The sequence below is a fragment of the Acipenser ruthenus genome, chromosome 2 (assembly GCF_902713425.1).
Source record: "Acipenser ruthenus chromosome 2, fAciRut3.2 maternal haplotype, whole genome shotgun sequence".
NCBI lineage: Eukaryota > Metazoa > Chordata > Actinopteri > Acipenseriformes > Acipenseridae > Acipenser > Acipenser ruthenus.
The window spans coordinates 2003223-2147401 of NC_081190.1; the positions used below are offsets into that span (position 1 = coordinate 2003223).

Sequence of the window (144179 nt, forward strand, 5' to 3'; positions counted from 1 at the left end):
TCCTCCCTGATTGAGCATTCTCCACATTCCTTTCAGAGGGTGACAAGCAGTTATAATGTCTGCCTCTTCCTCTGGGACCAGTTACAGGGAAATTCATTTACATTCCAATCCGACGAGACAAATTCTCTAACTGCAAACTACTCCCCCTTAGCAAAAGGGTTTGAGTCACGAAGAAGACTCCTAACGATTTCCCATAATGCATCAGAGGCCATGCAGCCATAGTGCAGCGCATGGGAACGTGGGATACCACCAGAGGTGAAAGTAAGCCGGTACGGCCCGGGACTGTGTACTGGTAAAACATTTCCTGCCGTTACTTATCAACTTTTTTTAAAAGTACAAAACTCCATCGGTGTGCTCGTCAAAATAATAGTTGCAGAATAGGCCAATGTATAGGGCTGTGTTAACACCATTCAAAATATAACAATCATATGGATTTTAATTATTCTGATTATGTGTTTATCACGTTTAAATTGTACTATTAATAGCTGATCTCTTTTTAAAATCATTTATAAAGCAAATAATGAGTTGTTATCATCTGCAATATTTTTTAAACTATTGTGTTATTATATACTGTTATTTTAATGGCATCAGAGTTGGTACGGCATCAACAAATTGAAAATAATAAATAAATTAAAAAATCCCAGACACCAAACTCCAAGCCGAACAACTTGAAAACTCAAATTAATTCCTACAGTATTACATCTCAGTGTTGAGTAACTGAATACTGCTCTATTCTCCTACTGCAAGTCATTCAACACGTATAAATTAAATTAGCGAAGTGCCCCCCCCCCCCTCCCATCCCCACCCCCCACCCCCTTTCCCATGCTTTCATCCAAAGCAATATGTAAGAATCTAAAACATGGTATTAAAAACTGGAGCAATACAGTACCGGTAAGAAATTAAAGCTACTTGGGCTTACCCAAAACCTACATACAAAGCTATTTCCATGACATATGAAAGCGGGGCGGGTGTCCTGTCCTTGCCATTAGGATCGGCTGTCTTTGCTGAAGAGGATATTTGTAATGGGTTATGAAGACATGTTGCCAATGCTGAATCACAGGTATCCTTTAAGACCCGACTTGTGTATTGAGATCAAGCAGCAGCTAGGAATTGGACGAGCATTGATGAATGACCCCCACCCTGGGTAGCGTAATAAATCTGCAATGTTTCACTGCTTCTTCCCCATCCCTGACAATGCTGCTGCCATGCCAGCCTGGAGCCTGATCTCATCACATCTCAGATGCTAAGGAGGTTAAACCTGCACAATACTTGGGTAGCAGACACTTGTGGAAATCTAGGAGCTTCAAAGCCTCGTCCCAGTTGTGGTCCTGATACAGTTCATTAGAGCAGTGCATGTCAGATGTAGCTGGGCAGATGGAGTGACTGCGGATCTGTATTGGATGGGAGAGTTTGGAAAGACCATGGAGTTCTGAAACATTGGACCTATAATAGAAGGGTTTGGATTGATGAATTGGACTGATGGACTAGAATTAGGATTCTGGAATGGGACAAGGATAATGGAATGTATTAATTGAATATCTAATAAATAATTGTTGATTTTTTTTTTTTTAAATGTCTGCTTAGTACTTGGGGTGCCTCCGTTGAAAGTCAGGGGCTGCAGACAGTGATTCTGCACCCATATGAAAAGAAAATATATTTCAATATATCTTTAATATATGGTGTATATGGTTCCTATATTAAAAATCTATAGCTTTCCAATACCATGTGTTATTTTACATAACTTGAAAATCTATCCTTCATATATACAGACGTGCTCAAATTTGTTGGTACCCCTCCACAAAAAACGAAGAATGCACAATTTTCTCTGAAATAACTTGAAACTGACAAAAGTAATTGGCATCCACCATTGTTTATTCCATATTTAATAGAAATCAGACTTTGCTTTTGATTTTTTATTCAACATAATATTGTAAATAAGAAAACAAATGAAAATGGCATGGACAAAAATGATGGGACCGCTAACCTAATATTTTGTTGCACAACCTTTAGAGGCAATCACTGCAATCAAACGTTTTCTGTAGCTCTCAATGAGACTTCTGCACCTGTTAACAGGTAGTTTGGCCCACTCTTCCTGAGCAAACTGCTCCAGCTGTCTCAGGTTTGATGGGTGCCTTCTCCAGACTGCAAGTTTCAGCTCTTTCCATAGATGTTCGATAGGATTCAGATCAGGACTCATAGAAGGCCACTTCAGAATAGTCCAATGTTTTGTTCTTATCCATTCTTGGGTGCTTTTAGCTGTGTGTTTTGGGTCATTATCCTGTTGGAGGACCCATGACCTGCGACTGAGACAGAGCTTTCTGACACTGGGCAGTACGTTTCGCTCCAGAATGCCTTGATAGTCCTGAGATTTCATTGTGCCCTGCACAGATTCAAGGCACCCTGTGCCAGGCGCAGCAAAGCAGCCCCAAAACATAACCGAGCCTCCTCCATGTTTCACTGTAGGTATGGTGTTCTTTTCTTTGAAAGCTTCATTTTTTCGTCTGTGGACATAGAGCTGATGTGACTTGCCAAAAAGCTCCAGTTTTGACTCATCTGTCCAAAGGACATTCTCCCAGAAGGATTGTGGCTTGTCAATATGCATTTTAGCAAATTCCAAACTGGCTTTTTTATGTTTTTCTTTCAAAAGTGGAGTCCTCCTGGGTCTTCTTCCATGGAGCCCACTTTCGCTCAAAAAGCGACGGATGGTGCGATCAGAAACTGACGTACCTTCACCTTGGAGTTCAGCTTGTATCTCTTTGGCAGTTATCCTTGGTTCTTTTTCTATCATTAGCACTATCCTTCTGTTCAATCTGGGGTCGATTTTCCTCTTGCGGCCGCGCCCAGGGAGGTTGGCTACAGTTCCGTGGACCTTAAACTTCTTAATAATGTTTGCAACTGTTGTCACAGGAACATCAAGCTGCTTGGAGATGGTCGTGTAGCCTTTACCTTTACCATGCTTGTCTATTATTTTCTTTCTGATCTCCTCAGACAACTCTCTCCTTTGCTTTCTCTGGTCCATGTTCAGTGTGGTGCACACAATGATACCAAACAGCACAGTGACTACTTTTCTCCATTTAAGCAGTCTGAATGACTGATTACAAGATTGGAGACATGTGTGATACTAATTAAAGAAAATAATTAGTTTGAAATATCACTATAATCCAATTATTTATTATCTTTTCTAAGGGGTACCAACAAATGTGTCCAGGCCATTTTAGAATATCTTTGTAGAATAAGCAATAATTTATCTCTTTTCACAGCTTCTTTGCTTTATTCTATGACATACCAAAGGCATGCAAGTATACATGATAAAATAGCTTTTAATTTCTGAAGCATTATTTCAGTGAGCTGTAAGGGTACCAACAAATTTGAGCACATCTGTATTAAACATTTTGAAAAGGTATTCTCTTTCCATATCGAGCCAGATGGTCAGTACAGAAGAGCTGAGTAAAGAGAGCTCTGTCCCTTATAAAAGTTTACCACAGTATTTTTGGACATTATTTTTGCAGTTATATTTGCATTTACCATCGTTTATTCTGGTTTGCCATGTTTTTTTAATGTGCTTTACCATCGCTATCCTTTACAATGCTTACCCATGCTTTACCATGCTTTCACTGTGCTTTATTAGAACCTGCTATGCTTTTACTATGGGAAACTTTTAGAAGGAGTGTTGCAGGAGGTTCCATCCCTTTGGTCAGTGTGAAGAGTTTCTGTGCTGGAAGCTTTCACTGTGATGTCATCGCATCTGCCAATAACACACAGGCACGCCTCTATTCTGTGCCAAGCTCGCATTCAGCTGTGAGGGTTCTGACTGTGGTGGTCACGGAAACACACTGTTTAATGTGGGGAGAGTCTGGGAATGTTCTGAGCGATTACTCAGATGGAAATGAAGCATTAGCCTAGCAGAGTACAAACATTCTTCTTTGGTACTCGACAATGATTGACCAATGCTGCACGTGAGCAACGCTTTAGAAATCAACATTTTTTATGCTGAATTCTGATCAAACAGGTTCTGCTCGTGAGCTCTCAGAACCAACTACAAAAAATGTTGATTCACTTGTTAGACTTTAGCCGTCTCTAATCAGAACTAAAACGAGAAATGAGAAATCTGGGGGTCATCTTTTGAAATATATAGCTAAACTTAACCCTATTCTCTCTGTCCCTGATGCCTCTGTTTCATCTAGAATTGATATTGTAATGTACTTTTCTCTGGTGTCAAAAGAATATGTGGTGTCTCGCTTACAGCTTGTTTAGAACACTGCTCTTAGAATTCTGTCGATAGAATTCTATCTAAAACCAGAAAAAGTGAACATATTACCCGTGTTTTGGCCTGTTTGCACTGGCTCCCTGTGCAGTTTAGAATTGATTTTAAGATTTTGCTGAAAGGCCCTGAAAGAATTAGCACTAAGTTACTTACAAAAGCCATTGACCCTGTATATTCATAACCGCACTCTTAGATCACAGGATGTGGGGCTGCTGGCTATTCCAGGGTGAATACAAATAATACGGGAGGAAGCGCCTTTTCTTGTGAAGCTCCTAAATTATGGAAAGCTCTGCTTTCTTCTGTCAGGGTAGCTGGGACTCTTTTGTCCTTTATATTTCCATTTTTCTATTAATTTTTAATTGTTTTTTTTACAATTTTTTATCTTTTACAATTAAACTTTACAATTTTACAATGACACTTTTTTAATTCCAATTCTATTTGATTTTTTTGTAGTTTTATAATTGTTCTATCTTTACAAACTAGATTTTTATCTTAGTTTTATTTTATTTTATAATTAAACCCCATTTTGTGTCTCTTTTTTAATTTCAATTTTATATCATTTAGTATTTTGTAATGCTTTAATTGTTCATTTTTTTGTGGAGCTCTTTGGGACCCTTGTGATGAAAGGCGATACAGGCATCTGGATTATATTGTATTGTATTGTTCATTGCTGGCACACTCTGTTAACACACACTCTACTGCCGCTCAGCAAATGTAAGCACAGATGGCACAGCTGGATAAATGCAGGAGGAGGGTGTGAGGATCGACTGGTACTGCTTGGGCTTTTGAAACACATATGTTATTCACAGACACTTCTAATACACTGAGACAGAAAAAAGAGTGACGACATTGTAAGCCTCACTAGAATACCATCTTTATTGAAGAACACCATACTGTGATGAACTGGGTGAGGGGTGTGTAAATGGCAGGTGACAGGGCAGACCACCCCTTTATTGAGTACCCTGCCCTGCCACCTGGAGTGTCTGCATAGTGAGCAGGTTCTGGACTGCTCCTTCTGTGTCAAGCAAACTGCATAAAATGCCCCTTACCATCTGTACTGTGGTTTTGCACACCCAACACGTAACCATAAAAAATGACTTTCTGTAACGTCCTGAAATATATATATTTTTGAATAATTTAAACTTTGTGTGTACATCCCTGTGACAGGATGGTTGAGTGGTGATGTCATAGACTTGGAAGTAACCACACACAGGCAAGATACTAAAATATTTAAATCAAACAAAATGGCACGGTGGCCAAAATAAACAGACACAATCTTCTAACAAGTAACATGCTGGTGTAAAGCCAGCACGAGTAGCAATTGTTATTTTTATATCCTCTCTGAACACCCAACCAACATGAACGGCTGATCCATTCTTTATATGTACGTGGCCATCTCCTAATTGGCAATCACTTAATTCATTTGGAGATGGCCACATTATGCACTCGTTTAGCTGGATCGGGAATTTTAACCCCATCCATGCTGTAAAACAATAACAAGCAAAACGTTGTGTTTCTAAACACCAAACAATACATTTAATTCATAATAATACAGCACAAAATACAAATAAACACACGTCACAATCCCCAAAAAAACTCATTCCAAACTCTGGGGGGTCTGTAACAAAAAGCCCTTCCTCCCCATTTAACATACTTTATCTTAGGGATTACCAGCAATCCCATATTCAGGGATCTAATCTATAGATGGAGAGATATATAGACAGATAGAGAGAGAGAGAGAGAGAGAGAGAGAGAGAGAGAGAGAAAGAGAGAGAGAGAGAGAGAGAGAGAGAGAGAGAGAGAGACCGTCTGCATTTTCTTTACATAAATTAGTAAAAATCAAAAAAGGCACTTGTCCATGGTGATCTGCTGGTATCAGTGTCAGGGTGTCATTTTCAAGACATCCTGTGTTCTTTCTCATTCATTGATTGAGGTTTGACTTGGAAAGGGACTCATGCACTTGAAATAATGTATGGGGGACTCTATTGGGTTCATGGGATCACTGGAAAGCAGACAAGTGCTTTCTTGCATTTAATATGCTTCTTCGGTTCCTTACAATACTCTTCAGCTGTCAAATAAATCACAGATTACAGCGAGTTCATACTTGTCTCATGCTAGCACTCCTGTTTGATAAGCTCTCAACTCTCTCACGTCTGTAACTGTTTGGTTCTAGTGTGTCCTGACCTTGTCTTCCCCATAGTAACTCTGCACATTTATTCTGCAGTTTACCGTGATTTCGCTGTGTGTCACTACATCTTGAAATGCTTTCGCAATGAAATACCACAGTAAACTTTTTGTATGGGTTTGGTTGAATTAAACTTCCCAGAAGTGCACACACCCTAATTAATTCCCAGGATGAATAGTAAAATTGGAGCTCCAAATGGGAGCTCCAAGCCCATTTAGTCATCTATGGACATTTTAAACCAGCAAGCACTTCCTCCTTGGGGAACTCATTTATCTCTTTGAAACCCTGAAACCCTGCTGAAGAAAGCAGATTCTCTTGTGTAAGAACGCAGCTGAGGGTGAATAGACAAGGTGTTGAATAGACTCTTTGCACAAGAAGTATCATCTAGGTGGTAGTTTGCTTAAATGCATATTTTTGTATACACCAAACATTCAACTTTCCTGCTCACCCACCTTATATGAAGCCTGCGTATTCAGTCGTCTCACAATATCGACTGGGTACGTGCCATTTTGCTTTGCATAACCCCTTATAGGTTTCCCACAATAAAACTATGGCAAAGAGTAATAAAGCATAGTGAAGGCGTTGTAAAGCCCAGAGAGGTATGGTAAAGCATATTAAACAAAAATGGCAATGGTAAACTATGGTAAATGCATAGTATAACCATGGGAAAACTGCCAAATTATAAGGGGCTTAATAATATTGTCTGACATAAGTAGTACGTTCTCAAAATGTTTGACATGCTATTATTATGTATTTGATGAATGAATTAGTGATCGTTGACTTTGCAGTGCTCATCTATTCCTTTCTGCCATCGCTGCTTTCTGACTCCGGGCTGATCATTTTTAAATACATCATGAAAGGTGGGCAAGGCGGCCTTAGATTAGGACTTTTTGGAAGCAATGTGCTCTTGAGGTTAGAGATGAGAGACTGGGAGGCAGTGTGGTCTTGTGGTTAGAGCTAAGGAACTGGGAGGCAGTGTGGTGTAGTGGTTAGAGCTGAGGGATTGGGAGGCAGTGTGATTTTGTGGTTAAAGCTAAGGAACTGGGAAGCAGTGTGGTGTAGTGGTTAGAGCTGAGAGACTGGGAGGGAGGGAGTGTGGTCTGGTTAGACCTGAGGAACTGGGGGGTATGTAGTTTAGTGGTTAAGGCTGAGGGACTGGATTTGTTGTTTTTAGCATCTGTGAAAACAGGGGGATTCGACATTAAAGCATTACAAGGCCCCTGTCTAATTATTTCACTGCCACACCATGCGTTTAGTGTTTTGCATATAATACTGCGGAACCTGCAAGAGGTGCACACAACATACTGCATGAAAGACAATGCTTAAAATTCAGAATAACATTTGCAAATGAAACAGAAAGCAAGAACTAAGCAGTAACTCAAAATAATATAGTATATTATTAGAAAGAAATGTCAGAAATGAATAAATAAACAAGCTAATGAAATACAGTTTAGTTGAAAGGGCGGATGAGGTCAGCTTTTCTGAAGTTCGTTAAGACAAGGTTCAGCATACAAGCAACTGGCAGCATAACAGATCGGCCAAACACGCCTCTACAGTCTCCGCCTCCAGGCAACGCGAGCTGGTTTTATTATCATTATTACTACAATACGTTGAGTTGGTCAAGTCTCAGCTTTGCCCCCGAGGACGAAGGAGCCCACGAAGTCCCTCCCCAAAACCCAGACCTCTGTGTGCCGTCGGGTTTGGACTGAAGTCCAGCATAGTTTGCTTAACGGTCTGCTGCTGGCTTTTTTCAGGAGGTGGGGCTTTTGGCTCAAGGTTTTTCTCAAGACGTTTTTTTTTTTTCCGCTGTTGAAGTTTGAAACAGACTTTGGCTGCTCGACTGACTAGCTACACGTCTGCTCGCTCACCCGCTTGCAAGGAAGGAGCTTTTTATACGTGTGTGTTTCTACTGGAAAGAAGAGTAATACTAAGTAAAGAATTACCGTAATCCAGCAAGTGGAAGACCAGAGGAAAAGGGTGCATTTCAACATGACAGCGATAGATTTGGACACGTACAGCCTGTCACTTCTAACAGCCAAAGAAGACATCCAAAACCCCAGATCGTCCACTAACTGGTAAGAAAATAAACAGAGATATATTTAAATGTTTCAGTTTCCTTTTGTTAGTGTCCGTGCAGCTGCTGAATCAATTTCGTTCCGAGTCCTATTATTGCTCTAAAATGTGATTACAGCGTAGCCACATTGTGGCACTGTGGGGGAAGTTAGGGTTATTCTAGTTGCTGTTCGTGATGTGAGGTGCATGTCAGATGGAAAAATGAGTCAGACAGCTTTAACAGCGCGGTACCACTCAAATGAATGTTTCATTGTTAACGAAGTTGCTGCAGGTCCCTGCTGAATAAATAGTGCGTGCGATGCTGGGAAGGTTACCGAATACACACACAGCCTCCCGTGTTGCTGAGAGAGCGGGTTAACTGGTTTTTCCATTTCCCTGTACGAGCGCTGTGTTTGTGGCAGTGAACTCCATCACCTGCAGCACCGCAAAGGGACTGTGGGCATGGTCCACGGGATGAAGGCTTTGTGCTAACGGGGAGTCCGTCTGCTGCCAGGTTCCAAACTACTGTAGTCATAATTGAGCAACGATGTTTAGATGTCCCGCTACATACACAGTGAGCTCTGTCTTGTGCCAGATCATATCGGGTTTCAAGATGTTGAAAGTAACGGAGAAAGATTTTTTTTTTTCCTTCTCGGTAATGTACATTCTGTAAATGGCTTTGTGCCTGTCACTTTTGTTCCGTGGGCCATTGCTACAAATTGATACTCCTGGAATAGTTCCCCGCCCCTTTACCCAAAGGAACACACACATATAGCACACGCTTTGTGTGGCAAATGAGTGTTACCCCCGATTTTAAATTACACCCATTGCCACGTGTGTGTATGTGGGTACATGAAGACGTTTCCATGGTGATTTTATAAAAAATACCTCTATTTTTAATGAATATGAGTCATCTTTTAAAAACAATCCTAATATTAAATAACCATGATAATAACCACTTTACTATCAACAATGAACTTCAGCAAAATGTAATTTAGTAACTTTTAACAACATTTCTGTACTTTGTTGTTCTACCATCAGCTGTACCAATGTAACAATTATCTGAGAACAAAGACCTTGTTGGCATTGTAATTTATAACAAATATTTAAACGATTCAAAAAGCAAGTAACAATACAATACAAGTCAGTTACGTCCATGTATCTAACCTGCACTTAGACGTGAAACAGATTCTGACAGTTTTATCATCTTAACTCATCTCTGTTTGCGTGTGCGTGTGCGTGCGTGTGCGTGTGCATGTAAAAATGACATCTAGGACAAGGGGGAGGAGTGGTCAATATTTCCTCTGCAGAGGTGAAAATAAAACACCCCCACGGTCTTGCTGCTTTTTAATTCTATTAAGAGTTATTGTTCCTGCCAGCGACTTCCTTCCCTGCTGAAAATCCCTGCAGTTTACCAGCTGCTGGTGAGCGCGGGAAAGCCCTTCTACTGTACTGTGGGTACCATAGGCAGCCTGTGGAATCCAGTTTAGCTATATAGATGAAATCAATGGAAAAACAGAAATAGTGTTATCATTGAGTCATCAAGACCAGCTGAGACAATTTCTACTGAACTACACATTGTTTTTGTCTTGAAGTATCGCTTTGTGAAAAAGGGGGTGGAAGAAGAGGGTTTGTGAACTTCCAGCCTGCTAACTTGTAGCCTCTGGTCACTGGAGAGAGCTGGGAAGCTGAACCCTCAGTTACTGGTTTCTAACAGTGTTTTGCTGGCTGGTATTTAGAACCCCAGCACAGGTTTACAGCAATAGGATCAATGTAGGACAAGGGGACAGGTTATGTATGTATGTATGTATGTATGTATGAATGTGTGTGTGTGTATGTATGTGTGTATGTATGTATGTATGTATGTATGTTCGTGTGTGTGTATGTATGTGTGTATGTATATATGTATGTGTGTGTGTATGTATGTATTTATGCATTTAGTTATATGATGCATATTTAAACTGCCCTTTATTTCTTAAGGTAGCACTTTAAGTAATCTGGACTGTCGTTATCACAATTTTCCACACAGCTAATCCCCGTGGAAGCACTGACAATTGCAGACTTTAAAAATCAGACAGCAATCAAACTGTCTGAGTACAAATGTTTTTTCCAGCTCCTAATTCATCACCAGGTCCCTAATACTACAAGCGTACCTTTGGGGGAGAGAGTATGCGCTGTGTCTGTGCTGCCAGCATGCTGTCTGGTTCATGGCCTTGGAGAAGTGTAATCACTCTTTTTAAAATAGACTGAAGATTACAGTTTAAGAGAAGGGATACACTTTTTTGTACAGGAAGTTGCTACCTCTCTGGCCTTCAGATGTCAGACAATGGTGCATTCCTAATATAGAGCTGGTTGGATGTTGATGTGTTTTTTAATTGGCTGTCTGAAAAGGGGGGTGGAGAAAGGTCTTGATGACATTGCCTCCCCTGTTGCACTGCACTGCACTGCACTGGGACTTGGGGGGGAACCAATTTGGGATGTTTTGAAAAATGATCCCCTTTCCGCACTCAGCCCTGGCCTCGGGGCCACAAAAGATTATTTCATTTACAGAAGTTGTTTACAAGCACATGAAGGCCGCATCACTGATGAGTTGATAAAGAGAACAGAATTCGCAGCCCTCTTGTTAGCACTGTTGGTTTTATTCAATGCTGCACGATTACTTTCCAAACCACCTCTCTCTCCAAGTCTGCGATGTCCCCTATAAAAAGTTTGCCTCTGCTTTTCCCATAGTTATACTATGCATTTAACAGAGTTTCCTCTAGTTTGCTATGTTTTTTAATATGCTTTATCATACCTTGCTGGGCTGTACAATGCTTACCTATGCTTTACCATGCTTTCACTGTGCTTTAATACACTCTTCAATGCTTTTACTATGGGAAACATTTATAAGGGGTGTGCAAAACATGTCTTGTGAGATTCTAGTGGACCGTATGTGTGTTTATTTATCTTGACACAGATTAATAACAAATGGCATAGTTTCAATCTTCCTTACATACTTGTGCGGTGTATCACATTCTGGCAAAGTGGTTAACAGTGGGCAGGTGTAGGTGATTAATAATCAGACAAATAACGATAATCCAGGTGCAGTGAAGGTTTAATTGTGCCTGATGGCTAACAGCAGTAAACAATAACAATGTTAATGAAGCAGTACAGCGGCGTGTATTGCTTATTTGTAATCCGCAGGTTGGCCCTGAAATAATAACAGTCCAGTTTCAGTTCACCCACATGTAACACAAACACAAACACAAACACCAGTCCACAGTGCGTGCTCTAGTGCTCGTGGTGAATATAGTTCTTTAGTGACAACAAAAGTGCAGTGTTGTTGATCCGAGTTTAGTGCTGGCCTTAGACAACAGCTCCAGATCGTGTTAGCCAACCAAATAATTACAAACAGTATTATTAACGACAAACAAAAACAAACAAAACACTCACGTTTCACAACACAGGTTCTCCTTCTGGTCATTTAATGTAAGCATTCACAAAGGAACAGAGCACATCACTACGCCCCCTTTTTATAATGTCACCCATGACCCCTTGGTCAACGAGCGCATCCGCTCCTCCAATCCGCGGATGCCACGCCGTTTCCCGTCCGGGTCATTGAGTTCGTATACCGTAGCTTTGCCCCCTTTCTAGATGGCCGACTTCCACCTAACCCTGGGAATAAGCTGCCGTGCATTTAGTGCAGGGTATTCTGCTCCCTTTATACTCAGCACCGACTTTAGAAATGCTGTACAGAGTGGTTTAGCCGTCCCTCCACAGGGGTATTAGTTTAGCAGTCTCTCCACCTGTTCAGTTTCTAGGCAGCAGCAGAAGACCACAGTCTGGTTAACAGGCTGCTGTCATAGCATGTCTCTGGGTGCTCTATATGACCACAACAATAGTCAACAGCGCCCCCTATGATTCAGGATCTCTGATTCAAACCTGCTAGCAGGCCCCTCATGGCTCTCGCTGTAGACAGTGTTTGTGTCTTTCCTCAGTGTTAGCAGCCAGCACCTCAGTACTCGACGGATGTCGCACACTACATCAGAGGGAAAAATTTCAGCACCCTGTGTGAAAACACTCTTCAAAAACTTGACACAATGAGACCCTGCACCTGGGTAATGCATTCCCTGTTTTCCACCAAGGTCATGCAAATCCTGTTTGGTTAACAGGTTTATCAAATGATATAATTCTTTCATAATTTACCATAACGCAACATGTATGCTTTGATGCGTTTGTTCCTAAAGCTCATCCCGTATGATTAAATACCTCGCCTCTACCTCGCCTTTTTGTCAAGAAGCCCTTGAAAATGTATATTTTATATAAGAATGAAAGAGAAGAGAAAAAAGAAAAGAGAAAGAAAGAAAGACAGACAAGTGTTATTTTGAAATGAGTGACAGCATTAAAAACGTGAATTAAGGACTTTTAGTATCCAAAACACATGATTATCAGAACAAAGCCCATCTCAGTGGACTTTTGATTGTAATAATTCCAAAACTCCAAAAAAGCAGCATTCGCATGGGTGAAGATGGGATGGCATTAGTGTTCTGTGTCATGTAGTGATAGCCACCGTAAACCTCATAAATGAAACAGCACCCTGTTCTCACCTGAACTCGTACACAGTCTGGCCTTGCTAGTGTGCCGGCTGCGATAAGCCGTGCCATGGAAATGCCAGCCTTCCCCCATGCCGAGCACAGCTTTCAGTACGCATGGAAATGGGTTTAGGGGGTTGATGAAAAAAACATGGTTGTGAAATAAAAGCAAGAAAGCAGTAAAAGAAAGAAAGAAGGAAGGAAAGAAAGAAAGAAAGAAAGAAAGAAAGAAAGAAAGAAAGAAAGAAACAAAGAATTGCACCAATCGCCTATTTTAGTTTTTCACATTATGTAAAGACACCTGAGTTGCTTTGGTTTTGACTGTGAAGGGAGATAAACCCTAGCTCTTGATGGGCACTCTTAGCCAGGAAGCCTTCCCTGCGCTGACAGTGTAGTAGGAAGTATTTGGGGTAGATAAGGAGCCAGGAGAATATCCAGGAAACAGCTGCCTGCCAGGAATTCCCTCGGCACACCTGAGCGAAACTGAGATAGGAGAAGGCAAACAAATAAAGCAGGTGATGAACTGTGAGCTCCTGCAGCTTCAACATTCCTTTGGATCTTCAATGATCTTCAGCTGGAATCGCTCTGTATCCCCCTGTGTCAATCTAACTCGACACGTCTGTGTGCTGATAGGGAGGGTGATGGTAAACCTGTGGAAGAGGTTCCCTTAGAAAAGTTTCCCAGGGTAAAAGCATAGCAAAGTGTAATACACCATAGTGAAAGCATGGTAAAGCACAGTTATGAAGCATATTAATAAACATGGCAAACGATGGTAAACAACAGAAACATTGAGACAGGCATGGTAAAACTGCAAAAAATACAGTGCAAAAATACTGTGGTAAACTTTTACTAGGGTTGTAGCTACCTGTAACCACACAAACCACAAGTATGTGCATTAACCAGTGCACAATAAAGCCAGACTCGATTGCACAAGGAGTTTAACCTCACAATCTGTAAGGACACAACACTGCCAGTTACTTATGTGTAGGTGTGTACGTATGTATGGATGAATGGATAGTCCTGTCAATAAGGTTTGGGGCCCCCTTTCTGAAAGAAGTTATTCAAGCGAGTTCATTCACACACCGACATAATTGGCCCATGGTCCTAATGTGTGTCTTTTAACATTGAGTTCACTAGGCGTGAGCTGAGGGGTGTAAGGATAGGGCAGAAGAAGCAGAAAGGATCAGTTAGTAGGACAGGGTGCTGGCTAGAAAGGACCAGACTTAGGATAGAGGAGTGGGCTGAAGCCCTGACTAGTTACAGACCGACGGGCCCGGACTTGGAAACTAGGATAGAAAAGTGGTCATTGACGATACCAACACATCCCAGGGGCAAAGGACCCAGTGACCGAAAACACACACGAGGGTTATGACTCGAGGAGCCGCTCCTCGGGAGGAAGGGAGGAAGGCAGTCCCGATAGACCAGGACACGAAAGGAGGTAGAGAGAGAGAGAGTACCCAGCATCAGAGACTTCTATGAAGGGGCGCTCGTTAAACCCCCTGATTGGCTGAGACTCCACGCTACCTGAAAAAAGGACAAAGCATGGAGGTTAGTATGGGACTCGAGCACTGAAAGCAGCCACGTCCCGAAAGAAAGGCAGAATATAGAACAGAGTGAGGTAAGATAAGCGCAGGAGCTGCGGCAGGACAGAGTGTGGCCAGGGGTCCGTTCTGACTCACATGGTGAGAACCCCCCTGAAGGTAAGGAGAGCACATGCCAATGCATAACATAAACACAAGACCAGAAAGACAAACGAGACAAACAGAGGGATGGTTAGTGATTTTATGTGTATACCTGCCGCTCAGTGTAGAGGAAGAAAACCCCTTGAGGTCGATTAGGGGAATACCTCTGGTGGCCCCGGCGAACAGGAAGCCCCCACTCTGGGCATACTAGCAATTTAAAAATGGGCTGCAACTATATGAGAGGAGGATGAATGAATGTAAGAATCCACCGCAGAAGAGGACCAGCTCCCCATATTCTTGATCAGGCTGTGATTGATGCTGGCCCTCGCAGTGGAGGTGGCTGCAGCTTTACACAATGAATGGGGGTGTAGAGCCAAGGGGGGAGGCCTGCTCTGGAGATGAGGGTGGAGTAGTGGGTTGTTAACCAGTGACGAGTGGTGATAGAGCGAGAGGAATCAAATGAACAGAGGGTCTGCGGAGAGGCAGAGTTTTCTGCTGGGGATATACCTTGATGTTGAAAAGAAAGGGTGATAGGGGACTCGATACTTGACAGCTGAATGAACTGGCCACGCTGAAATTGATACGTCTTGGAAGTACGCAGCCGAATGATGAAGTAGGCGTCTGAAATAGAAGAAAGGTCAAAGAAACGAATACCCACCGCGGGGAAACTAGAAGCAGAAGAAACAGTGAATTCGGAGCTTCTGAGGAGACAAGAAGGCTAAGAGGCAGATGATCTCCATGAAGAGATCATCTGCCTCTTTTTCGTGAACAACTATCGGAATTTCACAGCAAGTTTACGAACAGTTTGCATCTCATTAGAAATAGATTTGCAACGCCGAAAGTCAAAATCTAGAACTTCCGGAAGTAAATTAAACATTACACTGTAATAGTTACACTGTAACATTTTTGGGGGGGTTCATTTTTTTAAAGTAACTAAATGCACGCAAACGTTTAAACAGGAAGTTTCACATACAAACAGATAGGTGTATCTACAATAACAGACGCAAACCGAACTCGTAAATCAGCAAAAAATGAAGATACATCAAGCGTAAGCGCGAAACTTCAATATTATAATGAGATTTGCACATTCGCATACGTGCTTTGAAACGAACAGTCGTAATGAAACTACCGCAGCAGGGATGAAACTACGTTAGGGGAGTGAAAATGACATTAATACATCGCGGGTAAGTCTACGAAGTCAAAAAATCCTACGAAAAGTCAAGATACGAAAGAAAAATCAATGATACATAGAGCCCTTAAACAGTAAACTAAAGCAACCTTTGCATGCTGCAATAGTGAGCAGATCTGAAGAGGGAGCCGAGATTTGCTGTAGCGAGGAGTGATTAACAGTAGAGGGTGGGATCTGCTGAACAGTGCAAAGATCTAAGGCAGTAAATGATGAGTGTTTGCTACAAAACGAAACACTAGACAGCAAAGGTGCAGGTGATCAGGGCTTAAATAGGAAAATAGGTACTAATTAACAGGAAATTAGAAGCCCCCAGCTCCACGCCCCGAACTGCGCAAGCTAGCATTTAAAATATAGATTTGCTTTTTCAAACAGAGGATGTGCTGCCAAGGGAGCAGAATGTTCCACTGTTTGTTATACAATATGTATGTCTACAGTTTGTGAAGGAGGAATTCAAGATTAGTGTAATAACCTTTATTTAGACCTACATACCTTTTGTGGTGAGTACGAGACAAGATTAACAGGTGGTAAAGAAGACATCGGGGTTTCATAGCGACAGCATAAAAATGGGTTAGCCATGTGTACTGTTGAGAAACAGAGGGGTCTTTACACATCCTCGTCATGGGTTATTTAAAGACAGCTTCTAAGAATAAATGACAATTTGAAATTCTTTAAAACTCTTCTAAACTTCTGTTGGCTTCATTAACAACAGTCAGGAACAGTTTCGCCAATATCCTGAACTTCATTATAAATAAAAACGGACACTGAAAAAACATTCTTCAAATAGTTAGTGAGTAGGAGCGTATTTTCAAAGCGTTTAACTCCTAATTAACTCATATCTTTTTTTAAAGAGGTAAAACGCCTGCTAATTTTACAAAACTAAAACCAAAGAACTAAGGTATATATTTTGAGTCCTCTGTTTTGTATCTCTGCTGCAGAACACTGTGGGCTTCTAATAATACCTGAGAGGGCTGCGTGTGTCACTGCTCTGCTCAATTACGTATGGGAAGCATATCACAAAATGCACAACATCATTTGTTATTTTTTAATCCTAAAACAAGAGAAATTCAGTTATTGGGATGTAGTTCCTTGTCTGTCGCAAGGCCTGTTAAGCAGTGAGAGATGTGTTTGCTCCCTTCAACCTACTACGGGAGGTCCTCTATACCTTGTGTAATACATCAAACCTTGATGGTCTATTTTGCTGCCTTTGCTAGATCTCTTTCCTCAGTTGAAAGCCTCCCCCAGTCCATGGTTGCATATCCAGGCTGTGACCCCTCAGAGACCCCTCTGTCCTGTCCACAATCCAAACAAAGGTAGGAGTCTCCCAGCACCATTTATTGTGGAGATGAATTGCTGTGTGCGGGGTGATAGGGGCTATGCTTACAAGGTTTATATCTGTTTATTTAAGGGTAGTTTGACAGCCCCATTAAACAGCCCCCTCATGCCTGGGCTCACAGACACTGAGACAATGCTTCCTTCATGCGCAGTGTACAGGGGCCCTTTCTTCTCCCCTTGCACAGTTGTTGTGTTGCTGAAACATTGGGAGGGGTTCTTCAGCAGCCAGTTTGGATTTCCCCCGTTTTTCAAAGAGTTTAGTCCAGGTTTGATAAATGAACAGGCGTCTTTATGGTATTGGCGCAACAGAATTCCATATAATTCCAGATCCTGTCCCCCTCTGTTTAAAGGGAAATGAATATTGATTTTCAGGATTGTAACACATCTGTGTATTCCCAAAGCACTGAGTGCACTGGGCGTTCTTTCTGGCCAGTGCTGGATGAGATAGCCAGTCTGATTAAAGAACTTCCTCCTCTTAATGTGCTTGAAGCGGAAATAGCTGACATGTCTTCTTGATTGCCTTGTCTGCAGCGCAGGGTTCAGCTAACAAGTGTGGCCTGTTGTGTTAGTGCAGACAGAAACAAGACAGGTTCAGGAAAATACAAGCAGAGGAGATAAACAAGGAACAGTAATTCAATCTCTTCATTCACAAAAAAAATGCCTTTTCTGAGTGTCCATCAGCACCTCGCTTCTCATTTGAGTTACAGGGCCTAATTTACAAAGCTTTAGCGACTGTTTTTAGGAATGTTTTGTTAAGAACTGTTTTTTAAAGCTGATTTTGATGAACTCAGGATTCCAGACACAGCTGTGTGCTGCGCAGCTTGGAGTGGTTCTGATGAGTAGGTGTGTCGTGCATTTCATGTTAACCTACAGGGCGTGTGCGTTCAGTGACCTACATGATTGCTTATCACCTTGGTTATCACTGTTTAAATAAAGATTTCATAAAAGGCTTTTGGATTCTTTCCAGATTTGCACAGCACTGTCTTTTTGTTCCCGACCCCTCTTCTCTCTCCTTAGCAGAACTAAACGATCAATCTCAGAGCTGAAAACTCCTGTCAGCTATTACATAGCTATTACATAGCTATTATTATTATTATTATTTAGCCGACGGCCTTATCGAGGGCGGTTTACAATTGTTACAAGATATCACATTATTTTTTACATACAATTACATTATTTTTTTACACATTATTTTTACATACAATTACCCATTTATACAGTTGGGTTTTTACTGGAGCAACTAGGTAAAGTACCTTGCTCAAGTGTACCCCAGCAGCGTCCCCCACCTGGGATTGAACCCATGACCCTCTGGTCAAGAGTCCAGAGCCCTAACCACTACTCCACACTGCTGCAGCTATTAAAGTATGTCATAACTTTAGCTGTTAAGAAACACTAAGCAATAAACATCATAATTATGCATTTTCTATAAATAATAATTACCAAATGAAGTTATTATTAATAAAAATCTCAACCCAACGGTAATCCCATAGACAGTACTGCCCCTATTCATCCTATTACCAGCACCACCACCATGTACACTGTGTTCTTTTAGAGCGGAGTTTACATGTTTGGTGTTTTTTTTTTTTTTTTTTGTTCTCTTAATGTCAGAATAACAGGCTCTTACTTAGACCTTCGTACTGCAAACAAGTTATCTGTCAGACCTCAGTACTATCATTCGGCCTCGTTGACGCACTGATTTCTGCTGGGCGTGTGAGAGCAGGCCAGGCAGGTAAAACAAACACAGAAAAGCTGTCCTGACTTTCTAATGCCATGGTGCAGTGCAGTGATACAGATAAGTGCCTCTTACTCTGCCTGTTTGTCACTGCTGCAGTGGAAAGCTCTTTTGCTAACCAGGGTGCAGTGCATTTTCCGTGGAATGCTACTCCTTATGTTTTCACCCTGATCACAAGTTCAGTATATGGCCATTTTGCAGTTTTTCCATGATTATACTATGTATTTACAATAGTGTGCCCATGTTTTTAAATATGGTTTAGCATACCTATGCTTTACTGTGCTTTCACTATGCTTCGTTGCACTTCCCTGCTCATACTATGTGTCTCCACTAGGGGAGCCACCTCTAATGTAAAAAAAAAAAAGAAAAACAGGACAGCCGAACTTAAATCACAAAACTACAGTAAAACAAAGAGCCAGCAGCACCGCTGCCTGTATTGACACTCAGCTGATGCTGTGCATCAAGGTTATAGTGATAGTCGATTTGAATATCTGAGACAGTTTATTAGAATAACTATGAGAAACACATATTCCAGTTTTCCATCGTTACACTGTGCATTTACCATAGTTTACCCTGGTTTTAATATGATTTACAATGCCTACCTGTGATTTACCACGTTTTCACTGTGCTTTACTACACTGTGCTCTGCTTTTACCGTGGGAATCGTATATAAGGTGGTGTACTGCTGGGAATACTGCATTGTATCTTGGTTGATCTAATCAGAGTCAGACAGTAAAACCTGTGCTCACCTTACTGGAACTCTGGGTGTTAGGAACAGGCTGTCATGTGATGCTGTGCCTGTGCTCACCTTACTGGAACTCCGGGTGTTAGGAACAGGCTGTCGTGTGATGCTGTGCCTGTGCTCACCTTACTGGAACTCCGGGTGTTAGGAACAGGCTGTCGTGTGATGCTGTGCCTGTGCTCACCTTACTGGAACTCCGGGTGTTAGGAACAGGCTGTCGTGTGATGCTGTGCCTGTGCTCACCTTACTGGAACTCCGGGTGTTAGGAACAGGCTGTCGTGTGATGCTGTGCCTGTGCTCACCTTACTGGAACTCCGGGTGTTAGGAACAGGCTGTCATGTGATGCTGTGCCTGTGCTCACCTTACTGGAACTCCGGGTGTTAGGAACAGGCTGTCGTGTGATGCTGTGCCTGTGCTCACCTTACTGGAACTCCGGGTGTTAGGAACAGGCTGTCGTGTGATGCTGTGCCTGTGCTCACCTTACTGGAACTCCGGGTGTTAGGAACAGGCTGTCGTGTGATGCTGTGCCTGTGCTCACGTTACTGGAACTCCGGGTGTTAGGAACAGGCTGTCGTGTGATGCTGTGCCTGTGCTCACCTTACTGGAACTCCGGGTGTTAGGAACAGGCTGTCATGTGATGCTGTGCCTGTGCTCACCTTACTGGAACTCCGGGTGTTAGGAACAGGCTGTCATGTGATGCTGTGCCTGTGCTCACCTTGCTGGAACTCCGGGTGTTAGGAACAGGCTGTCGTGTGATGCTGTGCCTGTGCTCACCTTACTGGAACTCCGGGTGTTAGGAACAGGCTGTCGTGTGATGCTGTGCCTGTGCTCACCTTACTGGAACTCCGGGTGTTAGGAACAGGCTGTCATGTGATGCTGTGCCTGTGCTCACCTTACTGGAACTCCGGGTGTTAGGAACAGGCTGTCGTGTGATGCTGTGCCTGTGCTCACCTTACTGGAACTCCGGGTGTTAGGAACAGGCTGTCGTGTGATGCTGTGCCTGTGCTCACCTTACTGGAACTCCGGGTGTTAGGAACAGGCTGTCGTGTGATGCTGTGCCTGTGCTCACCTTACTGGAACTCCGGGTGTTAGGAACAGGCTGTCGTGTGATGCTGTGCCTGTGCTCACGTTACTGGAACTCCGGGTGTTAGGAACAGGCTGTCGTGTGATGCTGTGCCTGTGCTCACCTCACTGGAACTCCGGGTGTTAGGAACAGGCTGTCATGTGATGCTGTGCCTGTGCTCACGTTACTGGAACTCCGGGTGTTAGGAACAGGCTGTCATGTGATGCTGTGCCTGTGCTCACGTTACTGGAACTCCGGGTGTTAGGAACAGGCTGTCATGTGATGCTGTGCCTGTGCTCACCTTACTGGAACTCCGGGTGTTAGGAACAGGCTGTCGTGTGATGCTGTGCCTGTGCTCACCTTACTGGAACTCCGGGTGTTAGGAACAGGCTGTCGTGTGATGCTGTGCCTGTGCTCACCTTACTGGAACTCCGGGTGTTAGGAACAGGCTGTCGTGTGATGCTGTGCCTGTGTTCTGTTTCCCACAGAGATAGCACATCAAAGTGTAATAAAGCACAGTGAAAGCATAGCAAAGTGTAATAAAGCACAGTGAAAGCATCGCAAAGTGTAATAAAGCACAGTGAAAGTGTGGTTAAGCACATATAGTACCCAGACAGTTATAGCAAAGAAAAAGAAAAAAAAAACATGTCAATTCATCTGCCTGGGCTAAGCATGGGGAAGCTGCAAAATGGCCATGCAGATGTATTGTGGAAACTCTAACGGAATACTGTATGTGCAGATCAGTGTGCAATTTGAAACAAGTCCCACAGCAAATTGTAAACCTGACTGGTTCAGGCATGGCTGGAGCAGCCCAGTCTGTTGTAGAGTTTATTGAGCTTGTCCGAGGCTCAGGAATGTGCAGAACTGTAACCCTGGAGAGGAAGTAGCGAGCACGGGATTTACTGCTGAACGCGAGTACAGATTTATTATGTAACCGTCTGTGACCCCTGCCCAGTCAGTACATTAACATAACAAGCCCTTCGCATTATGCTCTCACTCATTTTGCAACAGTAACAGTTTTATTTTCCTTATAAAAAAAAACTTGGCCCCATCTTAGGAGTTCTGAATTGTTTTTATTTATCTATCTATTTATTTATTTTTATTTACCATTTTCTGTTTTAGAGAAAAACAAGGTTTCAGATGTTATATTTAAAAACAGGTTTTATTTTTATCATATACTGCCGTCCATCTTTATTTCGGTATTAGATTATAAATCAAAACTTAATATATTGAAAAAAGTGAATTGGTGAGGTGAAGGCTCCTTACACAGGACTTGTATATATTGAAAAGTGAATTGGTGAGGTGAAGGCTCCTTACACAGGACTTGTATATATTGAAAAGTGAATTGGTGAGATGAAGGCTCCTTACACAGGACTTGTATATATTGAAAAGTGAATTGGTGAGATTTAGGCTCCTTACACAGGACTTGTATATATTGAAAAATGAATTGGTGAGGTGAAGGCTCCTTACACAGGACTTGTATATATTGAAAAGTGAATGCAGCCTGATCATCACTTCCTGCCCAGTGAGAATACGCTTGATTTATAATCGCTTCACACTACAGTAATGCAGCAGGAATCCATCAGGTTAATAATCCACACCATTTCCGGGTGAAATCGGGTTTATCACAACTTAATGGAACAGGCGAGGATGAAATTGACAAATGCAAGATTGTAACCTGGACTGTCTCCCCTCTTCACACACCTGCATGATGCTGAGGGATATCTCACTAGGGCTGAGACACATGGACGCGTTTGTGATCTCTCAGAAGGTGGAAGAGAGAGAAGACCCGATGCTGTGAACGAGAAACAGCTGCATGTTACAATCCAGCGCTAATTCATACTGGGGTGACATTTATGGGGTGTTTTTATCAGCAACATTCCTGAACAATGCTGCTATAGATCTTTTTTTTTTTTATAAAACAGAATTGCTGGCTAACTTGTGATCCGAAGGTTTCCTAACTGCATGCCCTTTCACCTGCTCTCCAGTTCATTGCTCTTCCTGTTCGGGGTTTCAGAGTGACATGGCTGCACTAGCCCAGCGTGATGGTTCTCAGTTTGTTTGCACTGTAGAGTGTGGCTCTTAGAGGAAGGGTCATCAGAGGGGAGCAACCAGCAAACAATTTCCTCCTCCAATACAGGACAGCTAATAATGGCCAGTAAACGATGCATTGAGAGTATGAAAGCAAGAAGCACAAACATGTGTATATGTAGACGCTTCACAAGGTCCTTCAGATACGACTGAAAGCCTGCCCAGCAATATCATACTATTATAACTGTCACTTCAGTGTCGGGATCATGACAGTTTGTTTTAAGTATGGGTGATGGTAGTGATTGTTGATTATTTGGCTGCTGGTCCCACCTCTCAAGATCAAGGGCAGAAGGAAGAGTAACTGATCAGGCGATGCCAGGTCAGCAGGGTGGACCATGACAAAGCAACCCCCCCCACCCCATCAGGGGACAGCCTGCAATGAACTGGAGGTCGGGGATGTGGAGGATAGGGCTGCAACAGCCAGGTGAGCCAAGCAACAGCCAAGTAAGACGAGGAATCTCATTAGAGTGTGACATCGCAAAACAGCAAACGGACAAGCTGTAGTCCTGCAGTGCTCAAGTTCAGAGGCAGGCTTTGAAGGCGTGGACAATGCATGTCACATTGGATGAAGTAATACTTTATTAATATTCATGTGAGGTGCTAGATGGTCATTCCACAGGCAGGTAGTTGACCTGAAATGACGGCCACAAAACCTTGTGCTTCCATAGTCTAAAGCTTGTTTCCAGTGGAAGTGTCTGTTCAAGGCCCTGATAGCCCAAGTTATTGTCCCGTCTGATTCATTCCAAGAGACTAGGGGCCATGTTTTCAAAGTGTCTCATTAAAGTATCTCATTCTGGATTACCAGTCAAAAACAGTGAAAGATTGCCGGCAGTGAATTTGTGATGGGCTAATGTACTGTATCTTTACCAGTAAATGCAGAGTGTTTAATGAAGTGATTACCTGTTACACAGTAATGACTGTTGATAATGACAAGGTTAAATGTTAATATTGAGATTAGGATTAATGTAATGGAGTGAATAAATTTAGGAACAAATAAACTTAAAATTAGGAAATGATTTGCAGCCTCTTATTTTGTTTAATAACCTTCTCTTTGTCCCTGCCATCCTCTCTCTCTCTCTCTCTCTCTCTCTCTCTCTCTCTCTCTCTCGCTCTCCCCCCCCACTTTCTTTTCCTCCCTTTTCCTTGCTCCTGCCCAGATCTCAGTGTAATAGCTCTGATCCTACCTCTCTAGTATGTGTGATCTCCCCTAACGGTCTCCTCTGAGGAAGTCTGGGAGAAGTTCATTTCTTTTAAACTCCAGAAATAGCTGCAGGACTGATGTAATCCAGTGTCCGGGGGGAGAAGATTTCTGCTGGCAGTTCTCAGGAATGTTCTCCACAATGTTGGAGTGATGTTTTTTTAAGAATCTTTATGGAATATTACAGTGCCGTTTTCCAGAGTGCTGATTTGTGCATTTCTGTGAAATTGTTTGCTTGGGAATATTTATCTGTGTGTGGAAGGCAGTGGGTTGGAGTAGCTCAGTGGTTAGAGTGCTGGGCTGCAGTGTGGAAGGCAGTGGGTTGGAGTAGCTCAGTGGTTAGAGAAGTGTCTGTGCTGCAGTGTGGGAAGCAACTCATTCTAACTGCTCAGAAGTACTGTGAGAGCTGTTTAATGTGCCAGATGAAATTTCTGTCAAACCGCAATCCCAGGCATGGTTTCCAGGAAGTTGACGTGTATCTACAGCTATGGACAAAACTTTTGCATTGCCTACAATTTTAGGATTGAGACATAATAAAAAACCCTATAAAATGTTTTGACTTCAGTGACGGTTAAACGTGCGTGACACATATCTAATTATATCATTTTGGCCTGTTCCAAACCTGTGTTCCCTGAAAAATGGACAATATTAAAAATACATATCTGAAAGTGTGTTTTAAAATAAGCAGGCTTCCATGTAGATGTACTGTAGTTGGTTTTGTTGGTACAGTACTATATTTTAACAAAAGAAGTATTTTAACATTGTACGCATCTCCAGTAGTAAACATAGGCACCCTTTCAGAAGAAAATCTGCAGGGATGGCCCATTTGGGCAAAAGTATGTGCTGCATATCACAGGTGTTTCCCATTTTCTTTCCCAGTCCCTGTTGTTGGCTGTGACACTGGGCCAAACCCTACGGGGCCTCCAAAACAAACTGTGAGCCTGCACTGGGAAAGAAGGCTTCAGCCCTCTTACTGTATCAGTCTATTAAAAGCACCCGTGTTCCAGTGAGCACCTGATCAGAGTGTGTGAAATGCTCCAGGGAACAGCTTTATAATGAGCTGAGTCTAAGCCAAGGCCCTGCTGGTGCATCCACAGCCGCCAACCTGGCTTCTCTGTGCAGGTCACTGCACCCCATCCTCTCTGCCAGGCCTCCGCTTCCTACACCCCTAATCCCCTTCTCTGATGTTTAATGAGATGGTTCATGTAAACACGATCCCGGCTCTGACCCCTGTTCTGGTGAAGAGTTCCTTTATTGTATGCTTGTTATTCCTCTTAACTTCCTAAGTTTGGTTAAAGTGGCTGTAGCTAACAACAACAGAAACAAATCCACAAACCTTACCTGTCGAGCACTTCCATTCACTGTCTCATATCCTAGCAAACATGTATTTTCATTTTCAAACGTGACATCTGGTACTGAAGCCTGTGTGCAGGAGAGCTGCTGCTGGAGCTCTACCTGACATGTTGTTGTTTCTGAACAGAGCCTCCAGACACCATAGTGGGCTCCTAGCTGATGGAGCCACAGCAACCCTACACACACTGGGTGCTGATGGGTGGATAAGGTCCATTTTTTTTGCCACTCCCTCCATTCTTGAGATTCATAAGACTTGTGTGTGTGCACAGACTCCGTGCTGCTGTTTCTAGCCAGGACAAGATACTTTGAGATATCCCTCCTTTACTAATGGAGTCCTGATCCAGTTTCATTGGTAGGATATTGTAGGTCAGTGTAATATCCAGAAGGATGTCACCTTTATAAAAGTTTACTGTAGTAAGAGCATAGCAAAGTGTAATAAAGCATAGTAAAAGCATGGTAAAGCATAGGTAAGCATGGTAAAGACCAGTTAGTTATGATAAAGCATGTTAAAAAAACATGGCCATCCAGAGTAAACTATGGTAAATGCGTAGTATAACCATAGGAAAAGCATGGGAAAAAGTGCAGACGTAGCATGCAAAAATCCCATTCCATATGATAAAAGCCTGGCACACGACAGGTTAAGTTACAGTGGCTCTGAATTCAGCTGTTTCGAGCGAATGTGTAATATGAAAAGCAGCAGGTATGCTGAGAAGAGTCAGAGCTGTTCCTATGATCTGGGGATCAGTGCTTCTCTGAATGGCTCGGCTCTTGTTTTGCAAGTGTTGCTAACAATAGGGCCAACATTTTACCCATGTTTGGTCAGCGCTGAATGTGAAGGAAATGAAGCAATGTAATAAAACAGGCAGCGCAACGTCTGCTCTGAAATGTATTAGACGTCTTTAAATAGATGTGTGGGCCCCCCACTCATTACAGACCCAGTAGACAGTTTCGCATAGCAGTCTGGACTCCGGAAGGGAAACCTATACTGTAGAATGGTTAGATTAGACTTTTATAATAATAATAATAATAATACAGTCTAACTCGTTTCTAAGTGTTGTAGCAGGGCTAGACCCCTGCCTGTATGCACTTTATATTCACTGTGTGTGTGGTAATTTTGTAGTCTATGGGAGGGTTGTCATGGCTGAAGGCCTAAAAGACTACATGTCCCAGAAACACTTGGGTGCATTTAAAGGGGTTGTTTAACTGAATTATTGTTGAGTGTTTGTATTTTGGGTGCTTGTGTATATAAGGGTCGTTCTACCATTAGAGTGCCTTTTGTGTCCCAAGGCCATATTTTGGATAAAACAACTGATTTTACTCAAACTAATTGATGCCTAATAAAGTATTACATAATTCATATTCACATGCTTTGTAAAAAATACACTATAAAGCATTTAGCGTGAAAATCATGCTTATTTATTAAGCAAAATGTCGCATTTAGAAATGTCCCTATTCATTTTGTTTACTAACGCCATTACGAAAAAACCCCACTAAATCCTAATAAATGTATAACATTTTACCATCATAGCAGAAAACAACTCAGTACATTGTTTCTCAACTATACATTTACACAATCAATAAACATTTATTAACATAAATTAAGGTATTTAATATTGTCCCTAAATCCACTGTCAACACTGTTACTGAGGAGAACTCCCCCTGCAAAGTAATGGATTATCCCACAAATCCCGGCCTTATCATCAAGGAATAAGATACATGAAAACACCTGCAGGCATGTCTAAACAGTTGTTCATATATTTTTTAAAGCTAACTAGCATGTTACTGGTCAACATAACAGCAGAAAACCTGTGAATAACAAGCCATAAATCCTGGTCTAAACTATATTTTGCATTAAATATGTTATGGACATATAAGTAACAATTTTACTGTTCACAAAACAAAAACCTAGCCCCACCTTGGAGCACTAGGTAAACTTTTACCCAAAGCTAAACTATTACAGGACAGCTAAGCGGTTTACCCATTTCAAAACACATGTACCAGTTTGTACAACACACAGTTGTTTACACGCACACACAGTACTCACAGTTCCAACGCTCAGACTCCTACTTCATCCACACACAACGCAGACAAAGACAAATGTTTTGAAACGGGTAAAAAGCTTAGCGGCCCCGTAGTTTAGTTTGGGTAAAAGTTTAGCTTGTGCTTCTAGGTGGAGCTAGGCTTTTATGTTGTGTTTTGTGAATAATAAAACACAAAACAAAAGTCTAGTTAAGCTTTTACTCAAAACTAAACTATTACAGGACAGCTAAGCGGTTTACCCATTTCAAAACACATGTACCAGTTTGTACAACACACAGTTGTTTCCACCCACCCACTCACTCACTCACTCACTCACTCACTCACTCACTCACTCACTCACTCACTCACTGTTCCAACAAACAGACTACTACTTCACCCACATTCAGCACAGACAAAGATAAGCTTATATACACGAGCGTGTGACCCTAATTACAACAAATAATTCAATTAAACAATCCCCTCAAATGCACCCAAGTGTTTCCCATTCCCATCCCCTAGAGGCTTCTGGGACATGTAGTCTTTTAGGCCTTCGGCCATGACACCCCTCCCACAGACCACAAAATTACCTTGCCCTGCTATAGTGTATGACCTATTTTCCATGAATATTTATACACTTAAGTGTGTTGGTGATCTGCGATCCCAGTTCTTCTTATAAAATATTAAAGTACCGCTAACAAAATGAATTATTCTGCAGTCCTAAGTATTTACTGTTTCTTTGAGGCGTCACTTAATTCAGGCCAACAATTAATTATTTTACTTTATTTAGCAGACTTGAATAAGAAAACACAGAACCATCAGTTTAAAATGTATTTTATTTAAATCTACAGATGTACCGTAAATGGTAAACCATGCACAGTGATGCTCATTCACAAAATACCCATTTTTACTTTCAAGAATAAAATGGAAGTAAGTTACTTCAATGCTGTATGTCCGTCACAGACAATTTACCACTTAAACGATATACACTTCAGTGGGGTAGACTGTACTGCACAGTAAAGGATAACTGATGGCTCGCAGGCCATAATAAAATGATAATAAACCATCTGGGGATTTCAGAGATATTTTTCATATTAAACTGAAGACCGAAGGCTGTGTGAATTTGTTGTCTAAACCCCCAAGCAAGTTCAAATAATTATTAGTTCATATAATTTTATTTTCGAGGTTAAAAACACAAAAAACGAACATGTTTTGACCAAACAATGGCAGTCCTCAGCGTTTCTCTCTTAAGAAGGGTGACACACGTCATCTGCTAGTATAAAATATTTTCAAACGTGTTGGCCAGTGTCTGCCTTGTCCAGTTTGCTGACTGAGCTTTTTAAACCCAGCTCTGGATTCATATCACAGTTGGTCTGGACGACTTTTAGAAGAACATACTGTAAGAAGGTTTATGGACAAAAGGAGGCCATGTGGTCCTTCAGTGCTCATCCAAGTCATGGGAGCTGATTGATCGTCAGAGCCCAATGATTTAAAATCAACAACATGACTAGGTAGCACATTCCATACCCTCGTCGCTCTTCTACCCTGTGTCCTAAGTCTATCTCCATTTCATTTCCAGCTGTGTCCTCTGGTTCTGGTGTCTGGAGTGCTCTTGAAGTATTGCTTAGATTTAGCTTTGTCAGCTCCTTTTAAGGTTGTAAATGTTATTCAGTCAGTCCTCCCTAATTCTTGTTTGTTCTTGGCTAAATAGATTCAGTTCCATCAACCTTTTCTTAAAGCCTTGGGATTAGTGTCTATCTCTTCTTTGGACTCCAGGGTCCAAAGGGTCCAAGGTCACAATGTCCCCTTGGTGTTGCATTGCCTCAGGTGTTGCATAAGACTCAGTACAATAACTGCATGATACAGCCTTGATTTGTACTCTACACTTTGTTTGACCTGTACAGCCAAGCTGTTTGTATTTTAATTGCTTCCTTACAGAGTCTGATTGCTGTCAAAGCAATTTTGATGTGGCAACGTGGCAAAGAGCAATATAAGTCATTATCAAATAGTACAGCTGTGACAGGTAAGGAGTTGCTTTAATCAAGCCACTGCAAGAGGATCTTTCTGGCTGTGAACTGACTGAAGAAACCTGGGTTTGCCACCTGGAGAATTCTTCTTCTGAACAGCCTGTATTCACCCACAGATTTCTGCTTGACTTTTTCCATGGCTTGCTGAGAGCGATTGAGAAAGGCTTTAACACTGGCCACCTATCAAACAGGCCATTCTTCTACAATACCAAAAGGCACTGCTTGTGGTGGCCATAATGGGGATATTGAATGGGATAAAAGTGTGCCCTGTCTTGTGCTCTGGGAGATGAACCCAGTTCACTGGATCTGAGATCACAGTACTGAGGTCACTAGCTGTATTGATTTGGCTGGTGCTACTACACAGATTACTGGGTGACTCTATACTGGATTCTTGCTGGCTCCCAGGCAGTATTGTGCTTGCTTGTTTAAATATACAGTATATTTGAGGTTAACTTGCATGCTGATATTTCCAGTACTCTTGACAGGCCAGTTAATGGCATTCGCTCATTGCCTCCACAAGAAAGCTCCGTTCTCATCTGCTTCTTGGCTGGTTCCCACAATCCCGCCACAGGGTGACTTCATCGCTGGTGATGGAGCTGTGTTGACCACAGGAGCTGGTTTCACCATCATTACTGCATGGAGCTAAGCATGCAGAGAGATGGACGCATTGCAAGTACATGCACCTTTTACAATGTCTGTTGTGTTGACCCCTATAAACGAGCTATTTAGAAAGTAATAAGTCAAGCTTCTTGTCCTATTGATGTTTTAATCTACAGTATATCTAAACAAGAATTTGACATTGCGGAAAATTGTTTCCAGTTCTGAGGGGTTGCATTAGAAGTTTTATTTGAGATGAACTAATCTGTAATTCAGTAATTACAAGCATTTTCCTTTGGGCTTTGGTCTAAGAAGAGCGAGCGGGGCTCCACAGTCCGTGGGAGGAGTGAAATAACATAGACAACCAAAGCACTGAGGTTCTGACTAAAGCAGCTGTGCCAGTGTGACTGGCAGCGTGATGATGCAATGAGATTGTGAACCCTTTAGGTGAGATGAGGTTAAAAGCTGTATAACCACGAATGCAGTTAAGCCCGCCTCTTTTGCTTAGTGATTACTTGTGGTGTGTGTGGTAAGGTGTGACAAAGTGGCTGAGTGGATGCAGGTGCGTGAATGAAACAGATAGAGATGATTATAATCCAATTTGGAAAGGATTTGATTAATTGTTTCCAGGTCTGGTGACCAAACAATTACTAACCAGACAAATTACTAACAGACACAAAAACAAACAAAACACTCACAAAACTGTTACGTTCTCTGGGGTCTCTCACAGTCCTTCTAGGTTCTAATACAAAACCAAAGCGAAGGAACAGATTACGATTCTCCGTCCCCTTTTATGCTGTCACACATGACCCTTTGGTAAACGAGTGCAACCGCCTCTCCAATCTGCGGCTGCCACGTCGTTTCCCTTCCGGGTCAATGCTGGCCGACTTCCCTTGAACCCTGGGAAAGAACTGTCAGACCTGCCCATCCAAGGAACTCTGTTCTCGCTGCTTAGCGGCCACACAGGTCGGGAGGGAGATTTACAACCAAGAATCTTTGTATTCCTGTCACATAAGACCATGGCCTTTGATCAATTAGCATGCAGGATTTCAACCTGCAGTTTCATCAATTGCTGTATAACTGGTAAACAGTGCCATAAACATGTTTTCGTCTACCTATATCATTCCATTACCTTCATTCATTATCTCAACTCTAATAGGCACCTTTAGATATACTTTGTGTTAAATTACTTTTTGTCTCGTAAGCACCTCCTTTTGTTTGTTTTGCATGCATTCAATTAAAAACCCATGAGTCTGTTGAGATGGTAGTGTGTACCCACTACTGAACATGTGCCTCTTCTGGCATCTCATCATTTCCTTACCCGTGAGGGGAACCTCTCGTGTTTTTGTTGCTCCATGCTCCCAGCTCGCCAGGGTGCTGGAGTAGCAGAGCCAGCGTGCGGGGAGGAGGGTGTCGGAGGATGTGTCACAGCGAGCTCTTTGTGCAGATTGAGTCTGTTCATGGCAGAGGAGTGCTGTCGCCTCCAGATATACAGGCCTCGTGAGGCCTGGACGGGACCAGACCTCTTCGCTCTTCTGCACAGTAAAGCCAGGTTGAGGGAGCTGTTGTCAATGAGCAGCAAACTCTGACTTCCCTGAGTGTAGGCTGAAAGAGGAGAACTTAACTTTGAAAAATAAACACTTTAAAATCATACAAAACATCCTGGCTTTTTTGTTATTAACCTTTACTTCTTTGGGCTGTATGTTTGGCAGATTTGTATACATCTTGCAGACTGCTCTACATAAATGTTCCAGTCCTCAGCATGTGCACTTTTATTTGAGCTTATTGAAGGTACTTTATTGCCTTGGATGTGCTGGTGTTATGAGGTCATGTTCTTCAGCTTAAGGAATTTGTATAAGTGAGAATCACATTATAATCATCATTCATCAAAGAAAGCGGTCGCATCATGGTAAATGAAGACAGAGCCCCCCAGGTACATTACTCTGACTAATCCATGCAGTTACTTACATATTCTGGGTTCATTGTTTCTTTTGTGTCTTTCTAATATTTGTTCTTAATTATTATTATTACTATTATTTTATGTATATCCTGGTAATTCTGCTGTATGTATTTTCAACCACATCCTTACTGCAGGGTGTAAATATACTTTGCAAGACATCGCTCTTCGAATCTCAACAGAAAGACTTTAAGAAAAATACTGTTTCCTGTATGATAATAATCAGTTTTATTATTTGCTTGCTGCTGCTTGGATAGTTTTGAATCTATGTGGCTTAATGTAAAGGAGAAGGAGCCTCAGCCTCTGGTATGGTATTAATGGTATTGATAATAAGAAAGCTTGTGTCAGCACCCTCTGAATAAGCAGCTGGAAGCATGCAGCAGTTTCTAAAGGAGTGCGGAAGGATAAACGTTTGTTTATTGAAGTGTGTTTTCTTGGCAGGGCTTTTTCAATTCACTAGGTATTTCAGGTGTTTAATAAAACATCGCAGTGGCAGACAGCCTGTGCGTGTTTGTGCAGTTGAGCTTGGAAGAGAGCACTAGCTGTTAGGGGATGATGGAACATGTTAAGCCTGGAGTGTGGGAGATAAAGTGACACTCCAGCACTCCAACCCTGGGGTGCTTGCTTAACTCTCTTCACATTAACACTTACTGCACTGGAGGTTAACAAAATATATATGCACACCACAGACTTAGGACTGAAGGAAGCCGTCACTTCTTCACACAGTGAGTGGTGAGGGTATGAAATGGACTACCTAGTCATGTTGTTGAGGCTGAATGACTTGGATCCTTTAAGACCCAACTTGATAATGTTTTGAGATCAATCAGCTACTGGGAACCGGAGGAGCTTAGGTGTGCCGAATGACCTGCTCTCGTTTGTAAGTTGTTTTATGTTCTTATGTACACACTAACTAGACGCTTATTCTCAAAGAAGAAGCACAATCTGCTGACTGACCTTCTCAATGATAAATAAAATAAATGAACTTTCAGGAAGTGTTACAATGCTAAAACAGTGCTTCCCATTTAATAAACAATATACAGCAGTGAAATAAAACATTCAAGTAACAAACCCCAAACAAAGCGAGTGAACTACTAATTCATTTGGACTGGGTTTATTTTTTAGTGCAGAAACGCCAAGCAAACACAACAGTGCTACAGTAGGAAGATTAAAACATTCATATTAAAAGGATCTTGTTGTTTATATTGAACTGTGTTAGCAATCAGAGCCTCTGTATACTATTTAGTAATAGTGTCGGTCCCCCCATTTGATACATGATGTGCCCTGTGCTTCACTTTGGGACTCTGGGATGATATTGCTCAAGAAGACTATCTCTGCTGATTCCAGCCTGCTGCACTGCCCTGTTTTATAAGTGTTCAAAGTGCAGTCCTGAGAGTATCGCTCTCAGAATACTCTACCAACACGCAGTCCTTGGAGTATCCTTGAGAAACTTCACAGAAACGTCCTTGGGATTAAGAGACATGCTGACATTTGTACTTTGATTCCATACCCCACGCTGAACCCCTCTCAATTGGAAATGCCACTGATTCCAGGTAGCGTCTGTACCCTGACTGATGCTTTTTTAATTTAAATAAATCTGTGTTTAATAGATTAAACAATTAAATCTTTAGTGTAAAGACATGTCTCCTACCCTCTATCCTTGTTCTGGAACTCAACACATCTGGAGTGCTGCAGTCTAGAATTAACAATCTGTACGTCTCGCAGTGTATAGATTCTAAAACACAACAGAGTTATTGGTGGAAAAAAACATGCTGCACAGGACATGTGTACACTGGAGATTAGCCTTTGGATTTCACCTCATGACACGTCATCTGTCAGGGAATCGCTTGTAGAATGCTTTAAACACGGCTGGCTGCAATGTGAAAACTCTTTTGTTTTATTTTTTGGCTACTCTCTGGAATAGATCCTTGAGGGCCAGACCCACGTGGAAGTGTTGGCACAGCAGCAGAATTCTCAGGTGTATTCCTTCCAGAGAAAACAAAGGAGGGGAGTTGATAATCGAGTGCTCTAATGCTCATTATTAGTAATAACAAAAACACAAACATATCTTGTTAGCATAACAACATAAGTTACTTCAAATCTTTCTACAGATAGTTTAATTTTCCACACTTTTTCACTGTGTTTTAGTGTTTTTGCATTCTGTCTCTCTCTCTCTCTCTCACACACACACACACACACACACACACGTTTGCATTCCTATATTTGTGGGGACTTCTCATTGACTCTAGCTATATTTTTATTTACTATTTCTAACTCCAGTCAGACAAAACTCCACACAGGGTGAAAGTCGACAATAAACAAACTTAAAAAAAAAAAAAATAAGGCATATTTAGTTCTTAAAAAGGTGTTTTACAAAGTGGGGACATCCCCACTTTGTACTATCTTTTTGGGGACATTTTTTCAATTTTTGTCCGCACATTGATAGTAATACCTGCCCACACACACACATGCACGCACGCACACACGCATGCACACACACACACAAACACACACACGCACACACACACACACACAGGAAGCTTTTCATTCTCACATCTCCACAACTAAAAGGTTTCTTTTGATTCCCAGGACCGTTATTGCCTTGAAACAACAGAGTTTAAAAAAAACAAGGATAATTAAGATCGTAATTTCTGCCCATTGAATCCTGATAATAAACCTGAAATTGTTTTTCAGAGTGGAGCTGTAGTTATTTAATTGAAAACCTGGCCTCTTCTAGACCTGTACTGAACAGTGGGCTGGTTTTAACTTGCCTACACTCCGCCAGAAGGCAGACAGTGGTTGGAAAGCCACAGATAAAGGGATTAGAACAAGAAAGAAACACATGCAAATGTAATTCTTTCAATTACTGTCAAATCTTCCCAAGACGTGTATTACTGCTTATTCACAGGAGCCTGTTGTTCACACACTCAGACTGCCACCTGTCTAAGATAATCTGTCATTCAATTACAGTGATGCTGTAACTAATAGCTGCTCTCGCACCCAGGTGCCAATCCTGGCTGGGGGCCCACATGCTTGTGGCACTGCACTGGCCTCAGCGTTCCGGTGGGTTAAGGGAGGAGGACTGTCTGGGTTTAGTTCAGCAAGTATAACGGTCAGAGACGCTGCACTGGGCCCCCGTCCTCAGGGTTCGCTAACTTGACAGAGGGAATGGAGCTCACCCTTTAATCATCAGTCCTCCGTATTGTAAAGTGGGTTCCAGCAATGGGGCGGCATTTGAATTACAGATTTCAATCTGGCAGAACGGGAGTAAAGTTATTGAAAAAAAAGGTGGCCTTCAAGTTTTTGTAAATGTTACAGTATTACGTGTAATTGAGCATGTCCCTTATCAAACAGGGAGGCTGTGTGGTCCATGGTTAAAGAAAAGGGCTTGTAACCAGGAGGTCCCTGGTTCAAATCCCACCTCAGCCACTGACTCATTGTGTGACCCTGAGCAAGTCACTTAACCTCCTTGTGCTCCGTCTTTCGGGTGAGACGTAATTGTAAGTGACTCTGCAGCTGATGCATAGTTCACACACCCTAGTCTCTGTAAATCGCCTTGGGTAAAGGCGTCTAATAAATAAATAAATAAATAAATAAATAAATAAATAAACAGCACTACTGAGGTTTACATGTGTGTACTGCCTTGGTCCACTGACACACAACACAAGAAATAGCATTTAAGCAGTGTCTTTAAAACTCAGTAGTCTATGTGTCCTCCCTCTTCTATAGTGTAGAAGAGTACTGAGGAATGTAGCGGGTTCCTCGTGGCTCTCCCAGTAAAGGTACTATTGCAGGGAGGGCAGGGTGACTCATGCCATTAGGAGCTTTCTGGTTCGTATACTGGTGTGGTCTGGTTTCCGAGCTTGACTTGGGAGACACAGGGAGTACTGCATTGGACTTGGCCCTCCCGTAAGTTTGGGAGGACAATCGTCCGGGGGTAGTACACGTCATAATGCTTCAACGACCCGCTAGTGGAGACTTACCTCTTGGTTCAGTAGCTCTGTAATATTCATTGCTCAGGTTTGATGGGTGAATGAGGCAATAACAAAGAAAAAAAGAATAATATGGTACAGCATGAGTGCAGAGCTCTTTCACTGGTTTAAAATGGCATTTGATGCAATGTCCTCTTAACGAGTCCTTTGTTCAAGGAAACAGTTCTGTTCCAGGAATGGAATGTTCTAGGGATAGAAGGAGGCACTATATTTTCTTAAAAGCAAACGGTGAGGTAATGTGAGACACTTCTTGCTCGGACACGAAATTGGCCTAATAAGCTGTCAGACAGGTTCATCTTGAACCTGTCAGTAAAATGTTTTATTTGCACAGTAATTCAATCTGTAGCAGGCAAATATTCCCAGTGAATCACCTGTGAACTAACACACTAATGCCTGCCATTCCAAACTAATGCAGTACTTCAGGTTTGTACAGGGGCCCTGAAATCTATTGAGACCCTGCTCCGGTGGACCTGGAGCAGGGCATAGCATCTAAAGAAACACTGGAAAACCAGAATAGACTAGACTTGTCCCTAAAAGAGACTACAAGATGCCTCTGGCAATATATTAAAACAATCTTTTCCTGTGTATACACGCTTGAGTGAGGTGGATGACTATATTCAAACCTGGTGGGTCCTCCTTATCTGATTTCATATTGTCTTCCTCTTTCTGTCTTTAGGGCTCTGTTCACTTACGATGGAACCAGCAACAAACTCAAACTCTCAGACTCAGGAGGTAAGATTTGCAATGACAATATGCAAAGTTCAGGAGATTATTAATATGATGAGTATTAGTATTTGTGTATGCTAGCCTCTTTAGCAGTGGTTCCTGTGTATTCAGCAAGCCTCTTCTACCTGTACCATCTACCCCCCCCCCCCCCCCATCCAGACAACCCCGTTTATATATCTCCCCATACCCACTTCCTAGTTACAGTATTCACATGCATATGCAGACACTCTAACCAATGCACTTTGCGTCTGTGAACTATATCTAGAAACAATATATAGGGATCCCAAGAGCAATGTTTATGAAGAGCAATGTTTATAAACGTTATTAAAAGTATAGAAATTCCACAAGAGCAGTACAAAGGAACACATGGGCTATCTGCCACCACTTACAAGGAACTTACTTTTAACCAACTACGGGAAATGTCAACGGGAAGCGCAAGACTGTGCAACACAACCAAATCTGCTATGAATTCAGGGAATAGTTGTATTCCTTGGGGTGTCCCCTTCAATGCAGTGGTGCAATGCCTGTTCTTCATTCTCTCTCTCTCTCACTAGCCGGTGGCGCGGCGGAGCTGGCAGGGAAGCTCCACAGCAGTCGGCCGCTCTACGGGTTCTGTCGTGTGGAGGCTCCGGGTTCGGGTCAGCCCCGGCTCGTCATGATCATCTGGGTGAGTGACTGTCCGGAGGTTCACACAGACTGGGCCCTGCTCACAAAACTCCAGACTGCCCATTCAGTACAGCCTGATATTCATCCGACTTTTTTAGACTGTTTAATAAAATCATTTTAGATTGCTGCAGCTATGGAATACCAGTGTGTGTTGCTTAATATTATTGTAATACATTTGTAAAAAATATGAATATTTCACCATTTTACCAATGCTACCATTTGCCCTAAGCTCAGAACCATTGCATTGCTATTGAAGATCACTCTAAGGGAATAGTTAAGGTGAGAAAATAGACTTATTACAAGAGCCAGCATGTCTCAACTTTTCATGTAATCATGTTGTCTAAGTTAATAAACTAGCTGCGTTCGTGAGTAATCTATGTAAAATATTCAAGACCATCAAACTGGTGACCCTTGCAGCCAGCCCCTGACCAGTGGCAGATGGCTAATGAACCCCCTTGCAGTCATTTAACTGCAGGAGCAGCTGGATCATATTTGGAGATTTCTGGCTGGGCATGTTTTTGGGAGGGGATCGCTGTTGCCATGACGAATGGAATCTTGTCAGGGGTCAGGGGTCAGAGGTCACATCTGGAGCATGTCAGACATGGGCTGACAATTCACCCAGAGTCCCGCAGACTCAGCTGTTGAACACATCCTGTTTGTTCAGCATCTGGCTCCCACACACATATACACATACAGGGCTACATGCACAAATACAGACACGCATACACACACATACACATACAGGCATGCAGACAGACAGACAGACATACACACACACACACAAACACAGACACGCATACACACACACTCACGCATACATATGCACGCACACACACACATACACACAGACACGCATATACAAACATACACACACAAAAACACATGCAGGCATAGACACACATGCTTACTGCACACATGCCCTTTTCACAAAACCTTAAGGACTGGGTTTTTTTTCAGCTATTAGTGCCCGGATAAGCACTGATGGGTGGCAACGCCTCCTTTCGTTCATACATTTTCTCATCTTTTTGTGTTCTTATAACTGCACCTGGTTCCAGTATATTCATCCGGGGGGCATTCCTTGTGAGAACATGACAGAACAGAGAGAGGTGTCGCACCCCAGACTGGGTTTCATTCTACAGGGAGCAGTATAGCTTTCGATGCTGCAGAATGGCATTGCCTTCAGGCTGGCACTTCAAAAACATCAAATCTGCTGTGTGGCTCTCAGCCCAGTGGCTTCCTTCCCTGTGTTGATCTGCACCCTCGGGAAACATGTCTAATCTCATACAGAGGATCAGGGAGCGGCTGGGAGAGTACTGCAATGTCTGATCACATGCAGAGGATCAGGGAGCGGCGCTGGGAGAGTACTGCAATGTCTGAACACATACAGAGGATCAGGGAGCGGCACTGGGAGAGCACTGCAATGTCTGATCACATGCAGAGGATCAGGGAGCGGCACTGGGAGAGCACTGCAATGTCTGATCACATGTAGAGGATCAGGGAGCGGCGCTGGGAGAGCACTGCAATGTCTGATCACATGCAGAGGATCAGGGAGCGGCTGGGAGAGTACTGCAATGTCTGATCACATGCAGAGGATCAGGGAGTGGCGCTGGGAGGGCACTGCACATACCCTGAGATCTCAACAACAGCAACAGCAGCACCTATTGTCATACCAGAACCGAATCAACACATGTATCCCACGGAGATCTGGCAGATATGTCCTAATGTCAAACATCTGTACACATGCTGTCTAGCAATGGGAACCATTTCACAGAAACGCACTGGGATATGCTGTGTCTGCGTCCAAAGCAACACACTCTTTTACAGTTGCACTCAAAGGAATAGTATACAGTAGTATACAGTAGATGATTTTTCTTGCTAAAAATATTATTGATCCCCTACATTATGCAGTCAAATGGTGGATTCAATGAGGTATGATACTCCTATAGCCTTTCATTGCTATAAGTTAAGACCATACAGACAAGGTAAATATCTAAAGTAATGGCTGATAATAAGTATATTTACTGCTGTGAGAAACTGGTAAACTGCCTTTTCAAAGTTTAGCTTTCTTTGCATTTCATTTTTTTTAACCTAGACATTCCATCTCAATGTCCAGCAGTCCTGTATGGTATCAAGTCAATGTAGTGCCCTGTAATGGAGCTTCCTGATTGCTAGATAGAAGCTCTGATGTTTCTTATGCGCTCAAAATATCAGCATTCAGGGCTGTGAACAAGCTGTTATTCAGGGACTCCTATCTGAACAGGACATTCCGGAACGATGGCCTGATGTTCTAGAGTCCTCTGCACGCATTTAACAAACTCTGGAAAGTTGATGAAATAGATTTGTATCTTCGTGTACATAGCTCGCTAAATGCATTGCTTAAAAAGTAATACAGTCTGTTTCGTGATTATTTATGCATCTTTGAAAACCATAGAGGCAGGCAGCGACTTGCAAACCAAGAGCTAGCTTCTTGCTATTTCTATCTGAAAGCAGTGCAGTTATTGTTTTGCATATTATCCTGCATCTTGACTGCTGTTACCGCCTCTTCAATTTGCTTCATAAAGCAACTCCAGCTCAGATACTGCCACTGTTTTTTATTTCACAATTCTTAGATTAAGATTAGACACTGCTCTTTCATATCCATTCTTACGTTTGTCACATTTTAATCTATGTTTGAGAGCCGCTTAACTGTGCTGAAACATGCTTATGAGAGCTTCCCTCTCTGTCCGTATGTATGTTAAATAATAGAAATCTATCTAGAAACGTGCTTATCCAAGTTTGATGAAGCTAGGTGTGTACATTCACCAGCACATTATCAGAAATATTCAATCACCTGTGTTGGGAATTCAGGTACTTTTTCTTTGACTGTTTTATTTATACCTTTTCAACAAAGGTGACTTTATATTGATTATTGTAAAGGAAAACGTGCCTTTTTAAAAACAATATATTTGGTTTGTTAGTTTTGTGGCTTCTGCAAACACATGCTGGTGCACTGGTTTGCATCGTGCAATAGACTGCTTGTGGGATGCAAAAGTCTGCATTTGACAATATTCAAATCCCTTACCTGCTTTCCTTATAGTCTGTCGTGTCTTTGAACAAGATGCACCACACCTCTGCAAATAAGCAGATAAGCATCAGCAGGTTTGTATGAGGTGTTTGGTGTATTTGCTTCATTATTTTATTCAGCCTGAAGCAGGCCTTTCGAGAGCCAGGAGTTACAGTATCTTTGTACTGCCCTGAAGTAGATGCATGTATGGATGCACATCACAATTACATTTTTAGATACTGTATCTCTTCAGAAGTGCACGCCCCAGTTTGGTGAAATGATGTACGGACATTAGTTTCATGAAGCTGTTCCTCTTACTGTGCTGGGAGGGTTGGTCACATGCTTTTCCCATGGATATACTATGCATTTACCATAGTTTACCTGGTGTGCCATATTTATTAATACAGTATGCTTTACCTCACTATCTGTAAAGCTTACCTATGCTTTACAGTAGCACACTTTCACTTTGCTATGCTTTTATAAGGGTGTACAAGCTTGTTCTTATAAACAGTAAGGAACAATAAAGGCTGTGTGTTTTATTGTGTTGCAGGTGGGAGAGGGTGTGGAGGAGCCCAGGAGGACAGTGTGTGCCGGTCACATCCCAGCCATCAAGAACTTCTTCAAGGTACAGTAGGGGTGCTGCTGAAAGGGGTGGGAGCTAACCTTCCCATGGCCAACAGGGCACTGCCAGAGCCTTGCTGTTTCCTGAATGACTGCCTCTCTATTCCTTTCTATTGAAAGTCTACGCCAATGCGTTTTACAACAGGTATTTCAGTTCCTAACTAAGTTTCTGTTTAGCACGGCTGAATTCCTCACTAAACACTGAGTAGCTTGTGTAGCTGAGAGACATTGTGTTTCACACTTCAGCACTGTAGTTCTCTCACAGCTGTTACCATGGTGATTTTGTGTTACTCCACTTGTGATGACATTGTGGTAGCTGATGAGAGCTGCTGTTCTACAGTGAGCTGTTTGAGTCTCTCTGTTCCTTACAAGAGTTTCCCACAGGAAAAGCACAGCAAAGTGTGATAAAGCACAGTTAAACCATTGTAAAGCATGGTTAAGCTTGGTTAACTTCCCAGGGAAGTATGGTCAATTGTATTAAAAAAAACCAAAAACATGTCAAACCATGGTAAACTTTAGTAAATACATAGTATAACCATAGTAAACTTTTATAAAGGGTTTCTTAGTTATATCAGAGTTCATGTTACAAAATATGTCACGTTTTACCTAAAGCCATTGGATTGTCATAGCATAAAGAACACAAATAGGCACAGGCAAACACATATTGATAACAAAACAGAGTCATCGCCAGTCTGTAAAAGATCCACTCCACACGGCACAAGGTTGTTTTTCTGAACCCTCCAACAGGTAATTCAATCACAGCTGACAGCACAAGAAAACAAAGTAGACATTACAACTGACATTGCACTAATGGATCTGCCACTGAGTCTCTTAAAAAAACAAACTGCAGCTCTTTACAGCACTGACTTTTAGAAATTAAATGTTTAAAGCATTTGGGTTGTTAAAAATGCAGCTGTTTTATCTTCCTAAAGGCTTCTTTAAAACTAGCTTTTACACCATAGATCCGGTATACATGTTTACTGCCACAGATCATGGTAACAGACCAGCAAAGTGTAATATTGTATAGTGGGTACACAGTGAAACACACTAATGTGTAGTGTAAGTGCGGGAAAAGTGTGGTACACTGTGGGGGGTCCCCGAGTGGCTCATCCGGTAAAGGCACGACAGTGTGGTGTGCAGGGTGATTCATACAGTCATGGGAGAGCAGGTCTGTGTCCTGGCTGTGCACCCATCTCCACTGGAGATTCCACTGTGTTGCACTGGTTCAGGCACTCCCCTGGTTAAGGGAGACAGATTGTCAGGGACTGTTTCTCCTCACACTGCAAAGTGCTCTGTGAGCTCAAAGATCTGCAGGGCTGGCCTTTGTACCCCAGGGGCGACAAGAGGCGATTGTCTTGACCTTCGCTTTACTCTAGAATTCCCGGCATGCCATTGTGATAAATAGTTTTAAGGGATATCAAAGAATGTAATCTCTGTTCAATAGCTGTGTTGGCATCTCATTTTGATTCTTAATTTCGCCTGGCAGTCACCGATGCTCTGATTAAATGCTGATTACAGGAACAGGAAAACAGCATCCGCATTGTTGCAGGTGGGAGTGTTGACTTGAATACAGAGTGAGGAGCAGAATGCAATGCCTGCTTGTCTTGAACAACACCACAGTGTTGCCAAGGATAATGTGCTACATACAGACGTGCTCAAATTTGTTGGTACCCCTCCACAAAAAACGAAGAATGCACAATTTTCTCTGAAATAACTTGAAACTGACAAAAGTAATTGGCATCCACCATTGTTTATTCCATATTTAATAGAAATCAGACTTTGCTTTTGATTTTTTATTCAACATAATATTGTAAATAATAAAACAAATGAAAATGGCATGGACAAAAATGATGGGGCCGCTAACCTAATATTTTGTTGCACAACCTTTAGAGGCAATCACTGCAATCAAATGCTTTCTGTAGCTCTCAATGAGACTTCTGCACCTGTTAACAGGTAGTTTGGCCCACTCTTCCTGAGCAAACTGCTCCAGCTGTCTCAGGTTTGATGGGTGCCTTCTCCAGACTGCAAGTTTCAGCTCTTTCCATAGATGTTCGATAGGATTCAGATCAGGACTCATAGAAGGCCACTTCAGAATAGTCCAATGTTTTGTTCTGATCCATTCTTGGATGCTTTTAGCTGTGTGTTTTGGGTCATTATCCTGTTGGAGGACCCATGACCTGCGACTGAGACAGAGCTTTCTGACACTGGGCAGTACGTTTCGCTCCAGAATGCCTTGATAGTCTTGAGATTTCATTGTGCCCTGCACAGATTCAAGGCACCCTGTGCCAGGCGCAGCAAAGCAGCCCCAAAACATAACCGAGCCTCCTCCATGTTCCACTGTAGGTATGGTGTTCTTTTCTTTGAAAGCTTCATTTTTTCATCTGTGAACATAGAGCTGATGTGACTTGCCAAAAAGCTCCAGTTTTGACTCATCTGTCCAAAGGACATTCTCCCAGAAGGATTGTGGCTTGTCAATATGCATTTTAGCAAATTCCAGTCTGGCTTTTTAATGTTTTTCTTTCAAAAGTGGAGTCCTCCTGGGTCTTCTTCCATGGAGCCCACTTTCGCTCAAAAAGCGACGGATGGTGCGATCAGAAACTGACGTACCTTCACCTTGAAGTTCAGCTTGTATCTCTTTGGCAGTTATCCTTGGTTCTTTTTCTACCATTCGCACTATCCTTCTGTTCACTCTGGGGTCGATTTTCCTCTTGCAGCCGTACCCAGGGAGGTTGGCTACAGTTCCATGGACCTTAAACTTCTTAATAATATTTGCAACTGTTGTCACAGGAACATCAAGCTGCTTGGAGATGGTCTTGTAGCCTTTACCTTTACCATGCTTGTCTATTATTTTCTTTCTGATCTCCTCAGACAACTCTCTCCTTTGCTTTCTCTGGTCCATGTTCAGTGTGGTGCACACAATGATACCAAACAACACAGTGACTACTTTTCTCCATTTAAATAGGCTGAATGACTGATTACAAGATTGGAGACCTGTGTGATACTAATTAAAGAAACTAATTAGTTTGAAATATCACTATAATCCAATTATTTATTACCTTTTCTAAGGGGTACCAACAAATGTGTCCAGGCCATTTTAGAATATCTTTGTAGAATAAGCAATAATTCATCTCTTTTCACAGCTTCTTTGCTTTATTCTATGACATACCAAAGGCATGCAAGTATACATGATAAAATAGCTTTTAATTTCATCACTTTTCAGGAGGAATGAAGCATTATTTCAATGAGCTGTAAGGGTACCAACAAATTTGAGCACATCTGTATATTGGGTTTCATTCCCAAGCTGATTTATGACCCAGGATGTGTGAATAAAACACAGGATACAGCAAAGTTACAGTATCGCCTTTGTTGCAAACACTAGTGGGTGTCCCGTCACACTGTAAACCTGTAGTGTAGCTTATAGCTTTCATTCTTTCAAATGTTTCAAACCAGCTGGCAGTCTGAGAATGCCATGCATTGTTGCGGCAGAGATGAGTTTGCAATTAAACAGGAAAACAAAACAAAAAAAATACAAAAATCAGCTCTCGCCACAGCCTTCCAACAATAAACAACCTGGGAAGTTTAAAATGCTCTTTATCACTCATTTAAAAGCATCGAAGGAAACTGCATTCCTTTGAGATGGAAAGGGAGGAGTGGGGGGTCTGACCCGTAGTGCTGTATCAGCAATGCACTCTCTGTCTTAATGAGCTGAGATTCGGCATGTGAGGGAGGCCTGAAAAAGAAAACAACATCCCACAGGAATCAGTCACAACAGCAGATTACACTCAGCCACGTTAATGGGCTCTAAACACTATTTTTAGTTCAGAAATAGTGATTACGATCTTAGAGCAGTCGCACGACTTTGCACAATCATGTTAGTTATGTGAGAATCGAGGATTGAGGTTTTACCAAAGGATTATGAATTAGGGGAACACAGTTTAAAGGAGCTGTTTCGATTATTGCATGAGGGAAACAGAAATACAGTGAAATCATGTTTACGCTCCTTCATTTTGACCACAGTCAGTGAAACAGTATGTTTTGTGTGTGTTGAACAGAAAAGGCAATGCAATTTTGATAAGAGCGTGCAGCTGATTAAATAACCAGTATTTCACTGTATTTCATTCACATACCAAATGAACACAGAAACAACTAAAACAAGACCGTCAACGCAGAACATGTTGCACCTAAATCAGATAACATGGTCTGATTTATACTATAATTATAGCATTATTACAACAGTAAATATTGGCTTAAGGCTCTATTTTGAGGAGTTTTATTTCATAGCCAGACTTCCATTACAAAGAAAGGTCTCCACTGTCCTGTTAGGAAGGCTTAGTGAAGGCTATTAAAGCAGGCTTTACACTGTGACGACTCAATAAAAATGTTTCTTTTAACAAAGAAAAACAGACAATAGAAACAATATGTCTGCTTAGCTTACTTCACTTCAGTGTGAGTTCTTTGATCCTTGTGATTTCTTTGATTTCTATGGCAATACTGCACTGCTTTAAGAAAAAGGTTTCCACAGATATCCTTCATGTGGAAGACTGTCTGAGTGTGCCAGTCTGACGGTTTCTGTGTTGAGTGAAGAATTACATTTGCTTTGTTTTTAACAGCATTGTTCTGAAACGTCGCTGAGACTTGTCAGGTTTGTCGTACAGTGGCACTGGATGTTTACAAGTGAACTGCCTGGACAGTTCTGATTCACAGCACTGAAGAGCTGCTTTCAGGGCTCTGTGATCGATTTGAGGAAGATGACAAATCCTTTCCTCCTTTTCTCCTGTGAATGGGGGCCCCACTAGGCTAGGTTGTATCTACAGAGCAGTGAAAAACAGAAATGTTACGCTGTAATTCTTAATAGCACCGCATATGTCACCTTAAAGTGCCATAGTCTAGTTAATGACTTTCATTTTACACTAATTGTTAATATAAAATGGTGTCATTACCTTTTACATGTGTGTAACAATAATTAGGCCTCCTGATCTTTTAGATCACATTCTAAATTTTTAAAGGGATTTGTTTCTTTCTTATGTAAAAGTCCTTTTCCGAGCAAAGTAGCCATGGAAGTGATCCCGTGTGCGGGTGGGAGGAGGGAGGGGCCGCCCTTAGCCTCTGCCCAGTGCCCCCCCACAAGTGCGGGTGGAAGGAGGGAGGGGCCGCCCTTAGCCTCTGCCCAGTGCCCCCCCACAAGTGCGGGTGGAAGGAGGGAGGGGCCACCCTTAGCCTCTGCCCAGCGCCCCCCCACAAGTGCGGGTGGAAGGAGGGAGGGGCCACCCTTAGCCTCTGCCCAGCACTCCCCCACAAGTGCGGGTGGGAGGAGGGAGGGGCCACCCTTAGCCTCTGCCCAGCGCCCCCCCACAAGTGCGGGTGGAAGGAGGGAGGGGCCACCCTTAGCCTCTGCCCAGCGCCCCCCCACAAGTGCGGGTGGGAGGAGGGAGGGGCCACCCTTAGCTTCTGCCCAGCGCCCCCCCACAAGTGCGGGTGGGAGGAGGGAGGGGCCACCCTTAGCCTCTGCCCAGCGCCCCCCCACAAGTGCGGGTGGAAGGAGGGAGGGGCCACCCTTAGCCTCTGCCCAGCACTCCCCCACAAGTGCGGGTGGGAGGAGGGAGGGGCCACGCTTAGCCTCTGCCCAGAGCCCCCCCACAATACTAACACTGGATCTGGAGGTTGCACGCCAGCAGCTGACATGCAGAGGAATTGCCATGAATTTGAATCAAGCTGAATAAAAGACAAACGATGGGAGTCCTGAAGAAAGTAATACTCTTACATCACCTGGCCAAATGGAAGGATCTTATGAGACTGTACAAGCTGTTCACAAAGTTCAAATTCTAAGCCTTGTGAAAGTATATCTGCGCATGTTTTTACCACACCCCTCTGTGCTTTTTTCACTATGCGGTATTACACTTTGCTGTGCTTTTACTGTGGGACACTTTTATAAGGGTTAGCTTATCGTGTTTGTTTGTTTTTTAATGTGCTTTACCATACCTCTCAGGCTTTGCAATGCTTACCTATGCCTCACCATGCTTTCACTGCACTTTATTAAACTTTAGTCTGCTTTTGCTGTGTTAAATGCACTATAAACTAAGGGTTATTGTAAACACTTTTTTAAAAGTCTTCTGGCATGGAGCTCTGTGTCTAAGCAAACACCTTTGTTACACCAGAGTGTAACCATGAGCCTGTCCCTCTCCAGCACTCTGCCCTGGTTAATGTAAGACATGCAGCGCCTCAGCAAGAAATACGACTCGCAACTGATGTGGTATTTCTTACATCCACTGGGGGCTGAGAGTTGCAGGGGGAGAGGTGAATGGGTTAATCCATCCCCATACTAACTTGCTCTTCAAGTTTTTATCTTGATTTGGCATCAGAAAATCATATCTCAGGAGGTCAGTTTAGGGTTGACTTTGGGTCTTCAGTTTGACATTAACCTGTTTGGGCAGCTGTCAGTTATACATCCAGTGCACTGCAACCACAAAGACGGATTTGTAAAGTTTATCAACTGTTTAAATAGCGTACCTGTTTATTTGCAGTTTTCCTGTGCTTTTCCCATGGTTATACTATACATTTACCACAGTTTCCCTGGTTTGCCATGCTTATTAATGTGCTTTACCATACCTCGATACTCTTTACAATGCTCTTACCTATGCTTTACAGTGCTTTATTACAGTAAGGGAGATGCTGTTTTTCTGCAGCGGTTCTGCTCTCCGGGAGTTGTTTTTTTTCAGCTGCCATCTCTAGTTAAACACTGTGATTTATTACGATTGAAAACCTCACGGCTAGAGAATGTCCCCTTAGGGCAGCATTTCACACACCCAGGGCGTCACTGATTTGTCCACATGTTTGAAATATGGTGATACTTTATCTGATCGAACAAGTAGCTGTACATATCTTTTTGTAGTTTGGGTTACCTGGAGCGCAGCAGGAATTTAAAAATGGTACCAGGATTACATTAACAAAAGATCGGTAGGCACACTAGAAGAAACAACCTATTGTTTACATACTCATTTGTGTGTGTTTACCAGTGTGCATCAACAATAGAATCTTTATAGGTTAAACATGTTTTTATAGCGATCCAGAGTGACAAACCTGGTAAAGGCATGGCCACGTGGTGTGCAGGGAAAGTCAAACAGTCAGGGGAGTGCAGGTTTGCGTCCTGTTGATGACATTCGCTGTGTCCTACACCGAACGTTACTTTTGGTCTGGTGCTCCCGTGGGGTGGGAAAGCTAAATCAACAGGGACTGTTTGTGCTTCTCACCCTACTGGTGCCTGTTGAGCTTGAGCAGACACCTGCAGGTAGCTCTCCGACATCTCCTGGGTGTAAAGAGGCAGTAAGCTCGGGGAGGTGACTGCAGGACCCACTGACCTTCATTTCTCATTAACTGCTGTGGGGAGGGAACATAAGTGAGCGTTTTGAAGAAGGAAGAAGAAGAAGAAGAAGAAGAAGAAGAAGAAGAAGAAAAAGAAGGAGAAGAAGAAGAAGAAGAAGAAGAAGAAGAAGAAGAAGAAGAAGAAGAAGAAGAAGAAGAAGAAGAAGAAGAAGAGACTGTGTGGTCCAGTGGTTAAAGAAAAGGGCTTGTAACCAGAAGGTCCCCGGTTCAAATCCCGGCTCAGCCACTGACTCATTGTGTGACCCTGAGCAAGTCACTTAACCTCCTTGTGCTCCGTCTTCCGGGTGAGACGTAATTGTAAGTGACTCTGCAGCTGATGCATAGTTCACACACCCTAGTCTCTGTAAGTCGCCTTGGATAAAGGCGTCTGCTAAATAAACAAATAATAATAATAAAAGAAGAAGAAGAAGAAGAAGAAGAAGAAGAAGAAAAAGAAGAAGAAGCTTCTGCCTGTGTGATGGAAAGTTTTCTTCAGGACAGGGTACTGAGGCTGGCCATACAAGGAGACTTGGACAGGAGTCACAAGCTGATTCCTGCCGGGTTTTGGCGTTGGGACTCCTAATGTTTATTAGCCACATAAATACTGAAAACAAGATCTCCTGGTTTGCAGACAATACTATACATGGAGGCAGAGCCCATATCAAGGGAAACTCACATGATGTTCAAGGCAGGGAACAAAGGACCACAAACATGGAGCATGAGTGAAACAGAGCAGCCCTGTACAGTGACTGTCCACACTCCTCCGCTCTCAGAAGCTGAGCAAGAATGAATCTGGTCAGCAAATTGATGGGAGATCTTCAGTGAGTGGTGTTGGTGACTCAGTAAGGTGTGTGCTCTCTTTCACCCTGTACCTCTGCATCATGTTAGGAGAAACTGGAGTCTGCTCAATTGATCTAAACACCACAACTGTTTAGAACATTCAAATAAGGCTGAAGTCTGTTTAGTGTATTTCTGCATGGACGGTAATGATTACAGCTGTATTAGCTCAGTTGAATGAACCCCCACCGTCCCTGGGATTAAATTGTAAATATGGTGCCACTGTGTTTATAGCATCTTTTAAAAGATACCATATGTACAAAATAAAGAACCTCCATGATAAAGAGAGCTGAAGTTTTGGTTTCATTTTCTGCATTGTTTGCATTAAATAATGGCTGCAGTAAACGGGGCAATGCAAATCTTGATTGCTGTGGCAGAGGTAGTAATGTTGCTGATTCAAGTACGGCACAGCTTTCAAGGAGAAGGTTCACTACATCAGCAGACAATGGCTTTTCCATACAAGATCTACAGAACGGTTGTGTTTGCAGAGAAGGGGAGGATAGAGAAGTAGAGAATGCAGACAGGAGTAAGGGAATGAGGAAAACAAATAAAGAGACTCATGTATTGCTGGCCTAATGGCTTGATTTCCTTATAGAGTGTTTAAAATTCCGGGTGGCCTGTATAAATACTGAAGGAAACAGAACCAGAGAAGTTTCAGCTCTGAGACGTGTGTGTGTGTGTTTGGAGTTGAACGGCTACTGTTCTGGCATTTTCCCATCCGTGTGTAAATCTGCAGCACGAAGGCTTATTTGAAATGAGTTCCTGCAGTAAAATTCTGTTTAATAGACATTGCATGCCCTAGACTAAGCAGCAAAACAACAATGTTATCCAAATGGATCCTTAACAATGTAGGTATCCAGGAATATATAAAAGATCTAAGAGTCTTTGACAAAGGCTTTATGATAGGTGCTCAGTTTGCAAGTGGTTCAGTATCCAAGACTACAACAATGACATGATAAAAATAACTGCAGATTTCCCTGAAAGAAGATGGTTGTCCTTGAGGAATGGTCACGTATCCCTGTAGCCGTCCTGGCTGCCCATGTTGGCTCTACAGTCCATTCACAGTATTGTGACAGGTGCTTCTAGGTTGTTTTTTTTTGTCCAGTGGTTACTCTGTCATGCTGTAATAGTTTGATTTGCCTGTTGAAACAGCATCAGCTCGGCTCAGCCAGTGTTTGGGATTTTGGCATTGGTTTTATGGGAAATAATTCTGTTTTGGAAAACTGTTCAATATGACTGCTGTGTGTGCCAGAAAGTAAGTGTGTCACATTGCACAACGGGCCCTGTCACAGTAAAGAACACAGGAACAATACCGAAGACTAACCACAGTGTTGCTTTGAAATCCACCTTGATCCGGCACTGGGCACACCCTCTGGCACCGACCCAGAAAGACATGCTCACGTAGGCTCAGTGCTGGGAAAACAGCCTGCCTGCATCTGAACCACCCAGATGAAGAGCTCTTGAGATGGTGTAGAGGACGGGCCCAGGTGACAGGCAGTCTGTTTCGCCACTTCACTAGGAAAGTGCCCATTCAGTCTAATTGAGTTAATCACGGTATTGTCAGTTCCCACAGTGCTGAATACATACACATTACAAAATCCCCATTCAACTAGGACCCTCCCTTAAATGCACCTATACACAAATGATAAATATGCAGATTGCCGTGCTTAGTAATACTGGGTGGATGATCCACTTTCCATTACTAAGCTGTGTTTAAAATGGCCATGTATGCAGTATGAAGTCATTAAGGATTATAAAGAGCCTATGACATAGCTGTACAGAAAGTGGAGTTGTAGCAGCAGTTCTTGTCCTTTCAGAATAAATTAAGCCCTGCCATATGAAGTGTTGCTGTGTGTAACCCTGCTTTACCATGCTTGCCTTGCTCTGCCATGCCATGCTTTCACTGCCATGTGCATTCTTCCCCAGTCTTTGTTGCGCAGTTTCTTTGAGCAGTTAATGTTTCAGAGTAGATCTTTGCTACTTTTATCACATTTGCATGGTTTTATTCCTCAGTGGAAATTTGCCTTTGCCTTTGCACTTGTTCAACTAGGAAACTGAGAAGTTTGAAAGAAAGAAAGAAAGAAAGAAAGAAAGAAAGAAAGAAAGAAAGAAAGAAAGAAAGAAAGAAAGGCGATGATAAAATAAACAGTTGCATGTCACCAACAGCATGTGAAATGATGCAGCCAGGCTGAAAACTGGGATTAGTCTTTGATCCTTTGTACAAAGTTCGCTTCAATATCAAAGCTGCGGGGCTGAAATGTGCACCACAGTTTCCCAGCACGGAGGGCCTTGTTAGTCTAATTACAGATACCCTCGGTGCCAGCCTCTGTGCTGCACTATTAAACTAATCTGATTCCAGGAGGACAAGAATGATCTCTATCATCACCTGCTCAATAATTGCTGACTAATAACTTTTACAGGTAAACAGTGAATCATACTGCAGGTGAACAGAGAACACTGGCGAGGCGCCTCTCTGTTCTCCAGATTAGACAGAAAACACACAGGTTCATGACTTGTCAAGACAGGTTATGCATGATAGGATGGAAGACTTAAGAAAATAAATATTGAAGGGTACTGGGCGGAACATCTCTCCCAGACTCTCCTTTCAATGCTGAAATCCCTCGTTTAATCTGCTAAAGCCTATATGTAAAATAGGGCTGGAGTCAGTATTAAATCGAGGGAGGTAATGATGGGTTATATAAGGCACTGTTGAGACTGAATGTATACTGTGTTCAGTATTACCAAAAACAAAATGTTGGCCTTGGAGAGAGTCCAATGAAGAGCAACTAGACTAATCCCAGGACTTAAAGGAATGTGCTTGTTAACCAAGAACAAGAAGAATTAGATGGACCTGACTGAAGTTTTGAACATCTTAAAAGAAACCAGGACCAGAGGAAACATTTGGAATTTAAGTGAAGATAGACTTAGTGGTGAGGTTGTGGGATGGGTTACCAAGCCATGTTGTTGATGCTGAATCACTTGAATCCTTAAGAACCAATCAGCTACTAGGCAGTGGATGAGCAGTGATGGGTCAATTTTTGGTAGATTTTCTTATGTTCTGGAGTCTCAGGCATAGCAGAACCTTGTGAGGAGCTCCCTCTTCTGGTGAAAGGCTGTGATGCGTTCAGTTATCAGTGTTTTAACCTATGGAGCTGACAGAGCCATTGGAGTATTTTATTTTAATCCTGTGGTATTGTGACCTCGGGGCCTTCAGGAAGTTGGAGCCCCAGTGTGTATTTCTTTAGTGTGCCCAGATTGTTCTGCATTGTACATGCTGGAATGTGTCCAGTTCAAACAATGGGATGTTAATTATGCATTTGTGTCAGGAGTGCCTGGGAATTGGCACAGTCGTCAGTTTGTACCACATAGGTTCAGGGTTTGTGGTTCTATTGGTCGGTCCCCATTGTGAAGACCTTTATATTGGGTGCAATCTTCACTGTTGAGAATAATAAATCCAAGAGACTCTTGCAAGTAAAATGAAAGCCACCTTTTATTTGTAGGTTTTGATCAGCAAGCAAAAGACAATCTCAATGCAACTTCGAAAATATCGAACATCCACTGCCTGGGTAGAGATATGAAGATGAGCTTAATATTAAATATGAACTCTTAGAGGGGTAGGCTATGGCCCAAATAGTGGCTCATTACACCGTGTCAGGGGCACCGACTGTTCAGAGCAGTGGGTTTAGGAACAGGGCATGGAAGAATTTCTAACATTTTATTTCAATCTCAGTTCCTTAGTCTGGCTGCTGGGCTGCACTCCCCTAAAGATGACAGACACATGAAACACAGTCTGCAAGAGTTTCTCAAATATCCATCTTTATTCGGTGTATTATTTCTATATTTGATGCAAACAAACATGCTAAAAAAGAAAGCGTTTTACTCCAAGTCAGTAGCGTTTTTCAAAAGGTAAAAAAACACCCTTTCAAGTTACAAAATTAAACTGACTTAAATGCCTTAAATTAAATACCTGCTTTTTTCTAGTTTTGAAAAAGACTTTGAAAGCCAGCCCCTGAGTCTTTGAATAACTAAAGCTTTGAGACTAGTGCCTCATGTTTTTTTGTTTTTTTTTATTATAATTTTGACACCTGTGAGCTCAGGAACATCCTGAAAACGACACTCTCTGGTCTCTTAGCAACAACAGAATACAATAAAATAATACAACCCGAATGAGCAACAATGTCCCCAATGAAACTTGAACCCTTGGCATGGACACACTGGCATGGCTCCAGACACAGCCCAGTGTGATTAGCTGAGCGGTGGCTGGGTGGAGGATGAGCGTCCCTGTATTAAACCATGGCCCTCTTTTTTAATGCCTGCAGCTGACAAGCGGACAGGCCCTTGCCAACCAGTCTCGAAGCCAGAGGAAAAAGCACATTGTGCTGTAACAAAGAGGTTCCAGCACACAATGGCATTCTCCGTTGCGCACTGTCAGTGCCTCTGCTCTCGCCTTGTTATTCTTCCCCTTCTCCTTCTCCTTTGGTGCCTCAGCCTGCCCTGGCCATGCAGAGAGAGCCTGTCCTGTTGGAGAGGGAAGAAAGCTGCTGACAGAGCTCTGTGCAGTGTCTCCCAGTCCAAAGCAAAACAACACTAAGAGGACAGCCAGCCTCCTCCTCCTCTAAGCTAGCTGGAATCTGCTGATTCAGAGATGAGCGTGCATGTGTGTAAAGTATATTGGCAGTAGTGTCATATGAAACAGGCAGTGTTGTGTAAAGCACAGGCATTACAGATTCTGTTCCCCGGTGTTGAGATGAGACGCTCTATCACCACAAATGCAGACGAGCATAGTGGTTAAGGTGCTTGATTGTGGCGTGTGGTCACCCATTCCAGGTTTTAATACATGCTTGATTAACCCCAGTGTATAGATAACGAGTTTAGGTGTGTCTTACATGACAACCATGACTACAACAGTAGCCTGCACTAATCGATTATTGGGCAAATTAACCAATAACATTGAATGGGCACGAATGCAATTCAAGCCCACTAAATCAAGGAGCATCTCTATAATTAAAGGCAAAGTAGTAGATAAAACATTCTTCATTAATGGTGAGGCAATACCAACAGTGTCTGAGAAGCCAGTGAAGAGTCTTGGGAGATGGTACGACGGGGATCTAAAGGACACAGTTCGTGTGGGAGAAGTTAGACAACAAGCAGTGGAAGGGTTGAAGAGCATAGACAGCTGCGCTCTACCAGGTAAACTAAAACTCTGGTGCTTTCAGTTTGGTCTACTGCCGAGGTTGCTGTGGCCACTGACTGTGTACGAGGTTTCTTTGACAACAGTAGAGAAGCTGGAAGCTTTAATCAGTTCATACATCAGGAAATGGTTGGGAGTTCCACGCTGCCTCAGCAGAGTGGGACTTTATGGTAAAGGAATACTGCAGCTACCAGTCTCTGCTCTAACCGAGGAGTTTAAGTGCGCCAAGGTCCGACTGGAAATGACATTAGTAGAGTCACGCGACAAATGCGTAAGGGAGGCAGCACCTGTGTTGAAAACTGGAAGAAAGTGGGCGGCAAAGAAAGCTGTGGAAGATGCAAAGGCTGCCCTTCGAATTGGTGATATCATGGGGCAAGTTCAGCATGGAAGAGGGGGTCTTGGTTTCAGTTCAACTCCTCCTACATGGCACAAGGCGGCCCCAGCGCAAAGGAGGAAGCTGGTAGTCAACGAGGTGCAAAAGCAGGAGGAGAGGATGAGGTGTATAAAGGCCATTTCCCAGGCCAAACAGGGAGAATGGATGAGATGGGAGAGTGTGGAACAACGCAAGATTGGCTGGCAAGACCTATGGTCAATGGAACAGAGCAGGATCAGTTTCCTCATCAGGTCAACATATGATGTTCTCCCATCACCACAGAACCTAAACCTCTGGGTAGGAGAGGATCCCTCATGTCCTTTGTGTTCATCACCTGCAACATTAAGGCACATTTTGACAGGATGTAAGGTGGCTCTTAGCCAAGGACGGTTTACTTGGCGCCATGACCAGGTGCTGCGATGTTTGGCCTTAGCATTGGAAGACAAGCGTAACATGACCAATAAGTTGCCACCTGTTCCATCAAAACATTCCACACAAAAGACAACATTCCTCCGCCCAGGAGAGCAACCACCAAGAAAAGGTGTTAAAACCAATCCTCGCCCAGGACAACTGGAAGCTGCTAGAGACTGGAATATGCTGGCAGATGTTGGTCAACGGCTTATTTTTCCACCTGAGATTGCCACCACTAACCTTCGACCAGATATTGTCTTGTGGTCTGGATCAGCACGCCTTGTTCACCTGGTAGAGTTAACAGTGCCATGGGAGGATGCTGTAGATGAGGCGTATGAGAGGAAGAAACTGCGGTATGCTCAACTAGCCACTGAAGCGGAACAGCGAGGATGGAGAGTTCGGGTTTACCCAGTGGAAGTGGGTTGTCGAGGATTTGTGGCACACTCTACAACCCGGTTTCTCAGAGACGTCGGATTCAGTGGCCAAGAGCTGCGTCGCACAGTGAAGAACTTATCTGAAGCAGCAGAGAGGAGCAGCAACTGGCTGTGGTTGAGACGGAGAGATTCTGGCTGGGGACAGGTAAGTAAGCTGGGCTGAGTTGAGTGGGGGACGGAGGGGGGTGATGCTGGGACGCCAGAATCACCGTCGAGCCCTCTTGAGGTGTCGTGGGCTAGTCGACGAAACACTGAGGATGGAAGGTGCCCACTTGAAAACCCCAGAGATGTACCCTACTTAGCTCAATCCAGACGGTTGTCATGCTGATGCGCTGGGGAGGCCGCACTTTGGTTGATCCCCGGAGCCAGCATCGCAGCCGTTGTGTGTGCTGATGCGCCAGGGAGGCAAAATAAGCTGATCCCTGGAGCCAGCATTACACTTCAGCCATTAACACCAGACAGAAGGATATCTACATCATCATATGGAAGGAAACGTAAATGGATGGAGACACATATGGATCACATTAGTTTACTGTAAAGCTACGTCTTAGTTGGTGCTTATCTTGGCGAGAGCCGAGTTCAAATCAGCATGAAGTTTTAACATCTACTCTCGTGTAATGGAAATCATGAAGATCTGGATACGTCCAGTGACTGCTGTGAATAGTGCAGCTGGCAACAAGGGAAAGACCTTGTGACAGCCTGGAGAGACAGCTGACAGGAGGAAAGAGACCCCATTGGGGCTGGTAAGGGTTAGCTACCCTTGTCGGCAGTATCCAGCTCTGTGTTTACAGGATGCTGGAGACACCCGCCCAAGGCTTCTAAGAAATTAAAGAGAAAAATACCCCTAGAGTCTGCGAGAGCGGGGGCGGAAGATGACTCAACGTTGGACAACACGGTTAACGACTTAGGAACGGAAACGGATATGAGTATGGAGAGTACTTCACAAAAGACTAGTTCAAGATCTGCAGTTAACAAAGACATGGAACTCCAGGTTTGTGTCTGCGGCTGGAGCAAGGCGACAACGGTCAGGGGTTTGAAGATTCATCAAGGGAGAATGAAATGCTTGAGGGAGAAGGGACAAGGGCCTCGCATTGATCAGTACTTCTTACGAAGTCAGTCAAGTCAGTCGAATGAAATCCAGCGACAGGAAGCAAACCACAGTTCGCAGGATATCAGCACCCCTGTCATAGATGTGAGGAGGACTTGCATGAACACAGTTAGTGATGAACCTAATGGTCCTTGTGAACCCGGTCAGACAAACCAGCATAAGAGAGAAAAGAACCTCAACGGGCACAAGCCTGGAGTTAAATGGCCAAGAGCTTGTGAGAAAACTGCATGGGACACAGTAAACACAGATCTCTGCGTTGCTTTGGAAAGATTAAGTGGAACAGTTGAAAAGAAGCTGGATAAATTTGGGGACATCATCTACGCATATGGAAGTGAGAGGTTTGGAGTTGAAAAAAGGAAGGAAAAAGTACAAACTATTCCTGGAAAGTCTAGACGGCAGCAGGAGATTGAACGCTTAGTTAGAGAAAGGAGACAGCTGAGGAACCAATGGAGAAGAGCAGAACAAAGTCAGAAGGAGGGACTCAATCTCTTACAAAAGGTCATAAAAGATAAGCTTGCAACATTGCGCAGAGCTGAGCGCCTACGGAAACGCTACAAAAAGAAGGAGCGTGCGAGAGCTAACTTTTATAAAGACCCATTCAAATTTGTAAAGAAGTTATTCACCAGTGAGAAGAATGGCACACTAAAAGCATCTAAGGTTGAGCTGGAGAGATATTTGGAGGAAACACATACAGATTCAAAAAGGCAGGAGCCTATGTCAATTCCGTCAGACATCCTACCTATCAATCCACCAGAATACCAAATGGAGGACTGTGCACCTAAGTGGAAAGAAATAGAGCAAGCTGTGAAAAAAGCAAGGGCTTCATCATCTCCAGGGCCTAATGGAGTTCCGTACAGAGTGTACAAGAGTGCTTCAGGAGTTCTACGAATTCTGTGGAAATTGATGAAAGTGGCATGGGAAAAACAGGTTGTACCAAGAGCATGGCGCCGAGCAGGTGGAGTCTTTATACCTAAAGAAAAAGATTCTACAAGCATCAGTCAGTTTCGTCCCATTTCCCTATTAAACGTAGAAGGCAAGATTTTCTTCAGCATTATTGCTCAGAGATTGTCAGCTTACCTATTAAAGAACTGCTTCATTGACACTTCAATACAAAAAGCAGGCATCACAGGTTTCCCAGGTTGCTTAGAACACATCAATGTGATCTGGCAACAAATTCAATCAGCTAAAAAGGAGAGGAAGGAGCTCCATGTGACATTCCTGGATTTGGCTAATGCATATGGTTCAGTGCCACATGAACTACTTTGGGCAGCATTTGATTTTTTCAGTGTACCGATGACAATAACAAATTTAGTGAAAGCCTATTTTGGAGATTTGCAATTCAGTTTTTCAACTTCAGAATTCAGCACTACATGGCAATGCCTAGAGGTTGGAATAATGGCAGGATGCACCATTTCTCCACTGGCTTTTACCATGGCAATGGAAGTAATCATTAGGGCATCAAAATGGGTAGTAGGAGGAGAGCGCTTGGCTTCTGGAATGCGACTACCACCAATTCGAGCATACATGGATGACATGACAACCATGACTACAACAGTAGCCTGCACTAATCGATTATTGGGCAAATTAACCAATAACATTGAATGGGCACGAATGCAATTCAAGCCCACTAAATCAAGGAGCATCTCTATAATTAAAGGCAAAGTAGTAGATAAAACATTCTTCATTAATGGTGAGGCAATACCAACAGTGTCTGAGAAGCCAGTGAAGAGTCTTGGGAGATGGTACGACGGGGATCTAAAGGACACAGTTCGTGTGGGAGAAGTTAGACAACAAGCAGTGGAAGGGTTGAAGAGCATAGACAGCTGCGCTCTACCAGGTAAACTAAAACTCTGGTGCTTTCAGTTTGGTCTACTGCCGAGGTTGCTGTGGCCACTGACTGTGTACGAGGTTTCTTTGACAACAGTAGAGAAGCTGGAAGCTTTAATCAGTTCATACATCAGGAAATGGTTGGGAGTTCCACGCTGCCTCAGCAGAGTGGGACTTTATGGTAAAGGAATACTGCAGCTACCAGTCTCTGCTCTAACCGAGGAGTTTAAGTGCGCCAAGGTCCGACTGGAAATGACATTAGTAGAGTCACGCGACAAATGCGTAAGGGAGGCAGCACCTGTGTTGAAAACTGGAAGAAAGTGGGCGGCAAAGAAAGCTGTGGAAGATGCAAAGGCTGCCCTTCGAATTGGTGATATCATGGGGCAAGTTCAGCATGGAAGAGGGGGTCTTGGTTTCAGTTCAACTCCTCCTACATGGCACAAGGCGGCCCCAGCGCAAAGGAGGAAGCTGGTAGTCAACGAGGTGCAAAAGCAGGAGGAGAGGATGAGGTGTATAAAGGCCATTTCCCAGGCCAAACAGGGAGAATGGATGAGATGGGAGAGTGTGGAACAACGCAAGATTGGCTGGCAAGACCTATGGTCAATGGAACAGAGCAGGATCAGTTTCCTCATCAGGTCAACATATGATGTTCTCCCATCACCACAGAACCTAAACCTCTGGGTAGGAGAGGATCCCTCATGTCCTTTGTGTTCATCACCTGCAACATTAAGGCACATTTTGACAGGATGTAAGGTGGCTCTTAGCCAAGGACGGTTTACTTGGCGCCATGACCAGGTGCTGCGATGTTTGGCCTTAGCATTGGAAGACAAGCGTAACATGACCAATAAGTTGCCACCTGTTCCATCAAAACATTCCACACAAAAGACAACATTCCTCCGCCCAGGAGAGCAACCACCAAGAAAAGGTGTTAAAACCAATCCTCGCCCAGGACAACTGGAAGCTGCTAGAGACTGGAATATGCTGGCAGATGTTGGTCAACGGCTTATTTTTCCACCTGAGATTGCCACCACTAACCTTCGACCAGATATTGTCGTGGTCTGGATCAGCACGCCTTGTTCACCTGGTAGAGTTAACAGTGCCATGGGAGGATGCTGTAGATGAGGCGTATGAGAGGAAGAAACTGCGGTATGCTCAACTAGCCACTGAAGCGGAACAGCGAGGATGGAGAGTTCGGGTTTACCCAGTGGAAGTGGGTTGTCGAGGATTTGTGGCACACTCTACAACCCGGTTTCTCAGAGACGTCGGATTCAGTGGCCAAGAGCTGCGTCGCACAGTGAAGAACTTATCTGAAGCAGCAGAGAGGAGCAGCAACTGGCTGTGGTTGAGACGGAGAGATTCTGGCTGGGGACAGGTAAGTAAGCTGGGCTGAGTTGAGTGGGGGACGGAGGGGGGTGATGCTGGGACGCCAGAATCACCGTCGAGCCCTCTTGAGGTGTCGTGGGCTAGTCGACGAAACACTGAGGATGGAAGGTGCCCACTTGAAAACCCCAGAGATGTACCCTACTTAGCTCAATCCAGACGGTTGTCATGCTGATGCGCTGGGGAGGCCGCACTTTGGTTGATCCCCGGAGCCAGCATCGCAGCCGTTGTGTGTGCTGATGCGCCAGGGAGGCAAAATAAGCTGATCCCTGGAGCCAGCATTACACTTCAGCCATTAACACCAGACAGAAGGATATCTACATCATCATATGGAAGGAAACGTAAATGGATGGAGACACATATGGATCACATTAGTTTACTGTAAAGCTACGTCTTAGTTGGTGCTTATCTTGGCGAGAGCCGAGTTCAAATCAGCATGAAGTTTTAACATCTACTCTCGTGTAATGGAAATCATTACTACACTGCCAGTAAAACCAAGAATGGATCAAACTGCTATGCACTGGGAGTCTAATTTCCATCCCTGTACCACAAGCGAGTGTCTTAATACATCACAAGCAGCAGAGGGCGCTCCTCTCAAGGTACTGCTTTACTCAACAGAGTTCGCAACCAGCCTCCACCCTGTTACACATAGGACAATGACACAAGCCATTGGAAAACCACAGCAGTGTATGCATAGCACCTGCATGCTAGCTGAGTAAACCCTGATTAATCCGAACCCTGGGAGACCAAACAGACCTAAAATCTGAACCATGCTCTGTGCTCAGTGTGTGGAACAGCTGCCTCTGGATGTTTTCATGTGGTTATAACTGATGTTTTATGTAATCTAAGTTTCCATTGCACATCTACCCATTTTCAGATAGAGTCTCCTGGGCAACAGTAATATCCACTGCTGTGTATTTACACGGTACCTTGTGTGGTATTGCTGCCACATAAAAAGAACCAGAACTGTCTTTCTAAAGATAAATGGGGATTGCCTTATTTCAGGCTTTATTATTAACAATGTAATTCCTAACAACGGTAGTCATTTCTGACAACTGAGTTCACGTGCGGGAAACATTCAATAATGCTGCAGATCACACAATTCATAATGAGCTTCAACCAGGAATTCACCATAAACAGACACAGGTCAGGTCACATTTCCTGTTTAAGTTCTAGATGATTTATAAATAACAACTTCATGAAAATTATTTCCAAAAGCTCAACACGTGTGTGTGTGTGTGTCTGTGTGTGTTTTTGTGTGTCTGTCTGGGTCTGTGTGTCTCTCTGTGTCTCTGTGTGTCTGTGTTTGTGTGTGTCTGTGTGTCTGTCTGCGCCTGTGTGTGTTTTTGTGTGTATGTGTGTGTCTGAGCAAATGAACAACTATGGTAAACCATTAACTATGGTGAATGCATATTATAACCATTCCTTTATTACTAAGATGTAAGCATCTTTAATAATAGGATTATATATAAGGATTCCCATATAGTATTGTAGAAATAGTGAAAGAAAGGTGAGGAATTCAGTGAGAAGCGTTTCTGAATGCTGCAGTTTTGTATCTCTGATCTGTCTGTTCTGTTCAGGAGGCTCACGTCTTCATCAACGCGCACAGCCCAGCCGAGGTGACAGTGGAGAACATCAACAACATCGTCAGCAAGATAGCGCCCCCTGCTGACCGGTTGAGGAGGCAGGCCCGCGTGGCCGACACCAAGGAGACAGTGGTGAGAGCGCCAGGCTGCAGGGGCTCACTGCCACCACAGGGGGCACTGTAGGGCTCAGGAGCCACCACACGGATCAGTAGGCTTTTTTTTTGTTGGGGAACAGTTTGTTGCATTGAGTCTTTTTTTCTCTTTTTTACCCATACATCCCTATGCCACACATTTTCACATGTATCTGGAAAACCGCATATCCAATTGTGATGAATCTTGTTGGTAACATTGTTCAGCATCCGTTCTTGAGAGTACAGTATTAGATTGTGGCGATATTCTTGGAAATGGAGTTTGATTCCCATTTCACATTTTGTACTACATTGCTTGGGGTTGCATATTACTGATACACATGTTTAAAAGATTAGAACCTACAGTCCTTTAAGGTTGAATCTCGTTGTAAAGAGGTAGTCAGTCTGTCAGCCTGTCCTAACAATTCTCCAGGGCACAAACTACAGGAAGACCAACGCTGCCATGGAGATGAGGCGGGTCAACAGGGAATCCTTCTGGGCAAGATCTGAGGTGAGAGAGACAGCGAGAGAGAGAGAGAGAGAGAGAGAGCGAGAGAGAGAGAGAGAGAGAGAGAGAGAGAGAGAGAGAGTTTTAGAGTGAGCAGTCACAGAAAATATGAGCTCCTGAAAATTTAAAAATTTATATGTTTCTTAGTGAAATAAAATGCCAATTTAATAACATAAACATATGTAAAGTAGTACTTAAAGTAGTATTTAACGTAATATGAAAAAATAAGAGAAAACATTTGATAAAATATTATAAAAACACCAAAAGAAGATCCCAAGACCAAAAGAAAAAAGAACACAGAGGAAAGGGAAGGAAGGAAAGAAGAGAGAATTAAAGGAAGAGAAGATAAATTAAAAGAAAAGGAAAGAAAGGGAAAAAAGAAAGAGAAAGAAAAGAAAGTAAAGAAAGGAAGGAAATAAGAGGAAAATAAAGAAAGGAAGAAAATCACAGAGCAAAGGGAAGGAAGGAAAGAAGAGAGAATTAAAGGAAGAGAAGAAAAATATTTAAGAAAGAGAAAAGGAAAGAAAAGGATAAAGAAAGAGAAAGAAAAGATAGAAGTAAATAAAAGAGGAAAATAAAGGAAGAAAATTACAGAGGTAGAGGTAAGCGTTTTACACTACCATCATTTTATTTTATAATTTTATAGTAATAAATACAAACAAATACTACAAAAATTAAAAGTTCAGCAGTAGTTTGCTTTTAAAAAAAAAAAAAAAAAAGTTCAGTTTACTTTCAAAAAAGCAGCCGTTGGCAGTGACAGTTGGAAATTGCAACAAAGTGTAGGAGATTCTCCCGGTTGCCATGGAGACGAGTCAGAGTGCAGAGAGCAGGGAGTTCCAGTACCCGGCTGAACTGCGCAGCGCACAGGCCAGGAAGCATCATAAACTGAGCGTGCTGAGAGAGAACCCGGAGTGTCTGTACACAGACTACTCTGGGACAGGAGACAAGAAGATGAGAAGCAACCTCATCTTCTACACTCAGCACCTCAATGCCTGGCACACTGCTGTGTGTAAGACGTACAGCAACGTCACAAAAAGAGGGATCTGCCAAGGTAGACAGATTCTCTTAAGAGAAGACTCTGACCCGGACAGCACAGTCCTGAGTATTAATGTCTACCACAGCGGAACTGTGTTGATCCAGGGCAGTGAGGCTAGCCTGACCTCCTTTGAAAAAAAATATAAACAACTAAAAGAGGCAGCAGAGATTGAAAAAACAAACACTACAGCCAACGACCCCGAGAACACCGACCCTGAAGACCCTGAAGATCCTACCTCAAACAGCACAACACCCGACACTAACCTGCCCACCCCCACGACACCCAGCGACACCCAGCACATGCGGGAGTGCCTGGCCCTGCTGGAGCTGGAGTTTGTGGAGTTCAGAGAGCTTACACTGGCCAGGCTCACGGAAACCAGCATCACCCAGCAGCTCAGAGATGAGGTGAGCCAGCTCAAGAGAGAGAACAGGGTGGCCATCACCGAGCTGACCAGCGAGATGAAGGACCTGCAGCAGGAGAACGCGAACCTAAGGACCCAGCTGACCAGCGTCAAGGAGGAGATGCAGCGCAGAGAGAAAACCACCAACAAGGAGCTGCAGGGATTGAGGGAGCAGCTCCACAGATACACAGCCCCCCCCACCCCTGCTCCCCGTGCTACCACCCCCGCTACACTCCCACCCCCGCTCCCCCCCCGCTCCCCCCCTATTCCCACCCCCGCTGCCCCCCGCACTCCCACACCGGTCCCATCCCCACCCCCGCTCCCCCCCCGGTCCCCCTCCCACCCCGTTCCCATCCCCCACCCCGCTCCCACCCCCACCCCCGCTTCCCCCCCGCTCCCCCTCCCACCCCGTTCCCCCCCCCCACCCCGCTCCCACCCCCACCCCCACCCCCGCTTCCCCCCCGCTCCCCCTCCCACCCCGTTCCCCCCCCCACCCCGCTCCCACCCCCATCCCCACCCACACCCACAGCATGCTGGCCAAAAAGAAGACAAACGCAGAAGTGGCCCTCCTCATTGACAGCAACGGGAAATACCTGGACATGAGGAGACTGTTTCCCAGCCGGCGTGTCAACAACATCCGCTGCACAAACACGGAGCGAGCCCTGCAGCTGCTGAACCGGGACACACTGGGGAGTCCAAGCTGCATCGTCATCCACACCGGCACCAACGACCTGGGCTCCCTGCGCCACGACACCGCCAAGGCCGTGAGGAGGGTGGCTGAGAGAGCCACGCAGGAGTTCCCCGACTCCAGAGTGGTCATCTCCACGCTGCTGCCCCGAGCCGACACCCACCCACACACCATCAACGCTGTGAACGCAGAGATCACCAGAGGCTGCGCTGCGCTGCCTAACGTGCACCTGGCACACCACCCCACAGTGGGCCCCTGGCACCTCTACGACAAGGTGCACCTAAACCAGGAGGGGGTCAAAGTCTTTGCCAAGACCCTGAAGGATGCAGCCATGGGCCGTAGCCCAGCCAGCCCCCCTCGCAGCAGTGCCAGCAGAGGCCAGCGTAGCATGCAGCCCCCCCACACTGCAGCGCACACATCCCGCCCCCGCAGCACCATACAGCCGCCCGCCATCCGGCCCCCCACTCGTCCCACGACCGCCAGGCTCAGCGACCACCAGCAGCAACTCAGCTATGCTGCAACTCTGTCCCAGCCCACCCCCCCAGCCCCCACCGAACTGGGAGAGATCAAACAGCTCCTCAGCATCCTCTGCTCCAGGCTGCTGAACTGAGACCTACAACACTTGGGTAGGGAAGAAAAAAAAAAAAAAAAAAAAAAAAATCTACATGTAAATAACTACAAATAAATAAATAAAGTATAAATAAATAAATAATTATTAGTACTACTAAAATAATTACTATATTTGTACTTTACTGTTTAAAGGGAACTTAAAATGATAAAAGGTTGTGTTATTGTTAGACATTTTATTTCATTAAGAATAATATTATTGGTTGGATTACATGAGTTCATTTACTGTTAGCTGTTGGAACATTCAGGGCCTGTATTCCTCTGCTTTTGGGCTGAAGAGCACAGACCCTGAATTTATTAAAAATACAAAAGATGTCGATGTGATAGTTCTGTTGGAGACATGGTGCCGTGCAGACGCGCTCACACACTGCCCCTCAGGCTACAGGGAGGCGATAGTGCCCTCTATTAAACTGAGCACAGTCCGGCGCGGCAGGGACTCAGGGGGGATTATAGTGTGGTACAGAGAGGAGCTGGCCAGCTACATCAGCCCAGTCAAACAGGGCCAAACACACACATGGCTCAAAATTAACAAGGGAATAGCCCAATGTCAAAATGACATATACCTGTGTGCAGCATACACCCCCCCTTCTGAATCCCCCTATTACAACGAAGAGTATTTTAACACCCTCCACACAGAGATCGGCCATTTCCAGGCCCAGGGGAATGTGCTGCTCTGTGGGGATTTCAATGCCAGGACAGGCTCAGAGCCTGACTGTATTAACACCCAGGGAAACAGCCATGTATTTGGACAGACCCCTCTGTACCTCACACCCACCACAATCCAGAGAAACAACCCTGACCGTGCCGTGAACAAAAATGGGAGAGAATTAGTGCATCTCTGTCAAGCCCTAGGTCTGTACATCGTTAATGGCAGGATCAGAGGGGACTCTTTAGGGAGGTTCACGTATTGCTCAGCTCTTGGGACTAGTGTAGTCGACTATGCCATCACTGACATGGACCCCTCCTTTCTAAGTGCATTCACTGTCAGGCAACAAACTCCCCTGTCGGACCACAATCAAATCACTGTGTTCCTGAAAAGAGGAAGTCAGGCAAGCAACACACAAACACAGCCCAGTAAGCTGTACAATCTGAATCAAACATACAGATGGGCTCCAAACAGCACTGAGGAATATATCAAAGCAATCAGTTCCACTGAAATAACTAACACCATTAACACTTTCCTCAACACTCTGTACCAACCTAATATGACAGGACTAAATCTGTCTGTTAATGACATTAATCAGATATTTGAAAAAGCAGCCATAATGGCAAATATTAAAAAGACCAAAAAGAAGATCAATCGGAAACAAAAACACACACAGCCATGGTTTGATGATGAATGTAAATCAATACGAACAAATCTAAGAAAATTATCTAATCAAAAACACCATCAACCACAAGACACAGACTTACGTCTGAGGTACTGTGAGACTCTAAAACACTACAAACACACCCTCAAACAGAAAAAACAAAAACACACAAACAAAACCCTCACAGACATTGAAAAATCTGTTGACCAAAATCAGTTCTGGGAAATGTGGAACAATTTAAACCCAACAAAACAACAAGAATTGACGATACAAAATGGAACAGTTTGGAAAAATTATTTTGAAAACCTTTATAAAGATATTCAACAAAAAGATCTAACAGATAAACAAAATGAAACTAGAGAAAAACTGAAATTACTTGAACAATCAATTAAAGATAACCAAAACACAATTGATGTTCCAATCACCCTACAAGAATTAACTATGAAGCTGCAGGCACTGAAAAACAGAAAAGCCTGCGGCCCTGACAGCATCAGCACTGAGATGCTCAAACACAGCAGCCCTAAATTACAGGAGGCAATGCTTAAATTGTTCAACATGGTACTAAGTACTGGTTACTTCCCTGACATCTGGAACCAAGGGCTTATATCCCCAATTCACAAGAGTGGAGACAAATTCGACCCCAACAACTACCGGGGCATCTGTGTGAGCAGTAACCTGGGGAAGGTATTCTGCAGTATCATTAACGCCCGGATACTGGCCTTCCTTACCGAACACAATGTCCTGAGTAAGAGTCAAATTGGATTCCTACCAAATCATCGCACAACAGATCATATTTACACCCTACACACCCTAATAAACAAACACGTACACCAAAAAAGTAAAGGCAACATTTTCGCCTGCTTCATTGACTTTAAAAAAGCATTTGATTCTATTTGGCATGAAGGTTTATATTACAGAATTCTTCAAAGTGGTGTAGGGGGTAAAATCTATGATATAATAAAATCAATGTACACAGAAAACAAATGTGCAGTCAAAATTGGCAACAAAAGAACTGATTTCTTCACTCAGGGGCGGGGGGTGAGGCAGGGCTGCAGTCTGAGTCCAACACTGTTCAATATTTATATTAACGAGTTGGCTACGATGTTGGAGCAGTCTGCAGACCCCGGCCTTACTCTACACAACACCGAAGTCAAGTTCCTGCTCTATGCAGATGACCTGGTCCTGCTGTCGCCCACAGAGCAGGGGCTGCAGCGGAGCCTGGCACTGCTGGAGCAGTACTGTCAGACCTGGGCCCTGGCAGTAAACTTTAAAAAGACCAAAATAATGATTTTTCAAAAAAAGGCCAGAACTCAGGGAAACAGATACCACTTCACCCTAAACAACACTACACTAGAACACACCTCAGACTACACGTACCTGGGCCTGACTATCAGTGCGTCAGGGAACTTTAACCTAGCAGTGAATGCACTAAAGGAAAAAGCCAGAAGAGCTTTCTATGCCATCAGAAGAAGATTCTATAAAATCAATATTCCTATCAAAATATGGCTAAAATTAATTGACAGTGTCATCCAGCCCATTGCGCTGTATGGAAGTGAGGTATGGGGTCCACTCAGTCAACAAGACTACACTAAATGGGACAAACACCCAATCGAAACCCTGCATGCTGAACTCTACAAAAACATCCTACAGGTGCAAAGAAAAACACCAAATCATGCATGCAGGGCAGAATTAGGCCGTTACCCAACACTCATAAATATAAAGAAAAGAGCACTAAAGTTTTGGATGCACCTAAAGAAAAGTGAATCAGACTCCCTCCAGTATGAGGCCATGCAAACCCAAGAGCTCAGCCCTGAAAAGAGTCCTCTAAGCCAGCTGGCCCTGAAGCTCACTGCACTGAACCCAACTAATAATACTAAAACAAACCAGCTTCAGGGCAGCACTGCTTACCAGCCCCCAATCAGAGTCAACCAAATTATAAAACTAACCAAAAACTGCTATCTGAAACATTGGGACACAGAAACAAAATCTCAAAATAAACTGGATTGTTATCGGGCCCTAAAAAGAGATTACACTCTGGCAGAGTATCTCTCTACTGTCAGAGATACAAAGCAGAGGCAGATCCTGACCAAGTACAGGCTCAGTGACCACAGCCTGGCCATTGAAAAAGGCCGTCACCGGCAGACCTGGCTTCCTAAAGAAGAAAGGCTCTGTGGTCACTGTGAGACAGGAGAGGTTGAGACAGAGATGCACTTCCTTCTTCAATGTAAGAAATACTCGGAAAATAGACAAACTTATTTTAAAAAATTTGCAAATTCCCTCCCAAACTTCCCAAACATGACCAACCCTGAAAAAGTCCCAATCCTCCTGGGAGAGGAGAGAAGCACAGCCCAACTAGCAGCCCAGTATGTGTCTGCATGTCACAGATTGAGGGACACACAATGAGAGCTCTGCACAGAGACACACACACACTTATGTATATACAGTATGTATGTTGTTGTGTATGTAGGCATGTATGTATTAGGTAAATGCTTATTGTCCTGATACATGTTTATTGTTAGTAGTGATATGTGTTTTTTTTTTTTTTTTTTTTTTTTTTGGTTTTGTTTTTTTTACTGTACTTTATAAATCAGTTTGTTTATATATATGTATTCATGATGCATTGTATATATACATGTCTGTATTGTATAATTGCTTTGGCAACACCTGCTATTGTAAGTCATGCCAATAAAGCACCATTGAATTGAATTGAATTGAATTGAGAGAGAGGGGATGCTTTATAGAAACAAGGCTGCAAACACCTTTCCATCCCTATGGGCATAGGCACCACTTTTTACAAGCTGCAGTATCAATTTAAGTCGTCATTCCTGTATTAGTAATATGATCTTTTAAATTGCGTTTTGATGTGGTATTAATGCTCTGTGCGTGCCTGTGCCCCTGTCCTCAGCGCGAGGAGGAGGAGAGGAAGGAGGAAGAGCGACGCCGCGTCCTGGAAGAGAGGAGGCAGTGGGAGAGGGAGCGAGTGCTGCAGGAGAGGAAGGAGGCCGAGGAGAGGGAGCGCAAGCTGAGCGAGAAGGAGAGCCTGCAGGAGGAGCAGAGGTAGGGAGAGAGGGAGGCAGGTCCCTTCTTGTCTAACACGAGAGCCTCTTATTGACAAGGGGGTCCTGGAAGACTGCAGCAGAGGCAGGGAGAGAGGGAGGCAGGTCCCTTCTTATCTAACACGAGAGCCTCTCATTGACAAGGGAGTCCTGGAAGACTGCAGAAGTAGAAGCACAGACTTTATTATTTAATTAAAATGTCAATACAAAACAATAAGATCAATTGAAAAACTCAAAATGAAGAAATCTGCTGCTACAATGGAGTTCCATCACATGGCATGTCCTTCAGAATGCTAGCTAATACAGAAAGTAGCACATTTTCATTTGTTCTCTGGTGTTACCCTCTCTAGGACTTGGTTCACTTTACTTCTTGCCCAGAGAAGTGTTAAGAACATGCTGAAGAGTTCAGCATGCCAGCATTCTGTAGTAGTAGCGAAATGTACTAGTAACCTTTGGCGCCATCTTGTGACTGCATGTACACAGTGCAGTTTCGAAAGTGCCATTTAATTAACTTGAGATCTCTTTACACAAAACAAGGGGCTGCTAATTAATTAATGGGAATTTGGCGTAGCATAAAAGAGCGTGACACCTGCCATTGTCTTCCCCGGCAGGGCAGTGTTCCAGTCCTCCGAGGCAGCTGATGTTCTCAACACTGGTCTTTGTTTTACAGGAGACTGCAAGCCAAGCTGGAGGCAGAGGCACGGAAAAGAGAAAAATCCAAGTGGGTGAGTGAGATCAGGAGCCCAGGAAGAGAGAGAACTCATTCTGCAATGTGGGTGCGGACAGTCTTTAACAAAAGCTACTGAAGGCATATGGAGACTGATTGTCAGACGGCCCATAACTCTCTCTTATATTCCATGTACATATATGTGGGGAGCCGCTTGTCTGATTGTGATGAGACTTGCTCAGGACATTCTTTAGCACACGTTGTTGAGAGTGTCAGTCTGGGGGAATATGGATGGACCTGTGCGTAGTTCATGCTGATGAGGTGTTACTGCTCTCATAAAACAGCACAGGGTCTGTACAGTAGTTTTTGCCTTTGCAGTAGGCTGTCCTGCTTCGTTGAAGGCTGTGGACCAGCCTAGCGGTCGTTTGGGGCTTGTTTAACAACGTGCCAGGGAGGTTTACAATAACTGCCAAGGTATTTTTATTGGGGTTAGTCTCGTCTGTTTATTTGAAATGTTCACACCAGAGCCAAGGCCCCAGACAGAATCACCTTGGTGATTACAGACCACAGACAGGCAGTGATTCTCTGCCCTCGTTCCTCCGCACAGGCCATTCCTGCTACAGAACATAAACACTGAATGAGTTTCAGGGGAATTCCAGAAGCACTCAGAAAATTCCATTGGGATCGCATTCTAATCCCTGTGTATCACGCTTAAGAAAGCTTGGCTTGCAGAGCCATTAACAGACATTACGAGTGATGGCAATGCAATTGATCTGACACACACATTGCACAGAACGATAGTCTTCATTCGGCAGCAGACTGGTATTGACGTGGTACTGCCCGGTCACATCACCTATTCAACACACTTACCCTGCAAATACAGGGAAACGGACCTGAACTACAAGTTGGAAAAGTTTCCCGTAGTTAAAGCATAGCAAAGTGAAAGTATGTTAAAGCGAAGGTACACACTGTAAAGCCCAGAAGGGGATGGTAAAGCATATTAAAAAACATGTGCAATCCATGTATACCCATGGGAGAATTGCATACCATGCAAATGTACTGTGGGTACTGTACTGTAAATATAACTGAGTGGAATCTTACATAAAGGTCTGTATTGGATAATGAAGACATTAATAAAGACTTATTGGTTTAAGATTGTGTTTGTGTTTCGTACTTCTATCTATTCTAAAGCAGCCTGGGACAGCCGTCCTGTAACGTTCAAAGCGCTGTCTCAGTCAGGCATTGTAAACTGTTCAGGATCTCCTAGCAATCCCAACCTCTGGCTGAAGCAGAATCATGCAGCAGTGCAGCAGATCATAGTTCTGGTTTATTCATTTTAAATAGTTTTCATTCAAACTGAACGTTTTAAGATGTTTCATAAAAGTTGTGTTGGAGTCGGTGTCTGAAGCTGCTGAATTCAACACGCAGTTCTGTGTTTGTCCACCAGGAGGAGCAGCAGAGGGAGCACGAGGAGGAGATGAGAGCGCGGTTCCGGCGGAGCGAGTCTATAGAGATGGCAGCTGTGAGTATCATTCCCACAGTCAGCTACCAGGGGAGGGCTGCTCTTAGAAAAGTGGTGCATAGCAAAGCATGGCAAAGCATAGGGAAGCCTTGTTGAGCCCAGGGAGCTGTGGTAAAGTATATACAAAAAATTTAAAAAAATGAAACTGGCTAACCATTGCCAGCTATAACAACAACAACAAAAACAGCAGCAGTAATTTATATTGATTTATATAGCAGACCTGCACATCGCAAGGTGCTTTACACTGTTACAAAAATACAGTATCTAACAGAGGAATAAACAAACCAATCAGAGAATCAGGACACAAACACGAAAAGCAAATTTGGCTATAAAAGCAAACAGATAGCAGAGGACAACGAGAGACGCTCTTCTCAAGGGCCTTAACCAAATGCGAGACCGAACAGATAAGTCTGAAGACCTTTTTTAAACCGATCCACTGACTGATGTCAGCGGGGGAGTCATCCCAAAGCACCAGAGCCAGGTAGCTAAAGGAACGGCCTCCAAGACCAAGCCGTTTCACATCAGGAACAACCAGCAGGCCAGCCTGGGAGGAGCTAAGGGTGTGAACCGGCTGGTAAGGGCAAAGTAATTCAGTGAGGTAAGCAGGACCAGAACCACTGAGTGATGAGTCAGGAGAAGTAATGTGAAAGAGATTCCGTACTTGATGGGAAGCCAGTGAAGCTTAGCCAGGACTGGTGTGATGTGCTGGTACTGTGTCACACCAGTCAGGATTCTGAACTATTTGTAATCTAGCAATTGCTTTGAATTGAAGGCCTGCAAATAGGAAGTTACAATAGCCAAGCCTAGAGGTTACAAATGCATGGATCAGAATCTCAGCATCGGTGAGAGAGAGAAAACGTTGAACTTTGGAAATCTTCCGTAAATGGAAGAAAGAGGATTTGAAAACAGAAGAAATATGTGCCCCAAAAGCTATGGTAAATAAGTAGTGTAACTGGGAAAAGCATGGGGGAAACTCCATAATGAGCTTGCAAATATACTGTGGTAAACTTTTATAAGAGTGGGGACAGGATTATTTTACTAAGGGTGTGTGTGTAAGGAAGGACTGGCGCTCTGTTTATTAGTAGCAGTAGTGAGTTATCCGTGTGAGTGAATGAGACACATAGTCAGCCAAGAGCACAATCAGGTAAGAACAAATATCATCATTTTTACTTTCATTTTGAAATCTGTCTGTTTCATGTTTAACATCGAGAAGTTAAACATGTTTTTTTTAAGGCCTGTTGCTCTTTAAATCATTAAATTAGACTCAGAAAAAGAAAGTCTAAAAACTGACCAAATTATCTCTTTGAATGTGATGGGTTCATACTGCTCATTTTAACAGCCAATTTCTCCTCCTGTCCTGTAGGAGGCAGCAGTGCTTGTGTCTCAGCGCTCCATGAACCCGAGAGAATTCTTCAGACAGCTCTCCTCCTCTTCCAGGACCCCCACCAGCCCAGGCTCCCCACACTCAGGTCAGCACAGGCGTGCCAGCAAACACAGCCTAGCCTCTGTGTGTGTGTGTGTGTGTGTGTGTGTGTGTGTGCACAAGCATGTGTGTGTGTGTGTGTGCGCGAGCATTTGTGTGCGTGCGTGTGTGTATCTGTGAGTCTATATGTGAATCTGTCTGTGCATGTGAGTCTATGTGCGTCTATGAGTCTGAAAGTGTGTGAGTCTGTATTTGTGTCTGTCTGTGCGTCTGTCTATACAGTATATGCCAGTGTGAATAACTGTGAATCTGTCTCTGCGCCTGTCTGTGTGTGTGTCTATATAGTATATGCCTGTCTGTGTGTGTGTGTGTGTGCTTGTGTGTGTGTGTGTGTGTGTGTGTGTGTCTGTTCGTGCCTGTCTCAGTGTGCATGTCCATGAGTCTCTATGTGCTTGTCTGTGTGTACATGTCTGTCTCTCTGCATGTGATGTGTTTGTACCCAGGTCTGACTCTGTGTTTGTGATTGTCTGAAACCACCACTCTTTATCAACCTCCCTTCTGTCTTCTTCACAGGAAAGCCGTTCCGACGGTACCAGCGCAGTCTCACCGACACTGCCTTCATATTCAACAAATCTGACTCCCCCACCTCTCCCCGCAGCCCCACCCCGGCCTCGCCCCTCTTCCGCCCCACCAGCCCTTTCCGAGCCCACCCTCTGCGCCACACCAGTTCCCCATCTCCCTCCAGCCCTGGCAGGGCCAATCCGACCTTCAGTCCCATCCATTCCTCACCCCAGGCCCTCTCTCCCCCCGATAGCCAGCCCCCGACACTCCCCAACTCTCCCTCTGCTCTCCAGACCAGCCCTCACCGCTCTGAGGCCTCCCCTTCCTCTGCCCCCTCTCCTCCTACAGGGGGAATTGTCTCTGTGCCCAGTGCTGCTGCACCAGTACAGGATTCCCGCTCCAGACGGAATGGATCCGACATCACAGGTCAGTCGAGACACACTATTAAACTGCTCATCGCTGCTGTGTACTTCCATTCTCTATTATACAACACAAGGTTATTTCAGCCAGTCTGAGATGGCCAGTAATTTGTTAGGCAGTACAAATTCAACCCAAACAATGTACCCTAAACCTGTACTGGAATTACAGCCATGCAGTTATATTGCCACCTCCTTCAACCAGGGTTGAATGCCGTGTGTAAGCATTCCCTCAGTAACCAGGCGCTGCTGCTGCTGCTGCTTCATCATTGCCTATCTCACACACGCCATTCTGAAATGTGTTTTCTCTGTTCTAGAACTGGACACAACCTCAAAAGTGGCGACAGACTGCAGAGGGGAAGAAGAGTTCAAGATTGAGAGGATCTACAAAGTGGAGATCGCCTCCAAAGAGCAGGCAGAGCGACCAGCTGAGGTGTACCCAGAGGCAAGGCCCTCGCAAGTGCACACACACCCAGTCCTCACTACAGAAACAGACCTGGGAGTGGAGTCCCAACCGAAACCCGGGAGAGACGCTGGAGTGGAGAACGCTCCCTCGGAGGCAGCGGAACTCGAACCAGAGCTGCCGACGTCCTCTGAAACAGCAGCAGAAACGGAGACATGCCTTGTATTGGAGACACAAAGTGAGGCCATTCCGAGAACGGAGAATGGATTCAAGTGGGGCTGTGAAGCTCCGGCAGCCTGTGAAGCAGCCTCCATAGAGGCAGAAACAAAGGTAGGGGAGCCCTTCGCTCCAGCAGAAGATGTGCTGAGGAGCGAGGAGAAGGAGACGCACCCAGCAGAGCAGTCAGAGCAGGAGGCTGTTGCTGCTGGCATTGTGGGCACCGTCTCTCCACTGCAGCTCAGTTCAACAGAAGAAGATGTGCTGTGGAGCGAGGAGAAGGAGATGCACCCAGCAGAGCAGACAGAGCGGGAGGCTGTTGCTGCTGGCATTGTGGGCACCGTCTCTCCACTGCAGCTCAGTTCAACAGAAGAAGATGTGCTGTGGAGCGAGGAGAAGGAGATGCACCCAGCAGAGCAGACAGAGCGGGAGGCTGTTGCTGCTGGCATTGTGGGCACCGTCTCTCCACTGCAGCTCAGTTCAACAGGCAGGTGCTATTTTATTTAAGCCATAGTTACAATTAGTGATTTTTAATAGTTTATGAAAAGATTATGGCAGCATTTATAAACAAACCATTAACAATTTTTTAAAAATAATTGCTAACCTGTTGGTCGTCTAGTTGCTCCTAACGTTCGTAACTCCGTTTCTCAAACTACTAACACTACCCCAGTATCCATTGTGGGTTTTTTAGAACTACCTTCAATGTAGTATTTTATTTAAATGATCAGATTGTAGGAGTTTGATAGGGGGAGTTTTGAATGTCTTCTTTATGTACTGTACTGTAGCTGTCCGTGTGAGAAATTGCATTTGTACTAAAACCCTGAGCTGACACGTTCTCTGGTTGTTGCATCTTACAGATAAAGATGGCATGATAGAAACAGAGGAAGAAGAAGCACAGAAGGAGCTGACAAGTGAGATGAGTCTGGTAGAGGAGGACGATGGAGAGACAGAGGAGGAGGAGGGAGAGAGAGAGTCATCTGTAGAACACAATGGCACAGCAGGTACACAGATAAACACAGCTACACAGATACACACAGATAAACACAAATATACTCTCAGAGCTATATATTGCACAGTAGATCAATCAACGAGTCACAGGGGTTAGCTCCAGTACCTAACATGGTGTACCTACTTCAATTTGGGTGTTGTTTTTCATGCTGTTAAGGGAGGGAATGTCTTGTGTACGCATTCTAGAATGTTTACAGCTATCCCTGTTTCCCTGGTTACAGAACTGAACCACCAGATGGAAGAGCACAGTCCCCAAAATGCACCAAAGCAGGTCTCTGTGTCAGCTCATTGCAGAGCAGTTCATGCTGGGATTGAAGTTGACCACACAACCAAAGAGCAGGAAGAGAGGAGTGAGAGGGTGAATGGAAAGGAAGTACGGCGGTTTTTGTTATTTACAAGTTAGAAGTTTAAAGACTACTTGGTTTTGAAAATAATAACATTAATTGTATGAAAGGGTTTTAAAAGTAAGTGAAAGATTTCAGTAAGCAGCTTCTGTATTTTACAGCCCCACCCCCCTTACCTTTTTATGATGTTTTCAATCATCCTGAATTGTTCTTATTGCTACTCCAAAATATATATATATATATATATATATATATATATATATATATATATATATATATATATATATATATATATATATATATATATATATATATATATCTTTCACAAGAGGTACTTTTAGAAGTGAGAGAAGTGGCATCCAGATACACAGTGGTGCAGTAGATGAAGCTGGGGCTCTTTGGCTGGTCTAGCTGACATTATATACATTATGTATGTATGCAGTATATCAAGCAAGTAAAACTGAAGTGAAGTTGCAACTTAACTCTGACAAAAAAGCGTAATATTGGAGTAAATGTGAGAACCACTCCGAGTGATTGCAAACTGCAGAAAAATAGAACGGGAAATCAAATAACAGGAAAATGTCACCGAAAGGTATTTGTTCTTAAACACAGTTTGAAAAACATGCCTTTAAATGTCATTCAAAAAATTCACGCAGTGTTGATTTTCTGCAGAAACCTATTGTTATCACCTGTGTGCTACTCTGCCTTTACCATACAGACTTGCAGCAAAGCAGGTGGTGTTATATTCATTTATTTATTAACTTCTCTGAAGCCAGAAGAGCATTTTAAACACAGTAAAGCCCTGCTTCCCCAGAAGAGTAAGCGCTGAGTGTAGTTACTCAGTTTCTTCCCAGGCAGTGCAGTCCTGTGTAGTCTAACCTTCCTCTTTTTCTCTGTGTGATTCCACAGCATTCCAAGGAGCCAGAGAGAGAGATGTCTGTGCGGGCACTGTATCACTATCAGGCTGGTGAGTGCCAGAATCACCCACTAGAGGGTGCTACTGCACAATACAGGAGACAGTGGCTGGGGATCCTTTAGTAAAATTGACCACAGTAAATTTGCCAGGCAATTCTGCTGTTTTTTTCCACCATGCTTTCCCTATGATTATAATGTGCATGTATCATGGTTTACCCTGGTTTGCCGAGTTTTTTTATGTTGTACTATTCTTTACCATGACTCTCTGTGCTTTACAATGCTTCCCTATGCTTTACCAGACCTCTCTGTGCTTTACAATGCTTCCCTGTGCTTTACCAGATCTCTCTGTGCTTTACAATGCTTCCCTGTGCTTTACCAGACCTCTCTGTGCTTTACAATGCTTCCCTGTGCTTTACCAGACCTCTCTGTGCTTTACAATGCTTCCCTATGCTTTACCAGACCTCTCTGTGTTTTACAATGCTTCCCTATGCTTTACCAGACCTCTCTGTGCTTTACAATGCTTCACTGTGCTTTACCAGACCTCTCTGTGCTTTACAATGCTTCCCTATGCTTTACCAGCCCTCTCTGTGCTTTACAATGCTTCCCTATGCTTTACCAGACCTCTCTGTGCTTTACAATGCTTCCCTATGCTTTACCAGACTTCTCTGTTCTTTACAATGCTTCCCTATGCTTTACCAGACCTCTCTGTGCTTTACAATGCTTCCCTATGCTTTACCAGACCTCTCTGTGTTTTACAATGCTTCCCTGTGCTTTACCATGCACTCACTCTTTGCTATGTGTTGAATATGCTACACTTGTATAAGGGATGTGCCCTTGCTGATGCAGCGTTTTTGTCATTCATTAATCATCCCGAATTCCTCACATTTCTTATTAATCTTGTTAATGTTTCAAACACCTTGAGGAACTTGGTTGTTATGTTACTCAGTTGTTAGGCTCTAGTTTTGTAAAATGAACAGGTGTTTGACCTCTTTCAAAAGATAGATAATGTCTGTTTTGTTCTAGACTGAATACATTAAATTCCCTCGAGCTGTCTTCACAGCACATATGTGCATTTATTAAAGCAGGGCTGTTTGTTGCCAAGCAGGTTCCTCTTATGATTGCCACACATCCAAATCTAAATGAGAACTCCTAATTGTAGGGTTTTAATAAAGAATAAATCTAGCAGTTTAATGCGTGCATTCCTCACTCAGGGGTGCTGAACCACTCCAGGCAGCTTGAGGTGACAATAAAACACACGCCCACATCTCAGTAAAGTCAAGTTTACCCAATTTTCTTTTACTTAAAGGTAACTACATCAATAACAGTACATAAAACAAGCACATAAAACTGGGTCCTTCATTTTATAACCTGTGTTACACTAGCAGAGCTTCACAAACCGTGTCACACAACCACAGGAGAGTTAGAGAGTGTAGCGCTGTGCTCCACCAGTAAACCAAGATCTATAATCAGCAGGAATTGCTCGGGACATGGAATGAGCAGCTCTGAAATATAGGCAGGAGAGAGACCTTGAATTTCACTGGGAGACAATGAAGGGATAGTAAAACAGGGTGCTGTGTGTGTCCAGCCCTCACTTTGGTTAACATACAAGTTCTGAACAAGCTGCAATCTACTGATACATTGGACAATGAAAAGAGCACTGCAATAATCAATCCGTGTCATAACCAAAGGGTCACTTTGTTTCCACTTTGCTGTTTTACAACTCACTGACACTCTTGTTCTGTACAGCTGTGGGCAAACGTTTTGCATTGCCTAGGATTTTAGGATTGAGACATCATTTAAACTATTTGGACTGTGACGGGGTGCTCCCCACCCCTGTGTGTGTGTTTCATGTTTTGTGTTGTTTTGTGTTTGTATTTGTTGTGTTGTTATTGTTTGAATGTGCTGTTTTGTATGTGGAAACACGCTCTTTTGTTGTCGGTTGTTTTGTGGCGTGGGTGGGTTTGAACTTCCTCATCCGTACTGGACACGTGTGGAGTGTGACCATCTCCAGATGGATAGGTGTGTTGCTAGTTTGGAAACGGTCCCGTGTGTAGAGGCCCGCAGCTTTGGCTGGTCGGGTTTGGTTGTTCAGAGGCGGAACGTGAGTACAGAGAAACTAAAAAGAATAATAACAATTGCTACTCGTGCTGGCTTAATACCAGCGCAATACTTATTGTCTTTAGTGTTTGTTCAGTGCAGGGATGCGGGAGGTGGGGGTGCTGGGGTGTGCGGCCGCACCGACAACTTTTCTCGTTAACTTTAGTTTATGAATGAGCATTTGCACTGCCTGCAAGAAAGTCATGAATCAACTGTTTCAAGCAATTAGTATTGCTGTGTGCGTGCGGGCGTTCGTTGTTTCAACCTATCACTGATAATATCAGCACCAGGCACTGTGATTCGAGAGACAGTGTTTCCTTTACAAATGTGTCCTGACCTAGCAGCAAAAATGTAAAAAAAATAACAAAGTCCGAGAATTCTCAGCTGGCTGACTTCATCTTTCAAAATACTGCTTGTTTTCTCAACTAATCATGTAGCACTGATGACAGTATAACACAACACGCTTGCCAGACCTTTTTTATATTTATATTATATAAAAAAAGGTATTTTTTGCAGGCAAATGTTCAATTTTAAAACAGAAATAAATCATTTAATAGAGACGTCACAATAAATGCGTTCCCTAGTATATTTCCAGGTTGACAAAACAAGTTAATTGTCCCGGATGTCCTGTAAAATACATGTGCGTGGATAAACGTGCCTGGGGTCTGCAAAAATCTGCAAAAAAACAGGACAAAAAGAAGCAGCACATTTTTACCTTACATTGGCGACTTATTTCTCTTACTGTATGAGAGGTAATGATTTTTTTTTTCTCTACATTTCACCTAATATTGTATAAAGTGAAATGGTGCTTTTGGCTGATTTACTTTTGCTGCGCCGATACCCTGAAAACCCTAAACTATCCTTGCTGTATAGAGAGTCTCTGGCAATTCTCGCGAGGAACTAATAAGTAGGATCATTCTAAATGAACCTGGTCATGGTGTGCTAAGCCCTTAGTGTACTGGTGTGCCTAAGCAGACTTACATTGACGATTAATACTACAACAGTCAGCACAGACTGAATGCACCCTGATTGGCTGCAAGGTAAAGGGAGAGTTCCAAAATGTAAAAAAAAATGAAGACGTTTATAAAGGAAGGCAGGGAGGGATGCAAGACGTTTATAGAAGGGGGAGAGGAGAGGGGGGTGAAACTACTAAGAGATCAAATCATTCAAATAAAAACAAAATCTAAACAAATCCATTTACAGTGACATTGACGTCAGTCTTTCTTTCACTCTACAGAATTGCTCACAGATAAAAAGCAACGCGCTGAACTAGCTCGTCATTCTGTTAGGTTTATTGCTCTGTATCACCAGATTGCAATTTAAGTAGCGCCCCTTTTAATGCAAACGCATGAGATAATTAATAGTTCAAGTTGTTTCTTTGTTAATTCTACATGTTTGTTATTTGTTAAGTTTAACAAGCCGTGTGTATCCAGACAGGATATCTGTATGTTACGAAGTCAGTCGTGTGTAGTGACAACCTCCTCCTCACAGTGAGAGCAAAGCCACCAGTTTTCATTAAGGAGTGTACAAAATATTTGAGGTCGATTTAATCCAGCCCATGGTTAAACAATGCTAATTACAGCTTTGAAGACAGGTAGAGAGAACAGAAATAAATGTCAAAATCTACCAACCCTATATTTATAATAGTTGCTACAAAATGCCTCTAAACAGCACTACTTTCATACTAGCCTTTAAAATGATAACTTTGTTTCCCAATGCGTCTAGTGTAGAACGAATTTAAATTGTAAAGGCAGAATTTTCCCGATGAGCAGGTGTCTGCAGCATGTTTTCAAGTCTTGTCTGTGTTACAGTAGGGACCAGCACCATTTATAGACCTAATGTTTATGTGCTTGATGATTTGAATACTTTACTTTCTATAGCTAACTATGTTATGCACAGTTAAGGATGTTTTATTTCCGACATGACACAGCTGTCTCATTCCAGTACTGATTTTAAAAGTATGTCCAAAAACAAAATGTAAGCTTTCAGGATATTGTTTTTATATATAGTTGTTGCAAACATGTAAATGCTTGTCGTTTTTGAACAGGCTACATAATAATTGCAAATAATATACTACAATGTATACAACTGTTCACTTTGTTAATAGACCTCTTAAACATGTTGAGTAGAATGAAAGCATTTTAGTGCCGAAGATTATAGAATGTATTTTATTTGTATTTTGCTATTTTAAAAAGACATCTAGGCAATGTGTTTAGTATGTCATTGCATTTTATTTATGTAACCTCTGATTTGCAGCATAGTTAATACGTTGTCTTGTTGCTTTGAATCTTACATAAAATGTACATTTTTAGACTCGTGTTTCTATTTTTTAACTTTGTGCCGCTGTGTCTTATTCCTCATGAAACTCACTTGGTCTGTGCATATTTTGATAGTGAAATGCACAAAAGCGGCGATTTTGTATGTATTTAAATATTGCCAGAAGGTGCCTCCCCCTTTCATTTCCAGCACCCCCAGTTTGAAATTCGTTCCCGTGTCTCTTGTTCAGTGTGTGTTTTGTCTGTTTTGGCCAACGTGCCATTTGTTTTTGTTATGTGTTTTGCTTTGTTTAAACTTTGTATTTATTAATAAAACGCGCAGCAGCGCTTACCACGCAGTCCTGGGTGTCGAGTCACTTCCTGGCCTGACGTCACCACAAGCCAGCCTGTTCACAGAACACAATTGAAATCTTTTATTTCACATCATGTAATCAAAGAAACTATACAATGATATCACAAAAGTCTACCAGAAGCCATAATAGTAGTACAGTATTTCATGTTAGATTTCAAAGTTTTTTGAACGTTTGTCCGTTTTTCATTAAGTATATGGAAAACAATTGGTTACGGATGTAACCCCGGTTCCCTGAAAGAGAAGACGACCAACAACCAATACTTTAGGGAAAGTATATCAAAGCCATCGTGAGGAAGCATGAGCAGAGACAGCAGATCAGGGACATCTCGCTACCACCAAACTAATGTTTGTGGTGTGAGCGTGCAACCTCGAGGACTCTTGTGCCTAATGAAGGCATAGAGGGATCTACCACATTAAATCGGTAGAACCTGGTGAATGTAGGTGGGGTAGCTCAGCTAGCCGCAGTGCAAATATCGGTCAATGACGCTCCTCTAAAGAGGGCCCATGACATAGCCACTCCTCTGGTAGAGCAGGAAGGCCGGCATTGGTATATGCAGTCGAAACTGTGTCCACAATCCAGTGAGACAGCCGCTGCTTCGAGAGAGCTTGACCCAGGGTCATGACAGACGAAGAGCTGGTCAGACTGACGCAGCGCTCTTGTCCTATCCACATAACATGGGGAATTTCAATCTCCTCCGAAGAAAAATGATGGGGATGGAAAGCCTCTAGTTCCACGGATTGATTCAAGTGGAAAGCCGTAACCACTTTAGGGAGGAAAGCGGGGTTTGTGTGTAATGACACCGTGTTTCCATCATCCCAAACACTCATACAGGAACCGTGCACCTACAGAGCCTGTAGCTCACTTACCCGCTTAGCAGAGGTGATGGCTAACAAAAAGGCTGTCTTCATAGAGAGATATTTCAACTCTATGGAATGTATAGTCTCAAACGGGGCCTTAGTGAGCGCCCCCAATACCACGTCCAGACTCCACGCGGGGAAGACGTGAGCGTCCGGGACACTGAGTCAGTGGGGACATGGCATGCAGATACGGCTGCTAGGTACACTTTCAGCATAGAGGGGGATCTACCCTCCTCTAGCAAGTCTTGCAGAAACTGTAAAATGATTGCTATAGGGCAATAAATGGGGTCATGACCTCTGGACATACACCAATTTTGGAAATACCTCCACTTATCGGCGTACATGACCTTGTGGAGGGGGCCCTAGCATTCTGCAGTGTACTGACAACTGTGTCTGAGAACCCTAAGGCGGACAGGTGGTACCATTCAGGGGCCAGACCCACAGTTGGAGTCTGCCCGGTTCTGGGTTCCAGAGAGTGACTCTCACCTGACTGAGGAGATCCATACGCAGCGGGATCTCCCAGGGCTGGCCTTGCAGCAGGCACCGAGGCACCAAGCACCAGGGATGTAAACACCAAGGTTACTGGGCTGGGTGTCTAGTCTGGACCGCGTGCAGTCACACAACCGGGGCAGCGCATAGCTTGCAGCAGTGTGGAGCACAGCCGACAGACAGTATACACAGATATTTTTTTTTAAAGACCCAGTACACCGAGGTGGGTGGGTCAGTGTATGCGTGGAGTCCACTCTACAATGTGCTGGAATCCAACCCAGTGGAAGCACACGTAGGCCGCGCACACCGAGTGGGCGTGCCGAGTCAGCCCAGTGGCATCAACTCAACAGCGGGTGTGGCAGCCAGGTCCCGGTGGAGGAATATGTGTCTCTCTTTTCTCTCTTTTATTAATTTTTTTTTTTTTAGCTGCAAAAAGCAAAGGAAAAAACACACGGACAGTAGATGCTGTACGGTTAGAAAAAGCAGACTACAGTCGGCAAGCGATGTAGGCTGGTCAAAGAAAGATATTTTTTTTTTAACGGAAGCCGAGTTTCCCCTTTCCGGGGAAGTGGCAAACCGACTTCCAGCAATAAATTGCAGGGGAACTAACAAAAAAACTCAAAGTGAGAGCTCTTTTACAAAGACTCAGTCACGCAACTGGAGAGGTTAGTTATACCTACCTGATTGTGAGAAGCAAAATAGAAAGTGGTCTCTGGAGTGACTACTTATTCCCTCGGTAGGCGGGACCGAGGACGTCACTCCCCGGAGGGGCCTATCGGCAATTCTGACATAAAACGCTCAGTGAATACCTGACCTGTGGCAGGTCTACAAAGCAGTATGTAATTCAATATGTTAACGTAACATTATTCAGCAGGTTTCATTCGACTTTATGAAGCAAAATGAGTTAATTCTACAGGCTGATGTAACGCTTTTGTAGCTGTATCATCGATCCCTGATCATTGATCCCACAATTGTGTCTGGTCATCTCTTAAAGGATCACTCTGCTTCAGAGCCATGGCTTAGCTTATTTCAGTTATCCCAGATGTTAGTGTTTTCATCTGAATTGCACCTCCCTTTTTATTGACATTGTATGGCCGGTTCTTTGTGAGCTCATTTTAAATTATTTGCACACTCATTGCACCAGTAATACGGGCGTACATGTAAAACACTCTTAGTGTCTGTAACACCTTTCTTGTGATTTTGGAAATACTTGAAGTGTCAGTTATTATGTAATGATGGAAAGTTTAGAGATTCAATAGTTTTCAACAGGCCTTTCATAGAATACATGTTTTTCTGTAGTATTGTACTTGGCTGGCAAGCTGGCTTTAACATCGCTTCTTTTTTGAAGGCAGTTTGTAGGATATCCTTCATAGATAAAGCTGCTGATTTCATCCCCTGCAAACGGGGTGTAGCGGAGCGGTCATACATACAGGGGTGTCTGTCTGTCCCTACATCTGTCCATCACTATGCCACACTTACATTTTTCTTACATCTGGAACCGCTTATCCAGTTGCCGTGACGCTAGGTAGTAACATTATTCAGCACAAGTGTTTGAGATATACAGTGCTGTAGATATATGATGCTGTCTGTCTGTCTGTCTGTCTGGCAGTTCATCCATCTGTCTGTATGTTGCACTTACACTTATCCTGGAGAATTGCTAATCAAATTGTGGGTAAACTTTCCATTGCTAATGCGTATTCTATACTATTCTGTAATATTATTATTATTATTATTATTATTATTATTATTATTATTATTATTATTATTATTAAATATTTAGTTCTTAGTAGACGCCCTTATCCAGGGCGACTTACAGTTGTTACAAAGTATCAGATACAGATAGAGAAAGTATAATTATGATTGCGAGCAGCAGTAGAATACAGCAAAATGTGGAGCAGTTCAGTGCAAGTACAAGATGATGCAAGTACTGATACAGTTGTGTGCCACATGGTCCAGTATAGTAGAGAGTTGTGAGGTCTACACCTTGTTCTTCATACTAGTTTCTCAGGCTTTAAATTTAAAACCATGGCAATGGGGGGTGGATGCTACTGACATACTACTTATTATCTGTCAGCTTGTCATGAGGTCCACACCCAGCCTTCGCCATCTTAAATATATATATATATCTATACACACACACACACAATCAAACCCAGCGTATCTGTATGTCGCTCTTCTATTCTCCCTGCAGAAGATGACTCTGAGCTGTCATTTGAACCTGGTGACATCATCAGTGCTGTGGAGATGGTGGACCAGGGGTGGTGGCGTGGCTGCAGCGAAGACGGCCAGCAGGGTCTCTTTCCATCCAGCTATGTGGAAACCCTGTAGAAAAGGACAGGGGATTGGGGGAGGGGGTCACATTTCAAAGCTGCCCAGACAAAAAGGGCTTCTATTGAGCCTGTACACTGCCCCCTTGTGGAACTTGTGGTTATTGCAGGTGGTACACAGAACACAGCTCTTTCTGAAGCCCTGTGCTGGTTGTTAGTGGTTTCAGTGGCTTACCAATGTGTGTAATTCAATGTTTTTTTTTTTAAATCTGCTTTGCTTATAAAGTCTTAAAGCTATCATACGATCATTATCAATTGGATACTATCTTCACCTGAAAGCAGACATTGTTGACTGTTTTTTTTCTCAGCATTCTCCTTATATAGTTGTATTTGTGCAGGACACAGCCCTCTTTCCCACTTTAACCCTAGCTTGCCCCTAAGTCTCTCTCTGATCACCAGACTTTCTGCTGCTGCTACTTGCAGAAGCAGGAGGTTATTCAGTGAATTATGTAATTTTGTTTTCGTCTATTATGTGTTGGTACAGTTGAGAGGAAAAGTGAATGCCAGCATTCCTAGCAGTAGAAAAGCTATTACAGTTAATTACCCCTCACATTCTAAGGATGTGCTGTTGTTGCGTGCAAGCTTTTAATTAAAAGTAATAACAGCTTATCTTTCAAGGCATGTCATTTTTGCGCCAGAGTGTAGTTTTAGTAGTAAACCTTGCTTTTAACAATTTTAAGTAAACAGCAGACTAGAACTGTTTGAATTCAATGTTTTTGTTTTCGATTTCTGCTTTTTCCATTGCAGGTATTATATGATGGACCTGTCATTACTTACTAAGTGCTCACAGAAAATATAAAAAAAGTGGGGAGTGCACCGGCTAGTGCTGAGGTTATATATTGAACTTTTTTGATTTTTTTTTTGTATGCATCCTCAATTTAAGCACATTTTTTATCTTTTTAAGTTTGCTTTTAATATTAACTCTGTGTCTTTCACAGGTTTGCTGCAAAGCGTTATTTGATTTTTTATTTTAAGTATGTATGTATGTACTGCACTGAACTCATTCCAATTGCATGATCTAACTGTGTTTCTATGTATTCTGTGATGAATTAAGAGTTTGGAAATGTAGGGTGGACTGCAATGGAGACTGGGGTCCTCTGTTCTTCCATTTAGCTGGCAACCCCCACCCCCTACAGGTACCCTTAACTCTGCCAGGGAGAAACCCTTGGAAAGAGTGGGAGTGTAATCCAGTCTCCAGGCCCTGTCCTTGGCCTTTCTTTGAAACTGTCAGCCAAAGTGCCCATGGGTTACCAGTTTGTGACAGTGGATTTCTGATGAGGACACCAGACCAGGAGCTTGTGTCGCAATCTGAATCTACCCCCAGGGGCTGATTTGGGCCAGATCGCACCAGAGGCAGTTTGCAAACGATGAATTGTAGGGGGAAGAAAATGCTTCTCTGTTTCATGAATTAAATGAAAAAGTTTACTTTAACAATATATTTTAAGATGCACCATCTAGGAGGAAGAAAAATACTAGCTTTTTTACACCCGAATGGCATACCCCCCAGAAAGTAGCGCTCTTAACAACAGCACTGTCGTGACTTCTGCTCCTCAGATTAGTTGCTCCGCTGCTGGTATTGTTCAAGCCTGAAGATGATGTTAAAATATGGCAGGCAAAGATGAGCATGCAGCTCCCAACACCAGCAGTAAGGCATGAAACCCACAAGCAGATGAGAACTTGAAGCATATATGGAAGCTGCTATAAATCAAGGTCACGTTAGGTCTACAAACAAATAAGCCATCCCGCTTCCTTAATCAGAAGATCCCGTGCCCTTTTGTGTCTGGAATTTAAAGGGTTAACAGCTACTGCTTATAAAAACTATATGAACATCATTTAGATATTTTATTTAACATCATGTTTTCAAAGAAACTACAAAATGTTATTGCAAAAGTCTACCGGAAGCCATAATAGTAGTACAGTATTTCATGTTACATTTCAAAATGTCACATTTTATAATTTTTGTCCATTTTTCATTAAGTATATGGAAAACTACAAAGCGGTATTCAGCAGGTTTCATTCGAATTTATGAAGCAAAATGAGTTAATTCTATTAGATAACACTATTGCTACTGTTGTTTATAAAAAGAATGTTCACTGTAAATGTTTTTATTATTAATGTAATATATTCTTTCTCTTTGTTTTATTCTGGTTTTCCTCGTTGTCACGTCTGTCCACGCATGGTTGCTGTTGCTCTCTGATCACATCGACAACAGTATTGTCTTAGGAATTGCATGTTTTTGTAAGAAACTGTACAACCATTTCATAGCTATTGAACTTGCTTGCAAGGGGGCTTCTTTCTACATGGAGCTAATTGCAACGGAAATAAATATATTTTCAAGCTAACTGTGTTTTTGAGTGTGTTTTTCAGTATAAGCTTCCATAATCAACATCAGGGCTGCCTAAGCTTTTGAGCGGTAATATTTGTGACCAGCGGGGTTATCAATGGCATTGGGTTTTAAACAATTTCATTCCGTAAATCTTTGCTATATAGATCTCACATGTGCAGTTTTGAAAGAAACACATTGGAACAAACATATTTCAACTAGTAGTTGTTAACAATGTCTCCGCCAGGCACATCTATTCATTTTATAGGTCTGAAAAGGGTAGGTTTTGATACAGCAAACATCAAAACAGTGTTGGAAGCCATGCTTTTTGACTGACTTGATTCAGAATGAATCCTAGTCAACAATCTCCCTCCTGACCTGTGAGGACGCTGTGTAACAGGAACAGTGTGCCCCGGACTGGATGGTTTGACAGTTCATTCCAGGGCCAGTCGGAAGTCGGCCATCCAAAAAGGAGGCGAAGCCACAATACTAGACGTCGGTGCCTTACTGCGGTAGGCGATGTGTCAGTCATGGATTGGAGGAGACGTGATTGCACTCACTACCAAAGCGGGCGTGACTGAAGGTATATCAGGGGATGTGGCCGAGTGATCTGTCATTGTTATTATTATTATTATTATTATTATTATTATTATTATTATTATTATTTATTTCTTAGCAGACGCCCTTATCCAGGGCGACTTACAGTCGTAAACAAAAATACACATCACAGTACAACTATTAATACAATTAAGAGCAAGATAAAATACAATGACTTTGGTTCTAGCAAGTACAAGTATGACAAAATACGATTCAATAACGGAGCAGATAACAGTGTCAGTGATAGTTACATCAGGATATAATTAAATACAAAATACTACTGATTAAATAACACTTGTGACAGATTACAGTACTCTAAAGTACAGGATTAAATGCAATAAAATCGGGAGCAGATAAGAGCAAGTAAAGCGCATTAAGGAAGATTGATAAAGTGTCCAGAGGGAAAAGAGGAGTTCTACAGGTGCTGTCTGAAGAGGTGAGTCTTGAGGAGGCGCCGGAAGGTGGTCAGGGACTGGGCAGTCCTGACATCTGTAGGAAGGTCATTCCACCACTGCAGGGCGAGGGTGGAGAAGGAGCGGGCTCTGGAGGCAGAGGAGCGTAGAGGAGGTACAGCCAGTCTTCTAGTGCAGAAGGAGCGGAGAGGTCGCGTGGGGGTGTAGGGAGAGATGAGGGTCTGTAGGTAGCTGGGTGCAGTCTGGTCAAGGCATCTGTAGGCGAGTACAAGAGTCTTGACCTGGATGCGAGCGGTGATCAGGAGCCAGTGGAGTGAGCGGAGCAGTAGAGTTGCGTGGGAGAAGAAAGGCAGAGAGAACACCAGGCAAGCAGCAGAGTTCTGGATGAGCTGGAGTGGACAGGTGGCGGATGCAGGGAGGCCAGCCAGGAAGGAGTTGCAGTAGTCTAGGTGGGAGAGTACCAGAGCCTGGACCAGAAGCTGGGTGGCGTAGCTGGTGAGGAAGGGTCAGATTCTTCATATGTTGCTCAGGAAGAATTGGCAAGTGCGTGCCAGAGTGGAGATGTGCTGGGAATAAGAGAGGCAGGGGTCCAGGGTGACTCCGAGGTTCTTAGCTGAGGAGGAGGGAGAGAGTGTGGTATATTCCAGAGGAATGGAGATAGAGAGATCAGAGGAGGGGGAGGAGGGAAAGAAAAGGAGGTCAGATTTAGAGAGGTTGAGTTTGAGGTGATGCAAGTGCATCCAGGAGGAGATAGCAGGTAGAGATACGGGAGGAGATGGTGGAGTCAGAGGTGGGGAAGGAGAGGAAAATCTGAGTATCATCAGCATAGAAATAGTATGAGAACCCATAGGCTGCGATGAGGGGGCCCAGGGAGTGGGTGTAGAGAGAGAACAGGAGAGGACATGGGAATCTCTGGCACTGTTCTGGCCTGGTTCTCCTCCTACCTCTCCAACGTCACTTACCAGGTAACCTGGCGTGGAGCAACCTCCACACCTCGCCCTCTCTCAACAGGAGTCCCCCAAGGGTCAGTCTTTGAGAGAGGATAGTAGAATAGAGTGATCGACAGTATCAAAGGCAGCAGAGAGGTTGAGGAGAATTAGGACAGAGGAGAGAGAGGCAGCTCGGGCAGAGTTTAGCAAGTTAGTGACAGACAGGAGGGCAGTTTCAGTGGAGTGAGCAGAGTGGAAGCCAGATTGGAGAGGGTCGAGTAGAGAGTGGTTGGACAGGAAAGCAGTGTACAGCCCGCTCGAGGGTTTTGGAGAGGAAGGGTAGGAGGGAGACAGGACGGTAGCTCTGGAGGGAGGTGGGATCGAGGGTAGGTTTTTTGAGGAGGGGAGTGATAGAGGCTTGTTTGATGGCAGAGGGAAAGAGACCAGAAAGGAGAGAGGTGTTGAGAAGGGAGGAGATGAAGGGAAGTAGAGCAGGAGCAGCAGCTTGAAAGAGGTGAGTGGGGATGGGGTCCAGGGCACACGTGGTGGGTTTGTGACCCTAGAGCAGGGAGGAGAGGTCAGAGTCTGAGAGGGGAGAGAAGGTGGAGAAGGAGGGTGAGTTAGTAGGGGATGCAGTGGGTGTAGAGGATGGAGCGAGAGGGGGTGGGGGGGAGGGAGAGGTGTTAAAGAGTTTATGGATATCTGAGATTTTAGAAGAGAAGAAAGGCAAAGTCATCAGAGGAGATAGAGGAGGGAGGAGGAGGGGGAGGGTTTAGGAGGGAGGAGAAGGTAGAGAATAGTTTACGTGGGTTGTTAGTGGAGGCTTGGATTATAGATTGGAAATAAGAACATTTAGCAGAGGAGAGAGTAGAGGAGGAGGAGGGAGAGAGCGGTAGAGGTCTAGGGTAGCAGGGAGTTTGGTTCTCTTCCATTTCTTTTCAGCAGATCGCAGTGTGGTTCTTGCTGAGCGGAGCACAGAGGAGAGCCAGGGTTGGGGAGGGGAGGGGTGAGGGGACAGAGGGAGTCGAGGGAGGAGGTGAGGGAGGAGAAGAGGGTGGAGGTAGCAGAGTCTACAGAGAGTTGGGAGAAGGAGTCGATAGGAGGGAGGTGAGAGAGAGCGGTGGAGGCAAGGACAGAGGTGGAGAGAGAGCGGAGGTTACGGCGAGTGGTGGCAGTGGGGGTAGGAGGAGCAGGGAGAGAGGGGAGAGACAGAGAAAAAGAGATGAAATAGTGATCAGGGGGTGACAGAGAGGGTGGAGGGGCAGCAGGCCCTGGAGAAGGTGAGGTCCAGTTGACGGCCAGCTTTGTGGGTAGGTGGGGATGGAGAGAGACAGAAGTCGAAGGAGTGAAGGAGAGGAAGGAATCCAGCAGAGTGGCTGGGGTTGGAGAGATGGACATTGAAATCACCTAACAGGACAGTTGGGGTAGATAGAGAGTGTGAGTGAGAGGTCCAGGGGGACGGTACAGTACAATTAGCAGGAGTTGACAGGGAGAGGTTAGATGGACAGCATGAAATTCAAAGGTGTTAACAGACAGTGAGGAGAGGTCGGAGGGGACAGAATAGAGTAAGGAGGGAGAGAGGAGAAGACCAGTCCCACCTCCCCGCCCAGTGAGACGCGGGGTATGGGACAGGACGTAGAGAGAGGACAGGGCGGCAGGAGTTACAGTGTTATCAGGGGACAGCCAGGTTTCAGTGAGAGCAAGGAAATCGAGAGAGAGGTGGGAGGCAAAGGCAGAGATGAAATCTGCTTTGTTAGCAGAAGAGTGACGGTTCCAGAGTGCACCAGAGAGAGTGCAAGGGGAGAGAGGGTGGGGGGGGGGGGGAGAGGCAGAGGGATGAGGTTAAAGGGGTTGGAGGAGCAGCGGCAGAGAGAGGGCAGAAGACGAGAGTGAGAGGACAGAACAGGGATGTGAGAGACAGTCATAGCAGGACAGGCGAGACAAATAGGCACAGTGGGAGTGTGAGCAGTGGGGGGGCGGGGGGAGGGTACAGACCTGACTAGTAGATGGCTTCTTCCAGAGCGCTGCTAGGTTCGGATCTATTCCAACAGCATCTCGGCGCAGACCTCCCCACGCTGGACTCCCACAGCTAGACTCCCGGCTCTTCAGTTGGCTGGTGCTTCGTGCTGGCGCACAAAATAGCCTGCCTGACTAATATAACAACTAGGTGGGACAAAAAAACTAAACTGTGTGGAAACCAATCAAATAGCAATCAACCTCTATTCAATTTAACCACACTCACCTGGTACTAATCACACACTACCTCACCTAATTGAAACACCACCTTACAATGTTACTAATGTAGTTAATTTAAAATTACTTGAAGCAGAAACACTTACCCATCTGCCTCAGACACTGGTTACCTATAGACCAGTGTCAAAGGAACAGCCTGTTCCTTTGTTATGGTTGTGAAAGACCTGTAAAGGACGGTAAAAGCCGAAAGTAACCGTGAGTTTTTGTCGTGTTGTATCTGTCTGTCTATTAACTGTCACCCTTATCATTCATAGAAGACTAAATCTGGGAGCTGTCGCTATTATTATTTCAGAACTGATCCCCGTGGTTTTGACTGGCTTTACACATCGCTGTTACTTAAAGCAACAAATAAAGCTTTGTTTTCACCATTGGAACATTGTTGTTATTAAACACTGCATCACCTCTTCACCTGTGCACTACAAACCACTCCGCCACAGGCTCTTAAACATGATTTACTGGAAAATATAGTAAAGTATAGATATAGTAATTATTTAATAACAAAGCTAATAATACACTGTATGTTTTTCCCCTATCAGGTCTCCCCTGTTCTCGTTGTAATGTGGGTGTGGCCCAGAGGGTGGTGCTAATTAGCTAATACCTTCATTGTGTCTTTGTAGGAAGGGCACAGGTTCATTTTATTTCTTTTGAGCCTGTGCAAGATGGTTTGGTGAAGTAGCATGAGTAATGCATGATGTGTTTCTTTAATAAGAATGACACCCACAAACATAAAGACAAAATCCCCATCCTGCAGACCCATTGTCCTGCGATCATGCAGTCACAGCTTGTGACATTTCACAGTGCCGTCATGAACAATATAAGCCTATATTATGCCTGTGGATTTGGGGTTTTGTGTTTCAGCTCTGTCTAGATCTTTGAATACCATATTCCATATCAGATGTAGATATTAAATATAGATACCATATTTGTTTCATAACTATGACTTGAAGGCACCAAGGATGGGTAAAAAACCAGGCTGGCCTGTCTGGTAATGCCTCACATGTAACAGGGAGGAGGCTAGGATTACTAATATTTTCAAGCTAACTGTATTTTTCAGTGTATTCTTCCATAACCAACGCCAGGATTACCTAAACTTTTGACTTGAACAATAATATTGTAAATGGCATAGGCTACTTATAGCTAACACAATCATTGAAAAAAAGAACTCCATATACATTGTAGTGTACTGTAACGATATGTTTTAGGATGTGACATCTGTGAGAAAGAAAATTACAATTTTTTCTTCACAACTCATAGGGTCCGGGTCTATCCATCTTTCACTAGAGCGAATCCATATACCGCCACGAATTGCAGATGTAAGGCGACTTTTAATTGGATAATTTATTACACGTAATATTTTCTTTAAATTCATTGGTTCTCATTTCATTTTCAGTAACCTGATTGGTCAAATTAGTATGTGTAATAATTAGAATTACAACACGTACTAAAGTCAAATTAGAATGTGCAGTAAATATCTGAAAGGTGTAAATAACACGGTTTCGACCAGGGTGGCCCTCCATAGCATGCAGCTACCTACACCAACAATAAGGACCGGAACTCTGGTCCCAAGCAGAGGAGAACTTGAGGCATATGCGGGAGCTGCTGTAAATCAAGCTCAGTATACATTAGGTCTAAAAACAAACATCCTATCCCTCGTCCTTAATTATCAGATAAAGGTGTGGTGTTATTTTGTGGTACGCCTTAAAAAGTGGTATACTGTTTACTGGCTTGCCGAGGGCATTCACTGAGTATCACTGTGATGTGCTGCTGTTTATACTGTGTTGACCTGCTCGTTTAATTGACAGGGTGTGAGTTTGAATCAGCCCGTGTTTTAAAAGTAAATTACTAACACATACACTGAAAATGTGTTACAGTGCAGAGGTGTATACAGGGTGATTAGAAAGGGAGGTCACCACATCAACGCACCATCTCATTGATGTGGGAAACGTACTTTCTAATATATATATATATATATATATATATATATATATATATATATATATATATATATATATATATATATATATATATATATATATATATATATATATATATATATAATGTTAGCCTAAAGCCAATAAAACAGAACAGAGGCTGGAACCGGCGACCACGCACACCACAAGCGCGCGTCTTCACCACAAAGTATAAGAGCCGGGCTCATCAGTAGTGGCGGTGGCTACATCGTTGTTCACCTCTCACCTCAGACAGTGGACACATAACCCGTAATGGCATTCCATCACACAACACTGCCCGTTAGCGTTACATCGATTTCCCTTGACAATGGTCACAACTTATTTATTAACCACAGATCCATTCAATAACGTTGTGTGGATATTATTATAAGGCTACTTTATTAAACAATGTGCATTCTCTTTGTTAGAAAGAACATGTACATCGATTACCTTTTTACGTGTAGGCTTATATTAAATCTATATTTGTATGTAAAGCCTCCGCTGTTCTGATTGTTAAGAGCATGCTAGTGCAGGACCGCAAGCCTGATTTCACACCAGTCTGTGTGTATGTGCGAAATAACCCATGAGAAGCCCGTAAATAAAATACTACATGAAACCCGATTTATTTAAAAAAAACCTTAGCGCTGTTAAAAATAACTCCCGGTGTGTGTTATTTTCAGGTACGAGTTAAAAAGTGCTACTCAGCGCACTGCGCTTGCTCACGCATGCCTAAACAACTTTCACTAAGAAAGCCCCCGTTCAAATTTGGTACGCTATGCTGTGTTTGGCCTTTTACATCTTTTTCAATTTAATTGATCGTATTTTCCAGTCTTTTACATCGTTGTTAATGTAATTCATCATATGTTTCCACCATTAACACAATAGCATGTGGATATTTCTCATATGCAATACATTGGGGTCTTGTACTGTTTGTTTACTTGTGTAACTTTGCGCTGGACTTCTCATTTTGTCTTGTTCATCGTGAATTGTTTTTTGTTTTTATATAAATTGATTGTCTGTTTCCAGTTTAAATTTGCAAAAAATATAATGTATAAATAATGGTACATTTATTGTCAACAGAAAAACATCCAGCAGATCGTAATTGGTTGCACCTGTACAAAAATCTGACAGTTTATCACTTTCAATGTGACAGTGTATCGCTTTCTGACGTTACGTGGGTCAAGTGTTGGCGCACGTACCACATTCTGACACTGTATCACTTTCTAACACTAACCAATATAGTCTAAATATGAATTCTGCCTAAAGGCAAATACCTTAAGAGGTACGTACTTCGCAGTCTTTACGGTGAGTTTGCATACTTAAAGGCAGGCTACACAGTGGGCGCTGTTCGGTGATCTCACTCGGGATTGGTAGAGTATTGTGATGTTATTCAGGTGGTACTGTGGGCAGCATAGGGAGATTTATTCGAATACACCCGTCTGAGAGAGATAGACGCTGTTTGTAAACATTAACAGTAAAACAGCATTATTTTCAGAAAGTGAACTGTACTACAGCTTGGAGTAATCCTGCTCCACTTGGTCTCTTGAACTGAAAAGTAAGTCGGCCTCTCTATTTATTTATTTAAGCATCATATTAAAAAGCCTCATTGTTTTTTACCTGTTTTTACATGCGCGTCGAATTTAGATTTGTACTGCCACTAGCTGCACACAGCTTCATTAAGTAACTGCCGGTATTTGAGTTTCTCACCTGACTGTAAGACCAGTATGATATAATATATCTTTCTTCAGCCCTGATGTTAAACTACTGACAGGGCAGTCGTTTTGGTGTTTCTTGCTGGCAGAAGAATTTGTACAGGAAATAAGAAACCACAAAAATATTTTTTTACTGGTTCTGTTAAATAAGAAAAGTTACGAACGAGATGAGGCCATTCGGCACGTCTATGCTCGTCCGGTTCCTAGTAAATGTTTGTTCTCAAAACTTTGTCAAATTGGGTCTTATAAAGGACCTAAGCGATTCCGCCACATTAATATAACTCAGTAGCCCATTCCGTACCCTCACCGCTCTCTGTGTGAAGAAGTGTCTCTTCCCTCTGTCCTGACCTGTCTCCTCTTCATTTCCAGCTGTGTCCTCAGGTCCTGGTTTCTGTACTGTGCTTAAAGTATTGATGATAGTTAGTATGTCATCTAGTTTTAATATTTTAAAGACTTCAATTTAATATTTCGGTGCCACACACACGGGGTGAAATAGCGGTTATTTGCGGGTTTTTTATGTAGGAGCTATTAACCATTATATGACTTAACCTACTGTACAAAGTAAAGTGAATATGTATGCTTATTTTCCGTGTTCATAACTAGGGAGTGCTAACTCGCAAATCAACGAGACATGGTTTAAATCGTTGGGTGAAATATTAGTGTTTTGCGCGAATATCGAATATCCACCCGAATATCCAATATCCCATATCAACCTAACTTCACTGGGGTAGTTAACCCCCCATGTAAAAATGCTATACCATCCCCAAACTGTATAGTTTTCTTAACGTCTGCTATAGCATGTACTGCAGTACACTATAATAAACGGTATTGTATTTTTGTTCAGGTTGTGTCCGCTGCGCACGCTATCACATATTGAACTAGTCATGAGGAAACAGGCACTTGAAACTGTATTCAGCGCAGTGGAGATTGTGAGAGGCATTTAAACAAACAAACAAACACGTAAATAAATAAATATTACGGGACGGTATTTACAGCGTGATTGATACCCATGTGCATCGATTAGTAGTACTGTATTATTATTTATGAACACTTAATGAAATGATCAGTTTGTTATTGAAATCCATATTTCATGTACCGCTAGGGGTAATCCCCACGTGAACAGATGTGTTGTACTGTAATGTGGTTTCATTAAAGCACTAAATATTACCGCTGTACAAGCATGTTCAAATACTCCAAAACAGCTTCTATAAACCCAGCTAAGAAAAACGCTAAGGAGAGCGCCCTAGCTATATGGAACAAGGGGCCAAGGGGAGGACAAGATTAGAGGATAAGTGAACGTTTCTGCAGGAACTACAATTAGGTGGATACGATTATACCCGAATACTGTAGTTACATTGTCATTGTGTGGGATAATCTTAACCACTGTTATTAAATAAAACGGCCAAATCACCGCCACCAAATCTTTCCAGACAATGTTATACAATACAAAAGGACGGATTCTAGATTACTCCGCAGAAAGACTCTCTTCTCTAATATACTCAAGGTAATAAAATGTTCTACTGGATAGTTCATTTAAAAAAATAATTTAAAAAAAGTAATTTTTTAAACAGGACTGACCAGGTGGGTTAGGCACTGGGGGGCCCAGCTCCAGAGTTCCACTTAAAGGACTGTATAAACCAAATCCGATTCAAATGCTATTCAAAGAGCGTGTGCACCAGGACCAGAACAACTTACAATTTGAACGCAATTCATATTTAAAGTGGAACTCGTTGTCGTTTTATATAAATAACAGATTCTTACACATGATGGTTATTATGTTAACAGTATAATATATCCAGAGAAACATTAAATGTAATAGAATTGTTATGAAATGGAATATCACTATAATCCTGTTGCTTGTCTTTAACTGCAGACACCTGAGTGCATCTCTACGGTGCGTTTTCCCATTGGTTTCAATAGCATGCAATCTAATCACTGTATTGCCATTCTGTAACACACTGTATGATCATATGTCTCTGAATACGTCATTGTAATATTGTACTGGTGCTGCTTGTTGGCGTGTGTCCTGGGTCGCCCTTGTAATTGAGATGTTATCCTGAGATCTTCATTAACCTCCAAATGTAGTAGCAGGTGCCTGCCTGTTTTGCTCACTGACACATTTCAAGCAAGAGAGGACGCTTGTTATCCTACAGATTAAAAAAAAAAGAAAGAAAAACTGGATTGTCAACAAAGCCTGTTTATAAACACCATATAAACGGTGGAAGTTGTATTGTATTTTAGTGTAAAATTGAACCAGACTGTAGGACACTGACACTTGAGGTGGATAAACCGTTTATTATTATTATTATTATTATTATTATTATTATTATTATTATTATTATTATTATTATTATTATTTATTTGTCTGACGCCTTTATCCAAGGCAATTTATTGGTGTTACAGGGCAGTACAGTACCAAAATACAGCATATAAAATAAGATGCACCAAGTTAGGATTATAACAATGTAGAACTACAAGGACATAGCAGCAGTGCAATAGTGCTGGGACAGTGCATCAGCTGAGGATCCAGTAATGTGGTGCTGAGGTCAGGTGAATACACTACATAGCAGTGCAATAGTGCTGGGACAGTGCATCAGCTGAGGATCCAGTAGTGTGGTGCTGAGGTCAGGTGAATACAGTACATAGCAGTGCAATAGTGCTGGGACAGTGCATCAGCTGAGGATCCAGAAGTGTGGTGCTGAGGTCAGGTGAATACAGTACATAGCAGTGCAATAGTGCTGGGACAGTGCATCAGCTGAGGATCCAGTAGTGTGGTGCTGAGGTCAGGTGAATACAGTACATAGCAGTGCAATAGTGCTGGGACAGTGCATCAGCTGAGGATCCAGTAGTGTGGTGCTGAGGTCAGGTGAATACACTACATAGCAGTGCAATAGTGCTGGGACAGTGCATCAGCTGAGGATCCAGTAGTGTGGTGCTGAGGTCAGGTGAATACAGTACATAGCAGCAGTGCAATAGTGCTGGGACAGTGCAACAGCTGAGGATCCAGTAATGTTGTGCTGAGGTCAGGTGAATACACTACATAGTAGAAGGGGTAGATTAAGAGATCTGCAAGTACAGTCTAAATAGGCGAGTCTTGAGGAGGCAGAGGAAGGCACTAAGAGACGGAGACACTGAAGTGCTCCATGATATTTCTGTCCACTCATTTTCAGTTTCACAGTACGTTTGCTTGTGTCGTTTTTGCAAGTGTAGGGCTATCAATAATATACAGACAGACAGGTGTTCTATCCCGGCAGGCAGGCAGGCAGGCAGGCAGACAGACAGATAGACAGACAGGCAGACACACAGACAGACATACAGACACACAGATAGATGTTACATTCTGTAAACCCTGTGTTGTGTTTCCAGTTGGCAGGCTCACTGGGTGTAGTATGGCGCTTGAAGCTGAGGGGGAGAAGCGGGTTGGCGGTGTGCATGAGAGTGAGATGACTGAGGAGAGCTTTCTGCAGGAGCTGTACCATTTCATGAGGAGCCACGAGACCCCCATTGAGAAGATCCCACACCTTGGCTTCAAACAGAGTGAGCAGAGAGAGAGAGAGAGAGAGAGAGAGAGAGAGAGAGAGAGAGAGAGAGAGAGAGAGAGAGAGAGAGAGAGAGAGAGAGAGAGAGAGAGAGAGAGAGAGAGAGAGAGAGAGAGAGAGAGAGAGAGAGAGAGAGACACGACTGTCACTTCATTTAAAGAACATACTGTAGAACTAATACAGACACATATTGATATACTTTCTTGTGGTTTATTTTGGTTATACCTTACAAGTCGTATTAAAACCCCCGAAACATTGCTAATAGTTTTGTGTTTTTTTTTTTAATGGACCCTAACTGGAACTCCCAGAAACAGCCTGTGTATTTTCTTCTTTCATGACGTGGAGAATGTAATGTTGAAGAGTGGGAAAGTCGTTTTGTTCAGTAATAGCTATGAAAAACAGCATGACAAATTAAATATGCATTTAACATAATGTGTGCATCCTTTATTGAAGAACATGCCAGATGTATGAAGTGTTGGCAATACTATCAGCTCTGTGTACTTTGAACCACCAGCTTTACCTGTTCTACAATAGTTATCTAAGGGCTACATTCCACTATACTATATCTATATATATTTATATAGATATAGTTGTAATGACATACTGTATGCAGCTTTAACCGTCCCCTGCTCTGTGCTCTTGTTTTTGCAGTTGACCTTTTTGTCATGTACCAGACTGTCCAGAGCCTCGGAGGGTATGATGAGGTATGTGCGGATGGCAGGCTGAGCTCACTCAGCACAGCTCACTGGTGGCAGCAGCTGCTGGGAACAAGGGAATCCCATGTTTTAGTCTTAGTTACACAACTCTCCTCCAACCAGGATCTGGACAAACGAGCATCTGCAGGGTTACTGGGGGCGGGGCAGCCCTTATAAAAGCTTACCACAGTATTTGTGCACTTTGACCATGTTTTTTTCCTTGGTTACACTGCATTTACTACAGTTTACCATGCTTTTTCTATGATTACACTGCATTTACTACAGTTTACCCTGGTTTGCCATGCTATTCCTATGGTTACATTGCATTTACTACAGTTTACCCTGGTTTTCCATGCTTTTCCTATGGTTACATTGCATTTACTACAGTTTACCATGCTTTTCCTATGGTTACACTGCATTTACTACAGTTTACCCTGGTTTACCATGCTTTTCCTATGGTTACACTGCATTTACTACAGTTTACCCTGGTTTGCCATGTCTTTCTTTTTTTTTAATATGCTTTAACATAGCACTCTGTGCTTTACAGTGTTTACCTATGCTTTAACTGTGCTTTATTACACTTTGCTAAGCTTTTACTATGGTAAACTCTAAGGGATTGGTAGCCTTTGTTTCTCAACCCAGATAGTATATCTCAATATTCCTGAATAAATGTAGTGCAATGAGCAAGCTGTCCCACAAGCTCAGTGATATCCACAAAGGGTTATCACTTTCTTAGGAATGCAGAACGACTGGTATTACAGTATTAACCGTACATCTACACTGTCTGAGACACCCTGTTAATTAAGGGTTTCATTGAATCAACACATAGTCACATGCATTTTTCTGTATCTAATGTAACCTGGTACATGAATCCTCATGTGTGCTGTGTTCATTTCACCCAGGTGACGAAACACCAGCTCTGGAAGCAGGTGTACAATAAACTGGGAGGAAACCCTCGCAGCACAAGCGCAGCCACGTGCACCCGACGACACTACGAGAAGTGAGTGGAGCTGCTGAATCAGTGCAATGATCCGCACATGTCACGATACGTATCACGACATGCAGGCTGCGATTCGATGTGTATCACCATACATGTGCTGGTCCTCAAGGGCTGCTTGTAACATGCATAATAAGATCCTATTACAATTTAGGGATGGTCTACTTTGTTAAAAGACATTCATTTGTTTTAAAGCGTATTTCTTTTTCATACTTCAGTGACCCGTTTGTAACAGTGTGACATCACAATAGTGTCTTTGTCTAGCTCCCCACATCACTGGGAATGTTTAATCCATGAAATGAAACCGGCACGGTTACACGGTTACCCCCCCCAGAAAACACACAGCTGACTATTAATAGATGTATTACATGAAGGTAGCCTGCAGGACAAGGCATTAAAGCAAACTGTTTGTATCTTTTACGGTTCACTGCTGAGACTGCATTTGAGGTATGATCAGGCAGCAGATTGGCACTTGGAAGATATATTTGTATCGTAAATTACATGGTATACAATCCCATAGAGCAGTGGTTCTCAAACTTCTTAGACCGTGGCCCCCTTACTCTTGTCTGTGGTACTTGATGCACAGCGCCATCTAGAAATGTTGACATGCCATGAGGTGTCCGCAGTACAATTTGCTTTAAATTAATGTACCCCCCCCCCCCAGGATACATTATGTGCCCTCCAGTTTGAGAACCACTGCCATAGAGAATTGCAGTTGGGTTTCATTCCTGTGGTGGCTGTGTGATAAAGTAGCAGGTGTTCTTTATTTTATTGGCTAACCTGAATTTAAGTTATGCGTCTGTGTTTAGGGGTTTTTATTTCCTTGTTAGATTTCAGATGTGCATGAGATAATTCGTAGTAAGCACGTCTTTGTTATCTAGTCAACAGTGTGGAATGTGCAGCCCCACAGTTGCACAATATTGACACGTCTGGCTTACAGTAATACCTGAGTAATTGTGTTTTATATCCTTGTAGTGTTTGTATTTTCTATGGAGTGAAGAGGATTGAGGAGTCCAGTTTGCCTAGCGCGTTTGGATTCTTTTAAAACTCTTACTTGCTCCTAATTGGTTATATGTCACACTTTTCATTCCTTCATTTTTTAACGTTTCACGAGACAGTGTACTGTAGAGACCCCCCCGCAATATTAGCATAGGACACACCTACAAAAACAATGTCCTGCATGTTCGGATTGCCAACAATGAGCAACAAAAAAGAAGCAGTGTTTATTTGTTTTATTTAGATTTATTTAAAGCTGATGCCGGTGCTAGTTTCTTTCTCCTTTACACTGCAAACCTTTTTCTTTCTTTCTTTTTCTTAGACTGATTCTTCCGTTCGAGCGGCACCTCATGGGAGGGGGGAGCCTAGCTCTGCCCCAGCACAGGCCTCAGAAACGGTTCTGGAGCGGGAGCTTCGCAGAGAGGGAGGAGGAGGCAGCTGAGCTGAAGATGGCAAAGCACAGTCTGCAACAGCAGAGTCTGAGAATCTGCCAGCCCAGCGCGGCTGTGCGAGAGGTACTCTTTACTGCTTCTAGCAGGGGTGCACAAATCTACAGTATCAGCTCAGTGTCAGATCAGTGAGGATGGGAAATGTGCAGGCTTGAGCCCTGACCTACATATACTACAGCATATACGTGGAGCCCTTCAAGAAACATTCTGCATCCTACTTTCCAGACTAGCCTTGCAATGGGGTTCCTGGTTAAAGGATGACCAAATCAATACATTTCATAAGCTTTTGTATAGAAACACACTCCATATTCCTGGCTAAAGAAGGGGGTTTGTTGATATTTTGTTGCGGCTGTACATTTCCATGAGCTACCCAGACTTTTGCTCCAACCTTTCGTAACAAATGTTATCTGTAATTCTCTAATTGATCTCTTTTTTTGTTGCCTTCAGAAACACCAGGATTCAGTTCCTAACAGCACTGTGAGGCTAGTCTCCTTACCAGTAGCTGAGCAGATGAGACAATACTACAAGCTGAACCCTTCACTGATCAGATATCCGCCCGGCACTTTGCTGACTGTCCCCAGGCAGAGACATTACCAGCCTGCGATGCAGCCAGAAGAACCTGCTGAAGGATCCAAGCAACAGCTGGTGTTGCTCAGGCACCTTGCCCAGGAGTACACACGTTCATCAGGCTGGGCTGAACCCTTGAACCTCAGTCTGAAACGCCAGAGCACAGTAGCTGCAAGCAAACCAGGCCAGACCTTATCTTTGACCCCAGAGCCCAACGGCAAAGTGCCCAAATTTTTAAACACAGTTTCGCCGCTGTATGCTTCCTGGAACTCTACAAAGGAAGATGCACGTGGAATGGTATCTCCACCTGAGGATCCTGACCCTGTAGTTGGACAGTCTTTTGCCTTACAGGAGGAGGTGTCTGTGATTGACCTGACGAGGTCTACTTCAGTTTCTGCAGGTGGTTCTGCATCAAGACTACCTAGCCCCAATGGACAAGCTCCACAGGACCGAAGCTGCAGCACTCCCAGTTCTCTGGCAATAAGGGGAAACAATAGTGAAGCCATTCAGGATTCTGTCAGCGAGCCTTGTAAATCCCACTCAGGGCCTCTGAATCCTCAGGTCACGCCTAACAAAATGGAGATCCAGATTCCCTTTTCGATGTTGCAGAGCTGGTTCAAGAGCCTGAAAGACAAGCCAGGCTCCATTGTCCTACCTAAAAGTTGTAGGGCACCATCAGCATACGAAGACCCCGGTGATGTTGGCAGGGGATCAGCGCCCAATGTGGATATGACAGCCAGGCCACTGGAGAACGCCAAAGATCAGCATTTCCAGAGACCCTACAGGGGCCAAAGGAGCCCTGAAGAAGATCACATCTGGAGGGATCAGCTGCGACAGCTCTCCAGAGAGGCCGAGTCAAGGAGGTATTTATACCCATTAGATCCTGCAACACTGGCCAGCGCAAGCCATCTCACTGCCTCCGAGACCAGCCTGAGCGGGCATCCCAGGTACACCTGTGTCAACGGCCAGGTGATTCCCATGGGGTTGAAAGTGAAAGAGCGGGAAAACGTTTCTGACTGTCACAGCGATGTGAAGACAGTTCCTGATGCCATCGTGCTTTCGTCTGGCTCACCTGGCAGATCTCACATCGCACAGAGTGATTCACATAGAAGACTGTATGGTCAACAAAAGGACAAAGAAGACCTCAAGCATTATTCTTTTGAGGACAGACCCCTGCAAAGACCATGCAATGACGACAAAAATGTGGTGCTAGGTGGCAGCAGCCACTGCCCGCCCTATACTCAAGGCTACCAAGTGACCAGGCACCCCTCCAGTATTGGTCATGTACCAGAACTACAGGTGGAGGCTGCGGGGTCCAGGTCACTAGCCGATGGCATCAGTAGTTCACCTTTAATCTCTTCTGGAGGGCATGTGAAAACAGCTTCAGCCCTGCATCAGGTCTTAATGATGAACCAAGCCTCCCCCACAGCACTCTCATTGACACGCGATGAATATCTAAAACTACGGAGACTGATATCCAGCTCTCCGTAATACTGAATCAGGCTGTATTGTATATTGTATTGATTGTTCTAGTGTCCGGATTCTCTGTGTCTCGGATCCATCAGTCTTCGTATTGTTACTTATTCTTTTAGTTTGGTTTTTTATTTATTTTTTTTATACACAGGATTTGTTTTTCTGACTGTAGCTTAAAAGCTTAAAACTTAAAAGTGCCGATCACTGGATGGCGATGGCTCTTACTTTTATAGAGACACAAATGTCTATGGCAGGCAACCAGAACTGAAGAGCAGCAGCTCCTGAGCTCTGTGAAAGCAGCCTGGTACATTAGAGCTGTAGTGTTTAGAAGAAACGCATTACTTTGTAATATATTTGTTCAACATAATCCCAATTGTTTTTATATTTGTATTCACACATCATAGGTAAATTACTTTTTTTCAACTTCAGCCGGGTATTACAGAAATTCTCTTTCCCATGGCCAACGCTCTGGAGTAAGTGTTGAGAAATGTATACCCCAGTTTGTTTACCCCAGTTGATATACGACCCCATGATGTTTGATTAAAAATGTCAAAGGAGTCGGCAATATGTTTAAAATAGAACGCTGCGATACAGACAACATGGGACACAACGCAAGTGCAGGTCTATCTTAAATAGAAAAGGGTTGAGTAATTCATGTTTTATTCCATTTAATTAATGCCTAACAACTTCAAATTTCTTAAAGGTAATTACTCTGAAAATCTGAGTATTGCCATACCCCTAACGTATAATATAATGGCTTACTACTATGGTTCACTATAGCTACTACAGGATAAATATAAACGCTGTCCTGACATATTGTACTGTACATATGTATAGATAATGTTCTCTCAGTGTGTTTAATGTTAAATATTTCTATCTATTATTTCATGATGTCTATATATAGTTTGTAAATACTTTAAGCAATGAAATAAATATGTATACTTACTGTAAAAAAGGACAGTAAATGCTGCAATCTGTAACAGCAGCCCTTATGGTGCGAGGTGATAATCCTCCATTATCTGCTCTTGCTACAGTACTTACCAAGTTTCTTGCTTATGCGTAAATTGAAGAGGCTTTTGTACCACCATGTACATGTATTCTATGGGTGAAAACACAAAATATGTATTGTATTACCCAGAATGTTGTATTAGTTACTGTTTCCAGATTGTTTTGTCTTTGCCTGTAGCTTGCTGTGTACTGATAATATAACATCATGTAATAAAATTGTATGTGTAAATGATATAATTGTAAAGTAATCTCACTGCCGATCATAAGAACATAAAATGGGAAAACCCGGTGGGGAGCACAACGGACGAAATTGAAATGGTGGAAATGACAAATGACTGCTTCCTAACGCAATATGTCAAGGCACCGACTAGAGGGGAGGCATGCCTTGACTTAGTCTTTTCAAATAACGAAGACAGAATAACTAAAACAGAAGTCAGAGAGCCGTTGGCAAACTCAGACCACAACATGGTCTCATTTGAAGTGATTTTTAAAATTTTAGAAAGGCAAACTATGAAGGTATGAAACAGAGCCCAACAGAAGTAGATTGGAGTAAAATAGAGAAAACATCCACAGAAAAAGGATGGCTGTTTTTTAAAAATGCAGTAGTATAGGAACAAAACAATTACATCCCAAAAGTATACAAATCTAAATCTAAAACAAAATGGCCAAAATGGTTTAATAGAGCAATTAAAAAAATATTCAGCGAAAAAAGGCACTTTACAGAGCGTTTAAAAGGGACCAAAAACAAAGTACACAGAAAGAGTACTTGGAACTGCAAACTCAAGTCAAAAAAGAAGTTAGAAAGGCCAAGAGAGAGACAGAAATGAACATTGCTAAGGGGGCTAAAACCAATTCCAAAACGTTTTAACAATATTATAACAGCAAGAGAACATTCAAAGAGGAGGTTAAATGTCTAAGAGATACAAATGGAAAAATCATAGACAAAGAAAAAAAATAGCAAATATATTAAATGATTACTTTGCACAAGTTTTTACAAAGGAGGATACGGACAAAATGCCCCACATGTCGACCTGTTCCTATCCAGTTTTAAATAACTTTAACATAACAGAGGCAGAAGTGTTAAAGGGACTAGGAGCTCTTAAAATAAACAAATCCCCTGGGCCAGATGAGATCCTCCCAATAGTACTCAAAGAAATGAAAGAAGTTATTTACAAACCGCTAACCAAGATCATGCAACAGTATCTTGACACAGGGGTTGTACCAACAGACTGGAGAATTGCGAATGTAATACCGATCCACAAAAAGGGAAACAAAACCTAACCAGGTAACTACAGACCAATAAGCCTGACTTCTATTATATGTAAACTTATGGAAACTATAATAAGATCCAAAATGGAAAATTACCTATATGGTAGCAGTATCCTGGGAGACAGTCAGCATGGTTTTAGGAAAGGGAGATCGTGTCTAACTAACCTGTTTGATTTTTTTGAGGATGCAACATCGACAATGGTTAATTGCAAAGCATATGACATGGTTTATTTAGATTTCCAGAAAGCTTCTGACAAGGTCCCGCATAAAAGATTAATTCTCAAACTGAACACAGTAGGGATTCAAGGAAATGCATGCACATGGATTAGGGACATGTAGAAAACAGAAAGTACTGATTAGAGGAGAAACCTCAAAATGGAGTGAGGTAACCAGTGGTGTACCACAGGGATCAGTATTAAGTCCTCTGCTTTTCCTAATCTACATTAATGATTTAGATTCTGGTATAGTAAGCAAACTCGTTAAATTTGCAGACGAAACAAAAATAGGAGGAGTGGCAAACACTGTTGCAGCAGCAAAGGTCATTCAAAATGATCTAGACAGCATTCAGAATTGGGCAGACACATGGCAAATGAAAAGTATTGCATGCAGGCAATACAAATGTGCATTATAAATATCATATGGGAGATACTGAAATTGAAGAAGGAATCTATGAAAAAGACCTAGGAGTTTATGTTGACTCAGAAATGTCTTCATCTAGACAATGTGGGGAAGCTATAAAAAAGGCCAACAAGATGCTCAGATATATTGTGAAAAGTGTTGAATTTAAATCAAGGGAAGTAATGTTAAAACTTTACAATGCATTAGTAAGACCTCATCTAGAATATTGTGTTCATTTCTGGTCACCTCGTTACAAAAAGGATATTGCTGCTCTAGAAAGAGTGCAAAGAAGAGCGACCAGAATTATCCTGGGTTTAAAAGGCATGTCGTATGCAGACAGGCTAAAAGAATTGAATCTATTCAGTCTTGAACAAAGAAGACTACACGGCGATCTTATTCAAACATTCAACACCAGGGGTCACAAATGGAGATTAGATAAAGGGGCATTCCGAACAGAAAATAGGAGGCACTTTTTTTACACAGAGAATTGTGAGGGTCTGGAACCAACTCCCCAGTAATGTTGTTGAAGCTGACACCCTGGGATCCTTCAAGAAGCTGCTTGATGAGATTCTGGGATCAATAAGCTACTAACAACCAAACGAGCAAGATGGGCTGAATGGCCTCCTCTCGTTTGTAAACTTTCTTATGTTCACTGCCGATCATACCAAAGCCAATCACAATATGAATCAATAAATACAAATGTATTTATTACTTATGTCATGACGCAGGTGCATCAACATATAAAATGAACAGAATAAGCGAAAAGCAAGAGGCAAGCGCATGTTAATAAACTATCATAATAAACTCACTGATAAACTAATGTTAATGGACTAACTGACAAACTAAACTAACAGAACACCCCTACATATGGTAAAAATGCAGCAGCATCTCTAGATTATTCTCGCAATGACAAGTCAGTTTTGAAAAGACTGGATAAACCATTTTAATTGTAGTTTGGTGATGATGAGTTATAATGTTACAAAACCATACTGTATCAGATCTGAATTGGTTACAAGGCTGTTCCCTAAGCCCAAGTGTTCTAGGAGGTGTTCCTATACGCGGAGGCTACTGTATTAAATGAACACCAGGTATAATGAGAGTATTTGTTCCTTTATGACATGACACAGTTTTTACCCATAAGATACTATAGAATATTTAAACACATTGAAACTTCCTTATTAAAAAAGTCCTTTGTCAGTATAGACCTGAAAAACTAGACTAACCTGTTGGTAATACAATATTATATGTATGTGAGTATTTTGTTCACTGGCTGTGCCACACTGTTGTAATATAACACTACATCTAATATGTTATTATTTCTAACCTTTGTCTGAGCTGTTGTGTCATTCATTGTTGTGAATTATATATTGTACCTTTTTTAATCCTTAGATTTTCAGATGCATGCAAGTTTCACAAATAAATAGTGAGTTCCAATAATAACACAAGAGAAAAAAAACCGCTAGGGTCTAAATTAAATTGTGTTTTTAATGTGTGCAGGGCTTTGTTATTGTTCAGTACATAGGAAACCTGAGTTTGTGAAAAACTATGTGCGGAATCATCATATTCATTATAAAAAACGCAAAAGTCCAAAATTGCGATTGCACCGGATCATACTGAGTGTAATGATCAGTTATTGAGGGTGTCCCATAATGTGGTCTCCTGTACATTATGAGGAGACTAATTCATGTCCTCATGATTAATTAACCTTGTTGTACCCTTTCAATTCGAAGACGACCACCATTGGGTAGGTATCGCTGAGCTCTTTATATCATAAGCCCCTTCCTTGGATGATGCACTCGGTCCCGCTTACCGAGGGTATAAAACTGCTATCCAAAGGAAGCTGTTTCTCTTTTTCCTTCTCAAGACGGTTCGGTAAGACCTCTGTGTTGAGCTGAGTGTATTGATAAGAAAAGAGCTTCTCAAGTCGAGTCGAGTCGATTGTATTTCCCTTGCATTCGTGCTGAAAGCTGGCTTTCCGCTTACCCGGAATCAACGACTTTGATAAGACCGAGTCTTTTGTCTTTCTGTCTTTCAGCGGCCTCCTCGCTTGCGTGGTAGGCTGCCTTTTGTGTCTGTCTGTCGTGTGTGAGCGACTGCCTGCACAGTCATCCACGAATGGTTGTCTTTTCTTCCGGAGAGTACACAGTTCCTCCACGGGGCTAGGCCTTCCGTATCCCCGCTGTTGACTATTCCAGCCGCGTCTCCTCCAGGGGTAGGCTTTGCCGCATCCCCGCTGTCACTGTCGAGTAGACCCTCTTGGCTGTATAGACCCGCTGTGGTGGGTTCGGGCCCAAAAAAAAAAAGTGTGCTCTCCCCTTTACTATCTTTCCATGCGTTGCTGTCTGCTTAACTCGCCCACCGCGGCTTCGGCCTTGTGTCCCCCTGGTACACGCTACGCACTGACCAGTTGTGTTGAATACGCAGTTCGGGTAGGCACTCTGCATAGCGGCCTCTCCATTGCTGCGGTACCGCGGCGCACGCATCGCCCTTGATACTTGGGTTGGGGAGCGGTCTGGGAAGGCAGAGGAGAGAAAGCATCGGTTCTCCTAGTGCCCCCCAAGTGGCCCAGGAGAGTCCGGTTTTCGACCCTGTGCCAGCTGTTACACGACCAGCCCTAGGAGATTCCGCTACGCTCGGACCTCCCCAGTCAGGCGAGAGGCTCCCTTTGGCACCCAGAACCAGGCAGTTTCCAGCTCTAGGTCTGGCCCCTGAAAAGGACCGCTGGTTAGCCCTTGGGCTATCAGATGCGGTCATGGGTACATTGCAGAGCGCGAGGGCAGACTCCACTAGGTCCTTGTACACCTATAAGTGGAGGTATTTCCAAACTTGGTTTCTGGCTAGGAGCCACGACCCCATATCTTGCCCTATGCCAGTCATCTTACAGTTTCTGCAAGAACTGCTTGATGCTGGTAGGTCACCTTCCACCTTGAAGGTGTATTTAGCGGCTATCTCTTTTTGCCATGCCCCTGTAGATTAAAAGTCTCCGGGCGTGCATTTTTTGGCTACCCGTTTTCTTAAAGGCGCTCGGCGATTACGCCCTCGTAGGAGGAGTGTTCTCCCCAAATCGAGCCTTAATATTATACTGGAGGCTCTCACAAAGGCCTTGTTTGAGCCTATACACTCTGTAGAGTTGAAGTACCTGTCTATGAAGACAGCTGTCCTCTTGGGGATCATCTCCACTAAGCGGGTCAGTGAGCTGCAGGCACTGTCTTTGCACAGCTCCTGCATGCATGTTTGGGAAGATGGCAGCAGGGTGTCTCTGCGCACCAATGCTGCTTTCCTCCCCAAGGTGATTACAGCCTTCCACGTCAATTAGTCTGTGGAACTGGAGTCTTTTCATCCACCTCTGTTTGTTTCAATGGAGGATGAGAGATTAAACTGCCTCTGCCCAGTGCGGGCATTGAGATGCTCCGTGCATAGAACAAGAGCTCTGTGTCAATCTGACCAGCTCTTCATCTGTCACACTGGATTGCATTGAGATGTTACATGCATAGGACAAGAGCTCTGCGTCAATCTGACCAGCTCTTCATCTGTCACGGCACACAGACCCTAGGACAGCCCCTCTCTAAGCAGCGTCTGTCACACTGGATTGCATTGAGATGCTACGTGCACAGGACAAGAGCTCTGCGTCAATCTGACCAGCTCTTCATCTGTCACGGCACACAGACCCTAGGACAGCCCCTCTCTAAGCAGCGTCTGTCACACTGGATTGCATTGAGATGTTACATGCATAGGACAAGAGCTCTGCGTCAATCTGACCAGCTCTTCATCTGTCACGGCACACAGACCCTAGGACAGCCCCTCTCTAAGCAGCGTCTGTCACACTGGATTGCATTGAGATGCTACGTGCACAGGACAAGAGATCTGCATCAATCTGACCAGCTCTTCATCTGTCACGGGACACAGACCCTAGGACAGCCCCTCTCTAAGCAGCGTCTGTCACACTGGATTGCATTGAGATGCTACGTGCACAGGACAAGAACTCTGCGTTAATCTGACCAGCTCTTCGTCTGTCACGGGACACAGACCCTAAGACAGCCCCTCTCTAAGCAGCATCTGTCACACTGGATTTCATTGAGATGCTACGTGCACAGGACAAGAGCTCTGCGTCAATCTGATCAGCTCTTCGTCTGTCATGGGACATGGACCCTAAGACAGCCTCTCTCTAAGCAGCATCTGTCACACTGGATTGCATTGAGATGCTACGTGCACAGGACAAGAGCTCTGCGTCAATCTGACCAGCTCTTCGTCTGTCACGGGACACAGATCCTAGGACAGCCCCTCTCTAAGCAGCGTCTGTCACACTGGATTGTGGATACAGTCTCGACTGCATATAATAGTGCTGGCTTCCTATAAGATTCCCATGCTGCGCATGCTCACCACTGTTTCAATAAAAAATCCCTACTTAAATCGTTTTCATTTATTGCTACTAAGTAAGTATAAATGGATACAATTATTACTGTTGACTGTTTTTTCATCATGGGTAACGCTACCTTCCTAAGATTATTTAACTTCAATGAAAATATGTAGCGTGAACGGTGTTTGTTGACTATTTCTCAAACACTACTAAATTTTCTCAAATTTAGTACCATTTTTTTCATTGATAAACAATGGTAGCAGTTTCTGACACCACAATATCACCCTTCAGAATTTATTACCATATTTTCCCCCATTGTTAAAAAAAAGAAAACAGGGGTAGCAATTTCTGACAAGGAGGCAAATTTTGACATCTATAGTCTGTCAAATTTTGCTACCGGTAGCAAATTTTGATGGGGAAGCATATTGTGACGGTACACCAGCACTCTTATGAAAAAAGTGAGCCTATTGCCACCCATGTGCTTGGGAAAGGCGCCAGAACGCCAAAGCCCTTCTGCATTCATGTGCCGCACCCATCTTCTGAGCGCTTTTTCTTTTCTTGACAGTTTAATTAAGAGACAGCTGGGTTGTAGCGCTAGAGGTACCTGGTTTTTATTGCGGGTTTTTCAGGTTATATGCGTTTTAGATATTAATTCTAGTAGCAGTTTTTTTTTTTCTGGCACAATATGTAGAGTAACTTGAAGGTACTTGCACTCTAGTACCTCTAGAGACGCGGGAACGAATTTCAAACTGGGGGGTGCTGAAAATGAAAGGGGGGCAGCAAGCACCTCCGAGCAATATTTAAATACATACAAAATCGTCACTATGCATTTCACCTTCAAAATATGCACAGACCAAGTGAGTTTCATGAGGAATAAGACACAGCGTCACAAAGTTAAAAAATAGAAACACAAGTCTAAAAATGTACATTTTATGTAAGATTCAAAGCAACAAGACAACGTATTAACTATGCTGCAAATCAGAGGTTACATAAATAAAATGCAATGACATACTAAACACATTGCCTAGATGTCTTTTTAAAATAGCAAAATACAAATAAAATACATTATTATTATTATTATTATTATTATTATTTATTTCTTAGCAGACGCCCTTATCCAGGGCGACTTACAATCGTAAGCAAATACATTTCAAGTGTTACAATACAAGTAATACAATAAGAGCAAGAAATACAATAACTTTTGTTCAAGCAAAGTACAAGTGTGACAAACCACAATTCAATAATACAGCAGATAATAGTGATAGTTACATCAGGATATGATTAAATAGTGATAGTTACATCAGGATGTGATTAAATACAAAGTACTACAGGTTAAACACTTGGCAGATTACAGTATTCTGAAGTACAGGATTAAATGCAGTAAAATAGGGGGCAGATAAGAGCAAAATAAAGCACATTTACATGAAGGGTGATAGTGTCCCAGGATACAAACAGAGGAGTTCTACAGGTGCTCTTTGAAGAGGTGAGTCTTGAGGAGGCGCCGGAATGTGGTCAGGGACTGGGCAGTCCTGACATTCTATAATCTTCGGCACTAAAATGCTTTCATTCTATTTGACACGTTTAAGAGGTCTATTCACAAATTGAACAGTTGTATAAATGCCATTGCAGTATACTATTTGCAATTATTATGTAGCCTATTCAAAAACGACAAGCATTTCAAACAACCAGGGGCGTAGCTAGGAATAGATACTGAGGTAAAAATCAACTTTTTTTCTAAAAAAAAAAAAAACCTGCATATCGTGTTTATGTTAAGAAAGTGATAATTATCATCTTATAAAGCCTGGAGACTATTCATGCAAACTGCAAAGCGATGTAAGTCGCGAACTCTTTTTACCCAGTGACGCACCTGAATGATGTTTGGAATTTCATGACCCACATTTTGTAAAACAAATCTCCCAGCAAAAAAAAACACCAAACTAAAATTACCCTATTCACACTGTCATAATGTGATATTAAAAAGGACAAAAAATATATCACTGTAATGGACCTCGTTGGTTGCTCCATTAGAACTGTGAATAGACACACCTGTTTAATTAGCGCAATGCAGTCTGTCGGCAGGTGCCGGCGATTGCAATTTGACTGCCCGGACTTCAAAAAGAGTGCCGGCGCTTCATACTGGGCGCTTGGACCGGGTCTAGGCTGCTCTGAGTGAGCACCGGGATTCTACAAGTCTAGAAGAGGGCTGGCTTTTAAATCATGGAAGTGGTCTTTTAAACTACTATACGATTGTATTTTCTACCTTGTAATCTGGGTGTTTTATCGGTTTTAACCGCGCTTAAACTCTAAGTTGATACCCTGTATTTAAATCGTGTGTGGCTCTGTAAGGGACAGACAGGCTCACTCTAACCCTTTGGTGGGGGTTTATTTCTGTGTGTTTGAGTGTGCTGTCATGTACTGGTATTGTTTAACTTTGCTATTAGCACTTAGTTGATTTGACTCCTTGTGGTTCATTGAGACACTTCATTGTGGTTTGTTTGTTTGTTACTTATGATTGCATTGAGATTTAAGTTCACTAATGATTTACTGTTTATGGAGTTAATCTCTTACCCTGCAGGGGTATGTAGTGGGTGTGTGTGTGTGTGTGTGTGCCCCTTCTCTTGCCCATCGCACAGAGAATGATTAACTTCACTTAGTCTGTTCTATTGGTATGGCGCTAATTGCCCTGTTTTAATTTATTGTGAATTAATAAACCTTTTGCCCCGAGTTGCTGTTCCTGGTGCCTTTGTGACTTTATCTCACATACTCCTTATATATATATATGTGTGTGTGTGTGTGTGTGTATATATATATATATATATATATATATAGTGTGTATGTATATAATATATACGCACTGTCAAACTCCTGACACGAAGCTGCTGTTTACTTCAGTATGCAGATCGTTGTTATGAACAAGCTAGTTAAATATGCTGACAACGATAAAAATCACCCCGAAGATCGGGTCAATGAGTATGGCAACAGCCATTCAGCTGACCAAGACTAACTCGAGATCAACTATATGAGTACTTTTTTCTTTTTTTTTTTTTTTTTTTTTTTTTTTCTTATTAGTACACAGACGTATTTGTAATCTTTTGAGTAAAATGGTAAATGTGTTTATATTATTGATTGATGGAACTTGTGAGCTTGTAACTCCCTTAGACTTTAACTGTTACTCAATAGTAGGCCCACTGTTTGTGTATCTTACAATTCTAGCCTTTTATTTAAATTGGGGTAAACTAGGATCCCTGGTCATGAACCACAATATATGCCTGCATTTTTTTTTTTTCAAAATCCGCAATGCAAATATTTTTAAATGGCATGTTTACACAGATAACCATAAATAAACTACAAGAATAGTATAGATAGCGTCCCGCTTTGTTTCAATTTGGCAAATTTGTCAACACTACTCTTTTTCAAAGACCGCTCATCTCCATTACAATCATTCAGAGAAAGTGGATTCGTAACTAAATCTACTATGGTGTTTCCCTTGTCTGGTGAAATTAAAAAATAGAGAACATTTAATTCTAAATACTGAAATGTGTTATTTTTTCTCAATAACAGTCGGCGAAATTCAGCGCTTACCCGGCATATAAACACCCCGCCTCTGCTCACGAATGATTGGACAGCTGTAAGATCTTTCTTTTTCCCTTTGGCTACTCATTAGCCTTCAATTTATGCAGAATACTGTGAACGGCCTCTGCTTGCTTATGATTGGACAGCTGCGTAAAACGTGGAGATTTGACTCTCCTATTGGTTAAACTTACTGTCAGTACCTGCAACTGAAAACAGTTTATGTCCCACCCAGCTAACTTAATGTCTGTCTTTTTTTTTTTTTTTTTTAATGAAAGTTACAATTTGCTGCTATTTTGCAGTGTTGTATTTGGAAATGCATTGGTGCTCTGATGTTTGTATCGCGTCGGTAAGCAGTGATCCGGTAAGATCACTGCTTGTTTTTGAAGTGTTATTTAAAAGCATATGAAACTTTATTTACCTTTTGAATTGTGCTTGTGAAAATCACTATCTCTTTGAAGTGTTTGTGTCAAGCTCACTATTAAAATCCTATAGTACTTTGGGCCTGATTGAATTGCTTTTGTTGACCATGTTATCTGCTGCTTTATGTAAAGATCTGTATGGTTTTCGCTTTCAAGTATTTGTGGATGGAAATGAAGTGCTAAATTATGGACTAGTTTTAATGTGTTACTTGTCATAGTCGCTCTAAATAAAATCCTTGTTACTTTTTACGTCGGTGTCTCCCTCGCTTTGTGCACTTGCCTTTCTTGATTGTTGAAGAACCTGTTATTTATTTGAAGCTAATTTTAGTTTCAAATTGGCGTAGTCATTAAGCCTACTTAATTGGTCATTTAAAATCAGTTAAATGTAGTGATAACCAGGGGCTGTCTCCTTGGCCGTGGCTTTGGGATCTCCTTGACTACCCTCTTTGAGGGCGGGACTCTACACTAGTGCAATGATTCATACAATCCCTGAATCAGTAGAGGAAGAAGTTTGGTTTCGTCCTCAATGTTGTTTATCTTGGGTGTAATAAGAGGCACGCATCTCTGCACCAAAACTATAACAATCTAATACGACTGGAATACTGCACTGGTGTGAGATTCCATTTGCTATCCAAACGTGTAGGCCGTTTGTCTACAATTACATGTATAAACAGTACATGGATTGATGTTTCATTCTGTAGCACACCACTGCACTGTTCCTGCCATCAGCAGCAGGGCAGGAGGATGAGGCACCAGAAAACAGTGCTGGCACTGGCATACTATAGGCAAAACCCCATCACACCCCCAAAGAAGGAGGAAAAAAATCATTTAATGTTAGGAGGTTATCACTGAGGAAGTTGCAAAATATGAAAAACAACTCTTTGAACCAAAAAAATAAACATGTGTCCTTAAGAAATAAAATCTGGGACGGAATTACAAATAAGGTGAATGCACTTTAACACCATCCAGAACCAGGGAACAAGCACAAAGGTACTACGGCCTCCTCAGGCAGATTGAATAAGTGTATGCGTGGCCTGCAAATTGCAGCTCGCAAATATCGTCCGACGTTTCGTTCTTGCAGTGCTGCGGGCTTGTGGTGCAAAGACTGCACTCGATCCTCCTCATTTATTACAGCAATATTAGCAGCAGCAACAGTAACCGCATTGCCCATACATGCTACAACACCAGCGCACAAATCCATGTTTACAATTACAACGTGCAGTTCCTATGGAGAACGCTAAGCTACTGTGCTTTTAGGGCAGACTCGACCTTTCATGGAAAAAGGTTTCCTTCACCGTTACTAAAATGTTTGAGTATCACTTCAAACTCCCTAATGAGCAGTTCATTTTGTCAAATCCTTTTTTTTTTTTTTTTAATCTGCAGTGTTTTCATACTAAACTCTTTTGTTATCCTGTCAGAGTGTGTAAGAAGTGTTTTGTGTATCACAAACATTCATTAAATGTGTGTTAAACATCCCTAAGCACCGACAGTTTAGTGTATAGAGCCCACTGTTTAGGCCGTGTGCTACTGCCAACTCGGTGCAGTCTCCGGTTTCTTTCTTGGTTCTAGTCCCGCTTCTCTCTGGTGACGATTCTTCTGTCTGACGTCCCTGAGCACCTGCTGCAGTTGAACCTTTGACTCTGGGTCAATATTTTGCCCCTCCACCTTTTTTTACTCAGTGTATCCACACTATTATTGTATTTTTTGTTGTGGTTTTAGCTTTAAATGGTTTAGAATTTAATAAAAAACAGACAGTAATTGAAAAAAAGGCAAGAGAGATCCAGACATTTTTTTTTTTTTTAAATAAGGAAGTTATTTGGTTCACCCAAGTACCTGCCTGTGTTGTTTCTGTCAGCTGTCTGGTCTGGGAACGTCAACCCTCGGCTACCCTGTCTCAATGTTTACTGTGGAAATTGTTTTATTCAGTAAAAATAAAAAAATATATATATATATATTTGCATTTGCTTCATGTAACTTCACATTTATTAATAAATAATAATATTATTCAAAACAAATAATAATGGCTTTACAGGTCTTCCAAAATGTCAGTCAGAAACACTGCTTTGCCTCCAAGTGTCATACGGTTTTGAAACGCATCCAGATGGCTCTATAAAGACCCCAGTGAATAAGCAGCATTAGCATAGCTTGGCAACCCATTCGCACCCCTCTGCTGCTGCAAGATGTAGCGTGCTTCATGTAAACAAACTGGTAAGCCAACTAAGTGGAGTTTCTGAAGAAGAAACGTTCAGTCAGGAATCATTTTAACATGAACATGGGACACTGCATCTTTGAGTAAAAGATCATTAGGATTAAAAAGGTCCACTGTTTACACTAAAGCTGCACATGCCCCCTGCCACCCCCAAGAATATGTGCCAGTGGTGTGGTCACATGGTACTGTAGCAGCTAGGGGCAGCCTATCATCCTTTACCCACTTGAGGGGTCCTAACTTTGTTGTAAAATGGTCTCCTATATTAGTTCACAAGATGAGTGCCCAGTGGCTCACCCAGTAAAAGCACTACCGCAATGAATTCACTCATGCAAGCAAGAGCTCGCTAGTTTAAATCCTGGTAGCGCAGAGCTGCCTGCTGGGGATCAAGGGTGAACAGGTTACCCAGCTCTAAATGACAAAGATCCGGTTAGTTCCTGCAGTAGTAAGACAGCAGTGAGCAGTTCCTGTGCTCACTGCTGTCTTACAAAAATATAGCCAATGCCAGGTCTGGTAGGCTGTTTCACTAAGCACCCAGTGAAAATGAATGGGAATCGACCCCTCGGGTCCTGCAGTTTACTCTGCCTGAAACGGTCCTGCATGAGAGTCACTGCATGAGTAGAGTATAATAAAATAGGAAATGTGTATATTGGTTGTCTAATGATGTGCATAAAGCAGTGAAACTATCAGGCTGAATCAGTTCACCACCCGTATCTCAGCTATCTACCCGTCGGCTACAATTGATACTAGGCTAGCAACAAAGTGCACATAAAGCTATGTAACTACTGTAAATGACTAGACCAAATTACACAGTTGAATCAGGTTGGATTAGTTTTGATTAGGATCAGTATGATAAATCAGACTTTGTTGGCATGACATTCAAAAGAACACACAGTGAATGAACACATTGTCATATGATTAGTATCTCTGAAATAACAACATTAAGGACACACACACACAGACACAATGGAGATAAAACATTTATTATTTTAAATCCTTTCATTTTAGTTTGAGTTTCCCTGATTCGTACAGTTTATAGGCAGCTTGATTCCATTGTCTAACAGAAAACAAAGCATTTCAATATGGTCAGTTTATCCTGTATCTATGCGGTCCCATGCAAAGAGCTAGCATGCTGCCAGGTGTTTGAAATAATTTTCATATTCATCACAGTAAATACTGGAAGTCCATTAATTCAGGACCAACAAGACACAGAATTTGTGAATAGTGATATTTTTATTGATGATTATGGAGTATGATACAGATTCATTGTTTGGCCTCAAACTCGCTTGGTTTGAGGGCCCACCACCTGGCCGGCTGAACGAGGCACTAGACACCCTCCCCACTGCCATTCAGGGGAAATGGTGTCTGGTTTATTTATAATCTCCTGCATTTTATAAAGGCAATGCTGTTCTGGCAGTACATGCCATCTGCCTTGCTGTGACCATGGTCATATAAGAGAGCTGGCAGCAAGCTGGTGAAAGAGAAGATGTGAAAAACACCAACTCATTCAATGGGTCATTGACTGGGGGACGTAGAGGCTGACGGATTAAAACTGGTTCAGAACAACATGATAAGAAAGCTTTACCCCATTCAGGAATATCTGCCCTGCAGGACACAGAAAGACTCCACATACCACGTTCACAAAGCATTTTTATTGGGTTTATTTTTTTTCCAGTTAAATATTTTATGTTACATTTTTATTTCTGATGATGTTATTGCTGATGCATCTTTTTGGTCATGCATACATGTATGTCTAGTTAACAAAATGAGCTCCACCTGCCTGTTTCAGTTCAGTTGCCAGATCTGTATTCTTCTGTTAAAATTATACATCAATATAGCGGTCTTTAAGAAAAATCGATAATGCTAAACAGTTTTAACAAGCTCTCCACAAAAAAAAGTTAAATTACAAAACTTTACAGCGGCTTATGCTGTGTTTCAGCATTAAATACTTCCTGTTTAGTAAACTCAGCTCGTCAAACAAGTGGCACAGATTTATAGTGAGAATTCAAATAAGAGAAGCAGGGACACAACACTGCATTGGAGTACATACCTCAATCACAAAAAACAGGTCAAAACAAATGGCACTATAAATGCTAAACTTGTGAAAATACATTTCAACATAACCACTTCCCTATACCGAGATATCTGGTTGAGCTCATAGCAAAGCTTGTCAGGAGTAGAAACCATGGGAGTATTCCACATATCAGGTATGTGCTGTTTCATGCAGCGTCTACTGTATACGGGACATGCGCTTTTAACCTCATCTCACGGACAGGGAACACAATCCAGAACGGCAGTGCACCACACAGCACTGCTGTTACACAAGAGCTTTCAATATATACACAACATTATAGCATATGTGTATTTTATTATTGTATTAGATTTTTTAAAGCTTTTTTTTAGTCTTTTAAAATGGGGAAACTGAAGGCGTGACCTGTTTAACAAAGTTACAAGTGAATTAACAGCCAGTGTTCGAATATTAGGAGTAGCACCCATGGTTATTAGTGAATGTAAAAATGAAGATTATACACAGAATAAGTAATATATATTTCTGATATATAAGATGTACACATATACAGATATTTACATGGCTTATTTGAACACTGCACATACTGTTCTTGCAGTATATTTAATGGAACAATCTTCTTCTGTTTTGCTCTGCTACCCCCACTCTCATTTCTGATCCAACTGAAAATGACAATAAAAGGCAGGATGGTGTCCTCTAGGTTTCTCCTTGCTTTCCACCACCTTCTTATATTATACGAATACCCTTCCTCTGCTGTATGTCTATATGACTCTGTTCGGATTGGTGCTCCAGCTCTCCTGCCTTTAACAGGTTGATTGGGCAAGACCATGACCTGCATCTCCACACCCAGAACCTGAATCAGTTGTCCCACTAAGAACAGTGGCCAGACTGGGTGTGTGTTTAAACACAGTAGCCTTTTGAGCAGACTTGAGGGTCTATCCAGCTGATCTAAAACTGTGGATGGTAAAATGGAGTTCACCCGCTTCTCATTTAATGAATAAAGGGTTTACTCACTCCTCTCTCCTGTGATAAAGCAAATCCTGGCTATATGAAGGTTAAAGCCAAGGCATATTCCAATTTATTATATAAAGCGACTCAGGCGCATTTAAGGAAGGGCAGAATGTCTTTCGATTAACATTTACCTCCCAATTCTGCACGACCACCACAACTCACATGCACGTAATCTACTGGGCATCTATGCATACCCTAGTGGCGACTACGCCAATGCCTGGCCTGGAACTACAAAAATGTACTTTTGTGTAAGTGAATTGACAGGTAATGCAATATTTAAACAGTGGTGGTGTTTAAACCGCTCAGTATTTAGATCAATTGGACAGACCCCAGGAAGGTTACAGGTCTGGGCCAGTTTACAGGGAAGTCCTGACCTCACCAATCCCTGGAAACAAGACGGATGCAAATTAAAGACCCCACTGTTAAAAAAGGATCTGGAGCATGATCTTGGGGATCGGACAGCGAACGGGTCATGGTTTTTGTACTGTGTGTTGCTTCAGTGGGGTTATGGATCCCAGGGGTAAGAACTTTCCTCTCGTCTGTCAGGGTTCATTTTTATGACACCCCCCCCTCATGATCATGTAACATAATGACGTTTCTTCCAGTTGTGTTCCCAAATCCCCAATGTTGGCTTGGTGAAGGTCATTTCAGTTGCATATTTAAAATCATAGCAATATGAGAAAAAAAATTAAAATAACAAAAAGTAAAAAATAAAACCTGATATTTGCAGTGTAGCCCTTCAGGAAACGAGGTATTTGCAATCCAGTAGCTGAAAGCACAGTGAATAAAACAAACGCGGCCGCGGGGCGGGGGGCTGAAAGCGAGTGGTTCTGGTAGTCTCACACACTAAACCAGGCAGGCTGTGGTCATGTGGATAGCTCAGACCCCCAGCCTGGATCACAGAGGGGCTAGACCGGGGTCTGCAGTCAGCTCCTGGGGTCCAGCTTGGCGCGGAGGTTGCGCAGGCTCTGGCGGGCGGGCGAGGGCCGAGAGAAGGGGGCGCTGTCAAACTCGGGGGTGGAGCTGCCCTCGCTGGAACTGCTGCTGGAGGTGGAGGTGGAGTTGGTGCAGGACAGCCCCACGAGAGGGCGGGCGGGGGGCTCGCTGCAGGCCTGCCCCCGGCTCTTCAGGCTGCTCAGCTTGGCGTCAAGGGAAAGGGTGCGGGGGCGTGCTCGCCAAGGCCGATGGTGGGAGCAGGGGCTGGTGCTGTAGGCGCTGTCACTGTCCGAGGAGGAGGGGACGATGTGGCGCCTATGGTGGGGCCCGTCAAACAGCGCCACCAAGTGAGGGGGAGGCTCCAGGTTGCGACGAGCGTCGAAGTCCTGAACCCGTCTGGTCAGGATGTCCGTGACGGTGCCAATATCGTCGGAGGGATCAATAACTGCAGGGGCAGAGAGAGTGATTACACACAGAGTTGGAGGGATGCTTCTGGAAGTGGAATTTTACTCATTGAAAAGATATTCTATTTGTTGCTGGCATCTAATTAAACTTCCTATACTGTACACCCTGTGGCACTTGGCAAAGCTTTAAATGGCACACAAACTACCAATTACAATAATTGTATTTTCAAACTTTTAAGTGTTAAGCTATTACACTAATACTCTGACTAATAGAAGGAAAATACAGCACATTCAATATATAAACCGGCTGGTTCACCCACAGAAAAACAAGCTGTTTTAGTTTCAAGTGTATGCATTTCAGAGCACTGGTTGATAAACAAGTCAACATACATCCCCCGCCACAGCAATAAAATACAGAATTCGAGACATTGGTAACTTGAAAAAGTAGATGGACATGACCAGAAATGTAAGCCAGCTCCTCTACGTTTCAGAGCCTGATACTCTCAATAACCTGTGGTAATGAATGCTCTTACCATGTTTCATCACAATCTGACACCAGATTCTCTAGATATATGTAAATAAGTAGTGTGAAGTACTTCTTAAAGATACATTGTTCTATCTTCTGTCTTAATATATTCTTATAAGTTCAATAACGTGTGCTTTCAGATACAACAGAAACTCTACATGCAGTGCTCTACTCCCTGTGTAAAGGGACGGGGTGTATTATTTAACACAAATCCGCCTTCGTGGTTATGCGGCTAATTAATTACAAGGCTTGTCATCGCCATTGAAGAGACTTATATCCATGACGTGATCATTTCAGAGCTTCGGAGGCTGAGAGAATGTTTTTATTCAGATAAAATGATCCTACTGATTCAATCCATTAGATTGTATTGTGTAGGGCACGGTAGGGAAGGGACACCCAATAACAAATCCACCCAGCACCACACATAATCAGAAGACAACATTAGCATTTAGGAACAGCACCAGTTCACTTCCACATCCACTGTTAAAAATGCATCTACACTTCAGAAAACTTTCTAGGGTGCCAGGGAAAAACATCCAATGGTGTAAATTGCACATTATGCTCACAATGCAGGGCAGGCCCCCCTGCCTACATAGCTAGGCCGTGATGGAAATACAAGCTACATGTAACCAGACGCTGATGGTGTAAGGGATTCAGTGTGCAACACCATTACAGTATTCCGGGCGTACAGGAACGCCTCCTAAGAGAACACCCTTGTGGTGAAGCTGATTCGTCCCATTGTAAATGCTCAGGCTCAAGGAACAGGAGCTTCGCTTAAAAGAACACCTTTTTGACACTGATAGCGATTAATTGCTAACCGATTCAAAACTCATACAGTACTGCTTTCTAACCTAATAAACTCATCATCCTCAAACTCCAACTCAAATGGTTTATTCAATCTTTTCAAAAGGGATTGTCATTGTGAGAGTAATCTGGAGCTGCTGCTGCATTTTGTAACGTGTGTGTAGGGGGGTGCTGTGTTTATAACCATTGTGTTCAAATTAATTCTCGTATTCATAATTACTGTTAGAGACGCTGCTGTATTTTTACCGTATGTACAGTGCCTTGCATAAGTATTCACCCCCCTTGGACTTTTCCACATTTTGTAGTGTTACAACCTGGAATTAAAATGGATTTAATTGGGATTTTTACCATTTGATTTACACAACATACTTAATACTTTGAAGGTGCAAAATATATTTTATTGCGACACAAAAGTTAATTAAACAAAAAAAAAAAGACATTTGTTGGTTGCATAAGTATTCACCCCCCTGAGTCAATACTTGGTAGAAGCACCTTTGGCAGCAATTACAGCTGTGAGTCTTTTTGGGTAAGTCTCTACCAGCTTTGCACATCTGGATCCTGCAATTTTTGCCCATTCTTCTTGGCAAAATTGCTCAAGCTCTGTCAAGTTGGATGGGGACCGTTGGTGAACAGCAATTTTCAAGTCTTGCCACAGATTCTCAATCAGATTGAGGTCTGGGCTTTGACTGGGCCATTCTAAGACATTCAGGTTCTTGTTTTTAAACCACTTTCACAATTATTTTCAGAAAATGAGAGATCTTGGCAGGAACGTAGGATCGACGAGGTATAGGCAGTGCCTGTTGGGTGCTGTGTTTCATCGGGTCTGTCAGATAGCATTTAGTTTGTCAGGTCAACTATTATACTCATTTTCACTTTGTTTATTTTAGAAATGTCTCAACTGAATCAACAGGTGTTACGAGCTTTTAAAAAACTCAAAAGCAATCGCTCTCTAAAATCCAGTTATCACGTCGATTTCCGTTCCCGCACTGTACTGTTTAGCCACAGAGCGTGCAAGCAGATGCAATGAAAGGGAAAGTTTCATCGGGAACATTAAACGATGAAGTATTGAGAAATAAAACAGGGGACTAGTCAAGATAATTAACAATGAAGGTGGAGTGTGAAAAAAGGCATTTCACCAAAAAGTGAGTGGACTGCATCCACCCCCCAGTCACTGACCGTGATGCTACTGAGCCCAGACAAGAATGTGTCCAAAAAACAGTGACGACACCCCTGTGGTATTTATTCTTCTTATCTAAAGTGACAGTGTCCGTGACGGTTAGATTCACCTGTACATATTGTACTCGACTGAGATTCCCTTTCAGTTCAACTCTCCATGACAAAAACACATTCCGAAGCATGTGTGTGTGTGTGTGGGGGGGGGGGGGATTATTAGGTGGCAGGGAGGGAGTTAAAATCCTCACATTAAAAACATGTGGGAATGTGGCTGGAGCCATGCATTGAATAAGTGATTAAATAATTAATGAAGTCTCCAGCCACAGGTGTATAAATAAGGTGATCACAGGTGTTAGCTTAGTTAGTTAGTTAGTGTTGAGAATTAATGTCTGTGTTTATGGTAAAGGTCAGTGTCCGTGGTCTGTGGTGTCTGTTTAGTCTATATTTTCATGAGTTTTTGTCATACCTTTTATTTTGACTGGTGTGGTTTTGTTAGTGTTTGTACCGTTTGTTGTTGTTTATTTGTTTAATTAAAAGGTGCAATAGCACATTCAAGCTTTCATCTTCTGTTTCTGGGTCTACCTCCTGATACTCAACAGCCTGGGCTGTGATGTCATCCTGTCACACCCCCATTTTGTATTTGGGTCTTACATTTTCATGTCTGGCGTGTAACACTTTACGTTTGTTGACACTGATTTCCATTACACGAGAGTAGTTACACGAGACACTGAATTTTATTTGCCACAATTCTGCCCAGTTCTGTAAGCGGTCTAAATCTTTTTGGATTTCCTGGCCGTCTGTAAGCGCGTCAGTCACTCCCCCAAGCTTCGTGTCGTTTGCAGATTTCACCCGTTTGCTAATTATCCCCCGTAGATGTAGATAACACAGCTAAAGTAGCATGACCATTGCACTGCAGTGGATCAGAGCCCTGGGGCAGGGAAATGGAGCGGACGGGCTGCTCAGACCTGTGCCTGGGGAGCAGGCGATGGGATGGGGTGGCTGTGATGATGAGTTCTGTTACTTCACCTGTCGTTGTAATAGGAGGAGAGCAGAGCCCGGATCTCAGCCGACACGGCGTTATCCTGCAGCAGTAAGCCTTCGCAGGAGGAGGCAGGGAGAGGAGGGGCTGGGGAGGGGGAGACAGGGGAAAGAGGTAGGCAGGAGCGGGAAAGAGAGAGAGACAGACACAGAGCCAAGAGTCATTGCGTTAGAGGAAGCACTCAGTTACCAGTACAGAGAAACAGACAATACTAGATTTCCAGAACAGTGTTCAGATAGCAAAGCCCAGAGAAGGTGCTGTGTTATTGGCGCAGTAGTAATATACACAACATGCGTTTTATGTGAAGAAAGTAAATCATTCAATAGGAAAAGACACACAGACGCCCAGAAACAAACAAGACACAATGGATCATGTTTTCAAAGCATTTCCTCCATTCTTTAATTAACTCTTGATTTTGGAAAGGGGAGAAAATCAAGTTACAAAATGAGAAACCAAACACATTGAGAGTGCTGAACGGAACTTACAGTTTTGTAAAATTATTTGACCTCTTAAAAAACAGGAGTTCATTAAAGACTGGAGTAAATGCTTTAAGATATAGCCTCAAGCGTTTTAAGGGGTTTGGTTTTGTTGGAGGGCATCTTTTCAGGAATTATATTTCACCACAAGGATTCTTGGAAAATGTGGCCTTCATCTTAAAATAAGGATTTTAAGCTGTACTTTTAACCCTGTGTGTGCTGGCAGCTTTTAGAAACAGTCCCCCCCCAGAACATTGGCCTGTTGTATGCAGCAGTGACAGCATTCCTTTGCACCTGAACTCCGTTCATACATTATTATTTGTTTATTTAACAGACGCCTTTATCCAATTCACTGTACAAGGATTTTAGAAGTTACAGCAACTGGGTAAGCACAAAAACCTAAAAAAATAAAGTAATTCCTGGAAGGGGTGGGTGAAGCTCCCTTTTCATGATCAATGAGCATCTTTGTCTCGTTGACAAGCAAAACTGAAATGCTATGCACAGAAAACAGGAAGTATGAGGACATCTCATGACTCATGCGAAGAAAAAGCCTGGTTGCCATCATCAGTTGCTATTATATGCCCTGGATAAAGGCGTCTGCAAATAAATAAATAATAATAATAAAAATAATTTCAAAGGGTTAATGCAGAGCATATAGGCATTGCACTGCAATACAGCTTTGGAATATATTCTGAAAAGTACTACTGTATACTGTTACTGAATGTACAGGGACAGCAAATCGAAAAGCTACTGTGCTGCCGATGCGAATCCTTCTTAACAATACAATAGTGTCCAGGTACGGTATTATTGTTCTCTCTTGTATTAGGCTATACATCCAATTGCTGATGTATTAATGAATCAATACATGCAATTATCATACAAACAAATGTAAAACCATGCCCCATCTCGATGTGTTCTATATGTCACAGCTAAATGCTGTCGTCTATCTTTTCAGCCCTGGAACACTCATTTCTGTAAGCACAGCTGTATGTTTAGCATCACCAGTACTTATATATTTTTTTAGATTCTACTGATTTTTTAGTATTACTATGCCGGACAGCCACTATATCATTACCTTTATTAAAAATGTGCATGGATGAATCTACCGATTATATATATATATTTATTTTAGTGCTGCTGTATTTACTCCTGCACCAGTATCAGTACATAGTGCTGTGTACCTACCTTTTGTTTGGGTTCCATAAACTTTACAGTAGGGTTGGACGATAATAACATTTTCAGTTATCGATTACTGGCTGTAAATTATCACGATAATCATCATTATCGGCTGAATAAATAACATACGTAAAAGGTCTTGGAATTTATCAAATTTAAAGCTATATATACTTGAGCAACATGACAACTGCCTCTACGAGTTTAGAAGAAATACAACTAGACAATTTTCAAAGACCAGCATCTTTAATAAAAGTTATGAAACAATGTTACAAAAAAGCAAAAAGAATACAACCAAATTTGTTTGTTTGGTAGCTTTTCAACTTTTGAAATATAGGCTACTTATTCTAAAAAAAAAAAAAAAAGAAATTCCATAAATTATAAATTGCGATTCAAAAATGACGTCGATTACATTGCGGGGTCACTGTCAATCCACATCCACTGGACAGCCTTTCAGACGGAGCGCTCGTGGCTGGAGAACACAGATCAAGCTAAAGTGGGAATATGTGGAAATGACTGGCTATGCATCTTCCACCAGTTTAGTGGATCAACCTGGATATCACTTTCAGGTAAGCTGAAATAATCGAGAATCTCACGCTGAACAGTTTCTGACACAGTCAGGTTTCTTGCAGGTAGCTGGGGTTTTCTCTTCTTGAGTTTGACTGCCTGTTTCAAATGTGAGGTTAAGCCATCCTTGGTTTTCCTTTTTTCTTGAGGTAAGCAAAGTGTGGGTGCTGCTTTCACTACGGCTGTCCTGAACTCCAGGATCCAAAGAGACTGCCTCTTCCTCACCCTGGGCCAGGCGAGATCCACCAGATCCATTAAAAGCCACTTTGGCCACTTCCACAGCTTTCTGCTTAACTGCTGCAAGAGTAGCAGCCTTATTTTCAAGATGCTCCTGTCTAAAACGGGGATCCAGAAATGAGCACACGCTCACAAACGCTTTCACTCCTTCAGCTGAGTACCGAGACTGCAAGTCCTCTGATATGGTACGCTTGAGCTGCTTAACCATTTCTCGGTCTTGGTCAGCATTCACGTCCAGAATATCCCTATGCAAGTGCTGCAGAAGCAGACAGATATGGTTACATGTTCTTCTCCACTGAGAGAGTCTGTAAACTCCAGTAGTGATTCCATCACTTGTGCTATATCTTCCAAGACTGTAATTGATCTATCATCTGGCATTAAATGCCAGTTTTTGCGGTCCTGTGCCAGGGTGGCAGAGATTGCCTTCTGCTGCTCAGTAAATCTGATGACCATTGATGCAGTTTATCCCCATCTGGTAGGAACATCCTGCAAAAATATCAAAACCCTTTTAATCAAAAACACACCACACATTTAAATATGTAAGATTTTAATACAAGTGTTTCTGTTTATGGTAATTATCTAATTGAGATACATGACTTTAGACTTAGTAGCAATGTAATTTATAAAATAAAAACAATGCTGCAGTATTTAGTACTGTACTCATGGCTGTAGTTTAAAATAAAGAAACAACTGAAAAAAAAGAATTTTAGTCTAATATTAAACTCTTGCCAAGAGGTTTTTGCATTGAGATAATTGCAATTACATTTAGAGCATGTAAACTGTCAACATGTTAAATAGGCAAAATAATTGAATTTACAGTGAGCTACATATTTTTATTTTACAAGTACCAATAATTGTGTTTTAATGTTAGAAACCAGTCCTGCTTTGCCAGTGCAAAATTTTGGATGAAAATGAAACCATTACTTAAAGTTAAAAGCAAGCATACTGTTTAAAATCAATACTTACATGTATCAACTTATGGTCTGGAAGCACCGGTTTCTATTGCTCCTTCTTCAGATCTCGTTTCTTCTTCCAGCTTCTATGAAAACGAGCAACGACAAGACTGCACACTCAAACAGCTCTCTGTACCGAGTCAATCTTAAGTCCATGGTTTACTGCTGAATCAAAATTGTGGCCGAAACAACTCAGCCTTTGAACCTCCATACCCTGAAACGCCTTCACATAGTTGCTCCTGTTTTCTGGCCCCACTGATCCAAGACGTTACAAACTGCTTCAGCAATACCGTTTGCAGTGTGATCCGTTACCATTGGTACGAGCCCTAAGCACTTTGATTTTAACAGCCAATCTTTATTAACACAATGACAGGTAAATGACATGCGTGCATCGTTGTCCCTGCTTGTCCACAGGTCGCTACTACAGGAGAATAAATAATAAGTCCATCCAATTCCTCCCTCAAACGGGAGACTATGTGCGCACCACTGAAGTATTTTCTCGATGGAATCTCACATCTGTTGTCCAATGTGTTTATCAGATGTTGAAATCCAGGTTTCAACATCATGAAACAGGCGATGGCATTTGTAATTTCACAGTGTTTCGGGTGATCCGTGCTATATTTAGATTTACGTTCCAGAAACTCAGTTCATGTTGTGTTTGAGCTTCTCTGCTCAGATTTAGATTTTACTCTGCCTCCATCATATTTTGGTCTTGCAGAAATATGTGAACATGAATCTGGATGGTAATCTCTTAGCTGGGTGAAGAGATTAGTGGCATTCCCTGTGCATGGTATTGTTTTCCTACGGACAAGCTTATTACCTTGCGGATCACTCTCTGTCCAAAAAACTGACACACAGGACTGATGCTGGTTTTTTTTTTTTAAATCTTTTCTGGAGGTTTGGGGTTTTCTGCAGTTGCCATCACCATTGGCTTCAAACGTTCACCTTTACTCAGTGAATCTTACTTCTTCCCACTGTGCAGCGCACACAGATCACGGCTTGCGCCTCACACAGACAGTTCAGTGCTGCTTACTGCTTCAGTGCAGAGCTCCTGTTACACACAAGCGTATCGGCTAACGGACGACAATATGATTATCCATAATAACATTATCGATGCAAAAACATTATCGATAATATCACGAAAACCGATCATTGTTCCAACCCTACTTTACAGTATGCTCCAGTGTGTATTCTTTTAAATACATTTTATTCAAGTTTATTCAATTCATTTTGTTTCTATTTGTAATGTTTTGACATATTGTGTTTTGTATGCATTTCTTTATTAAGTGCTGCATTAATTTGCGCTGGGGTAGAGGAAAAAATGTACATGTTTCATTATTGAGAGCTGCGTTTATTCGAGGACAGCGTCTCTTACAAATCTGACATCTGAGTGCGCCGCTTATTCAAGGGTGGTGGTAATTCAAAGTAATATGGTATTCTTTTTAAGAGGCGACTAGTCGACCTACAGCATTTGATCAGTATTTCAGGGGAGTGGAGGGGGTGAATTGATGTTGTTCTTTTAAAATCCCCTCAGTAATACAACACAATGGTTCAAAGCTCAACAGGACAGGCTTTCTCCCTGCAGCTCATTATGACACACTCATTGCATTGGAGCCGCCCTGCTTCGCTCATTCCAAAGGTCAGAATAAAATGTTAAATACTCACACCAAAACCTCATTTGCACATATAATTATATAGATAGATATATATAGAGCTAGGTTTCAATGGGTTAAATTCCTGTATAAATAAAAACATTAAAAGTATATAATTATATATAATTATATATATAGATATAATTATATAGAATTATATACAACACAAATAACCCTCTGTCATCTGCATACCTTTCTGGGAGCGTGTACAGCTATGGACAAAGGTTTTGCATCACCCAATAGAATGAACAAATTTAGCTTCATAAAGTCGAATGAAACCTGCTGAATAATGTTACGTTAACATATTGAATTACATACCGCTTTGTCGTTTTCCATATAAGCTTCCATTGAAAAATGTGCCATTTCAAAATCTAACATGGAATACTGAACCACTATTATGACTTCCGGTAGTTTATTTGATTACATAATGTTAAATAAAATATCTAAATTATATATTTTGTTTTAATTATGTCTCAATCCTAACATTCTTGGTGATGCTAAACTTTGAGAGAGAGAGAGAGAGAGAGAGAGAGAGAGAGAGAGAGAGAGAGAGAGAGAGAGAGAGAGAGAGAGAGAGAGAGAGAGAGAGAGAGAGAGAGCGAGAGCGAGAGAGCTGGCTTAATGGCAATTCAGCACCACACAACTTCAGGACTACTGCATGAGAAGTCCTCGCTCCACTCGCTCTCCAAGCATAACCTTCTCAAAGACATTGGGCTCCTCTACATTCTCAAAGCTCTTTACTGCAAATTGTAAAGCAAAACTGTTTTCAGAAAGGATGAAAAGGCACACAGTAAAGTTACCAAACCTGAAATAAACAACCCAGAAATGTGATTTAAGGGGCTTATAAATGTGTCCAGTAGTTTTTCTTTGAGCTATTCCACTTGAATGGGAGTTGCCAGGCTGTTCTGGTGACAAGGACTCTGTTACATCCTGCATTTAAAGGCTTTGAACAGAACCGGTTGCTCTACTGCAGCCCCAGCAACACCAGCGCTACTCTTTGTTATTTGATCAATCTGTTTGTGTGTATTTAGTCCTTCACAGAGTTGGTGTCCCACAATGCACCCCCCACCCCCCCGGGAATGTATAATAATTGTTGAGCAGCGTGGCGTCATTTGTATTTGAATAAGCGCAATACTCACTCGTCAGGACTGAATATGAAAAAGTGATTTGATCCGAGATCTCTCAAAATTCTGCTGCAAGCAGCTGAAGCAGCTCACACTGAGCATGCATTTCATGCTTCTAGAGCCAAAGAAGCCAGTCTCAAACCCATGTCTTTACTGACTACCGGAATCCTTACCCATCTCGTGGTACAGGGAGCCCTGCTTGGATATCGTTGCCGGGGGTTTCCGTGGCAAAGGCATCTCAATCTTCATGAGGTCATCGCAGCACTGCTTCCACAGACCTGCAGGAGGCAGAACATTCATTAGTCAGGGTGCAGACAAGGATCAGCAAGCAAACTGAACTGAATACATCATTAATCTGAATTATAAATCCTGTCCCCATGTCACTGTTTTTGGTTGTCAGGAAACTCCTGGGGGGCTGCAAGCTGGTTTCAAGGGGCTGTAGCACATACAGTGCCTTGCGAAAGTATTCAGCCCCCTTGAACTTTGCGACCTTTTGCCACATTTCAGGCTTCAAACATAAAGATATGAAACTGTAATTTTTTGTGAAGAATCAACAACAAGTGGGACACAATCATGAAGTGGAACGAAATTTATTGGATATTTCAAACTTTTTTAACAAATAAAAAACTGAAAAATTGGGCGTGCAAAATTATTCAGCCCCTTTACTTTCAGTGCAGCAAACTCTCTCCAGAAGTTCAGTGAGGATCTCTGAATGATCCAATGTTGACCTAAATGACTAATGATGATAAATAGAATCCACCTGTGTGTAATCAAGTCTCCGTATAAATGCACCTGCACTGTGATACTCTCAGAGGTCCGTTTAAAGCGCAGAGAGCATCATGAAGAACAAGGAACACACCAGGCAGGTCCGAGATACTGTTGTGGAGAAGTTTAAAGCCGGATTTGGATACAAAAAGATTTCCCAAGCTTTAAACTTCCCAAGGAGCACTGTGCAAGCGATAATATTGAAATGGAAGGAGTATCAGACCACTGCAAATCTCACTGTCAAACATGGTGGTGGCAGCATCATGGTTTGGGCCTGCTTTTCTTCAGCAGGGACAGGGAAGATGGTTAAAATTGATGGGAAGATGGATGGAGCCAAATACAGGACCATTCTGGAAGAAAACCTGATGGAGTCTGCAAAAGACCTGAGACTGGGACAGAGATTTGTCTTCCAACAAGACAATGATCCAAAACATAAAGCAAAATCTACAATGGAATGGTTCACAAATAAACATATCCAGGTGTTAGAATGGCCAAGTCAAAGTCCAGACCTGAATCCAATCGAGAATCTGTGGAAAGAACTGAAAACTGCTGTTCACAAATGCTCTCCATCCAACCTCACTGAGCTCGAGCTGTTTTGCAAGGAGGAATGGGCAAAAATTTCAGTCTCTCGATGTGCAAAACTGATAGAGACATACCCCAAGCGACTTACAGCTGTAATCGCAGCAAAAGGTGGCGCTACAAAGTATTAACCTAAGGGGGCTGAATAATTTTGCACGCCCAATTTTTCAGTTTTTTATTTGTTAAAAAAGATTGAAATATCCAATAAATTTCGTTCCACTTCATGATTGTGTCCCACTTGTTGTTGATTCTTCACAAAAAATTACAGTTTCATATCTTTATGTTTGAAGCCTGAAATGTGGCAAAAGGTCGCAAAGTTCAAGGGGGCCGAATACTTTCGCAAGGCACTGTACAAACACGACCCTGAGCAGGGAATCAATTCATTTAAATGAATACTGCTGTTAGGTGCTTGGGGTTATTTCAATGTAGTCAGCTGGTGCCCGCGCTAACAGCATGTACAATTAGACAACAAAAAGGGGTGATTGTAAGAATAATGTTGCATTTACACTCCTTGTACAACTGAGTAGAGAAACTATTGAAAAATGAAAGCAGTGGTACTTCTACGGGTACAAACGAACAGCCTGTCTCACTAAAGCTGGGGGAGTTCAGTCAGGACGTTTAAAGTGATGGGAGCCTCAGCCTTCGGACAAGGTGGTTTGGGAAGCCCACTTATTTCTGCTCATTTATTCAAAGCATTTGAAGAAATCACCGTAGGGAAAAAAAAACCAGTTTGTTTGAAATTACATCTTAAAATATTTGCACTGCTAACACACCTAAACTCATATTACAGGAGTTCCTGTTTAGTTTAGTTTACTCACTTTATGCCCACAGGGCCAGCACAGGTACATCTCAATAGTGCAGCACTAATACAAAGAGAGACCTAAATACACAATACAACATTATTATATTTATATTTAACTTTCATTACAACTAAAACAAGTTCACCTCAAAACGCAGATGATGCTGAACAGCAGTTTTAAACCCGGAGAGGCTTGACAATGACACAATGGATCCCGGAAGAGCATTCCAGAACCCCAAGGCTGTTCCAAAGAAAGAATAACGACACAACTGAAGAGATAAGGACTGATGGTCAGAGCAGCTCTGTGGAGACCTCTCAGCCCAGGTCTTTTACCAGCACAGACTGACACAGAGGTAGAATAAAATGGTTTAAGAGAAGAGCGACTAAGAAGGTTGTCATAAGTACAATCCCAATTCAAGTCATTCAATACAATCCTACAAGCACATTTTTGCAGACTCAAGCTTCTTAGTATTGTATTTTTTAAATGGGTCCCAGACAAAACAGTGGGACTCTAAAATAGGTCTTACCAAACTCTTGTAAAGATGCAAAACAACATTTGGAGGGGCCTCTCTAAAGGGACGAACAAAAAACCCAAATTCTTTCTTGCTTTGTCACACACATAATCAGCATGGTGTGCCCAGAGCAAGTTATCAGATACCCAACCCCCCAGGAGCTTATAATGAGAGACTTTCTCAACTGGGGAGGAACACCAGATATCACTAGTAACTTAGAAGAGAGTTGTCTCTGGACAGCAACACTTTGCCAACGCCCCACAAGATAAGAAGAAAATCAGCCCAAAATTCCTTCACCAAACCCGTATTTAGAAACACATCTAACTCATATTACAGGAGTTCCTGTTAGATGGTTTTGCAAAATAAACAATGCACAATACAACAGACCACCCCTTATTTTAACAATCACAATGTATTTGCATCAAATTCCCAAATACACCTTCACCTTCATAATCAAACATTGGTTAAAAGACAGGTGACAATAATGACAATATGGCACCACAATCATTTACAATTCAGTCATTGTCTGAAAATGTGAAGTTGATAGAAAAGGGGTTGTTAATATCTTCTCACAAGTACAGCTGCATTATTCATTGGAACAAGCTGGATCTATTCCTGGCAATTCCCCTTCTTCCGCCTCCTCACATTCATAATCCACTACATGTCTTACCTGTTGAACTGGTTAATATCTGCTTTATGTATCTTGTCTGTTATAAGCAGAAAGAGCAGCAGAGCATTCAAACACAAAACAAAACGCAGTATAACAGGATATTAAAACAGGCAGGAAAAGTAATATTCCTGGAATTGGAGAGAGTACAAACCCTCCATTTAATGGGTCACAATACACCTGGATCACACAGTGAGGCATACAAACTTAACACCACCCCCCTGAACTCATAAACTGAAATGCTTGCCTACTTATCTAGGGGTCGGTGTGGTCAAGTTATCCCTGACAAGACACACCTGGATTTTATAGGAGCATTTTACAGCGCTGGAGAATCACCTACTTTGAGGTTCTGCAGTGAGCTGGGAACTCACAGGGAGAGCTGCACTGAGTTTTGCACTCCAACACGGTTAGGTGTGTGGAGTAGTGGTTAGGGCTCTGGACTCTTGACCGGAGGGTCGTGGGTTCAATCCCCGGTGGGGGACACTGCTGCTGTACCCTTGAGCAAGGTACTTTACCTAGATTGCTCCAGTAAAAACCCAACTGTATAAATGGGTAATTGTATGTAAAAATAATGTGATATCTTGTAACAATTGTAAGTCGCCCTGGATATGGGCGTTGGCTAAGAAATAAATAATAATAATAATAGGAAGCTGGCCTGTCTCACCGTACTGGTCAGGAGTCTCACGAGTGCAGAGGGAGACCTGCCACTCTGCAGGGATCAGCAGCTTGGGAACATCCAGTGTTTAGGTTCGCAGGGGAGAAGTGGCAATACACTTGACAGTGTGAACCCCTGTTCACTTACAGTCTTTGATAATACAACTGATGAAAAACATGGCTGGAAAAAAGACTCCCATATCACCATTTACACATACCAGTAATACAACGCTCCCATAAAATCGAGCTGTGGCTTATCCCAGCGAGGTACAGGTTAATCAAACCGACTCGTTAATTTCTTATAAGTTTAGCCTGCGATTTCATTAGCACCTTCCTGTTTTCTCTCTTTCAGACTCAATATTATTCTCAATACCTCTTTTCAGTAACCTACTTCCTATACTTGTTTATACAGAAACTTCCCGTTTGCTCGGTTTCCTTATTCTTCTACAATGCTCCCTTGTCTTCAAAAGTATTTATTGTGTTTACAGATTTCAGTGCAGTGTACACTTTGAAAACAAAGGGGGGATGTGCTCTTTATTGTAGAAGAGATACCATCTTTACAGTTTGGGTGAGGGGACGGTGAAGTGAAGCCGAGACACCTTACACATGACATATCAACTTACTATAAATCACAAAACAAAGACTGTATTCAGGAACAGCTTTACAGCTAAAATTGTTTGTATTTTTGTATAATATAACACTTTTATCCATCACCCCCAGTCGTGAAACAGTTCAGTCCTCCCCACTGTTCAGTAATATGTGGAATAGTTTCAGGTCACACATATTTCCTTCATTCCTTAAAGCTGTCTACGGTAATTTGCCTGATAACAAATTTCAGACAAACAATGCAACCATAAACAATGCTTCCTCTCAGCTATGCAGATGTACGTGTGTGTGATTGAGTGTGTGCGTGAGCAAGTGAGTTCTGTTTGCACCAAGTTCTTGGCTGGAAGTCACAGGGAGAGCTGCACTGACTTTTGCACTCCAACGGAGCTAGGGAGCTGGTCTGGCTCCCATTGCAGAGCACTTTGATCCATTCCTGGTTTAAGAAGGCACACATGCCTGTTACCTGGGCAGCAGTGTGGAGTAGTGGTTAGGGCTCTGGACTCTTGACTGGAGGGTCATGGGTTCAATCCCCAGTGGGGGACACTGCTGTTGTACCCTTGAGCAAGGTACTTTACCTAGATTGCTTTAGTAAAAACCCAACTGTATAAATGGGTAATTGTATGTAAAAATAATGTGAAATAATGTATAATGTGATATCTTGTAACAATTGTAGTCGCCCTGGATAAGGGCGTCTGCTAAGAAATAAATAATAATAATAATAATAATAATAATAATAATAATAATAACAATAATAATACCTATACACTGCGGCAATAGGAGTCTTATTCCATCCCTGAAAAAAATAAAATATTTGTTTCTGTCGAATGGTATCATTTACTAATTTTGACAAAACAAGTACGTAAAAAACAAAGATACGTGTAATAAAATGTTTATAAAAGCATCCGTCAGCGTGCTCTGCTGGCGGTTGTAATCTGGAAAGGTGTGAACAGACTGCAGAATGTTATCTCAGACTGTGGAATATGCTGTGCTGGAGAAGTTCCAAAGAGGCTTTTAAAATCACTGCAGCTGATAATTCTCAGTGAGTGTGAACTGTAAAGGGCTTCCTGGAACAGAATATAAGCGGTTACACATCAAACGAGAAAATGTGAACAAAAACAAAGAATCCCTGGGGACAAAATACAAGGGGAGTGGAACTCGGATAGAACAGTTTGGAAACAAAAAACTAAATGGAAGTAAAATGGCTGCGTGTTAAAATGTGAAGACAATAGTTTGAAGTTTTACTGTCTCGATACTACAGAAACACAAAACGTCACACCAGGTCACAGCCACATTTACCATGCAGTGTTTATGAAACCCTGCATATCTGAAGTCCGCTCTTCTAATCTTCAAATGATCACTGAGATACTAGGCTTTGACGCTGCCACAGAAAGGCATGTGTTTTCTTTGGCGGTATCTCCAAGGCCCACAGCCACATGTAATACACCAAAGTGAAGGGTAACATCAGATTCTGCCAAGGAATTCAGCATTTGGCTTATCATCGGTGAATCTACCGATCCACATAGCTGATACTCCGTCAGGTCCCAACTTCTGCATTTGTGCTGAAAAATGATTTGGCTTCATACTGTGCTGCAGGGCAAACTGAGGTACTGTACAAACTGATATACAGACACAGCATACCAACTGTACCATCCTGCAGTATGTGGTCATCTTAACACAGTGCAAAAAACAAAATGCAAATGGTCTAGCTCTGGGATGATAAACACAGACCTGCTCGCCCCCTGTGCCTCTGTACTGCTGGTGCTGCGAGTCCTCAGGGTGCTGGTCTCTACAGTCGTCCATACAGTGTAGGTTCTGTTGGTTCCGAATCAAGTCACCTGGAGCCAGGGCTCTCTCAGTTGTAAAGCCCCTCGACAGCAGATTAAATACTGGACAGAGGGGTGTTTTGAAAGCAACAACAACGTACCCCCAGGGGCATAATGGAACAGGTATGGCATCTCTGATCTAATGGTGTGTAAAACATACAGTAGCAGATATGAAGCATCATTACCGGTTTCTGGAATGTGCAGAGAGGTTAAAACCGTGAGTGTTTTGTATTTGTGTTTGTTATTAACTGTTTATTTGTAATTATTAGACGGCTAAGCAAACCGGGACCTGTCGCTGTTAAGCCAGCATCCACCGGGATTACAAACACTGCACCAGTCACACTTAACTGTGTATTCAGCACCAGCACGGGAGCACAGCAAAAGGACAAGGAGCCTGCCTGCACATTGCCTTTGTGTATTATTATTTCAGGACTGAAACCCTGTATTGTTTGGCTGTGCAGTTGCCAGCATTATTAATTAACGGTGCCAAACCGTGAAAAAAATTAAAGAAACTGTTTGGCCCGTGAACACTGCTGCCGTTGTTTGACCACTGCATGCCACTTTGCCACTCTCCTCCTTCAGGAAATATCAAAAGCAGCCCAGTAAACACGGAGGAATGAGGAAAGACATTTGTACACGGCAGTTAGGATTTCGCGTCTCAATAACTTAAGTGGTGGTAGAAATGCAAAAAATGCTTTAGTAAAAAAATGTTGCGCTACAGGTTTTTTTTTTTAAATTTTTGCAAATTGCAAGTTGTTCAGGCAGCACGCACACCGTGAATAGCACCTGTTTTATTGAGAATATTACTTCAGTGGTCACACTCGGAGACAGACTGTATAAACAATAACACTGCCAAAGAACTGGACTGTCCTGCAGTCTGGGGACCCGGGACCCTTTTTATTTCAATTTAATTTGCTTTGGAATTTCTTTCACACTTAACAATATGCTGCACATGGTCTTTAATATAAATATGTTAACAGGTCTAAGCATTCGTGGAGACCAACAGAGGTGCAAGAACTGCTTATTCCATTATTCAGATTGAGGGGCGTTGGTGTTGATCGGGCTGATTCACCATTCAGAGCAAAACAAGTGAAGAAACAGCTGCTGGGATTGGTGTGGATTGCTGTTCTCCACACAGTCTAAGACCATGGGGACATGTTGCTAGAAGACGTAGAATGAAATCTGTTGCTTCTACATTGTTGCTTCAGATTTCAGGGGACACTGTTCTACAGTATGGAGAAATTGTAGACAGGATGCTGATGACACAGAGAAGACAATACAGAGATGAGATTTCATATCAAAAAGCTTATTTGTGTTTTTTAGTGTCCACATCATTTACCAGCATTGTTTTTCAATATAATAAACTTTATTCTTATATATATATATATATATATATTGTAAATAGAGAGAAGTTGAAATGTGACTGTTATAATTTTTTTTATTATATTATTTTGAAAAGAACTCCCAATTATGCCAGGGGACAATTTGTTTTAGTCTTCTACAAATCAGATATCGCTAACTGTGGATCAATATTTGCAAGTGTTGCATGTGCTGAACTGCAATGTGCAAACGGCTTTAAACAAAAAGTAGGGCTCACTTTATCCAATACTATAAAGTATAATCAAATGAAAGCCTTTATTTGAGACAAAATGACACTGAAAATACAACTTGGAACTTAAACGTAACGCACTGTTACCACACTGTGTGTTGACTTTAATGCCGCTCCCCTTAAACTACATCTCGTTGCATAACTGACAAACTGATCATTCACTGCCAGGAATGGACCGGTTAACACTTACTTACTTGCCTATACCACCAAAAAAAAAAAAAAAATGAAAAAAAAAATCACCCTGAAAAAAATCGATAAAGAGATCTCCCTCACAATATCTCACACCGTTTTTTTCGCCACCAAAGCAGCTAGTCACATGACTTTTGACATCTCTTTCATTGGCTGATTTATTCTATGACGTAATGTTGCTTCGACAAAATCAACAGTCCTTTGATACAGTTGCTTGCAACAAAGTTGCCTGAAACGTGTAGCTTGTACGTCACTTTCTACAAAAAAGTATCCCTTTCTACATTTTTCTAGCAACATGTAGACTAGTGTCCCCTGGGCTTAAGAAAAGCAGCAATCTTCACAAATCCAAGCAGCTGCTTCTTCACTTGTTTCACTTTGAATGGTACATCAGCCCGATCAACCCCAATGCCCCTCATCTGATTTCTGTAGAGAGCTCCATCCCAATAATTACATAATCAGTTCGGGCAGCTCTCCTATCGCAGGGCTGCCACCTTTTCCACAGACCTGGACATATTTCTCAGTCAGCCTAGGTCTATCAAAACTGCAGTATACTGTAATACAGTTTAACACAATACCACCAGATCTCGGGACAAATCAATAATCATGCAGTATACACAGTATAGTGCTCTGGATATTTCTAGCAACCGAACTTGCAAGCCAGAAAAATAGTAGCTATATCATGGTAGGTTAGAGGCTAATCTTACCTGAGACAAGTAGCTGTGGTGATGAGTAACGCTGTAATAAATCAATGCCATTTCTGAAGCGATTAACCTGGTCTACTGCTTTTTTTTTTTTTACAAATTTCTGAGCCTGAAAAGCCTGTTTGTACAGTCAAATTATTTTATAGCCATCTGTCAGGGCAAATTCCCCCCCCCCCCCCAATAAATATTAACAAATATTATTAATATACGGTAAAACTACGGCACTACCAGTTGTGTGCCGGTAAAAGGAGACAAAATTAGTAAAAATGTACTCAAATTTGGTTTGGGTTTTTCAATGTTGTTAATGGTTACCGCTAAATATGCAATGTTTATGTGTGTAAAAATGTAAAGCAGTAAAGTGTTGTGTTGTTTGCATGTTGTGTTTCCAGGAGAGGTCTTTGTGTGGGGCAGCACACAAAGCAGCAGTCCTAACGTTAAATGAATAAATATCTGAATGAGATTTTGCTGCGGTAGTCTGGATCTAGTTTGTTCCCCTGAAACGCTACAATACGTAATGTAAACCGGTAGTACTATCATCGCGTGGCTGTTGCAGAGCGTTAGAAAAATTACAACAGCTATTTAGTTAACAGTTAAAAAAATCATGAATGGTAGTGAGGGGCATTCGAACAGTAACACAGTGAAAAAGAAAAAGTATTTTTGCTGTTTTAGCAACGAATGGTGCAAAGAAAATGCATTCAAAAATTGGCTTCGCAAAATCGACACGGTTACAGCAGAATGCATTCTATGTCATCACAGGGTTTCGGTGAAATACGAGGGAAGAGGAGCGCTGACCAGCCACACAGGGAGCACAAAACACAAGGAATCAGAGAAACAGAAAAGAAATCACATCATTTTTTTTACCAAAAGAGACTCATTCCAAGAAAATCTGGTGACCGTGGTTGAAGTGGGGCAAGTTAACCACAGTCTTTCGCACCATTTAAGTTATGCAAGCCAAGACTGTGCAAACAAAATGCTTTCAAGAATTTTACCTGATTCTGAAATTGTGAGAAAAATGTCTTGTGGACGGACGTAAGCAACCAGCATAACAGAGAGTGTTTTGGCACCATAATTGCAATAACTTTTGCTTCAGGACTTGGATGGTGCAGTTTTTTTCAGGTGGATCTGACACCTCCAACAAGGGAAATAAGAAATTCTTCCCTTTAACCGTGTATTACTTTTCTACGACAGAGGGAATTAAGCATGGCTTGCTTGATTTTTACAACGACAACGACGAGACAAGTGAGGCAACTGCGACACGGATCTCCAATTTTCTGCAGGAGAATGATCTCAGCATTAACACTGTGACTTCTTACGTGGCTGACAATGCCTCTGTGAACTTTGGGAAAGACAGGTCAGCGCATCAGAAACTCAAACAGCTTAATAACCGACTGATACAAGTGGGGTGCAAATGTCATGTAAGCAAAAATGGGATGAGAGCATTGAAGTCATCTCTCCATCCAGAAAATTCAGAGAGGAAACGGATAAGACATTGATACCTGGAGAAATGGTATGATTTCGAAACATCGGTTTTCAAACAAATGGCAGTGCTCTCACTCGACAACGATGTGAAATGGTCCGATTTTGAGACTCTTGTTACAGCACTCTGCATCGAGATTGACAAGTTGTATGATGACTACCGTGTTTTACAGCAATCAAGAGGAGAGACTGTGTCAAAGGAGAAGGAAATAGATCAGGGATGGGTGGAGGTTTTCAGACAAATGCCAGAGAGTGGTGACAGCCCAATGTTGAAATTGGTCTCTTTCGCACTTTCCATTCCTGTATCCAATGCCTACTGCGAGAGAGTTTTCAGTTTAATGGCACAGCTGTGGAGCAAGGCCAGAAACAGAGTGATAGCGTTGTGAAAGCAGAGCTGCAGGTGCAATTGAACTTCAATATGTCCTGTGCAGACTTTCAGGAGTTCTCTTAAAAGAACTGCTTAGAGCCGCAAGAGTCCAGCTGAAATACAGATTTAAAAGGAAGGAAGCCGAGGGCAACGACATCCCACAGACGACTCAGCTTTAAGATAAAAACAACATAACATTTAATTATAATTAATTAAGCATTTAAGAATGAAGGTTTAAAGTTTACAGCTAGTCACTGTTGGTGCTCTGTAGCTAGCAAACTAATACTCACAAAGATGAGTAAACATGAAGAAATCCGATCTCTGAAATAAAATGATCATATCGATAGTAATGTTAGCTAACTAATACATTATTGAGCTAATCTAGTTTTGCAATATTTCTTATTCAAGATTCATAATGGCGGTACATAGTTATAATTCATTTTTTAATCAATCCTCCTTACACCCTTACACTCCTTACACCCACACACAATACAATGATGGCTTGATATTGTAAACAGGTTGAACAGCACAATTAATGACATTACATCATGTTGGGAAAAAAAAAAAAATCTCCCGGAATAGCTTCAGTCAGAGTTGGCAACCCTACCCTGCTGGTTAATAGACTAGCAAGCACTAGCAGAATCAGCTTTTTTTAATACGCTGCAGAACTCATTTATTTTAACATATTGTTTAGGGACTTTGCAATACCTGCAAGGTGGGTGTCTTAATAATAGAATCTCCACGTATCGACAGTAACAATCCAAAGCAAATTTGCACCATTGTTACAGACTTTCTAACAAGTCTGGCATAAACAATTTTGGCTGCTACTTAATTAACCCCTTGAGCAGTCCTACACTACCCCAGTAGCAGGCACAGTTTACACAGCCTCGGAGTTTCTGATCGCATCATAAATTCCAGATTTCTTAAATCCATTGATGCAAATGTCTGGTCTGTGTTTATTTTTTATAAGCAAACTGGCTTCATCATCACTGCCATTCTCATATTCACTCCGACACATTCTATCCCTTATCCAGCGCGTGCTTCTTTAACCTGTGCTGCATACCACCAGTCTGTCAGGAGGGTGGGATCGCACATTGTATGCCACACTCTGATTGGTGGAAGTATTATTGGCAATCCAATCCAAACTGCCAATAATGCCCAAATAAATTCCACTCCAAAATGTCCCATTATACGGTACATCAAAGGAAATATTAAATGAAGGTTGGTGTTTCTTAAGCGTTGCACTTAAAACCGGACATTAAGGTGTCTGGCTTTGTTAATTCCTGCCACTCGGACACAGATGCCAATTCCTAGGACTGTCCGGGTCAAACACGGACAGGTGGCAACCCTAGTTTGTGCAGCTCCAGCATCCAATAACAATACTGTATGAGGGACCAGCCCTTCTGTGCCTGGTATGAATCTAGAGCTGTGTTTCCACTGCCACAAACCCCATTGTGAACAGCACCCTCTGAGCACCGTGCTGTTCCAATGACTGCCCTCCTCTCCCATTCTCAGGGCAGGCTGAGTGAGCACACAGCACTACTCTTTAGAAACGCTGATAAAGACAAATTGAACCTCGTGTGGATCCATCGACTTGTTTGGGGCTCCGTATACAAAATGGTCTTATTTCTGCTGGATATTCTGGCATTTTTACTAAACCCTCACCAGCCTTGGTTCAATATAACCATGGAGATCTCACCTGTGGTGGTCTCCTCCAAAAAAATGGAATTTTGTGCAGCTCTCGTTACCAACACTCCCAG

General features: G+C 42.6%; 3 protein-coding genes across 10 annotated transcripts in view; 2 read left to right on the top strand and 1 right to left on the bottom strand.

Annotated features, from left to right (window-relative positions):
- The first annotated feature begins 8038 nt into the window (after nt 1-8038).
- Nucleotides 8039-87571, top strand: si:dkey-40c11.2 (drebrin-like protein A). Of its 2 annotated transcripts, XM_058986127.1 has the most exons (16): nt 8040-8524; nt 36717-36772; nt 37321-37433; nt 41026-41100; nt 61597-61734; nt 62164-62241; nt 69205-69356; nt 70026-70080; nt 71470-71544; nt 72908-73013; nt 73541-73954; nt 74262-75050; nt 75421-75564; nt 75793-75944; nt 76825-76882; nt 85094-87571. In XM_058986127.1, the coding sequence occupies exons 1-16, from the start codon at nt 8439-8441 to the stop codon at nt 85228-85230; spliced, it is 2628 nt and encodes an 875-aa protein (XP_058842110.1). In that variant the 5' UTR covers nt 8040-8438; the 3' UTR covers nt 85231-87571. The 2 variants fall into 2 exon arrangements, with proteins under 2 accessions (XP_058842112.1, XP_058842110.1); XM_058986129.1 differs by lacking the exon at nt 75793-75944 and having other exon boundaries at nt 8039-8524; nt 85094-85233.
- Nucleotides 87572-95031: 7460 nt separating this feature from the next.
- LOC117403915 (uncharacterized) lies at nt 95032-105360 on the top strand. 2 transcript variants are annotated; one of them, XM_034927839.2, is made up of 6 exons: nt 95032-95248; nt 98772-98942; nt 99596-99648; nt 100542-100639; nt 101955-102147; nt 102529-105360. In XM_034927839.2, the coding sequence occupies exons 2-6, from the start codon at nt 98795-98797 to the stop codon at nt 104137-104139; spliced, it is 2103 nt and encodes a 700-aa protein (XP_034783730.2). In that variant the 5' UTR covers nt 95032-95248; nt 98772-98794; the 3' UTR covers nt 104140-105360. The 2 variants fall into 2 exon arrangements, with proteins under 2 accessions (XP_034783730.2, XP_034783739.2); XM_034927848.2 differs by lacking the exon at nt 98772-98942.
- A 15811-nt stretch (nt 105361-121171) lies between these two features.
- Nucleotides 121172-144179, bottom strand: part of LOC117403532 (rhotekin-like) — a 128191-nt gene continuing 105183 nt past the window's right edge. For 4 of the 6 annotated variants that reach the window (XM_058986147.1, XM_058986139.1, XM_058986143.1 and 1 more), the window contains 2 exons: nt 131846-131950; nt 121172-121989 (listed from right to left, as the gene is read on the bottom strand). In XM_058986147.1, coding sequence (XP_058842130.1) covers nt 121535-121989; nt 131846-131950 — 560 coding nt within the window. In that variant the 3' untranslated portion in view covers nt 121172-121534. Of the gene's footprint in view, nt 121990-125477; nt 125578-126648; nt 128430-128909; nt 128983-131845; nt 131951-144179 lie in introns of those variants that run through there. The other 2 variants (XM_058986155.1, XM_058986160.1) reach the window with 2 other exon arrangements.

Bases quoted from the DNA above. Each gene is read 5' to 3' on its own strand.
- si:dkey-40c11.2 (XM_058986127.1), top strand. From the start codon at position 8,439: ATGACAGCGATAGATTTGGACACGTACAGCCTGTCACTTCTAACAGCC. The intron at 73,955-74,261 runs GTCAGTCGAGAC...TCTCTGTTCTAG, and splicing joins GAATGGATCCGACATCACAG to AACTGGACACAACCTCAAAA. The intron at 75,565-75,792 runs GTACACAGATAA...CCCTGGTTACAG, and splicing joins AGAACACAATGGCACAGCAG to AACTGAACCACCAGATGGAA.
- LOC117403915 (XM_034927839.2), top strand. From the start codon at position 98,795: ATGGCGCTTGAAGCTGAGGGGGAGAAGCGGGTTGGCGGTGTGCATGAG. The intron at 98,943-99,595 runs GTGAGCAGAGAG...TTGTTTTTGCAG, and splicing joins ACACCTTGGCTTCAAACAGA to TTGACCTTTTTGTCATGTAC. The intron at 100,640-101,954 runs GTGAGTGGAGCT...TCTTTTTCTTAG, and splicing joins ACCCGACGACACTACGAGAA to ACTGATTCTTCCGTTCGAGC.